The 144,179-nt window shown below is 37.3% G+C and overlaps 1 protein-coding gene across 1 annotated transcript; it reads left to right on the top strand.

Annotated features, from left to right (window-relative positions):
• The first annotated feature begins 23,033 nt into the window (after window positions 1-23,033).
• AHR (aryl hydrocarbon receptor) lies at window positions 23,034-86,241 on the top strand. Its single transcript, XM_064704426.1, has 11 exons — window positions 23,034-23,525; window positions 31,113-31,300; window positions 61,748-61,863; window positions 65,339-65,428; window positions 67,281-67,404; window positions 71,630-71,760; window positions 72,579-72,781; window positions 74,372-74,481; window positions 77,087-77,228; window positions 78,013-79,288; window positions 82,531-86,241. The coding sequence occupies exons 1-11, from the start codon at window positions 23,470-23,472 to the stop codon at window positions 82,684-82,686; spliced, it is 2,592 nt and encodes an 863-aa protein (XP_064560496.1). The 5' UTR covers window positions 23,034-23,469; the 3' UTR covers window positions 82,687-86,241.
• The last annotated feature ends 57,938 nt before the right edge of the window (window positions 86,242-144,179 follow it).

Consider the following 144,179-nt stretch of genomic DNA (forward strand, 5'->3'; position numbering starts at 1 on the left):
CTTTTTAATTGTTATCTCCCTTTCCATTATTATTATTACTGTTGTATTATTATAACATTTTATTTTATTTCAATTATTAAGCTGTTTTTATCTCAGCCCACAAGTATTAACTCTTTTCTGATTCTCTTTCCCATCCTAGCATGGGTAGGGGGTGGTGAGCAAACTGCTTCATGGTATTCAGTTGCTGACAACATAATGGCTAACACTCCAGTTATCCAATTTTAAAATATTTTCCTTTTTTTTTAGTCGATATGGGGCTAGTTGGGAAGGAAAATGATTCATTAGTGTCTCTGCGTGGAGACAAAAAGCCTCTTAAACAGAGGAGTCCAGAAAAATATAGTGGGAGGAGAAATTACACAGAAGATTTTGTCAGCTTTAGAAACAATTGATGTAGTTTCAGATCTATATTTCACTATTTGGTTGTATCCATACCTGGTATTGAAATAAAAACATGACTCTTCAGTTGTGGTTGGATTTCCGTCATTTTATCTGATTAACAAACATAGAAAGGTCTTGTCTATCAAGTGGTTTGATATTTCTGTGGTATAAATGTCTATAAATGGCAGAAATTTTCACTTCTGCACTGATGTACCTGAGTGTTTAACTCTGACAAAAATGGTAAGAGAACAACCCCTGTCTAAATTCAAGGAATGAGCAGAACACAAGAGTAACACTTAAGGCATTACTAGATGCCTTACTTCTCTGATATATATGCAGCCAAATTCACACTGTGCAGTGGCAGAGCTGTATAAAAAGGAAAGGAGGGAGGGTGGTGTCAGCTGCCCTTTTAGAGATGTTTTAGAGCCTAAGAATGTCAAATTGAAATGTCAACACCAAAACAAAAGTGCTTTGCTGCAATAGAGAGACCTCAGTGTCAACATGATGTCAGTGAATGCAAATTTGTCTTAAAAGATTAACAATTTCTGCTCATTATACATCCACTCAAGTATTAATTTTAATGTAACAATAATAACCACCTTGCCTCCCAAAGAAAGGGGGCATTTATTTTAAAGAAGGAAGCTTTATAAATAAATGCTTCTCTTATTTATGAAGTCTGGTAAAACAGGGTGTAATTGGAAAGGTGAAGGAAGAATTCCCTCAACACTCAGGTAGATTTCTGGCACGTGAAAGGAGAAGTCTGACTTTCCCCCTCAGGAGGGCAATGGAGTCCCCAGCACAAAGAGCTTCCCAGGGAGCTGGGGCAGGTAAACAAGGTCTCTGGACTATGAAGGATTCTGACAGCAGGGAAAGTCTCATGGACCACAGTGAATGGTAGTTTCTTTTCTCTGTGAGGTCTAAGCATCTTCTTACCTTTCACCAGGGACCACGGTGCCTTTTAGCACAAACTAAACCTGACAACTTGAAAGTAGCAAAAAGCTCTGCTCTCTGAATCTTTTGACCTGGCCCTTTACACTGCAATGTCCCAAGGCAAAATTCCTTTTTTCTTTGCCACTAGAAAATGTTTTGCACTTCAGAGAGACCTTTGAGTTCCTTCAGCCTGTACAGAAGTTGTGGATTTGGGGAATGACTGAACAAGACTGTCTCCCACATCGTCATTCTGTTTTCATTTTTTTGTTTGATTGTTTGTTTCTTGTATATGTGAAGACACTGACTTGTGATCTGACAAAATAGAAATAACACCTTCTGGTTTTGGCAGATAGGTGAATTTCTGAGATGAGCATTACCACCTATCCAGTGCAAACATGCAGGGCAATGCTGATGTGCCAATGCTCAGACGATGATGAGTGAAGCAGACATTTTCATGATAAGCTTAAGAAAATTGGTGATCATAGGGTTAAGAGGCTAATACTAAAATCAGAGGCTGAGCTGAACAAAGAGCTGGAATGAGAAGGTAGAGAACTTGCTCCTGCTAAAGCCAAAGGAGCCTTGAAGACTCATTTGGTAAGTGCATCACCTCCTAGAGTGTGGTGGCAGAAGCAACCCAAACCCAATGTGGCCACAGGACTTACAAAAGGGAATTGTGGGCCTGATCACTTGCCTGTGGTCAAAGGTTCTCTAACAGAGATTTAAGGATGCACAATTACAAGCAGGTCAGGCTGTGAAAATTTTTGTTGCCTGCAGCTGGGAAAATATAAAGTCATGTTTCCAATTCACAATTTACTCCTGGCATTGCTGATGATACTTAAGTAACGGTTCTTAGAATAATTTATTCATCATGCTCAGATTTGGCTCAAGACTTCTCTTGTATTTGTATATATTTACAGTTGCTCATATCTAGAGTTTGTTAATTACAGCTTTTGAATCTGTTTGCCTTTGAATTGCAGAGACCCTTTTATTTAAAATATCAGTAGGAACATAATAAACAAAGAAAGGAAAATAATCAAATATAACTGTCTTTAAGCTGACCCACATAATGTTATATTGGATATCCCATCAAAATTAAAAGTGCTTAGAAAAGAGTGATTCTATTATGAAAGTGAAAGCCAAATGCTTTCAGCTTCTTATTGGAAATAATCAAATTGCATCATGTTGCTGCCTTAATCCCATTAAGGCTTAAAGAATATTAGTTTATTCACAGCCTTCTTTCATCTAGCACTAGACAAAACCCTGTAGTAAATCATTATTCAGAGTAGCTTTATTATTTTACATTCCAGTTCCAATTTTCTCACTCACTGAAAATGACCTAAGAACTGATGGATTAATAATAGAATTTCTAGAAAATTAAAAATAACATTTATTTTACTTGTCATGTAATTAATTATATATTAATAACCTCAGTTGTTTTCATTTTTAAGAGATGTGCTTTTAGCCTTTCTGGAAACTAAGGTTTTGAAAAGTGATGCTTAGGGTTCTGTTCAGTCATATTAGAAGTCATGCCTATTTTGTGGTTCACCCTTTTCCCAGAAGCCTCATATTTTATCTTTTCCATATGGTTATCAACACAGAATCTTTCTCAGTCCCCAGAAGGCTTGTTTTAAGCTACTTGTTTCCAGTTTGTTTCAAATCTTTTCCTACAATGTCCTTCCACACTGTACAGAGCAGCTACTGACCAGATGCCAGATGCATGAAGTACTCTTCAGTTGGCTCCTTTCCTCAAAGTTACTGATTTCTATGCCAAACAAATTTCTAATTTTTGGACTTCATAACTGTTGAATGTGCTGTTATCTCAAGGCAGTTGATACTGGAAATAGTCCAGGCATCAGTGACTACTGTCACAAAATTTAAAAAAATTCTCAATCCCTTTCTCATGTATTTTTCCTAGAATTTATAAGGCTGAGCAACCAAACCTTAGTAGCAGTAGGTAACTGTGGAAGCCAGAACTTGCTGCAGAGCTAGTGTGTGGCTTTCATAATCTCTGAGACCTACATTTCAACAGCTTCTTTTACATCATAAGTAATCTTCTTTTATTACATTTTTCTCAGAAATTATTTAAACCTATATGATACTGTAGGTGTAGTTCATGGAAATTTCTTTCTTAGCTTCCCTATCAGGACTTTTAACATTTTATCTCAGAAGATGAAAAATGTACGAAACAACAGCACAGTTTCAAATTCTCTCCGTAGCCAAGGTGTCTTACAGGTGACATCTTGAGGGCTCTCCTACACCTTATAAGTCATAGTACTGAAAAATATGAAGATAGGACTGCTTAGTGTAAAATGCTACACATTACTGAGTCTAGAGGAAAAAACTCTATAGTGCAGAAAAAGATACCAGTAATGTGTTGCTGCATTTGTTTATATCTATTACAACACTGCCTTCAATTACATGGTCATGATCTCTATATTTGTTCTGATCTCTCAAGAATTACATACAAAGGAAGATGTAAAGTTTCTCAAACAACTGTAATTGCTAGAATTTTTACTGTCTTCTTCACAGTAAGCTACAATTTATCATATTTTTTGTATGTAATAGTGGTAGATATGACGGAAGTATCTTTGGTAGTTTACAAATTATTAATACTGCTTATCAGTTTTCTTAGATTCATCTCCCTTATTCTAATTTAGGCCTTTAAAAGCCTCTTTTTTCCAACTACTTCATATCCTACAGCAGATGTTTTGCTGATCCTTTTCTCAGAAAAAGCAGAGAACACAAAACAACTACGCCCCAGGAGCACAATCTGATCCCTTTAAGGGCTTATTTTAAGCCTCCCATCTGAAGGATTTTGTGGGAAAGCACCTGAGGAGTGAATACTTGTGATTTGCAGGGAGCTGCTTTCTCTTGAGAACTGATGATTAGAGCAAGATGCTGAGGAGCTGGCCATCCCTCTTGTGGTTCCAGCCACAGGAGCTACACAGAAGGATTGATTAAAGGGCAGAATATAATTTTTGACAGTATTCATTTAATGAAAAGTTCATAGAGGAATCTCATAGGTGATGTACATATACACCTGTGCTGGGTAAATCATTGAATAATCCCTAAAATAAGGATCAAGGTAGAGCTTGCCAAAAACTACTATTGTTCATTTTCCTGTCTGCATTTCAATTCATTTTACAGGAGACTCATCCTAGGGTGAATTTAATTAGAGTTAACATAGAAATCTTATTTTTCATCTGATGCAATGCATTAACACAAAGTTGGATAACCTAATCTATAACCAGCTCTTTCTGTTTCTACATAAAATTATCAAATAAAGCTCCTTTAGTTTATATGCTGACTCTTCTGCTTTAGGTTCCAGCTTCCTCAGTGCTAACAGGATGGTTACAGGTGTTCAGTCTTCATGCCAGCCCTGCACGTCAACTGCATCCAACTGTTTTAGACACAGAGGAGAAGAAGAGAATTTATCTGCTATTTGTATTGTTTCTTATGAAAATACAAAATGTTCTTGGGTGGTGGGAGAAGAAAGAATGTTTTCTGTCCTACATGTTACCAGGCATGACAGATAAGATAAATGACATGCTCGAGACATTTCATCTGCAGGAGAAACTCCTGAAAATATTTTGAAATCCATCCCCACCTAGGAGTGTAAGTCCACATATAGATGTTGGTTTTTTTACAATGCTTCTTTTTCCTCAGAGGTCAGTGTGTAGAGGATCAGTATTCCTGAATGGACGTATTGTTTCCATTAACAGCTTTAGAAAGATCTCCTGCAAAGAAAAAAGGTTAATTATTTAGATTCTCAAGTGTATAATAAAGATTATTAAATATAGACAGGCCTTAGCCAAAGAGCCCACCAGCATTTTTGGTGTGAGTTTTTAGGTCAGAGCCAGTAGACATACAGATGTTTTTCTGTCTGGATTTGAATGTGTGAAAATCCTGAGAGTGTTTGAATCTCAGGTTTGGATCTTAATTTTCCATCTTTACTCATCTTTCTAAATAGATTTTTTTATCTTGTTGCTCCGAAAAAAAAAAAATTAAAATTAAAAATGGCCTTTGTGAACAAATTGTGAAGCAATAGTACAGATCTTTTCAAAGTTAAGAAAAAACTACAGCTATAATTTAAAAGTGCATGGTACAACTTTTAATCTTTACACCCGAAGTATTTCTTCAATTTCTTGTGAAGTTAGTGGACTATAACATCTTTGTTATTCTTGTTACGATTTTTATTATCTTAAAGGGAAAAGAGAAGTAAACCTGAACTGAGTGGACTTGTCAGCACTGTGAGTGTGTTTCTGTGTAGATTCTGTGCAAAAAAAATGAAGAAATTCTGAGAATAAAGAAGTCTGACAAAGTGCAGGAAACACTTTACCTCACTATTCTTCCTCTTTCCATTTTTTCCCCAAATCTTTGTTTGGTTTCCCTTGTTTTAGCAAAAATGATAGAATGGCCATATGTGTCAATTTGAATAGAGGAATGACTATTTATAGTGCCATTTGAAAAAAAAAATCCACTCCTTGCTGGGTGAAACAGTTAAGAAAACTGAAGTCTTAGAATAATCAGAAGCATATGTTTGACAGGAAAATCTATGTACATGAAATACAGAGGTGCTATCATGACTACTAAGGTGGGACAGTGTCTCTTTGAAGAAGAGGCAATTTTACATGATGGTGCAAGCCTTTGCTTTTTCCTTAACCCTCAAGAGAGCTGACACCCCTATGCATGGCATTATTCTTACACCCTTACAGTGACCTTAGGACTATATTTTGGTTCATGTCTTCATCCAGTACCTCCTCAAGTGTATAATTCAAAGAAGGATCCATTTCTCTGCTTCTCTCCCTGGAAGCACCTTGAAGCTCAATATATCGCCTGTGTATTAAATTTAGTGCCCAGTTGCTGCAAAAGCAACAGAGGGGAGACAATTGGTGTCTTGCTTGGAGATGAGAAGTGGTTGAAGTTGGTCACACCACCGAGGCAAATCAAAAGGTTTCCATAGGTTCCTTCTTTTGGGACTTGTGGGAATCCAGAAGTTTTCCCCAAAACTGGAGACGATATGAGTCACATGTATTTTTCAAATGTCAGTTCAGTAAGCTGCATAACCATGAGAAACATACAAAAGAGTTTCACATCCCTGGGAAATAATTCACACGCACACAAACTTAAATGAATACATCATGGCACCAAATCCTGAAATGCTGAGGTCTCTTAGGAGCTCTGGTATTTTCTCCTGTATAGGAGAAAGAAAGGAAGCTTTTTTATGTTTGTTTGGTGTTTTTTGACTGTTTTGTTTTGATTTGGTTTAGAAGACATTTTTAATTAGAAAAAAGCCAACAGCAAATACCACAGAGAATGAACTGTACTTTTGTTTCCAATAATTCACATGCTATGTCTACACTTAGAGTAAGAAACAAGTTTTTTAAAATTAATGCTTTAAGTCGTTCTGCCAGGAATGATGTTTTATAGTAGTCAAGGAGAGGGGACTCACAATTTAAGGAAATTTAGGAAAACATTTTAGGAAAACAAATTTGGATATAAAAGATATTATGTATATATCTTAATAAAAGTAGCTATACTCCAAAAGAAATAGCTAATTTAATCATATGATATAAATTCAAATATTGATCCTTATGGTTAAACACAACTTTAAAACTATATTTTATATAAAAATATTTTTCTATAATTTAAATAGAAGGTTGGCTGCTTTTCCATAGGAGACTTGTCTATATTCAGAAGTCACCTCAGGTTTAAAAGAAAAGATAATCAGTCTTACCTATACTTTGTCTTTTTATATGCTACATATCAACTACAGACATAGCCTTCAGCATTACAATAAAAAGAATCTATGATATGAGGTGTCTTCCTTCCCCCATCTTGCTCCCAGAAAGCATTATTAATCAGAAATTTTCACAGCTGTAAAGAGAGTAAGGAAACACTTGAGGGCAATTATTTTCAAGCAATTGATAACTCATTTTAATTAAAATATTTCTGAAACTGCAGCTGAGCATTTAGTGTGTGTAGAGTGCAGTGCATATTTTGCTATAACACGAAGTCTTACAAAATGAAAAAAAAAAAGAGTATCCATGCTTCATAAATACATTTTTAGTGGCTGGAAAATTCTCTTCACAAATAGTTTTGTGTTGTGCCAGGTGCTGACCCCTCTGAAATGGTTCTTGCAGGTGTTTATTTTTTTGTCTGAACTGGGGTGATTGCACACGATGGTTTATGCAATGGAGGATTGCTCTTTGCATTTACAGGACTCTGTGCACTTGTTAGATTTAGCACTGCTATATAAAGCATTAAGCTTATTATGCCCAAAAGAATTAAATTATACTGACACAATTTGATTACTTGTGTCCAAAGGAAGACACAATTGCAATGAGGCAAAAGCTTGATGTGAATGTTGTTAACAGTAATATTTTGCAATTAAAGATAAGTATTTTCTTAAGCATTTTCATTAAATCTATTTTCCCTTTTATCCAGTTCATTTGCCATCCCTGTAAAAATGTCTCTTGACCTCCAGATGTTTCAAAGTATGGAAGCTGATTGAGCTTTTTAACCTTATTTCAGTGTTTATACACACTACACAAGATATTGTGTTCACAATCTGTATCAGAAATTCTGGATTTGTTGCATTTCTTTCAAATGATAGGCATCTTAGTTTAATTTTTTCTTGAAATATCCAGGTCTGTGTATGAATTGTGATAGAAAAAATATGATAGCGCTTGCTAATTTCAGTCTGCCAAAATTAGACCTATGATGAATGGAAGCTGGTGGATGTTTCATTAGCATTATTTTCAGTTGAAGCAAATGTAAAACATAAGTGCCTCATGGTGCTCTGCTAACTGCTGGAGAAGAGAGAAGACTGCTGAAGTAATGAAGCAACACTAGGCAAATCAACAGATTCCTGCAGAAGCAGGTTATTCAAAATCAGCACCTTGCCTTCAGGAGCAGGTAGTGATGCAGTGATGGCAAGTGCTGTCTCATGGGCAGCCTTCACATCACAGCTATTTTCAGCAATATATAATTTGATAATCATTTTCATCTCAGCACAGTTTAGCATATTTATTCCTCCATAAGTTTTAATTCCGCTTAAGAGGAATGATCCTATCATCCTTATGACCTCCTATAAAGAGGTCATAAGGATTGCTGCATGATCAGATTAACCTCTCTTTGGCTTCATTGCCTCTAGGCTTTACATCAGTTCTACTTGATTTTGGAAACAGTTTGTGTGCTATTTCCAGGCTACTCTTTCTAATTTATTGATATTATACTATATTTATTTGATATTATCTATTGTTTTATTTATCTCAATTAATATTTATAGGCCCATTCCCACCATATATCTCGATTCCACAAGGATAACATTACCTAGACACTACATTTTAAGACTTTTCTCTCCCTTTATTTTTGTAACTTTTTATTTTTTAACTAGCTGGTTGTACCATTCATAAAAAGAATTCACACTGGCATAAATAATGATCTCTTTCCTTCTCCACAAACTGAGGTGAAAACAAACAGCTGTTAATAACAGGGCTGATTGCAGAACCAGAGCCACTGGAACTTCCCTTAAGACTCAAGTGATATGGATTTGTGAATCTTAGCTTACTGTTAGGGAAGTTTTTAAATACTTCCTACAGTGCTTGAAACGATATATGTGAATTTCTTACTGTGGTTGCTTACAACAACCCTACACCCTCATTCTTTCTCATTGCCTCTGCTGAGCTTGAAACACCTGATTTCTGGAAGTTTTATTTGGAGAGTTGAGAGAGAACATTGACTTCATTTCCATCCAGGATAAAAATATGGAATGAAAGAAAACAGGGGTGACTTAGGGTTTTGCCTAACCAGGGCTTATGCAGTGTGTTTATGCTTCATGACCTTCTTAATAGTTTTTTAAATCAGTAGTTTTTTATCCATATGCTTGCTTGAGACATAACCTTCTAAGAGCAATGATTCCTTAACATCACTTCCCTGGGAACTCTTGTCATTTGTATTGTTTTCCAGAGAGTAACAACAGTTCTTCAGAAGAAATTTGGTAACTGGGTATCAATATATTGCTACTAGGTTTTGATATTGTTATTACCTGTATTGTTGTTAACTGTGTTTGTGTTTTTAATATAGTGTATAAAGGAATGCACGGTATTCCATAACTGTTAGATATCAGGCAGGATGGTCAATTTAATTCTGAGTTTTCAAGGCCCAGGTTCTTAGGATAATTCAAATCTTGTATTAATTACTATGCATAATATAAACTGATGTCTGTTTATTCAATCTGGATAGCTTCAAGTGGAATATATAACACATGGCAAATCTGCCTGAGATTGCATTCAAAATCTGAGCCCGAATTGTGTTGTAGTCATTGTGGATGAAGCAAATTTAAACCCATTTTGAGTAGAGTTGCATCCAAGGAGTATATTTATGTGTGAGACTCACTTATTTCAGAAAATCCACTGAGCACTAATCCTGACTTTGCTTCAGTTGACATTGAAAGAAGAAAAAAGATTGCCGTGCTTTCTAAAGTGTTTACTCCAAAGGCTGGAAACCTTAACCCATACTCAAATGAAGGAATTTTCTTTCATATAAAAAACTCAGAGATGTAGAAGTGCTCATTTTTTCTAGTAAGTCTGAATTATTGCTGTTTCTGTTCAACCCAAATAAATAATTTCTCTTATTCTCTCCCACCTTTCTTTTTCACTTCTTGGAAACGAAAAGAGTCTATATTTAAGAACAGATCTCAACTTACACACTAAACCTGCAATTTTCCATTGTGTTTACATGTCAGAATGATTTATATCTACTAATTTTAACCTCTGTGTTTGTCTACCAACACAGTAAGTGTCACTGTCAGTAAAATTGCATGTAAGTATTTTCAGATGAACTATTAAAAAAAAAATACTTGCTTTCATTACATCTCATATCACTTCCCAAGTATTTGGTTTAGACATCCTGAGCATTTTCTTGAAGAATATAATTTAATTTCAGTATGAAAGCAATTAAAGAAGATATTTCTACTTCTGGATTTTTTTCTTGTTTTTCTCCTGTTCCTTGTTTTGTCCATGTCTTCAAAATAATCAAAGTTGTGTGTGATTTCATGAATGTGTCTTTGTGTAAGATACAGCTGCAGAAGAAACAAAACAGATTCTGATGAAGGGTGAGGGAGGTACTTTCAATGACTAATGTGTTTGGCTTTGTATTGTTGCCTGTCTGCTCAACAGCAAGGCATTAGATAAAGGAGAGCAATAAAGGAAGACGTTAAAAAGTGATATAGAAAGGTACAATAATGATACTGGTACAAATTCCCTCTACCTCTTCAGAGTAATAGATAAAAGTGTTTGAATATTGGGTAGATTGGGATAAGGGTGCTTGGCAGGAATAAAACATAGATAAGTCAGTAATCCCTGATCAGGGGAAACCACAAATATCAAAAATCCTGCAAATAGCTGGAAGCTTGAGAAGAAAGAAGAAGCCATCCAAAACGTGCTATTGATATCAGTTCAAAACAAGAGGACGATTTTTTGTTTGTTTTCTTTTCAGTGGAGGGATTTGCTCACAAAGAGGATTTATTTATTTATTACTTTTCCCAAAGGCTTTTTACCTTGCAAAAAGTAATATAAATTACTTTGTTTCTAAAACCCTGTGTCAGCACAAACACGCTGTGACAAGTTCCCCCAAGGAAAGTCCTGTAGGGTCCAAATCCCAGCTGAAATTCCTGAGTGAGCCATGCTGAATGTTTGCTACCTGACTGCTGGTTGGAGTGACTAGATTGCAGAATACTGACTTGAAAGGTAGAAAAGCCTGAGGATCTGTACATCTGGCAGTACAGGTGGCTGCTCATTAACCAAGAAGCACCATCAGAGATTTATTTTGAATCCTATCACTCCTTACAAAAGTATGATGAAATTGGAAAGGTAGCCTTCACTGATTATATTCTGTTGAATTTATATTCATTAATATCTCTCCCTGGACTGCATTTAGACTAACAGTCTTGAGCAGTTTGTAACTGATCCTGCAGGTCAGCTATCCTCATGCACAGCACACACTGACTTTGCTCCCTATGTATGTTTCGGCTTCCAGTCTAAACTGGAGTACAGAAAATAAAGATAGAGGAAGAGAGAAAATTATATTGAATTGCAGCTCACCTTATTCCACCACAGAATGCAGCCACTGCCTGCACCTAGGCTCAGGGTCTAACAGCACCTGCAGTTTGGATGAACCATTCATTCCAGCAGAAGCAGCATGACACTCAGAGTTGAGTAGGACAGACAGGTCTTTTGAACTGGAGTGATTTCTGGGAACAACATAGGTTGGATATTAGATAACCAACATGAAATCCATAGTTTTTTAAAAAAGAATACTCTTTTCTTCCAATATCCCCACTGCAATAGTTTCAGTTACAAAAAACACAAGGCATAGCATCACCAGCTCACTGCCCTGATTATTTTCTTGAGCATCAGGCTTGAAAAAGATTGAGTTGTTTCCATCTGTGTGCATTCGTACATCTGTTAATAAATAGAGTGAAGGGATTGCAAAATACTATCAGACAAAACACTGATTTCTCGGCTTTTGATAGATGGAAATGACCTAGCTACTCAAAGTAATGTTTTATTTCATAAAGAAAACAGAGGTGATTTAAAATATGGAGTACTTTCCAAAGCTTATTCTATGTCATCCTTATCAAGTATTTCAGAAAACACATATTATGTCTGCTGTTTGGATACATGCAAATATAGTGTGTGAAAGAACCTCAAAGAAATAAATATTTCAAATGTTACAAATACTGGATTACACCATATGAATACCAAAAATTTCCATGAAAGGCCTAGTCTTAACAATATTAACTCAACAGCAAAAAGTATATAATAGTATTTCTTTTCCTTTCCCCATGACACACTGTGGTTTAAAACAGAAGTGGTTATTAATTTATGTAAAATTCTGCTCTGGGTTTGCATATAGCTTGGTGTAAGAAATTATTGTTTTATCTGACTAGGTACACATAAATCATTGTATGATAGTTTGATGGATATATATATATATATATATATATATATAAAATGCAGCTGTAATAAGCTTGGAGAGGATCCCAGAAGGTTGTTCTAGCCACCATGAGCCTAAACAATCTAGAACATCATCTTCAGGTTTAATTCCATTCTGTGTGAATTATGTAAGGGAAGCAACTAAGCAACTATTTAGCTGCTTGTGGATAGAATGTACATAGGTGTTAAGGGGACAAACTCAGCCTTGTCAGAGCATCAATTACCAAAACAGGAGTAAAATGACACAAATATAGCTGAAATTCTTGTTATTTGTTATTTTCATTTTTATAAATGCAGTTCAAGTGACCTGCAGTCATGATTTTAAGGTAACCATATTTCCAATCATCAGGAACTGTACTGTTTTAGGCTTAAAATCCTAAACTGGCAGTTTTCTTTATTCTTCTCTGCCTACAATAGAAAAAAATGAAATGAAGGGAAAAAAAAAAACCCACTGAGCTGTGATTCTTCCATCTGTATAGTTACAGAGGGAAGGAAAACAAGGGGAAAACCCACACAGATATCTACCAGGTTCTGCCCTGATCAGGATATTTGCCTCATTGTGTCTATTCTAAATGTTGTCATGACTTTGGTTCAAATTTTGGCCTGAAAAAATGGAGACCAAGAAATATACATTTGCTACTTATTGAGAATGTTATGGGAATAAAATAAATATTTTATACAAGGGTAGCAATACATCTTTAACAAATACTATCTAGCCATAACATTCTGGCACATGGATTGCTGAAACAATTTTTACTGGGGAGACGTTCTGACAGGAAGACTAATATACCAAAGAAATTTGTTTTCAGGTCTCCTTTTAGAAAGGCTTTCTTTTTTCAGTTTATTGCAGAAGGATCATGTGATGGGGAACGCGGAGGTTTTCCTGTGTGTGCCTTTCCCTGAGGGCTTCACAGAGGAAGAATAATTGCAAATCCACAATATGCTCTATGGAGCCAAAAGGCACAAGAAGATTCTGTGGGGACAAGCTGAAGATTATTCCCATATCATTCCCCTTCTTTGTTCATTTTTTTGGACTGGCTAATTCTAGGACATGAGTGTGAAAGGCAAAATACCTAGGAAATTAAATAGAGTTTAGATGTTGGCAATGACTCAGACACTGCTGCTCAGACATACATACTCTGTTAAATTTGTAGAATTTCTCGTATGGTTCTCTGCCACTATAACTACTGGCATAAAAGCTCTAAGAAAATTCTTTGTAATGTAACAACATATTGATCACTTACAGCAACTTTTCTAAATGAGCTATTACAAAATAATAGCTTCCATGCTTCTATGAGCTACTAGTGGAACGCAAAGATTTTCTCTTATGTCTCTTTTTTCAGATTTTTTTTAATGTCTTCTTTTTGATCTCAAGTTGCTCCATACCCATTTTCAATTTTCTTTTCAATACCCACCTTTTTAACTACTGGCTTATTGTTATTTCTGGATTTCCTCATTTGCTATACTTATTATCTTTGCTTTTCATCAATTTTACCTTCCTGTTCTATTCTGGTTGCGTTTCTTGAAAAGTACTGTAGGAATCTCACTTTCAGAAAGTAAGACTGAAACATTTCTGCGACTTTGATAAATTGTCCCAAGACTTTTTGTTATTAAACATCTCAAAATTGTATAGAGATGATTAATTACTTCTATCAGATGAGGAAGAATAAATGCACCAAGAACACAGTGTTGTCTTATTATTTAGCATGCAAAATGCTATGCCAGATATCTTGATCTGATGGAATTGGGGAACTGAATGCAACATAGACTCAATTCACTTATTATTATTATTACTATTTATATTTTTAGTAGGTATAGTAGGAATATTTACCAGGAAAAAAAGCAAACAAAACAGAAAATAGAAAATTTGACAGTTGCTGCATTTCATTCAATAAGATAACTTCAATAACTGAAGTAACCTTCAGCTGCAATTCCTGATTCTTTAGACTTGAGGTAGAAACAAATACAGGAATTACTTCTTTCATCTTTGGAAACTCACTTAAAACATATCACACTGGCCTTGAGACATTATAGTCTCACAAGCCACCTTAAGGCAGGCCTGAAGGCCAGCTGAAAGGCTCAGACACACCAACATGCAGCTGCTTGTCTTTCTTAACATAGATGAGATCACCTCACCCTATTTCTGTGCTTATTGTTTGGTTTCTTTTCAAACCCTACTCTACTCCAAAATATTGTCATCTGTGCCTTGAGAGGATTGTCAACGACTTTTGAAGGATCATCTATCATGCTGCACTCTACTAGGGAAACCTCACCCCTAACTTTGTAAGATGAAAGAGCCCAGATTCAAACTTACCAAGTATGGACTCAGGGAATTCCTATAAAAGAAATCCTGGATGAAAAATTAATGTTTGCTGGAGTTTTGCTGCCTCTAGGACATCCCTTTTGTTAAGTCTTCCTTATGAAAGAAGCCGTGAACTAGCTCTGGTATACACCCTCAGTAACAACAAGTATTTTATATCTCTGAAATGAGGAACTTTTAATCTCTGGCAGACAGTTTAGATAACAGATCCATTGACTATTAAGGGAAAATGGTGAACTTCTAAAACTTCATGGTATCTTGCTGATGCAATCTATTGTCAGGATAATAAAAATATTTGTGCAAAACACTGAAGACACAGTTCTGACACTATTGTGCTGAGATCATCAGAATTGCTAAGAAAACTGACATAAGAAACTGGTAATATGTAGGTTTCAAAGTTGGTTTAATCTAGTGTTTTTTAGAAGATTAAAGACAGACTAAAAACAAGCACTTCTCTTTAAAAGACCTTTTATTGAAAAGAATGCTCATGCTATCTCTTATCCACTCCAGTATTTTGTCATTTATTTAAAATGTTTATATATATATATGTATATATATAAATATTCCAAAATACAAATTATGAATGAGGCAGCATTCCTTAGATGAAACGGAACAGCTTTCTTTTTTCTACTGGACAGATAGTTTTCTAATTCAGTATGTTCATTATTCAGTATCTTTATTTTTGTAAACAGAAAAATACTTAAAGAATGTTCTGAACTGCAAAAGAACACTCTAGACATTGGTCTGTGGCTCTTTTGCATGTGTATAACATTAAAAATATTTAAGAGACAGCTTCTGCATAGCTGAGATTGTTAAAATCTTACTTTTCAGACAACACCCGAGGCTCTACTCTGAAGCTGATGCTTGATAGCTGGTTGGAAAATGAACATGCAGGTCACTATAGCTGAGGAGCTAAACATTTATCTTGCATGCAGGGCACACTGATTAGGAAGGCTTTGAGAAGACTCATTACAAGCAAGTGTTAAATACTAAAAGTTAGTCTGTGAGCCAGACAGAATTCAGAGAACCAGAGATAATGAGACTATAAAGATGATATGTAGCTAGCAACAGTTGTGGCTTGCTTAGGGATACATGTAAACACAGTCTGGTTAGGACACTTAACAGGATAAACGTGGAAAAAATAGAAAGGATAAAGCAAACAATACATCAAATAGTTTGTGGGCAGTTTTCAGTACATGAATGTTCTCCATTAATGCTGAGAAGAAATAACAAGCCATGACTACTACTATTTGCAGAATAAAAGCATTCAAGTTTTTCCCACTGCAAAGATACCTGCTCCTGTTACCCTTTCTCCAGTGTTATTGCTTGTTCTATGTAATGTGGTAGCTCTCAGGATCCATGCTGGCTTTAATTCTTCAGAGGCTGTTTTTTCCCTACTTTCCTGCCCTAACAAGATGCATTGTCTTCTCTCCTCTCTTCACTTCCTCAGGTGGCTCAGTCAGAGATGAAAGTAAAAAAAAAAATATTGCTGGAATAACAGAAAACTGTAGTCACTCTGGATGGGAAAGCATGTAAGGTGTCTAAATTAGAAAGCCTATAAAAAGAGAATTGCTCAATGAGAAAAAGTCTCTAGGAGTATGCCCTGAGCACATTAGCTGGGGAGGCTGCAGTGCCCTTGTGACAGAAGGCAGTAAATGATAGGTAGGGCAGTTAACTGATAGGGATGACACACATTCAGCTCACTATGCTTTAGAGAACTATGGACTCAAGAAATGATTGCATTTTGTATCATGTCAATGAAAATAATTTGAATGAAACTAACACAGACAACAGTTTTATTCTCAGGCAGGCGATTTCCTGAGCAGGTATTAAAATCACTGTGTTTGGGCTTTCTTGTTTGTTTGCTCTTGTCTGTTAATAATTATACAGTATGTTTGTGGAAATCTCTGTGTAATTATACAGATCTCATATTAGTTTTAGCCTTGGTCTTTAGCATTTAGATATCTGTGTATCTATTTGCTATTTTTGTTATATTCTTTTCTTTGTATACCCACTAGATTCAACAGCAAGTCCCCCAGAATGAGAAATAATACAATTGCCATTGATACAATACCTGTAGCTCATCTTAGTCATGGTTTTATAAGGTTAAATTAAAATGCGTGACACCTAAATGTATTTATTAAAGTTAGCTCAAGTTTCTTTTCAGAGAAATAAAACTCTGGCATAGAAACAGCATTGTCATGTCTAACTTAGATAAATTTTTTACTCATTAGTCTTACTTTGAGTATACCCTTTTCTCTTAATGAGAGTAGAAAGAGAATTTGCAGCCTACTGAGTCAGCCATCATAATTGTAAGCTTGTTTTAGGACCTCTCAAACCACAGGTTTTGTTAAAATTATAAGCCAATTTAGCAACAAAGCCCTGTTAATGAACAGAGTGCAGTAGTGTTTGTAAAGTAGAAGTAAATGATCAGCTCTTCTTGTATTTGTGGTGTGTGTAAGAACAGAAGGTCTCGGTGCAACAAGATTGTATTTGTGGTGCAGCTGGATCATATGCTGCCCACATTTGCTGATTGTCATGGTGATTTATTCTTGTGACCAAAACTTTCCTGCTCCTGCATCCTGGTGGTTGTAGGCTATTTGGAACATTCACGGCCAAAAGCATCGCAAATGTTTTCTGAGGCTCAATCTGTACTAGTAAATTTAACAAGTGTTGTGGAACTTCCAGGATGCTAAAACAATCACTGGTAGATTTAAATTGTTAGAATCATCATTTAGACAGCTTCAACATGTTCCCACATGATTCCCAGGGGCAGTCCACGGGCTAGCACAGGCAGTTTGCAGTTTGCATGCAATCACCTTAATCTGGAAACTAAGAAAATATAATAGTCTGGATCTGATTCCTTTTGTACCAGTGAGCCTCAGTGGCAGGGAAGGATCCTGAGAACATAATGTATTTGCTGATCCCGGTGTTTTGAGTGCTGGAAACTTAATATAATATGTGCAAACCCAGTATTTTTCTCTTTCTAGGTTTGTAGTTGCAGACCTAACTCTTTGTATATTCATGTAACAAACATAAATTTACTCCATCAACGAGGAAGAAGGGGAGGAGGAAGGAGTGGCTGCCAGTCATACTGGTGTCTAACTGCTGGTGTCTTGCTTAAGAGGCTCTCTGGGGTCATCCTGACTTGCCATTGGGAAAGGATGACTTCTTATCACTGATTGCTTTATGTCTTCCTGTACTTGATTGGGAGTGGATTATGTTGATGAAAATGAGTGGCTCTTTACTTTTCTGGACAAAACCAAAGGTCCTTGGCCATAATAATGGAAGAATATTTAGCTATAATATAGAATTTACTTTCAATGCTTGTGGGAAAAAGATGATTGATGAATGTTTTAGGCAGGCAACTTTCATTTCAGTTGCTTGCTATATATCTATAGCTCTTCAGAACCTCTTGGTTTCAGATTTAAAAAGAGTTATCTTGAGAAAAGAGGCAGTTTCTGTATAAATTTGTTCTCTTCTACTTGTTTCTGCATAGGAGAAAACCCCCTGAGAATATTAAGACTTTTATACTTATTTTATACTAATATTGTTCCTTTATCCCTGTACTAAGAAGTGCAATATGCTTTTTTGGTTTACATACCATAGGATCTGAGTAGAATCATGATCCTGCCTTAAAGATGATTCTTACTAATTTCCCAAACATTTTCCAAGTTGAAAAATCTTGAACACAGTCTTTAAATGTGTTTTTCATCTACTCAATAATTTTTGGGGGCTCTGTTGGAACAATTAAGATTATAGATTACATTGGATTAGTGCAAGTCAATGAATTTAAAATAATTAAATATTTTAATTATTTTAATCATTAACCAAGACCTATCAGCAGGAACCTCTATGTGAGGATTATATTCTCCTTTCCCAAATAATTATATTTCATATTTTTCATCCTTTATATTGTACTTCAACTTCTGGAAATGCTCCTCAAATTAAACATTCAATAGAAACTGGGTGTGATTTTAAACACTAACACAGCAGAAACACCTGCAAGGGTAGTGGGAGTAGGGAGGCAGGTCTGGATGGGAGCAAAAAATGTGTTTTTTCTGTCTTATATTGACAAAAATATAAATAGCAGAGTGGGGGAGGGAGAAGTTTATTGTCAATCCCATTTTCTCATTAAAACTGTAGACAGTTCAATAAGTACCTGAAAGTGAGGCTTTTGTAATATTAATCCCAATGCTGACTTTCTTTGTTCTCTATATAATTACTTCTGTTAAAGTTTTTAAAAGTGGGGTAGAATCTCTGCCAACAATCCTCGTTTCTTGCAATAATAGGTTTGTATGTCCCTTCCAATCATCAAATAATCACTGCCTATATATATAGGCAATTCACTAACTCTCATTCAACTTCCACAGATGATTACTTCCCTGAAATGAGTAGGACAAGAATTATCTGAGTTGGCATAGATATTCCTTCTCAGCAGAACACAGAAAGTAACAGCTAAATCAGCAACAGTTCTGTATATCAACAAAACCTGAGATGCATAAATCACAATTTTAAATCCCAGTCTTCTTTCCATGTCTCCAGGGAAGGAGAAAAGAAATCACAGATACCAAGACTAGATTTCTTCTGTGCTATTTACACTGCAAACAGCCAGAACAAGTCAGCACACAGAATTAAGCTGACGGAAGTGAAATTTTGGCCACAGACAGAAAGAGTAGGGTAAAAGCTAGAAATGAGTCAGAGATGACCCTAAGATAACAAGCAGTGTTTATAGTTCTTATAAATTCCTCCTAAATGACAAGATTTTTGTTGGTCTCATAGCGACCCTGTGAATCTCCAGCTCACTCTGGAATTTCTGTCTGTTTAGTAAAAGTCCCCTCTTCCAAATAGCCCCTACCCTATGAAATGAGTGAGAGACCAGGAGACAGAGCTTAGGAGGGAACTGTTCAGGGCAGGAGATGCAGAAATGGGGCAGAATGTGGAATTGTGTGGAACAAGACTACAGAGCTTATTTTGGAGCTAGGGCAACAGGTGTGACTGCTGACAAGTGAGAGCTCTGGAAGTTCCAGAGGATGATAGCTGCAAAGTTTACTGGATACTGGACCTCACACATGCTGGGGATGGGGAAAGGCACAGCTCACTACATGCACAAACATATTTCTCTTAAAAATCTCATCACTGATTGGCATGACAAGTCATATCTATAAGGGCAAAAATGCTAGCTTTGAGTAGGAGAAGAAAAGTGATTACTAGTTGTTTGAGAGAATTTATTCCAGGAAAATTTGTTCCTTGGTTTAGAACTAGTAAAACACCTGGGTAGTAGCCTAAAGATAAAACGAGTAGAGATGAGAGTACTATATGCATGAATGTGATCTCCATAGGAACTAAACCTTTTTTAATTGTCCACATGACATTAACCACAGTCATCCTTTGCAAGACCAAACCTGCTGTTAAACATGACAAAATACAAGTTCAAAAAGAAAAATAATAAAAAGTCCAACAAAAATAATACGCTATAAAGCAGTGTATCTAAGACTGCTGAATCACAGTTGTATAGTTTTTCTTGTTCTACACTCAATATGAGGCAACAACTCTACTGTACCCAAATTATTAAATAGAAAAGAAAATAATGAGATGGTGCATTAAGGAAAGAGACAATAAGAACATCAGATGATAAATGATTTGCAGAAGTTGTGGGTAATTTTTAAAATTGTTTAGTTAAGTGCCTAAAAGGCTCCAGTGATGTATAAGGACATTCTCCATGCATTCTGCAATTCTCTGTGTGCCGAACATCTGAAATTTCATATTTGCTGTTAAATAGTTGTCTCCTTTATTGGAGAGGATTTGTAGCAATAGGCAGTGGATTTGACTGCAAATGTACAGAAAATACAACTTCTGCCTAGCAACATTAATTTACCTGACTCTCTATTTCCCAATTAGGGAGCTAAGAGTACCCACAGTACCCTGCTAGTGCTATGCAATTCCCATGGCCTCAGAAGGGAATTGGGAGACACAGCCCATCATGGGAGGCCACTTCCTTCTTCTTGTAATGCCCAGAGATTTGGAGGTAGCATATGAGACAGCATGAGTGTCTCTGCTACCTAGGTAGCACAAGAGATCAAGCATTGTGATCTTGAGGCCAGCAGAGAATAAGAAATCTTTGTCCAATCTCAAAGTGAATAAATAAAGGACTGAAAGCAATTTATTAAAAATTAGAAGGAGAGGAGCCATGAACAATGACAGTAACTGTTCAACACAAAGATAATGTAAGTGAAGAACGAAAGCAGAGCAGCAATTTATGTTGTATGGAGTCATCACAGCCCACTTGTGTTGACAGAGAAATAAACCAGTGAATAGGAAGAGGCTCAGGCTGAAAAGAGCACTGAAAGGGAATGGGAAGTTTGGGCTGGAAGAAACTGAGTGCTTCCATAGGTGGATATGTTTGGAGTGAAGAATGTGCATGAATTTAATTTCAGCTCTAAAATCAAAAGACTGAAGGGGCTGGAAAAGAGAAAGTAGTAAGAAACATACAGTATTAACCACTTGTTTTTTTCTAGGATGCTGGTATGATCTTGTGAAGAGAGATGAGAGTGACGAGGAAAGAGACAGAGGAATGAAGCTACCAAAAAGTTGGCGTCCTCTGCAAAAATGTTAGGTCAGAAAGTTAGCCGGACTGCGACTGCAAGGCATTGACCTCATAAGGCATAAGGTCCTCTTTCTGTATTTTTCCAAAAATAATGTATTCTGAAGACTTTTTTTTTTTTTTCAAAACATAATTTGACAAATCCCGGGCATCTGACATGCCCACTAGCATCGTTAAGGTTTAGTCAAATTAATTTTATCTGCCTGTTGTGGCTTCAGTGCAATTTGCCCCTGGCACAGGATGGCAGGGAGCTAAACCCGAGCAATAAACTGATAACCAAGTGTGCCTAATGCCCGCCGCCCGCGGAGGGACCCGTGGGGCCCGGCCCGGCCCGGAGGGACCCGCGGGCCCGCCAGCCCCGCCCCGAGGAGGCCGCTGGGCCGCGGGGTGGGCGCCGCGCTCTGCCCCAGGTTTTTGCCGTACGGTAACACCGGGACCACCGCTATCTCCTCCGTGGGCAGGGCGCAGCAGAAACACCGTGCAAGCGGGGCTCCTCTCCGTGTAAGCGGCGGAGGAAAGGGCAAGCTCCGCAACGGGCAGCGATGCCGGCAGGCCGGCCGGCCCTGCGGACGGGCAGCCAGAACAGCACCACGGACACTGCCTCGGCCTCCCGCCAGCGGAGCGCCGGCTGCGGGACCGCGCCGCGGGGCCGGGGCCGGGGCCGGGGCCAAGCCGGGAGCTGCGGTCCCGCTCCGGCGGGGCAGAGCCGTCCCCACGGGGCGCGGGTGCCTCGGCAAGGGAGAAAAGGGTGCTCTTCCCGACTGTCGTCTCAGCCTGACCGCGAACAACCTGTGTTTACACAGGGCGACTCCTGGGGCTCTCAAGTTTAGCGCTGGGACAAAATTTATTGCGGTTATTCCAGGGGAGGGAAGAGCTCCGATGCTTGAGGCAGCGGCGGCGAAAGGGACCGGAGGGAGAGAACGGGCAGGGGAAGGGACGGCGGGTCAGATCGGCACCGGGGTCTCCTTGGACAGTTTTACTCGTCAGCAATTTGGCAGTAACTTTCCCATGCGGCTTCTTTCCATGTTCAGCCGAAAATATCAGCGCAATGTCTCAGAGATTCGTCACCTAATGGGACATGAGCCGCGTCCCCGGTCACCGAGACCCGCCGGTCCTCCCGGTGCTTGGCGAGCGACAACCTTGCCCCCAGTGATTCCCGTTCTGTCCCCAGGTGTCCTGCTGTCCTTGTCCTCTGTGGAGCCCGGTGCCTTTCCGCTTCTCCCCCAATAACCCCCTATTTTGGGCGGTCGCCTGTTATTCTGGGCTTGTCTGCTGGGGCGACCTGCGGCTGTGACGGTGTCAGTCCGGCGGAGACGAGAAGAGGCGGGGGGAACGGGGGATGTGGAGTGACAGGCACGGACATCACGGTGCCACGGAGATAGTGTCATTTGTCTTTCAGCCTTAACGCTGTGATTCGCCCCTTCCGTCCCCTGATTACTTTCTGTTACTGGGGCTGCATGAGCGCTCGGAGCTGACCTTCCTTCTCACTGGCCGCGGGAGCCCCGCTCGCATCGCTCCCCGGCCACCAGAGGCTCGGGGTTTTTCCGTCTCCCATCCCCGTGCCCAGCCCGGAGCGCTCCCGCCGCCGCCACGCCGGTCCTGCCTCTCCCGGCGTGACCTTCCCAACATGGCGGCGCGGCCGCCCCTGCTCCTGCGCCCGCCGCCGCCGCGAGGGGCCTCCCCGGCGAGGGGCGGTAGCGGCTGTCAGCGGGCGGGGCGGGACCCGGCCGGGCGCGGGCGCGGGGCCGGGCCGGGCGCTGCGGGGCGGTCCCGGCGCCGCGCACTCTGACAGGCGCTCGGCCAGCAGACGGCGGCCGCGCCGGGGTGCAGAGCCCGCCGCGCACCCTCCCACCGCCGCAGAGGAGCCGACGGGGAGACGGCGTCGCCTCGGCGGGGAGACGCGGCGCGACCGGCGCTGGAAAGCCCCGACCGCCCCCATACCTGTGCCCTCCGGGGGCGGTGAGTGGGTGTAGCCGCCGCCGATCACCTGGGAACCCGCCCCGCAGCGCCTCCGCCTCCCGTCCTCGCCCGCCCGGGGAAGGCGCCACCGCCACAGCGAGCGAGCGAGCTCCGGGCGGCCGCGGAGCAGCAGGAGCGGGGCCCGCGGGCGGAGCGAGGCGAGGGCTGCGGCGCCGGTGGGGCTCGCCCGCTCCCGGCAGCCGGGGCCAGGCGGGCAGCAGGGGCGGCGGCCCCCGGCCGGCGGCGCCCGCGGCGCGGGGCGCTAGAGCCGCGGCAGGATGAACCCCAATGTCACCTACGCCAGTCGCAAGCGGCGGAAACCTGTGCAGAAAATGTAAGCGGAGCCGCGGGCGGGCGAGCGAGGGGCGAGGCGAGGAGGGCAGAGCGAGCGCCGGGCTTCCCGCGGCCGCGCCGTCCTGCCCCGCTCCGCGCCGCGGGGCCCGGCGGGGGCGGTGCGGGGCAGGGGCGCCGGGAGCGCTGCTGCTGGTTCGGGGTGCCGGCAGGACTCTTACTGCTTTTAGGGGTTTTCCCTCCACCCCGATGAAAAAGAAGAAGGGAGGCTCGGGGCGCGGAGGGTCGGGGCGGTGGAAGGAGGGAGCGGTGCCGGCAGCGCGGCGCAGCCGGCTGACCTACATTGGGAGGCATCTGAGGTGACGGCTCCGCGCGGGGCCGCCGTGGGCGAGGGCCGCGCTCCCCCCGCACTGCTCCCGGCCTGCTCAGGTGTCTCTGCGGAGAACGCGGGTCGGAGTCGGGAAAGGCTTGGCCGGTTCCCATCCCCGATTTAGGGCCTGCCTGGGAGGGCTGAACCCCCGGCTTGAGCCCTCCTCTTGAACCCTCCGGTACCGCGTGAGATGCGCTTATTTGTGCAGAGTCAAAGAAACCCAAGTGCTGTGGACCAGTCGGAAAAGGAAAAAAAAAAAAACACCCTGGTTATATAGTGGCTTTTTGTGTATTAATTTATATTTTTGAAACTGTAGGAACAGTTTAGTGCCGGAGTAATTTTGTTTGCTGCACCTGCTTTAGGTTGGCATCCTAGGTTTTATATGATTCACTGAAACGTTGCTCTCGGGAGAGGGGAATTTTTAGGCTAGAAGAGATGCTTAACTTGCACTTTCAACTGAAAGTCAAGAATCTCTAAGTCATAAAAAGTAGCAAAGGTAAACTACCGAGTTGCAAGAAAAATAAGCAAAGCTCAAAAAATCCAAGGGCATTTTCTGGGCTACATCTGTAGGTGTAAAATAACTACAAGGGCTACAAAAGTGTAGAAGGAGAGAATGGAAAATTTCTTATCAAATCGTGTTGTGAATGATATGTTTTTAGATTCACACCAGACAACTCAGTCTCGGGGTGAAGGGAATTAGCTTGAGTGCTTGCTTCTTTATGGTTGGAGTTGTTAGAATGAATGCATGTGCATAGCTTGGGTTTTTACCCACAAATTAGGAAAAAAAGCCGAAAAATGTGTGGATGTGTGTATATGTCTATATATATGTGTGTGTATATGTATATAATTCCCCTGCTAGAAAATGCATTAATTATGAAAACATCAGTGCCTGCTTTTTTGACCGTTCATTTCCAAATAAAAAATGCAGAGGTACCTAATTAAATTGACGCTGTAGTTTTTGATTTTTAAGAATGAAATCAGTGTTTGTTCATGAGGAAATGAAATGTACCGGTGGCATTTGTAGCTTACTAATAGCTAAAGGCAAGTGGTACTGATTGTGAATGGTGAGGTGTTCTGCCTTGCTGGTAAGATCTCCTTATTATTAAATATTAGTTAGCCTTGGATAGAGGATGTAAAACCTTTTTGTTTTACCTTACTGTAGTGTCTATGTAAGTAGTCCTTTTCCCTGTATCTTCTTGTTATGTAAGTTGGCTGAACTGCTGTGATTAGTTGAACTGGAAGCTTTATTACTAATGGGAACTATTTATCTATTGGCCTTAGGATCACAGGGAGAAGTTTCTTCTCAAAATAAACACATTCATATTGAAACAGTTTGTTCACCTGTTATTGAAGTGGAGGCTAATTATTAACCCACCTTACTTGGGTTACTGGAAATTATTTTTATGTAAGACATTTATCTTGCTTTTAACACATTTATCAGGTTCATGTGGTTTTTTTACTCTCAAAATACCTTATGCTCTTTGGTTGCTGCTTCTGTTGGGCCAGCCTTGGAGAATGTTGCTAGTGGGTCAGAGGGCTCTGATTTCTCAGATAACTACATACAAACCACTCCTTTAGGCCAAAAAAAAAAAGTGAGACAGATAAACCTTTTTTAACTGATTGCAGGAGAGAGGAAAGATGTACTTGGTGCTGGCTAATAAAGGTTTGACACTACTGTCATTTTAATCTGTTTGAATTCAATTTTTCCTCCTCTCAGTAGAATTTAGTGATTCAGAAAAAAAAAGTAGAACCGGAAAAGGTAGAGGTGATACTTTACCAGGACTAATATCTTTTGTAGAAGAAATTATATCTGTTGATAGTTCTAATGTTTTATTTGTCATATATGTACCTCTTAATGGAGCATAATAATTAGTAAGATGTGTGGACAGCTCATAGAAATGGAAGAAGGTCTAACTATGCCGCAGTTGCCATGGGAAAAAAATTAAACAGAAGAAATAGTTCTTGTTTCAGGTACAAATAACTCATGAAAGCCATGGTCATAACTCTATAACAATTTAAGAAACTTCCTCCTTACAACTCAGCTCCCAGGTTCTACTATTGCTCTGTAGAGAGCTGAATTTGAGAGGGAATCACAGGCTGTTGTCTGACTGCTAAGTGTTGAAATGTCCTTTTTTTGATTCAGTTGGGAATTACAGTACTGCCGCTGAAAAAGAAACACAGTTGTGGGGGAACATAACAGGCAGTTGTTCCTGCAATTCATCTTGTTATCTTGTCATGTAAGGGGAGAGAAAAAAAAGATGCTAAACACGTGCACTGCAATTGCTTGTGATGTGCTACAGAAATCACTTTCTCAATACCTTGGAGTCTTTCAATTTCCTCCCTCTTTAAGGTTTAAACCCTGTGAGTCCCCCTGGTGGCAGCAGGGCTGGGGGATGTTGCACTCCCCACTGAGGCGTGGGGAGCAATGCGTGGCCCCTGCTTTCTGTTTTTGTCTTTTTTTCCAAGTCTTCAACTTCTTTTGTCTAGTGATTAAACGTGAACTAATTTAGTAGCATTGTAGTTGGAGGGAAAAAATGCAAGTTTTATGAAAGTGGGGTTTACTGCAGATAGATTCTAACGTGAGATGAAAGGTATTATATAAGTACAGCTCCAACTTGCAGTTTTTATATCTTTCTGCCTACTAGCTCTGATTTGGTTTGTTTTTCTTTTTTTCAGTGTTGGGATAAGAATTGTTTTGTATAACTGGATGAATGTAATGGACAAGGAATGGGGTGGGGAGTTCTAAATGTTTCATGCTATGCAGAGGCAAAAAGCATAATGATTTGTTTATCTAGTAGATCAAATAAAAAAAAATATGATAGAGTTTTCTTCTTTGTTATCTTAAATGTATTTGGGACATTAAGTACTCCAGAGTTTTGACTGATCTTTAGTAATGAGTAGTCATAGTAGTATTAGAAAGCAGAAAACACATTTTAATTAAAAAAATTGGAACTATTTATGTGTTCATTCAAGGCAAACAAGCAAAAAGTGCCAGAATAAGCTTTCAAAAAGGAAGTTCATCAGAAAAGAAAAATAATCATTAAAGTTCCTTTGTGTAAAGAAGTATCTGTCACAAAGCAGTCTGCACCTCTTATTTGAATTGTAGGTAGTGAGACTTGTCTTACATAGAATACACTTCTTATATATATATTTATTTGTCAGTCTTGGGGTAACTCTATGTTACATGTTAAAAGTCTCTTGTTTTAAGGTTTTTGGGGTTTTTTGATTGATTGGTTTTGGTTAATGTTTCTTGCAAAAGAATGCTTTTTAGAAAGAGAATCTACATAAAATGGAGGTATACATATATAAGTAACGTGGTCAGTAGGCAGGAACATAATTTTTTTGTTTCGTTTTTCCAAATAAATGCTGGCTTGTTATCTTAAAAAGTTGTGAAATATGTTAAAATTGAGTGTCAGACTTTCGTCCTTGATTGGTGTTCTGGATGTTTCTATCACTCTGGTTGAGTCCTTAATGCACCAAACCAACCTGCACTAACTATTTGCTACTGGATGGCAAATAGTAGCTCAGCATCAGATGAGTAGCATGTCACTGATTGAGGTTTTTTTAATAAAACAACTTTATCCCTTCAGCAGTTTGAATCTTGACTGGTTTCAGTCTCTGCTAAAGAGCCATGGAAAGGGTCTCTGCCCTTTTAAGATTGGTTGACAATAACTTTAACTGGTTGATAGTCTGTAATTCTTATCTGTTGTTTCCAAAGGAACCATCAGCTGAATTTTCAGCAATTGAAAATTCAGTGTGGGAAATAAAACAAAATCCTTAGAAGTATTTTTTAGTTGCTAAAGTAAATAAAGATATATTTTTTAGGATTCTATTACTTGCTTAGTTTCACCACTGATTTTATATACCTGGCCTCCTCTGAGTGAAAATCTGTGCACAGGAAAAAGATATGTTATTGCATGTACTATTAAATATGAGATGAAAAATATTCAAAGCTGAGAAGATGAAATCTATTAGTTAGGTGGCTTGTATGTTTTTCCTTTTATTCCTCTTTCCTAAGGAATAAGATAGTTCTAATGAACTAATAATTAGGGGTTTTTAACAAATAGTCTTTTTAAAACGTATCTCTCTCTGTAGTGTTCTTTTTGTGTATTCATTTGTTCTCTGATTTCATTTCACACTTCAGTCTTGTTATTAAGGTATCATGCTTTTCAATGTTTGGCTTTTCTACTTTTTCCCCCCAGTGTTTTATGTTGTTATGAACAAAAACTTGTTCTCTCTTTGCATTTTCTCAGAAACTACTAAAATTTCCCTCTAAAATAATACAAATGAGCATGTAAATATTGAAACTTAATTTTGCCTTTTGATAATAATTAAGACTCATGTAATTGTGCACTTTTTAAACATTTGAGGTTAATGCCTATGAAGGTGCACATGATGAGCATGTGTAGTGAAAACTTCTAATTAATTATGCTGTAGCAGATATGTGAAAACAGCAGTCAGCTGGTGTTGTGATGGAAATGCTTTAAAATTGTTAAATCAAAAAATTGTATGTTTTGCTTGCCTTGCAGCTCTTGAGTGAAAAGGGCCATAGATAAGTCCGGAGGCACGGAGTGTACAGAGACCTCTGGCCTTTGTTAGAGAATACAGATTTTCTATGAGAGGTAGAAGATTAAGAATGGAAAGATCAGCTTAAGTACATTCCTTCTTTTAGTCTTTTTTTTCTTCTTTTTTCTTTTAAATAAAGCACATGCATGGATTTAATCTTGACATAGTACGTAATTTGCCTTGAAGATAATTTTCTGCATTGAATCTGGGCTGCCTTTAGCATCAAGGGCTTATATAAATGGATGGAAAATGGTTAAGTTGCTGCTTATGCCCCCAGCATTTCTGCCCTCCTTCCCTCTGTCACTGAAGGATCCATTTTTATATAATGAGTTTTAGTTGGGTGACAAAGGGGAAAATTAGGGATAATTGGTGTTTGATTTGGGGGAGAGAATATGGCAAGATTTATGATGCAAATATGGGTATCTTAGTATTCAGAAATGCTTTCAGCTAGATAAAAGTAAGAAAAATCTTTAGAAAATAAATGAAAAGTAGAAAAACAATAATATCTGACAATCTGATGAGATGACTGCAAGTTGAACATAGTTTTAGCTGCTTTGTCAATTTGCAAGTTTAAGGCAAAGCAGGGGACAGTTGTTAAGATAGAAAAGCCTGTTACTTAGTGCTGATATATTTTGTAAAGTTTGCATGTCTTAAATGGTTTCTATGAGGTCCTCTGCTTTTCAGAAGCAAACCACTTTGATTTGATAGTAATTACCTGCTCACTGGTTGTTATACAACTGTTACAAGCTTAATGTTTGAAATTTGTTATTTTGTTTCTACATTTAGAAACAGTCTAATAGATAAAAAAATTTAAGAAATACCCTTTAATGTTGCTGCTAATGTTTGATGATTTTTTAACTTTATTTTTTTTTAGGGCTATATGTAAGTTTAGCTAATTACATGGCTTGTACAAATTAATTTTCTACCAGCATAAGAAAATATGAAGGAAACCTTGCTAAATTATTTAATGTTCACTTGGGAATATGGTGAACTGCTGGTGTCAAAGTCATGATTTGTGACCGAAGCACCCATTTAACCAAGTAGTTAGTCATCCATTGACATTGATGATGAACCTATGGTTTTTTTAAAGAGGAAGATTTTTCCTAATTCTTGATTCAACTGTTTTGCCAGCTTTTCAAATGTTTTTAGGCTAAAACACTACTAATTTAAAATATTTATTCCTCAGCAAGTTTAACTTTATCCATCTGGGAAGTAATTTCTGCTGATATGTTATATTTCTGTCTGTTATCAACATTTTGCATTATGGTGTCTCTGCATTTCCAGGCTCCACATAAGGCTCCTTTGATGTGGACAAAGGTAGTTATAGTGCTGGGGAGCAGGCAGCCAGGCTGAAGTGCAAGTTTTTGACAAGTGACAATTGAATAAGCCAAGGCTGTAAAAAGAAGGGCTTGGATTTAAACTAACAAGAGGTGTAATTGAAACATCAAGTAAAAGCAAGCTAAGAGTATCCATTCTATCAGTACTCATTTGATTGAAAATACAAGATGAAATTACTTTTCTGTATGGTTTACTTCCAGCAGTGGCAAAAATAACTATTGTAGCTTTTGCAATTGCTCATCATGTAATTGATATAAGGATGACAGTTGGGAGCAGATTAAATGAAATACTGAAGAAATTAGCTGCTGAATGTCTTTCTGCTCAGTATTTTTGAGTGATGCCTCTTGCAGAACCAACATTTATGTGAGAGCAGCACAAATTGATAACTGCTGTAGATCTCACGTAGAACTGCAGTACTGGAAAAGTGACAATGACTCACTCTCTAATTAGAAGACTGTTTAATAAAGAACATAAAATGTACTATGGCTTAGGCGGATAAATTATTTGGTTTCAGTATTGGGTTGTAATGACTAGTACTAATTTAAATGATTAGGGGTTTAAACCTTTTCCCAGACTTCTGGTATGTGGAAAGGGGTGAGTATCCAAGTATCAGGAATTGAAGCTCAGGGTGGATGTGAATGGAAAATAGCAAGTTTACAAAAACTTCATTATGTAATTCATAACACAAAGATTTTTAAATTCTTTGTACTGTACAAAGTACAAAGGCGTGCTTTTCCCGTGCTGTACTCAAATGAAGTGCCTTTTACTGCAAGATGATTTAAGGGATGAGCTCACAGTGTTTCCTGCAAAAATTTTACCTGCTGGCAGAGCTATATCTCATGGTTTTTAGTATAATTTTGGGTGCCTAGGAAGTTACTAAAACTTTTGCTATATTCAGTTAATACTAGCCTGTTCCAAACTGATAAAAATTAAGGACATCCGTGAGAAATTGTTATTAAAGTGAAAAAGTGTGCTGCCAAATTTATTTCTACGCAAATATTACTGAAAGTTATTGGTATATTTGGAATACTGACATTCGGGAGAACTCAAGTGATACGTGACTGAAAGCATAGGAAGATTTTCATAAAAATTGCTGAATCTAAAAGGTTTTGAATGTTCATTCAAAAGTTCAAGTAGACATTTTAGCTCAAACTGCTTCATTGAACAATGTGTGTGTTGGAGTTGGGATTAGGCCATTTTGAGTTATTTTTTTTTTCCCAATGGGAAACAAAGTCGCTCGGGAAAACATTTTGGTTGTTACAGTTTGAGACCATGTGTAACATTAGGCACAGCAAATATTTGCCCTCATTTTGGAAAGGAGCTGGCGTTTACATCGTGTTTGTTTTTCTGCCGCAGTGTGAAGCCGTCCCCAGCTGAAGGAGCCAAATCCAATCCCTCCAAGAGACACAGGGACCGCCTGAACGCGGAGCTGGACCGCCTGGCGAGCCTGCTGCCCTTCCCGCAGGATGTCATCGCCAAGCTGGACAAGCTCTCTGTGCTTAGGCTTAGCGTCAGCTACCTGAGAGCAAAAAGCTTTTTTGATGGTAAGCATTGGGAATTTATTTGGGTTTGAACTGCTTGTAAAATTCGGTTTATACTGTATGTTGATTTCAGCTGTTTAAGTGCTTAAAACTGTTAAATTTATCTGCGTTTTAATGGAACCTCCAGTTGCATGAATATATACAATGTAACTGTGTAAAGTAAGCTTTCCACTTTCTTGAAACCAAATGTAACTACTTGCATTTCACTTAGGTCACCAGTCATTCAAAGCTTTGCTTTTGGAAGTAATATTACCCTTAATGAGTCCTTCAATCCTTTTCATCAGACTGTCAAAGATACCCAAGAGATTTCTCTTTTCCCCCTCTGAAAATTGCCTTAGTAAAACTGTTACTGTTTCAAAGTATGTCATATGACTTCCCATCCAGCTGTATTTTGCTTAAAGATTCATCAAAAATGACTTTGCTTTGATACAGAGTGATTGATAGTGCCCCTTCCTACAGTTTATTGCAAAGGTGACTTGTAAAGGATAGAGATAAAATCTTTCCCATGTCCAAGCCCTGATTAATGCAGGACATGAGGCATTAAAGTGACAGCTAAGGTTCTGCAGTTATGTGGGCAGGTGTGCACTGACCCCAGTCATGGCCAGGGCAATACAGCAGCACTCAGAGTAGTCATGGGGTCAGCAGTGTGTGTCCTTGGTCACCTCCGAGCTGGCCAAGGAGCCCTGTCCCCCTCTCTCTCTCTACCTGAGCTGCTCTGTAGGGTGGGATGCACTGCTTGGCTTTGTGACAGGTTCTTAAAAGGCAGGAGTAGTCTGATCCTATTCATTGCAGGAATAAAGCAAGGAGCTTGTATTGAATTGATTTTCTTTTTATCAGTCACTGAGATTTTGCAGTTATTATATTGAAGATGAAATCTTATTGATCAGGTGTAGCTAAAGAATCTTGATTGCAATGAAGTTGATATTAAATTTCAAGTTTTCTTTGGCGTTAAAACAACCTCTGTCCTCTTCAGTTTAAGATTGTCTCAGCCTCCAAAACATGTATGAAAGGGTTCAAGAAACCTGTCTAAAATAGTTCCACATTTTCCTACAGGAATACAGAATGTTAGTTTTCATTTATTGTGGCTTCAGTTTATTAGTGCTTATGAATTTATATTCTATTTTATTGTTTGAAGGATATATCCGAGTTTCTTGATTTCTGTGATTGTCAGGACAATTCTTAGTATGAAGTCTAAGCTCTAAAGCTAGAGCTGACCAAATATTTCTAGCTGTGCTTTGTCAAATGCAAATATTTTCTCCCATCAAATGAAAGTTCTCTTGGCACCTCAATTTCATGAAAATCTTTGCAAGAGGTTGTCTCAGGTAGACTGCTGTAAAAGAAATTATTTTACTTGTCTGTGTTCTCTTGGTGAATTGAAGAAGTTCTCAGCTCAATGAAATGTGTTTTGTTGTGGTTGCTTTAATGATGTTTTCTGAAATAATTCCAAAATTGCAAGTTTTTGTCTTACTTGGGAGGGAGTGATAATAGTAAATCTTAATTTCTCATTCCCATTTCTTGTGGAATGGGACTGCTTGATTTTTATTCTTCCTGCTTCTTCCCCCCCAGTTTGCACTTGAAAGTCCTGGAAAAAAGCTTAAGGCTATGATTTAGAGTTTAAGGCTATGATTTCTCTACAAGGAAAAAAAGAATTGATACCTTCAGTAGAAGCTGTCTTAAAGGGTTTTATTAGCAGAAGAAGTCTTTTTGCTACTTCTTTTCAGATCTTTGTGTTGTAGGACTACAAATCAGGTTAGTATCAGTCTCCATCTGAAGATGTTTAAAGACTAACATCAATGACTTCAGTGAAGATAAACAAAAGCAATCAATCTGTGTCTGGCAGAAGAGTGAAAATTAAGATGTTTATACTATTTTAGTTGTCTTAAATAACATGAAATTTATTTCAGTAAAATTCACCTTCAGAAAAAAAAATTGGTGCTTTGAAGAAGAGAATTAGCAAAAAAGCCCTGAAAAGCCGCAGGTTTGATTTTCATGCTCTGTCTGTGCAGTGCTTCTCAGAATGATTTTTTTGAAAGAGCGTTTTGTGTGGTTGGATATATGTGGAAAACCCTGCAGAATAAATCTGACAAATGTAAGAGGGAGCACTGATTGTCACCTTGAGTGCCCAGGCTGAGCCAAGGCTCCACTTTATTAACGCAGCATGCTGAAGTGAAGGGAAACGCTAAATGAATAACAGGATGCAAATGGGGGGTGTGTAAATTCCTGCGGAAAGTAAAATATAAACGCGTAATCATATGATCTTGCTTGAAAGGAAACCCAAGGTTTTGCTGTAACAATAGATATTTTTTTCAAAGAAAACACTTGCATTTTTCCAAGTTTAAATAATCTACAGTGAATGTCTGTTTTCTGAAGTCGGAAGTCTGTGGGGGGAAAAAGAACTGTTTTGTGAAAGACATCTCAAAGAGTTACATCAATTTGAATAAATGTGCCTCACTTAAATATCTACAGAGTTTTCTGGTGTTACTTAAAAGCTAAATGTGTGTGTTTATATATATATATATATATATATATATATATATATATATTTATATATATATATATATATATATATATATAAAAGAGTAGGGTTTTATTTCCCCTAGTTATTAAGATAGTAGAGTGGTACAGAATGTTCTCTGGAGCTAGAGACAGGTGAGTTTTTCTATAGTGTCTACTGAAATATGGTAGACCTCTGCATGCTTGCAGCATTTCAGGTTGTAGGAAATAATTGCATGCATTTTACTCTTCCACAACTGCAAAAGATCTTAGTGTTGGTGATTGTATTCTGTTGGAGCAGTGGCTTTTGATTGTTGTTTTTGTGCTGCTAAGTGACTCTTTACATACACTGTAGTTTGGTGTGATTGGGGTAGTTTCAAGTCCACATGATGTCAGCAGGCTTTCTGTATGCCCATGTCAGGCACACTTTTATATGTACAGATTTCACCTTACTCAAGGAGGAAATTGTAGTAGTGGATTAAAATAGTGAGTCTCAAGTCTGTTTCTTTATAAAGTCTTGTGTGGCAAGTCAAAGCTAAAAATGGTTTAAGGTGGTGTCACTTCTCAGCTGTGCACTTCTACCTGCTGTACTGAAGTGGATTAGCAGTCCTCAAAGTCAAGCAGGTTAGCTTAAATCACTGCTGGAGTGTTTATTTTGTGCATGTAAGATACTTTCTGAAAGTGGCTTAAGGCAAGCTTTTTATATATAAGAGACTGGGATGAATCAGGCAGGTGTCTGCTGACAATCACTAAAGCCTTTGTGTGTTGTCCTGGTATTAGTTCATTTTCCTGTTAAGTGCTCATGCATGTGTGCATTCAGCAGTGAAAAATATAAAGTAGAATGTGGGACAACAGCTCTTTGTGTGGATGCAGGTTAGTGTGAGCTCAGCATCTGGAGCACAACTGGAAAATCATTTAGGCATAGCCTGTGTTCCCCATGCATACTAGAGGAAAAAGCCCTTTTGCCTCTAGCTTTGGTTGTTGATTATATGATTAATTGGTAATCATTAAAATACTCTACTGTGGTAAAGAAAAGCATTCTTAATCGTTCTTGGGATTTTGGTTAAACAGATTAAAGGGTTAAAAGTAGAGTTTGTATGACTGATCACTTTTTTAATGTTAGGGGCATGATTTTTCTTTTTAAAGGTGTACTGAGAATAAAGGAGAGGCTTGCAGAATCTAAAATGAAGTAGCTGTGCTATGTGTGCATATCAATACATTAGAAGCAAAATTCAACATGTTGCTTATTAATTGTCCTTTCATCCATTTCACTAAGAATTCCTGTGGTTTAAAGTATTTGGGTTTTTTTCCCTCTCTTGCTTATTGGGCAGTATTTTGCATTTATAGAAGAAAGTTTCCGCTCAAAATTAGTTTAGAATTGGTTTCTTATGTGGGATGCTAGGGATTCTGGCAAGAACAGCAATAACAAAATAATTAAGATTTATTTTTTCCACTAAGTTTGCATTGCCTTTTTTCTTTAACTTTGTAATATAATTAACACACATTCCTTGGCATCGTATGGCTTAAATTTGCAGTGCAGCCATTGTCATCACATAGAATGTATTTTTTGATAATGTATTTTTCCTGTCATGCCCACTGTTCTATCATGCTATGTGCTGGAGAGAACAGACTGCATGTGGTTCCTGTTCTGGAGCATATGGCTAAGATGCAGAAATGGGAAAGACAGGCAAAGTGGGAGACAATGTGTTTATTCTGTCACACTGAGAAGGGCAGCAACATTTTGCCAGTCTAGCAGATACAGATAGCCCTTCTGCCAAGTGTCAGATGGTGGTCTGGAACAGAAACCTGAAAGCGCAAAAGTGATTAAAATGCAGCCCAGTAAGACCAGGATAATACAGTAGCTCTATTTTAGACATTTATCATTTTTGCCTGCTGTGTGTGTCTAATGCAGTTTTCCTCGTGTATTATTTGAAGGTGTGACTTCCCTTTCATGTTATACCTCCTTTCCCTGCTCCTGTTGTTGCATACATAGATAATTGATCTCCACACCAGGAAAAGCTACAGTCCTGTAGAGCAGTGAAGTTAGGCTGCAGTTACTGCTTTGGTGTGTTTATGTGGATGCTGTGTAGGAATTTGCTGCTTCCAGCATCTTCTAGTGGGTCTGGCTGGTATTACTTTATTCATGACTATCTTGAGCTGTTTTTCTACACCCAAGGTAGAAAATACCCCATAGTTTGGTTGTTCTCTAATTACTTTTCTGTATCTGGTATTTTGTACCACGCACATTAAATAATTTTCACAGTTTTGAATGCAATTCTTTGAATCTTGTCTGAGAGTTGGAGGAAAAAAATATTGGGGAAAAAAACCCCAACCCAAACAAACCAACTCTTGTTTCCTTTTGTACTGTCTTTCCCTGGCCCAAATACAAAATTAATACAAAATTTGAACCTTGGAATTGTATAGCTATTTCAGTATCAGGCTACCATACCATTCATGTTATTTCCTAATCCATGCTGCTTCTTTCACTGCTTGTCTCTTTATTTTTTTTTTTTTTTTCCTCCTCCAAACCTCCCCCCTTCCCTCCAATCCCCTGAGATTCACACTGACCATTTGGGACTGTCTGCTACAGACTATTTTAGCCTGTATTTTACGTAACAGATGATAAGTAGGGATTTAAGCTTTGAAGTCCTAAATTCTGATCTTCAGAAATGATGATTAGAACTATGTAGCTGTGACATCATTCTAAATCTCAAAATATGTATGTTTCCACAATCTTGGCTTTTATTTTTAGGAGTGCTGTGTCACTGAGCATCTGATGCAGCTGGGCAGCATCAGATACCCCCGTGGATTGATGCAATTTAATATAACGCAAACAGAACATCTAAGATTGAAAATTCTGTTTATATAACAAAGTAAGAACTTAAAATGTTAGTGTATTTGTAGTATAAGAGGAGAAACCAGATACGAATGCTAACAGTTAATATGTTCTTTGGATTTTATTTTCCTATTACTTTCTGGTATTTCAGTGATTGATGCTAATCATTGTTAGAACTCCCTTTGCAAGGAAGAGAAATGAAAGGTTATCTCCTCTTCTCTGCCCTATGTGTACTATTTAATCAAAGGTATATGAAAAGTCACTGTAGGAGCCTCTTATGTTCCACAAAGCTGTTGTAAAATTACTTAAAAACCCTGTCCCAGTATGCAGAGCATTTGTCATTTCTCTGTAGGCCCTGTTAACAGGGAGATTAGTTTTATACATACTGTTGTGGGTTTTACTCAGGGTTCCCAACTCCTGTTTGCAAGGTCAGAGCCTAAAATATAATTTATCCTGTTCTAGCAACATCAGTGTTCTGGAGATTGACACTGTTCTATGACATTGAAACCTAGAACAGGTAGCAAGATAAAAAGCCTAGCCTGAGGAAATACCACTGCTTCTCTGGCCTTGTGTATTCTAAGTCTTGTAATGTTTGCTAAGGTTATTGCTGTACTGTAGCACCTAAAGATAAAGTGATTTGGAGCTTTTTGGTTTTGTAATACAAATCACCACAACTGTTGCTCCCTCCTCCAATGACAGTTTAAGTGAAGAATTATAACTAGAGCTTGCATTGGGCTCTCAACATCTGTCTTCCACGGGCTTCATGATTCATCCATCTGAATTTGTAGAAGTATGGTTTGCTTGACAATGACCTTAGAAATATGTCCTAGTTATTTAAGGCCTCAGTATGAATACAAATTAAAAATGTGTACAAATAATCTGTTAATACTGGAATGGTTTTTGCTGCTGTCTGTGCTGTTTGTGACTCAGCAGTTTTCCTCCTGTGTGTGTTTGACAATGGGAGAAATGCCTAGTTTTGCCTTATCAGAATACAGATACAGTCCAACAGGAAATAAGACATGTATGATTGAGTTCTGTAGATGTTTACAGTTCTAGCTAGTTCTAACACTGTTTGTTTTTCCTGAGTAAACAAAAGCTTCACCTCTGTTTGAACAGTTTCTGCTGCGTACAAGCTTTCATAAACTACTCCCTTAAAGAATGGTTGCTTTGTGAATGGTTTTGGAGATCCAGCTAGAAGCTAATTCTATTTACCAGACCTTGGTCATTGTAATTATTTAATTTATTAATTTATTATAAAAAAATAATAAATGATTTGCCTCTTTTTAAAGAGGTAAAAAGTAATGAATTTCAAATGTGCTCTTCAAAGTTTCAGGTAATGTGTTGATAAATGTTTCCTGGGAAAAGTCTCTCAGGAGTTCCTGCTCATCAGTGCTATGTCCAATCTGTGCATGTTTAAGAAGGTATTATGTTAATGATAAAACTTAACTATAGTTATTCTAGAAACTTAAATGAACTAAACTGTAAGAACTAGAATGAGCAGTTATCTGAAACTCCTTAAAATGTAGGTTTACTGCCTGCCAGCTGTGAACATTAAAAGGGACCTACAAATAGGAATTAGTTGTCCTTAGTGATGCATGCTAAACTCTGGTTTTAATTGAACAAAGAGATGCTCATTTTTTTCCACTGAATAATTGCCTCTTGAAATTCAACCCATGTGCTTTTTGAATTGCACAGTACTGCACACTTTGTGCATGGCATTGTATAACATCTAATGAGCTGAAATATATACATCCTTGGCCCCCCAAGACAAGTTCTAACTGATTGCATAAAGTAGGGATTACTGGAGTACATCCACTGCCTGACTGGTCATATATTCTGACTGCCCCATCAAACTCTGTTGTCACATATTCAGCAGTACAATTCCTGTGGGGCCACCACAAGACACTAGCTTTGTAAATGAATTCCCTTTCTCCTCTTGGTGTCTCCATCTGAGCTACAAACTGAAGGATGATGTCTTTCCTTTATTGATGCTTTTCTTTATGCTGCATTTTTTAGCATGTTGTATTTTACTTATTTAGAGGAAAAAATAAGGATAGCCCCCTGTTTCCTCCTTGCTTATACAATTTTTTGTTTGATTTACTTTTGCATGTAGCTTTTAACAAGATAAGCCCATAGGCTCTGGCAGTGAAATAAGCTGTGAGTGACTCCCATATCCCAAGTAGAGAAAAGACAGTCTTGGTCTGGAAAGGAAGCAATCCTCCAAAAGCCCACTTGATTCCCTTGCTGTAATTCAGTCATTTCTGAAAGTCTTCTGCTAAATTGCTGGGGAGTTATGGATTGGTATAAAAATACATCTTCATCTCTTTTGCTGAAATGCATATCTTCTCCCAATTTAAATAATGGATATTTCTGTTAGAAAGTGCCTATTCACTAATATTTTTATATAGCAAGGTTTGTAATTGAATGGTCTTGTAAAGAAATCTTCCAAACTCACTTCCATATCCTTTTAATGCAGTAGTTGCAAAACTCAACATTGCCTTTTACCAGTAGAATAAACTGTCCTCCCTCATGTATGGAATATAATTGACAGTTTCTGTTTTATCAATTAAAATGGTAGAGAAATTCCCTAGGCAAAAATCCTATGAAGTTGCTGTTGAGCCATCAGTTCAGTGATGGTAAAGTTAAGACACTGTTTCATTAGGGAAAAAAAAAATGAATTAATGTTTGAGTACTAGGAACAAGTTTGCGTGAGGTGAGTTCCCTAATAAAACTGATGGATGAGAAAGTAACTGGGAACTGTAAATGGAATTTAAAAACCACTTTTGATTCCTAGGCTTTATAATAAAATTAATACTGATGTACAAAAAGGAACAGTTATTTCAATATGATTTTTTCTTAAGAAGGAGTTAAACAATTTCAGAACTAGTGATTTATTAAAAGATAAAAATCTATGGTAGTAGATTGTAATTTTCTAGTTGTCATTAACTTGTCTTCTTTTCTACAAACCAAAAGCCTAAAAAATGGCAGTTTAAACAATATGTAATATTTGATTAGCTTTTGCTTTGTTCTAACATATTGAAAAATTGTTATAGGAAGAGAAAACTCTGATTTTAGGAACCAAAGGCTCAGAGTAGGAAACTATTAATCTAGGTTCAACTTCCCACAGATCTCATTCCACAAGGAATTAAATTACTTCACTTTCATCTTTGATTTTTTGTGCCTCGCCTCAAAAAATTTAGGAAGCCCTTTTTCCATCCCTTTTTGTGGCTAAAGCCACGAAATTGATTTCACATCAATAGGTCTGATGATAAGTTACAATTTACCACCATGCACCTCTTGCTGACCTTTTTTTTTTCTGAAGAAGCAAAGAAGATGTACCAAGAGAAGCAACTGAATGGGAAATAGCTCAGAAGAAATGTGTATATGCCAGGATATGGTTTTGGTGATTCAGCTGGTGACTGTCACCTCTGTGATAGTTAGGGGACAAGAGTTCATTGCCTCTAAGTCTTGAAACCACAAGCAGTATGCAGTTTGTTATGTGGTTGCTAAGCTTCAAAGCCCAAGTGAGAGATTACAAATTTGAGCAACTGTATGCTTCCTGAGATTTACTTTTCAGTTTTTAAGTACAAGATAAAAGCAAAAGTGATGATTTATTCCTTGTGTATGTTTTAAAAAAAAATCTGAACTAAAATTTTATCAGGTGACTAGGTGCAACTGGCTAACCATAAAAGCACTGCAAACTTATTTCTGTTTCTGCTGCATTATACATATTCATATGCAGTCATTCTTGAGGCTTGTTTTTTTCTCAGCTTTAAGTTGAGAACTACCACTGATGCATTAGAAGCTTAGAAATTCACACCCACTTTTGACCCTCTCTGACAAAGACGTAATAGTTTACGCCTGATCCTACACTTACAAGATCCTGCAACCTGCCCACTTCTTGCTCTCAGAAATGGCAAACTGCCTTTCAACTTCCTTAGAAATCTCATTTTGCCTTCCTTTTACCTTCTCTGAATCTGGGAGGCTGATGGGGTATTTTGAGCAAGATGCACACACATGCTTTTAAAGGAATGCGCATTTATTCCATAGTGGTTGCACCTATTTATGACTCCATTTTTATTTTTCTATTCTTTCTTATTTTGTCTTTTTTCTCACACCCAGATCAGGAGCAGTGGCACCTAATGCATAGCACAGTTTGGGAACATCTGTTATAGGGAGTGCAACTGTGTGGGCAAAGGCTTGAGTCTTCCAAATGCAGTGACTGAACTCTCGTTTTTGTAGGCTGGTGCATGTTGACTTAGTGTGGGGTTTCTGGACTGATTAATTATCACGCTGTGAAATAAGTTCAGTATCAGTCACTTAAGGAAAAAAAAATACACACAGCTTAGTTGTTGGTTTTACCTTCTACTTAAGAAAACAGAGTTGTGTTAAGTACCACTTTGTAGGACTGAGGATATGTCCCCCCTTTAAGGGAGACTACTGCATAAACACTTAATATTCCACCCTTAATAATGCTGTTAACTCTTTCTTTAAAAAGCAACATTAAAAAGGCTAAAAACATATAAAAACCTGAGTTCAGCTGACCTGGGTAGCAGAGCTTGGAGTTGGTTTTAATCAGTGTTGTGAGCAATTCTGTGCTGTATAATGGTTTTTCAGCTCTTTAAAATCAGATATTTTGTTTATTTTAATCTTTTATTGGTCTTAAGAGAAACACCAGTCTAGTTCAACAAGCAGTTTAGGGCTTGCTGAGCTATGCTTTGGGAATGGCTCAAAAGAAAGTATATTGTGAAAGCTATGGAAAATCATCCCACACACAATCTAGTTAAACCTCAAGTTCTTGGGTTAGGTGAATGTTTTAAAAGAAATTATGGTACATATGTTAGGCAAATCTAGTAAAATCTAATGTCTTCATTTGGTAAAATGTTTCTAAAACTAGTAAGTGTATTGCTTCAATGTTACTACTTCAGCCAAATTTAAGAATGTCATAGCTACTGTTAATTCTTTTAAAAGAAATGTGTTCTGCATGGGTGTGATATTGTAGGGAAAAGGGCTCAATTTCTGTACCACCAATATTTTGCAAAGCATTTTGCTCTAAGCATGCAGCAAGCTTTTTTCCCCATAATTTTTCTGTAGTTGGCAATGCAAATTTACTGTTTGTTAGTAGTAAATTTTATGGACAATAAGGACTGTGAATTGAGGAGTGGGATTTAGCCAACAATTTGTACATTTTTTGGGATGAGAGGAAAAATAGGACATTAAGAGCTCAGGCATGAAACTACTGCTGTTCATGCTAGCTTTCCATTTTAGTGGGTCTAGCACTAGAATGTGTCTTTAAGACATGACATTTCTACTACTTGAAAAGTCAAGAGATCTTAATTAAGAAATTTTTTGAGGATAAACTGCTTATGTTATGAGATTTGCATGTTTGAGCTGAATTAGGAGTAGTTCAGCAGAACACTCTTGACAAGATTTACAATTGCATGTAGTCTGATTTGTACATTTTGAAAACATTTTATAACCACTGCTTACATATTTAACTCACGTCAGAATTCAATAGCAAAATAGACTTTTGCTTCTCTGAAACCCTACTGGAAGAAAAGGTTGCTAGGCAGTTTCAGTTCAAGATAAGGTTGGGTGTTTCTGTTGCTGTTTTAATGTTTTTGCATTAGTGATATAGAAAGAAATATGGATTGAGAAAATGCTGGGAAAAAAAAGGTGGTTAATTGTCTGGACTTATGAGTATTATGCTGTGCTAGGTGGTTTCCTTCTCAGACACAACTTCTGCTTACTTAATTAAAAGTGCTTGCTGTAATGAGAATAGGCTTAAAAAAAAAATCTCGTTTTGCTGGACAGATCAAGTACTTAGGCTAACTTTTGAAAACAATAAAAAAGCTTGATAGTTTTAAAAAAAACCCGAACAAAAAAATTCTGAGTGGGCCTCTGTGTGCAAGGACATCACCCTTCACCAAATGGTTCTGAGCTGCCTATTCATCATAATGTATGATTTAGGATATGTTAGAAATCAAAAGTTGTGGCAAACTTTAAAAAAGTGATGAATGCATGATATGGATCAGTTGTATTTTTAACCTCTTCCTAATTTGTTTTCCCAATAAATTAGAGTTTAAAAAACATGGAATTGCATGCAAGACTGGATGAAAATAGAGAACACTTACAAAATCCTTAGAATCCGTATCAGAGAATTAAATAAGACGCGCATCTCATAAAAGAGAGAGAAAGCTATAAAAGCAATGGGCAAAAATGAGAAGTTTAAAAGCAAAGTTAAAACAACAAAGAAGAACATTTTACACTAAGCAATAAGGAAGCCTGGGAAACAGTGAAATATTGTAATGAACATTATAAACTATATAGGAAAAAATAATTCAAGTAAAGGATTGGATTACTAACAATCAAAAGAATGTAATGGACAATGAGAAAAATGTATTGAGTCTTACAGTGCCTCTTGTAACTAGAGAAGAAAGCATTAGAGATACTAATGACAGAATTAGGTTCCACCTGTTGTGTGCAAGAATGCTGGTTCAGTCTTACAAGCTAGTTTCTTGCAGAGTTTGAATCCATCTGAATAAGATCAAAACAGAAGAATACAACAAAAACTTGTGCAAAATCAAGAAACCATGGCTGTGTTTGAGAGGAACCTTAGCAAGTGTTTTCATTCCATGCCTTGCAACTTCAAATTACTTTGCCATCATTTCACATCACGTGTGACATCCATGCCAGTTTGTGTTTGTATAATGCAAAGGACTTGTGTTTCTTGTGCACATATTTACTTACATTTCCATTCATGGGGTCGAGTAGCAGTGCTGAGGGGCAGCCAATGCTGTGAAATGCATCTTCTCTCTGGAATACCATGGCCTAAGTGAGTCTCTGCCTCTATGTACAATGACATGTTTTTGGAAGGGCTCCCACCCTTGCACTTCAAATAGTGTCTCTGTCCATTAAGACAATGTCTCTCTCCATTAAAAGGCAGAAAACTGTTGAGAGAGTAGCTAGGAATTAGAAAAGTACAAGGCTATGGTTAATTCTAAGTCTTGCACTTGTAAGGACACTGAGCATAGCTGTGTTACTATAACAAAGTGCTGTAGTTGAGAGACTAGAGACATAAGAAAAGAGAGATGTAACTCTTAAAGAATAGAGAAGAGCTAATGTTGTAGTGTAACTAATAAATAGCTTGTTACAGAATATTCATGAGCTTATTATTTGCTGTATAAATGTTTAATGCTCTCTTCAATAAACAGGGCTTGCTGAACACTCTTATTAAAAGTCTCAAGCCTTCCCTGCACCAAGACAAATAGCCTACTACAACAGAAAACTATCTGCTGTCCTCTGTGCCTTCCTCTAACTGAGGATACCCGGCTGTTAGTGACTAAGCTGGTCAGACTAACCTAAATAGCTGAGACTGTCCTGCAGTTTTAACCCTTTGCCTTATTTTAAGCTCTTAAGTGTCCTAGAAAAGAATGTAACCACGTTCATTTTTGCCTCTTCTCTCCCAGGAAATCCATATCTAAATTATTTTATAGTCTCTTGGAGAGGATTTGTCTGAGTAAGAAACATAAATGAATGGGGAGGGAAGGCAGTATCAAGTGGAAGGGGCAGATCCTGATGATACACTGTTAGGTGGTGTAACTGTTCAGAAAAGACTATTGCTCTAAACCCATCTGGGAGAAAATTACTTGTGCAGACTCTTTCAGTGCTGTCCAAAGCCATGTGCTGCTTTTAACTCTTCTATGGGTGAAATCATACAGGAAAAGATTTGTCTCCCTTTGGATTTGGTAATGCCCCCCAAGCCCACAGTTGCTCTGTTCATAAGTGGGTCATGTTTTCATTCAAAATGAAAATAAAACACAGGAATTTATAGTGAATATAAATATTTTCATACTTGAGGTATCTTTAAAGTATTCTGAAGATTCTTTGTCTGCATTAGCTAACCCCACTCTATGGTTGTATTAAAGTAAATGTCAAAGTACAGACACAATAACTACAATGAAGAGAGATTTGGAAAAATTGCTTCAAGTTCTTTCACTTTTTTAAATGAAGGTACTAAAGTGAGAATACACTTACATTTTGGATACTTTCAGATATTTTGACTCAAGGTTTCATGATGGCACTGTCTGCTCAGCTATGTGATTCTTACAGGGATCCTTCTAGGACTCCCTGGTGGGAATCCCTGCCTTTGTAGAGGTGTTTACTGACTTTTATATGTCATGACCAAATTCTCTCCTTTGTTTGCCTTCTCTGATGGAAGAACCCAGTGGGTGCTATTACGAACCTTCTTTGCACCAAAAATTTGCATTCAAGGAACTTTTAAAATGTGCAAGATAATATTTAATGTGCACAGATGTACGTCAGGCTTACATGTATTGGAAGGTTCTCTGGAAGATACGTACTCAAGATTATCACTTTCCAAGATACCACACCGGACAATTTAATCTCCCCTAATTAGAAACTTAATGCTTAACAGGATGTAGCTCATGTGGCAGCCCCTGAGAGATGTTTAGGGAATCAATTCTGTATTTCAATAGCTTCAAGGTTTTCTTTATGATATTGAACATTTTAATCAATAGGAGCCAAACCACTAACAAGTTTCCCAAAATGCCACTTACTTTTGTAAAAACAACCTAGGAAATAATAATAAAACAAAAAGTCTATCTAATGGGATATCTGCTTCATTTAGATTTTATTAAGGCCACTGAACTTTCTTTCTCTTAAGACATTGATAATAGTCTTAAGAAATTTACACTTCAATGATAATTGTGTAATTTCTAATAACTCAAAAATTAATCTCAGCCTGGTAAATTGTTAGATGATGCAGTAAGTTCAAATATAACGTTGCTGCATGATCACCTTTTCTATGTACATCTCTGAAAATAAATGTTGCTGTCTACTTTCAGAATGTGATAATAGACTACATGTTACTCGAATTTAGAGATTGTCACCCCACTTAAAGGTTCTGTATAAAAAGTTACATGCATAAGATAAATGGAGCTAAGAAATCCAAATAATAAATAATTTTATAGACGCTGGTTATTTTTTGTATTTTTATGCCAAGCAACAGTGGAAGTTGCAATCACTTCTGGTTCTTTTGGGTATTTTATGAGCAGGATCAATTGCTTATAGCAGAAGCTTTTGGTGTTTTGCTTGCAGAGTGAGTTGATTCCAGATTGAATGTAAAATATTTGTTACTTGAATTTATTCTGCAAGGCTGGCAGCTATATATTTATGTATGTAAAGTGTAATACTACCAAATGTTTGGAATGAAATAGTAGATTTTTGTTGGCACTAGGATCTAAGGATGGAAATGCCATTTGGTACATAAAAGCAAAAAACTGTAAATTACTACAGTCCTAACTGGACTAAACATCCATAGTTTCTTCCATGAGAGCTACATTACTGAATTACATATAGTTTATTTTTAATTCACCCCTAAATTATTCCAGTTATGCTTGAGGAGAGAGATGAATATCAATAGTTTTCACAGCCTGCATGAAGAGCAGGAAAATAAATCTGATACATTTACTACTGCTTTTTTAATAACTCATTTTGTTGCTAGAGCTAGAAATAGCATAGGAAAGCTCATAGAAATATTAACTTTTTATCTTCTCTGCAAAGCCAAGCTGTCCTGAAGAAGGAATGCCTGGCAATTTGGTTTCAGTCTTTTTGTGAGACTGAACATGATCAGTTAAATCTCAGAAGCGGTGTATATACTTTGTGCAAAACAGATCATGTCTATCCCACCTGTCTTTTTATTTTTGTACAGGTCAGTACATTCCTCTGCTCATACATTAGTATAGTCGTCACCAGTAATATGCCTTTTTAATTTCCTTTTGCACTTGAGTTTTTTCAGTTTAAACATGCCTGAGAAACCAGTTATGCTTTTAGCAGGGTGAATTTTATTTTATTTTGCTGAGTAGCTCATGCATATGTACCACAGAGCTGAAACAGTATAGACTCATTTCACTTTTCCTATAATGGTAAAATAACATAAATCAAACTTTTCCAATAGTCTTGCACAGCCTTGTTGTTTTAGTTGAATGTTTGGGTCAGAAAGAGTTAAGAACTGGATATGGAATGTTAAAACTTGCAGTGAAAAGATAGTAGTGATAGTTTTCTACTCTGTTAAATGTAATGTTAGATTCAGTGACATTCAATAATTGGCCATCACATTTGAAAATATTTGATGTACGCGAAGGAGGCTCATAAAATGGTGAGGTTGCAGCTATATGTGTTATCATATATGTTCCACTAAACTTTACTTGGGCTCCAGGTTTGTTTTAGCTGTTGAGCTTGGCAGCCCTGGCTGAAGCTGGTGCTGGTGAATGTTGAGCTGTGGTGATTTACTGCTCACTGTGTGGAAGAGGAATCACTGGGTTTGTTTTACCTGAGCAATGTATGCTGTGAGCTGTGGTAACTCAAAGGCAAATATGTTCCGTGCTAAAACTATCCAAGCTGTAGAGTGAACCGTGTCCTCTCTTGGGTTGGAAGGCAAGCTGGGGGAAAGTGTTTGAGGACTGTCTCACCTTTCTAAATCAAAGTCTTCTGTTCTTACATTTCTTGCCATTTTATTACTTGTGTTTTGCTGCAAGAATGAGGGTCACTCAACTTTGTATTCATTTGGAATGCAGATATCTGAAGCTGAGCTGCAGAATTAATAAACTATATCCAGGATGTGTTTAAGCAAGCTCTTCTCCAACAGCGATGAAAACTGCTTAGAAGTTGAAACATCTATGTCCTTTTATAAATTTATGTATTAAATGTAATGGCAAAATGAAATCCTTTAATTATGATTGGCAGTAGTGTTACAAAAATGGTGATGTGCAAGGCAGTGAGGGGGTTTGTGTACAGCTTTTGCCAAGAATGCTCATATTGCTCTTACTTCTTTTGTGCTGTAAGGTCAGGGAAATTAGTATGAAGTTGTGCCTGGAATCAGTCTGGACTTATTTCCACAAAAAAATTCACAGCAGCATTATATTTGAAAAAAAAGTTATTATCAGAACATGCCATAATTTATAAACTCAAATTAAAACACTCCTGGTGAGTTCAGCATCCTGCTGCACAAAGGGCTGGGATGCAGGAAGGAAGTGGGGTTTGTCTCACTAACAGTCGCCATCTGAAGCCTGCAGAGACTGTGTCATCTTTTCATCTGTTCTATATGCATGTCTCTCACTAACACATTAAAACTAATAATAGATTCTCATTCTGGTTTATCAAAGCTTTTATTCCATGGATTAATTTTAGAACTGAACTAAATGTGGAAGCAAAATTTAGTTACTATTAAAAGATTAAACAAATACGGTGAATAGTTGCAACTGGATTATTTTATATAGAAAGATATTTGTCTTTAATGACAGCTGTCAAAGGAACATATTTGTAAGTGGTGTTATGAATAATTCAAATGGCTTAGTAGAGCAGATGGAATCAATTGAGTGAAATTGTCACTGGAGTGCTTCAAAGTATTTTTGCACTATTTTAGCTTACATTTTAAATTGTTAAACTAAATGCATATATTTCTGTAACTTTGTGTTGTGTTTTTTTTCTGATGAACATAGTGAAATAAATTGCTAATGTAATTTTTTTTACCTAAGAATCAGCTGCAAAAGGATAACTCGATGTGTATTTTGGGGAGGAACTGCTCAACTATGAGAAGTGATTTTGCTTTTCTTCTTGGCTAAATCCCAAATATTCTAAGCATATGGAACAATTTAGCAGAAAATACGTAATTATCAAACAGATCTGTCTTTGCCACCTTGAAAATTATTTCTTGTGGCAGGATAAATGAAACCTCATGTTTAGGTTTTACTTCGTTTGATCTTTCGCTGCTTTGGCAGTAGAATACAAAAAAAATTGACAGATGGCACCATTAAAATATGAGTTGATTTGTGCTTACTCTAATATGAATCTGAATATGCTTGATAAAGGCATGGCACAAACTTGTAACTAAAATTTTGAAGCAAAGTACGTTTATCTTGGTAAGAACATGAACAATCTATGTAACTGTTAAAACAAATTTAATATCATGCAGGTGTTCACAAGAAAATATGTGCACATTATTCCTTTTATTATAAATAAAACTGCAATCAAATTTTGGCTTTAAGCTTATTTCTGTTTCTCTTTTCTATGGGGAGGCCAATATCAGTGATTGCCAATTCTCCATTGCAATGTCCACTTTGTGGGCAGATAGCCTTAATGATGTTGTAGCCTACCTTATAAAAAACACTTTTTCCAACATAAAAAATGTTCTGTCAAGATTAATTCAGTATGCTCTTATTTACTTGACTTCTGATTTTTCTGTATTACCTTACTAGATCTAAAGTCTTTTGAAAACGGAATTGTCTGGACTAGATTATGCATTTCCCATGAAACATTCATCCCATAACAGAGTGGTCCCTTTCCAATGGGGACTGGGTCAGAGATTAATCTTGCCCTTTTTTGTCAGTGTCCCAGATGGAACATGCTTTCTGATTGGATATTTCAGACTTGAGAAACTTTTTTCTTTTATATATGGTAGATATTTTTCAGCAGGAAGAGCAAGGTATTACCTGTACCCCCAGCTTTCAGACCTCTTCTGCAGTGGAAGAGGAAGGAGTGGGAACCACCTGTAGCAGAGGAGTGAATTAAACCTGGGTTTATATCCTGACATTGAATAAAAGAGCTATGTAATTTTCTTCAGACCTGTAAAAGAATCAGTGACTACCAGCTTCCAGAAGAAGCTGGATTTGTGCCATATGGGGGAAGAGTCAGGAGAAATCCATTTCTGCACCATGCTTAGGGTCAGGGTGACGTGGGTGCCAAGCCATTCTTACCCATCCAGAGGGAGGTGCAGCAGCTATGCATGGTGAGGTTACAGTGGGACTTAGGAAACTGAAGGACATGTGGTATTTAAATTGGGAGTTTTCTAAACGGTGTGTTGTGTATAGAACCCCAAATTTCGTGTATCAGGTGCTTTATATGGATCTGGCCTTCTGGAGTTGTGCAGTACTCTGGCCTATAGCCATATCCATCTCTGCTGCAATTGTCCGTGTTAAAATAATGTTTCCTGTTATATGACTGTTTTCAGAAGTCTGGGAGCCAGACAATAACTGTCCAAACTGAAATGTTGAGAATGTTTTTCACTTCAGTAGCTGCAGTTAATAAATACTGATAAGTATTTTTGTAAACTTGTAGTCGTTCTCAAAGTCCCAGCTTTTCTGGTGGGACTAAAACAAGTGATGTGGAAGACTTTTTATTAAACTGGACTTAGCTTAATCCCTTCTGAAGGTTTTGGTAGATTGTCTTGGAGCAGTCTTGGAGGTAGTATCGAAGGGTACATTCCTGCAGAACAAGGTTACTTCATTTATCAAAGAATTTAAAACAGAAATTCTGGAGAACTGAGATTCTCCAGAACATCTGAGATTGTCATTCAGTTTGTCAAATCAAGTTAGGGTCTTACAAATATCACAGGAAGAGGAACAAAGAAGCCCTAGAGAGCACACATTAGAGGAGATGACTGTATTTGTCATGTTTAGCACGGCAGAATGCAGGCTGGGGGTTATGATTGCTGTCTGTGGATGTACCAAGTAGGGTAATACAAAAAAGGGAGAAGAGCTGTTGAAGCTAATGGGCAGTGTTATCACAGGAGGATATAAACTGGACATGATAAAATGGTCACTGGTGATTAGAGGATTTCTAGTAAAATAAGCAAAGAAAGCCTTACTAGAATGTTAGTGAGGGGAGAAAGAGGAAAAAAAAAAGAGGAAGAAGTAAGTGTTATTGAGCTTTAACTAAATATTTGCTATGCAGTGTAGCAGTAGTTATTGCCTAAAGTGTTGCTTTGTCCCCTTTAAGACATTACATCTTCCAACTTACCTTTTAAATGGCATTTTAGGTGCAGTGAAAGTTGAGCATTTTGTGAGGAAATGGTAATTACTTATGTACAGCCTTTCCAATGCTGTATTTTCTTTAGAAATAAGAATTCATGGAATTCCCAAACAAGAAAGGAATGCATGTGAAATGAAGAGTCAGTGAAAGGAGCTGTTCTTTCTGAGCATCTAGCAAAGTCTCATGTTTACTGTAAAGCTGTGGAACTAAGTTATCTTGAAGCAGATGGAAATCCCTTTTAAATTTGCTGTAGTATTGTTGACTTCAGAGATACAAGATACTGCAACATCACAGCTTGGGTGTCTCTGAGCTCCATGGCCAGGTAATGCCACAGCTCAAGAGAGGTCCCTTTTGCTGTCAGATTCTCAGAACAATATTTGTATTTCTAGACAGTTGCAAAACAAACAAAATTTCTCCACAGCACAAACAGAAAACAAACAAAACCCTCCAAACTCTCAAGACCCCCAACCCCTCTCCTCCCCAACTGAAAAAATTCTGCCAGTCCACACAAGCCACATAGTTCTTCTAAAGTATGAAACTGAAGAAGAAACTGAACAAGCAACAAGAAACTGAAATCTTGATACGATATTATCACTCATCTTTCTTTGTGTGTGGGGTTGCCCTCCAGGGCAATCTCATCAAGGCAGGAGCTTTTGTGTTTATGTGTATCTGTGGGCAAAATTAAGTGGTGATGTTTAATGAATAGCATTTAAGTATCTGTCTTGATTTCTGAAGCAGTTTATTAAAAGTAGAATGCAAACATTAAAATATTTAGAAAATTTTGTGTACCTTTTGGTTTACTAAAAGCTTGTGCTATGAAAGGGACATATCATTTCTGTATTTAGTATTGTTGGGAATAGAACCTTTACTAGAGTGTTTTTTTACAACAATAAGTAAAATTTTCTATATTAATTTTAGAATGTTAAAACCATGAAATATGTTAAAATATTTTATGGTATTGAAGAAAAGATTCTGTCTATGAAAGCTTGTAGACATACCTAGTAAAATATTAATGAAAATATTGTTTTGCTTTAGATTTACTGTTATACACATCTGACTGAATTGAGCAGTTGTTTCTGAAAGATGAATAAATAAGTTGTTCCAGTAGTAAGTTTTTGTTAATACTTGTTGTATCTAGGGTGTATTTTAATATTTAAAGTTTTAAATATTTAAAGTATTTATTATATAAAATCCTGCAAGGCTAGAATTATTGGAATAAGCTTTGCAAACTTGCACCATGGTTTTCCTGTGGTTTTATCAGACTGTTTCTATCAAGTTTACTTAGGACAGACTGGAACAGGCCCTCTGTGAAATGGATCCCTGTGGGGCAGAGCAGATGACAGAGGCAGAGGTTTCTGTTGCCCAAGTCCTCTTCTTCCAGAGTTCGTCTGTGTGCTCCAGTTCCCCTTCTTTGCAGCATTCCTTGCCTTTCTATTTCCCTCCTCTTTGGGGTTGTAATGAATAAAATATAGTTTTCCTTTGCGTCACAGCCTAACCCTTAGCAACATAAGTTATATAACGCTCGCTGTTGCTATTTCTGTATTTCTGCTAGATCAGAAACACAGACCTCTGTCCTGTGCGACCTCCTAAGCATAGTCTTCAATAAAAGTGTCTGGGAAAAAATCCAGTCTGACCTTTTTTCCCTTTTTGTTCTTTCTATATAAGAAACCATTGAAAAGTTTACCTTGTTAGTTATATGGAGACTATACCCATTCATAGGTCTTTAATTCATAAACTTTGTAGTTTGACATAGCAAACCAAAATTGTCAGGAAAGATGATATTGAAATACTGTGTAATTGTAAGCTTTAAGCTTTGTGTCATCTAATGTGATTTTTACATGGAGCACTGCAATCTCTCCCAACTGGAGAATCTGAACTTCCAAATCTTTACTGCATTTATCCTTGCAGTGCTGGTGGAGCTGAAGTGCTCCTGTTCTGGTTTCATGGTTAAGGAAATAAAGTGTACAGTGCCTGTATGATTTCCACCACGACACACAGGAAGGTGATGTCAGAACCACAAAACCATTCCTCCTCTCAACTTTTAGGCATATTTTTGATAACTTCCTCATTGTCTTCAGCCTCTCAGTCTTTTTTCTTTCTTGCCTGCCTACCACCCAGCCTGCCCCATGTATTTGCTTGAGAAGTATAATAGTGGCTGGTACTGTGTGAAAAGTATACCTAAGCCTGACTGAAAAATATACCTAATATTTCAGACTCTGAACTATTTGTTGCTGTCCTCATTTTTGGGCCATGAATTCTGCTTTCTTAAAGTGTTGCCATGAAGCCACAGAGAAAGACAGCTGTCACTTTTGCAGGCTGTTGCAGTTAAAGCATCATTGTTTTGCGATATTATTGTGAGGTTTTGGATATTTCTCCAAAATAACAGTGCATCTTGTCCAAATTCTGTCTCAGGAAGTTGCTACACATTTAGCCCATCATAAATAAACTCATTAGGTAAGATCTAATTCCTGTCCTGGTTACCTGCTGTTACCTATTCAGCTTTCCATAGGAGACTGAGGTTAGAGTTCACTTCTTCTAAGAGGATTTTTGGTGGTATAAAAATAATGCCAGGAAGAGTTAGAGATGTTTCATACAGGCTTTCCCATGTGTCAGGTGCTAGAAAGGAAAAGTTTATGGTTTTCTTCCTCCTGTTTAGAATTTACACATATAGTCATGTATTTAGCAGAACAGTAACTTTTCAGTACAACCAAGTATTAAAATATTTCTCCTTGTTTTATTATAAATGAGTTTTAGGATTTAAATTGTGGTCCCCTAAACCCACAACTTGTAAAACGGCAGATAAGTTACCAACTTGCCAGTTCACCATTTGTAACTACAAGATATTTTGAAAAGTAGCTGATATGGCCTTGTATTATTTTTTCTATATATGTAGTTTAATAATTATTAAAATGAAAAAAAACCCTGCAAATTTAAATTAAAATCCTATTTGCTGAAATATACATATTTTAATAGTATCTTCAAGTATAAAATATCATAAAGTAAGGGGAATTAAAATACTACAGTACAGTATTTCTAGGATATGGTGGTTTATCAGCTAAAGCTGTAGAATTTTGAAACTTTTTAAAGGTTTTTTCTGCTTTTGTTTGTTGTTAGTTTTGGTAAATTTTACTAAGTAGCAAAATTAGATTTAGAGAAAAGATTGTTTCTTTTTTCCCCCAGTAAAACAAATGAGTGTACTCATTTACTATCTTATAAATAATCTTGTGATTCAGAAATGTAATTTCTGGCAAATTTGTGGCTCCTTTTGAGTCTTGGCCAATGAAATTTGATTGAAGTTTAGGCAGGAAAAAAGGTGACACTCCTGCCAAGTTTTTGTCAGTTTTATGATTTATAACTCTGAACATTGGAAACGTATCCTTGCCATAGACCTGGAAACCAAGTAGAACTGATCTGAACTCCAGACATGTCAATTTTGAAAGGGCAAGCAACAGACTTCCTCATGCCAAAAATAGATTTCATGCTAAATTATTTAAGTGTATTATTTGATCACAGATAAATGACAAATAGTATTTTTCACTTTGGGCCTTTTTTGTATGGTAGGGCAAACACAAGGTCATTTTAAATTTAGATGGGTTTTGTTAGGCCAGTCTGAAATATCACACGCTCAAAAATTGTGGTATTTGGTATTGAGAAAAATGTTGCGTGCTGCTTTTATTCTTCGTATATTTGTTATATATTGATTGCAATGAAGAGACTATTTTAGACTCCTGCAGCAATTCAAGTAATGTGTACCACTTCTGCACTTTTCTCTTGTTGAGTGTAAAATATGTATGAAGACATGTCTGAAGTGTAAGTACAGCAGGGCCCTTGGGAAGCCTTCTGGAGCTGTACCTTGAGTAATTTCAGTCCAGTGCTGACAAAATATTTACTGGTTTATTTTTGGTTTGTAGGTCTGCTTTTATCCATGGTCTCTGAAATGTTCAAGTAGGATTCTTACTAGAAACTTAATATTGAAATTGCTTTATCTTGATTATGCCAAAAGTATAAATATTTCCCCATAGTCTAGCGAATACATATGGCTATATTGCAGTAGGTGCTTTGGTGACAGCCACTATAGGTTCCCAACAATTTCTATTGAGAAGTTTTGTATTAAGGAACTTTTAACCTTTGGAATCATCTGCTTTGGAGATGAAAATTTCCTTTTCCTGTTCCTAGCCTAAGCATTTTCTTCCTCCCTTAAATAAAGTTTGTTTTATACTTGAACATTGTCACAGATGGGTAGATTTGTGCTCTCTGCTGTGTCTGATTGTATAGCTGATGAGTGTGCATTTTATTTGGTTTGAGTTTGGGCTAGAAAGGAAGTACTGGATGACTGAAAATGGAGGGGTGCACATGCACAGAGCTTGTAGTGCGTGCAGTGCATCTGTGGCACTGCTGGGCTCTGGTTGCAGTCACAAAATCTGCATACCTGGAAATGTTTGATTTCTAGGGATTTGTAACATCATTAAGCAATCTGTATCTGTACAACAGTTAAGTTATTGACTCTCAAAAGCCCAGGAAATGCCCAGAACCTGACCACTTACCCACATTCTGTTCTCCTTTTCTAAGTAGTGGAAATAATTTTTCAGTTAAAACTTTTTATTTAAGTTTTACTTCCCCTGAGACTCTTTTTTTCTTCTTTCACCAACCATAACCTACTAACATTTCTTTGAAGTATTCATGGTGGTATGATTTATCCTCTTGTGATAGCTGCTTCATGGCATTTTCTCTCTCTTGAACCATGAATAATTTCTTTGAGGCCAAACCAAGAATACCTGTCTTCTGTAGCTTATTGGTTCTTTCAGTAGCTTTTCCTAAATATGTAAACATATTTATACGCTTCCACGTTAGCTGAAAATATGCTTATGAATCAATGTACCATGGCTTCTGAGGCTGAAGGTTGGTTGTAACTAGTTTTTAAACTATATTGGGCTTTTTTCTGGAAAGTAAAGGCAGCTCCTGAGTATGTTTTATTGGTAATGTTTCTGCTTTAAAATATATTATTTGAAAGCAGTTTCAGTATTGTCATAATTAGGTTCATTCGTTGATGCTTAAGGGATAAAAAATTTATTCTTTGTTATTAGTCACCACCAAATGTACAATTTCATCCTCATTTTGCTTATATTTACAAAATCTGGTTATTCAACTTCCATAACTACTTTTGTAAGTTGTTTTCTTCTGATATTGCTTTGAAATCTTCTGATGTCGCTCTGCACATCAGAAAAGTGATGTATTTTTACATTTTTATTAATGTATTTATTACATTTTGGTGTATCACTAGTAATGGAGAACAGAAGTTGTTATACATTGCACAGTTTACTGTAATTTAGAAGCTGACCTGTAATTTATAATACATTTACCAGGAAGACTGCTCTTAAATTATTTCATCTTCAGACATGTAAGCAAGAAGACTCACTGCAAATCTATCTTGACAATTATTCAGAATCATAAATGAAAAGGTAGAAAATGGAAAATTTAAGGATGCAAAACACAGTGAAGACTTTTTCTCCCCTATATGTAATGCATTTTGCTTGTAAATGGAGCCTACACAGAAGTCAATCTTGCCTCATGTAACATAACTGACTTTAGAACTAGTTATGATAATTCTGAATTTTATTTTCTCTTGTATCTCTGAATACAGAGCAATCCTTCACAAATTTTATTACTAAAATGTATACATTTTGCTATCTAAAAGTGTAGCTATTTACAAAATATGCAGTCAATGCATCTTTTATCTTCCTAGAAAAATAATTAGTTGCATTTTTTCCTTGTGTTACTTAACTTTCATAAACATTTTTGCCTTGAAAGTGTCAGAGGTGGCAGGTGCAAAATGTTTTATATATCTCAAATAATGGAAATAGATAAAGTTGCATGTAGATACATGGGTGTGTATATATAATACTTTCTCCCACTTAAAATGGATCTTTCACCAGTATAAACAGTTTAGCTTATGTTAATGATTTAGGCAAGGGTTTAATATTAAACTACTGTTTTCTCAGTAGTGCCCTCCTTGTCTTGTGTTAGCTGGTGACCTTCGTGTTGAAGCTTAGCATTTGTTGCTGGAGCAAGACCACCCCCCTCAAGAGAACTGTTGTTTTTGTACAGTAATTTAGAACAGACAAGGAGAATTTGTAAATCTGCTGAAAAGGTTATGAAACGGTCTCAATTGGCTTTGACTGCAAACTTTGACCTGTTTGGCCGGATTTTGGAAACTGTGCCAAAATTTGATTTAAAGCAGTTCTGGGAAGCTCTTTAAGATTAAATTCCAGCACTGCATGACTGATGTGCTAGTGATATACTTGCAATATTAGACAAGTGTTGCTTCAATACATGTTTAGCCTTGTACAGATCATTCACCTAAAAGTAAAAATTATCTCAAGTCTGATTCAAAGAAATTTGTTGACTCTCAGTATGATTTTAAAAGGTCTGTTTAAAATTTGGCATCTTGGTGTTCTGTTCTTTACACCTCTCAGTAGTGAGCTACTCCTGCTCCTCCAAAACAATTTGCTATGCTTTTTCTTAGGGGAAGAAAAGGTAGGAAAAAGTTCTAAACACATTGTATTGGGGTATGGTTTCCATAAAGCTTTTCAGCCAGCAGTTGCTGAAATGGTTTTATTCAGCACTCTAATAGCACGTGGCTGGATTAGATGAATCTTGAGATGGAAAGCTTAATCATACATTTTTTCACTCCTTTGATAATCAAGTAAGAGACATTTGGTGTGCGAATGCTCAGGTTTCAGTGGAGAAAAATCTCTCCAGACTTCACAGCTGAACACCAGCAAATGTGTGTTTGTGTCAGAAAAGCTTCTTTATTCACTCAAAACAGAAAAAAAAAGATCTTTTAGTTATTTTTCTTATTTACTTAGTTCTTTCTGATGACTTGGAAAAAAAAGAGTACCTTTTACCCAATTTAGTAGTTTCTAGATTTGAGAAAAACTGTATAATAAACTTGGTTTGGCCAAGTTGAGTAATGACAGTGTCCTCATACCCACTATGTTGGATGGATGCTGCTATGTTGTTTTATGGTCAGGCAACTGATTATTACATAAAATATTAGTCACATTGAGGTGAAAGGTATTTTTATTAGATTTTGTTGTTATTGATATTTCTTTTGAATATTTGTATAAGTGCTGTAGGTTTTCCCTTCTTTTATGAATGGGGGAAGTGGAACAGTTTTTGAATCCTTTGTCTAATTTAACTATCTAAATTGTATTCTTAAAGTAATAGTAAATTCAACAATTTCAAGTATGTATGTCTTAAATCAGCCTTCTGAATAAATGTTTTTCAGAAACTTAATAATTATAAAATTGCTAACATGATGCCTTATGCCTTATGATGAATTCTCTGCATCTCCATTTACTTTATTAACTTTGCAACAAGTAGGGCCCTCTCAATTACATCAGTTAGAGTCTATTTGCACTTGCTCTGTGACAATTTTGCAATCCTCTGCTGTAATTAACTTCTAGTAAGAGAATATGGAATCATCATTTACAGAATTCCTGTTGAAGGTGCTCCGTAAGCTACAGATGGCTGCCTGGTCATTGAAGTGGGTGAAATAATGGAGCTGGGACTTCAGAGCAGCAGCCTGTCAAGAGGAACTGATGGCAAGGGCCCTTATTGAGAGCAGGAGTGACAGACTGGAAGGAAGAGGATGTTGGTTGTCGTTGGAGCTTGAGTAGAGCATACCTACCAAATATAAACATTAGAGATCAGGTATTTGAAGGTGAAAAAGACATTTTTCATCTTGGACTACAGGCAGTCTTTAAGAACAGCATAGAAATTAAATGAGACAGTAGATAGAATTATTTTAAAAATAATTTTCCTCATATTAGATTACTTTCTAAATATCTTAGCAGATAATTAATGAAATTAATCTATCATGAATTATTAGTTGATTCAGCAAACTGCTTATAACTCATGCAGTTTCTCATAGTGACTATTGGTCCTTGGAAAGAAGGGAGGCCACCTAATACCTGTTCTCCTTACGTAAATGATTTTTTAATGAGTACTTTTATGGTTTTAAAATGAAAGATGGCTTTTGTCAGCAGTTAGAACTCAATTGCTAGAACTGTTTCAGACCTGAAGAAGTATGTCAAACATTTTTCCCCCCACTCCATACTGTTAGTCTAATAAAGTACACTGCATCTCCATGTAAGTCTCTTATCACGTGAATGTAACAGTTAAAGTCAGAGATAAGAAGCTGGCAAATACTGATGTAACCATTGTTATTGAATTTATCTTTGTAGATGTAAGGTAAAAGCAACTGTCTTTTACATTTGCTGGCTTGTGTTCTAAAGCATTTCACAATCATAAAACAAATGTATCAGAAGATATATATATATATTTATGTCTAGAAACATCCATTAAATGTCGCTATTTAGTTGTCTTTGAGATTTAACTTGTACTTCAAATCAGGGAAGTCTAGGCAATGGAAATAATACTTATTGCAGGACATAGGATTAAATGGCAATCGTTAACCTACTTGGAAAGCAGGTGCTTACAATCCAACCCTCCTGCTCAAGCTGTTTAACAGATATTTTTTGATTTGGGGTTTTTTGTTTGTTTGCTCATTTGGTTTTGAGTTTTTATACAAGTATAAGCAAATTTGCTTTATTTTTGATGCTTTAAAATTATTAATGGGAAATTCTGAGAAGCAATTTGATGGTGAATATAATCTAGAGTATGTGTACAGATTTTTCCTCTTTACTCTGTGGGGTATTCATGTTTTAATTTCCTGTGTAGGAAAATTAAGCAGGGATAGCACACAATGCATTCTATTTAATTCAGATATTCAAAGACTATAAAGTAATGAACTACTGAGATTATTCTGTCTGATGACATGAGTAAGACAGACTATGAGAACTAGCAGAACGCACATGGCTGGTTTTAAGCTGAGTGATGTTGACTGTGATATTACTTTTTGATGAGTTATGCTTTGTAAGATTTAGTTCTCCTTTCCATTACTTATTAGTATATCTCTAGCTGGTATTTCTGAGACCACCTGATTGTCTAGATAAGTCTGTTCAGAACTGCTGCTTAGCAAGGTGCTCCTCCCATGATATAAGGCTCCTTGTTTCTGGTGGCCTTCATTTTGACAGTGTAGAAGCACACATTACAAGTGTGCATCCTGCTATCTGGGATTGTTCAGTGCCAGGGACTTGGCACTGACAGGCCTGTGAGTTATCTGTCAGAAACGGGAAAATTTGGATTTGTTTCATTTTTTTTCATGAATTGCATACCAAACTATGGATATACAGCTCTAATTTCCACTGTATCTTCCATTTTCTCTAATCTCAATTGTTGGCGATTTTCCATGTGCCTTAGTTGGAAACCGCTTGATTCCATGCACATTCTGATTTTTGCAAAAGGTACCAATTCAGGAAAATGTTTAAAATCACACTTACCTCTTGTGCACCTTGAAAGTTAGGAGGAATATAGCCACCAATGCATTGGCTATGTTTGAGCTCAGGAACCCTAACAGATTTTATCTCTCAGACAGTATTTAACCCTATCAGACATTATAAAAGAAAAAACTCACTTGTATATAATGACATATAGTATTTTGAAGAATGGCAAGGGTGATTAGGCATCTTTACTTGCAGCTTTCAGAGCTGAATTTGGACTTGTTCAATAATCATATAAGATACATTTTAAAACATTTTCTTCTACTGCTTGTTGGCTTCAGGGATGTTTAGTGAATATTCTATATATATACTTTTGAAATAATGCTAGAAAAAAAAAATTTCTTTGTAATGTATTCACATGAATTTGCTGTGACTGTACCTCCCTGTGGCCTGTTGCAGAACATTTTCCTATCTTGTAGGAAAAACAGCATTAGGGTTTTCATTTCAAAGCAAACCTTTAGATACCTTCTGATCTGATTAATCAGTTAATGTCTCTTTAAAACACATTTTTCCTCTGTGGTGCCTTTGAGGTATATTTTAATGAAAACTGTCTGGCTTGAAAGTTCTTAGCTACCATGATAGCTTCAAAAAATGGGAAAGGCATCATTTATCTTTCAGGTAATATAAATAGTGTAAAATATAATTTAATGTAATTTAAAAGTGAGTGAACAGAAGTTCTTCAGGATTCTTGAATAAAGTTCTGAACAATGGAAAAATGAAGGTTTTCAGCAGATTCAAAAATAATTTGAAATTTAGGTTGAATATCCCATCATTGTGAGAAACTTGTATTTTACAGAAGTGCGGTTGTTTTTGTAAGTTTTATTCTATTATAAATTTCCCTTTACTTTGCATCATAGGCATTTTGGGGCTGGGAGGTGGTGGCCTTTAATTTTATGGTAAAGGTTTAAGGTGCAATTGCTCAAGTAATTTGAAGCTGTTTAGACACTACAGACCTACTCAGACTAATTTGAAGACTTCTTTCTTTTCCTTCTCTTTTTTGGAGCAGTGAAGAGTAGGGAAATTCTGAGTTATGGATGATCTTTGAGTATGTAGCTTTATTTGACAGCATCCTTTTTATTAGAAGGATGCAGAGATGGGAATGTCTTTTGGGAACTTCACAGCAATATGATCTGATTCTTCATTTCTCAGTCATTAGGTAATTTTTTCTTTCAATTAGATATATTTGTGATCTGAATAATGATGATTCATTGTTATAGTATTTTATTTGAAGTTGGAAAGAGTGCCTGTTTAAAAGGTTAATATTTAACTATGACAGAAAATACTCACATCTTTTTGTTTGAAATACCTTTCTTTGTTTTGTTGGGATTTTTTACTGTGTACCATGCATTTAGGGCTCATGTTTTTTTCCTTCCTTACCCTGAAGAGAGCCTTAGGTCTAGAGCAGGCTTTACCTGTCTGATGAACCATAGTTTGATGTCTGAAATTAGGTGGGATAAGAATAAGTGCAAGTGTTTCCCTACCTTAACACAGAGTTGTTGATGTCATACAAGAATGACCTATGAAAGCAAAAATGTCCTTTATTTGTCACAAGGGTGACAAACTAGAAGTGAGTCTTATAGTAAAGAGAAGGACAAGAAGGAAAAAAGGTATAAAATAATGAGACTTGGGTTGATTGCAAGAATAATGCTTTGTTGTGAAAGTATTATATATAGAAAAGAGAAAGATGACAAAATTGGAGGGCTCACTCTTAAGGTAAGGAAAAAGTTTGGTATGGAAACAAAAATCTTTCATTAGATTGTATTTATAATATATAAAAATGCGTGTATTTAAATCCTTTTTTTTCTTACACAAAATAGCAGATCATTACCTAAATTTCTATAGAGCCTTTCAAAGATCACTCAATTTGTTTTCTTTTCTTTGTTCTAGTTGCATTGAAATCATCTAGCTCTATCAGACCAGAAAGAAATGGCATTCAGGAAACCTCTAGAACAGGAAAGTGTGGAGAAGGGATGCAGATCCTGGAAGGAGAACTCCTCTTGCAGGTATGTTTTGCAATAGACATATTTTACAAAGATTTAAATTTAAAAAACCAAACACCTGTATTTACCTTACTAGATGCTCAGTGATGAGACAGAAAAAGTTTTCTTATTGTGAAATTCTTTCCTCATTTTCTTTAGGGTAATATTATCTTGCTTTTGTTTTTTTTTTGGTAGTAGGGACTTTAGAGTGTGTGTTAGAATATGGGCTCCTCTTCAGTGTTTCTAAGTAATTTATTGGGGGGGGTTCCCATCTCTTTGCATCTGTTGTTAATAAAGATATTAATATATAAAGGAACAGTTTTTATAAGGGACAGATAAGTTACTGATTTACTGTAAATTTGGTGACTAATTGTCTGAAAGAAACAATTTTTAACTTCAAAGACCTTGGGCTTGCCGAAAGCTCTTGCTTTCTCAGTGGTTTGAAAGAACTCATCATACATAGTGTAGATTCAGGACAAATTTTAAAATACTTTGAATAGCTTTTATATGAACTAATGGAAAATATTTATTTAAAAACTGTAGTTTTATTTTTTAATTGTCTAGTCTGTTTTAATATCCTAGAGTGTCACAGCTTATGGATAATTCTATACTACCAAGTCCAGATTAAACTCAAAAAATTGCAAATATAGGTATTACTATGTTCTAACTAGTTTCACAGAATGGATTTTATGGAGACCTGCAGCTCCATTTGAAATGTGTTGTTAGTCTGTCTTCTACACTGGTTCCTCACTGATGTATCTACCAGAAGTGGCAAATTGTTCAGTCATAGCCAATTGTTTCCTTCAAACAAAATGAATTTCAGTTTTCAAAGACTAGAAATAAAAACAGGTTCTTAGAATCCCACAAAAAAATTATTTTAAATTGCTGCTAATTGAATTTTTTTTCCTAACCAACTTAAAAAACTAGGACATTTATTTCTAGCCTTAATAGAGTATGACAAAGAACTGTTGTGGAGTTACTGCCAGTGACCAGTTTCTTTTAAACAGAAAAGAACCTAAAAAGCTGAAATATATGGTTTATATTGGAGGCATCTATTTAATCTGAAATATGGGGGGGGGGGCATTATGACTTCTGACTGGAAGTTATATAATGGAACTCTTTTCCAGTATGAAAATTATGTGGGTGATATAGTTATTACTGAAAATTCTGCCCCTCTTGGGAAGCAAATGAACCAAATTTCTTAAATGAATTTGTTTTGTAAATATTTTATATATGTGAAAAAATTTATGAGAATGAATATGCAGATAGAGTTTTCTTAGGTTATGTAACAAGTCATGAGTGTGATGAAATTGGGAATTTTCCAGAAGATAGTGGGAAGCAGTAAGTTGTAAATATTGGCACAATCCTTCCCTTCCACTTATGCTCAGAAAAGTTTTGCATTACACAGGTGAATAAATTATAACTGATGATAAATGTTTTCCTTTTATTATCTCCCTACTTTTTTTTTGTTTCTCTAAGGTGATATGAATAAACACCCTATTGTTTGTAATTGCTTTTATTTGTTCATCAGTTGTTCTTGCTTGCTTCTTAACAAACAGAAAATTGTCTTTAATTTCCAACATAGAAACTGTCTTACCAATTCAATATATTGTGGAAGCAGAGATCAAATACATAAATATGTCTTTCTTAAAAGCAAGCTAAATTTCCTCTAAAATTATTTAAATTATTTGAAATTCTTATTTTAAATACAAAATCCATTGCTGCCCAAACAAGTTTATTAAAAAAAGTGAAAGAAAAATTATGACCTTTAAGAAATTTTAAAAACTTAATTCTCAAAAGTAATGAACAATTTTGTAATTACCTCTTTGTTAGGAGCATTGAGAGTATTTTTAGAGGCACAAATATCATCTTCAGTTCTCCAGAATAATGAACTCACTGAGAAATTTCATTATGTGTTTTCAGATAATTGTTTTTGGATTGCATATTGCAAAAACCTCCATTAGAACTCTTTTCTTACTTATTGGTCTATCCAGATATATGCATTTTACAGAATTTTTGGCTTAAATAATGCTTATTGTGATCTCAGTACCAATCCTGGTTCGAGATGACCTGTGTACCAGGGCCAGTGCAAAATATGACTGAATTCCAGGCACAGAAAGTGTAGGTAGCTCTGTATGAAATGGACCAGAATAACCAATTTTAACATTTGAGACAAAGTTAGATGCTGTGCAGCTTGCGGATGTTTTGTGTCAAGCAGCTGAGGTGAAATGCCCTGCAGAACAGGTCAGCAGAGGACATGAGCACCTGCCACTGCAGCATTCTGCAACCATGGAATTACCGTGAGCTTCATCAGAACCAAAGATTCTGTGTAGCCACTCAACATTTCTTGGATTGGCCATGCTGTTTCATTCCAGATTATTAGTGATTTTTTATCTCATTCTTTATTCGTGTAAAATTTACTGAACTTATAAGGAGTTGTTATAGAGCTAACAATTGTTTATGAGAGCAGAATAAATAATATCTACACATTAAATTGGAGTGGTTCACAGCATTTAAAGACCAGTCATTTAACAAGATATTTCATTTATATATTATTACTTTGTTGCAGTAGGAGATATGATATCCTTCACCTACTTTGCATTTTCTATGTACAAAAATTCTGCATAAATAAAGAGTTTTTTTTAAAAAATAGTGTTGAGTATGCTGGCCAAATTTGCCTTTGAATGCAGCTGAGGAAATTAAGTGGCACAATATACTCAATCCAGCCCCTAGAGACTGCCTTTTGTTAAATCTTGACTGAGATCCATAGAAGTAAATCGGCACCTTTCAGATGAGCTGCCAAGTCACAAATGTACTGTTTGCTATCACAACAATTGCCATGGACCCTATTGATTGGAGTGCAGATAAATGCCCTTTGCGTGACTTTGAGTGTGGAGCCGCCTGGTCTGCTGCTCCACCGAGGGGGAAATCTCTTCAAAAACATTGTTTACTTGCAACAGTCTGCTTTTGCAGAGGTTTTCTATTTTAAGTAAACTATAAAATGTTTTCTTGGACTATATAGGGGATCTTGATAGCTTGATTTCCTGTCCTCAGTGGCCTGTCTGCACTATGAATAGAATGGATTTTGGGACTGGGTTTGTGACATGGCTCTTGTTTGTGCTGTGGGCAGCTGGGGGTATCCAAGGCTTGAAGCACACAAACATTGAGAAATGTGGTTGATGTTAGATAAACTTACAGTTCTTCATATATGTCCTTTGCCTTCTTCAATCAAGGGTATTGAAAAATCATCAACATGGATTGTCTCCTCTGCTGAATTTTAAAATAAAGTTTAGGTTTTTTCTCGTTAGATCCAGTTTTCCTCATTTTAACACACTGTAGAGAGATGCAATGAGGAATCCTGTTTGTGCTGTCAGATAATGATGTGCTTTTGCATGCTTCACATTTTATTGGGGGACTACAGTATAGGTAGACATAGAGACACAATAATTATCTGGAATTTTATCTCTGAAGCTGACAGATTGCTGTGTTTCTTCCCCAGGCATTAAATGGATTTGTGTTAGTTGTTACAGCAGATGCTCTGGTGTTTTATGTCTCTTCTACTATCCAAGACTACTTGGGATTCCAACAAGTAAGTTTATGTTTTTCTTCTATTTTTTTTCAAAAGTTTTGCCTAATTTCAGGGAACATCAGTGTTCATATTTAGGGCCTTAAATTTTTTTTGTAATAAAACTCTCAGTTAGGTACTTTAGGTTGAATTACTTTTAAACCGTATTTTCTGAAACCATATTTTCTGTCGGCTTCCATAGCCAGGATGTCAGGCCAAGCACAACAGGAATATAATTTCCAAAGTTGAGTTAGGCAAGATAGGAAATTTTCACACTTAATTATTCTTTACTGGAACAACTGTTTGAAATTTATACTGTGGTGTTACCCAGTTTATGATGCTGAGTGAGACATAATTCAATGGGAAGGTAATTATTTTAATAGAATCCTTTCATGAAAAATTATTTCCATATGCCTTGAGCTTTATAAATATCAAGTGACTGATTTTGGTATTTTTGGAATTTGTTCTCTTGCTCATGTTTATTTATTCAATTATTAATTTCAAGAAAAGCATTTGTTTTTTACTATTTATGGTGCAGATTACATATGGCCAACTTTACTGGGCTTGAAAACCAGGTGCCAAAGTAGTGAAGACTGAGGCATAGCAGGCAAATTCTGCCTTTGTTAGAAAACTCCTGGGATTACTTTATGTGAAGATGATAGAATGAAGATGGTAGTTATAGTTCTCCGAGTATATCCATGAATACTGCATATTGATAGATTCAGCTGCTGTCTAAACATAGCAAGAAACCTTGCTTGGTCCTCAATTTCACGTAACTGATAAGAGATTGGGGAAAGTTTGTGTAAAAGAAAATATTTCAAAAAACCACATTTTTATTCCTGGATTTATATATTACTTCTGGGGAAGTAATATTATATATTAGTTCTGGGGAATAAAAAAAGAAAAATGCTTGGAAAGAAAAATGCTTGGAAAACAAATTGGGCGTAACATTCATGAGGTAATGCTAGTAAATCAAGTACATGATATAGAAGTAAAGTCTTAAAGTTACAAAAATTAGCATTTCTGGCAATTTATTCTGGAAAATACTGATTGTTTTATGAAATTCGTCATAGCAAAATTTGACCTAGGCTTCTGCTTCTGCCAGTTCATCTCAATTACATTAGATCTATGTTTTATTTAAGTATTTTCTGCTTATATAATGGTTGAGTTTTTTGAAACATGCCAAGAAACAGGATCTTAACTCTTGTCAGTCAACTGAGTCTTTTCTTGACTATTTTGGATGGGTTTTTTTCCCCTTAAATTCCTTTAAGCACTAATCCTTGCTCTTGAGCCTTTGCCATTTAGATCACATTCCTAACCACACAATTGGTATTGGAATAAGGGCTTAATAATTACATGTTGTAACGCATCCTTAAGAAGGGACAAAGCTTTCAGGCAAATTCATTGTTTATAATCTGCTTGGCTTAGTTTTGGTAGTTTGGTTCAGGGTCTTTAGCTGCTTTTATATTCCTGTAGCAGCTATAGTGGGTCAAGTCAAATACTATGTGGTAAATACTTTATTTACCAGTATATGAAATTAAATAACTTAAACACAACCTAAGCATAGCATTTCCAGGCCTTCTTAGGTAGAAGCAGGTAAAGAAATAGTTGACATAATGGAACTTCTTTTTCTAAGGCAATATTTTTTATTATTGTTTCCCATGCTTATAGTTACATGTGTAATTGAGCTGTTCTCTGTGTTGCTAAAAATTGTTTCATGAAGCTTTGCCACCTGCATGTGGTTGTATGTATTTATCCCTGAGAAAAATGGATTTTGCTGTATCCATAACAGTGTTGTCAATGAGACAACTTGGACCATATTGTGATATAATTTTCTTATTGTTGTTCTCTCTCACCTTTCTCCTTTTGTTCACAGTCAGATATTATACACCAGAGTGTATTTGAATTGATTCACACAGAAGACAGACCTGAGTTTCAACGACAGCTACATTGGGCATTAAATCCTGCCCAGTCAGGAGATTCTGGACCAAGCGTACAAGGTGAGAACAGAATTTATTGTTTGCCTGTCAGATTAGTTGTTTGCTTTTGGGCTTTTTTAATTTGTTATGTAAAAAAAAAACCCAAAAAGATAATTTTAGAATAATAAAGGAAGAAATAGCATCTTTCAAATTTATTTTAATTTTATGGGCACATTTAGTCAACAGTGAGAATTACTATTTTTTGTAAAACAGTGCATATTTAGTGATTCTCTTAATTTTTGAGAATTACTAAATATGCGCTGTTATTCATAGTATTAAAGTACTAATTATACTTTAAATTGGAAGACTTTAATTTGGAGTATAAGTGACAATGTTTCTTTGATCAGTTCAAGGATATGCTAATTACAGTGTTACTATAGGGAACAGCGCATTCATTGCCACATAGAGCAGTACTTCTCTTGGAGATAAAAGGGGAAGAGAAATAAAAAATGACATAGATGAGCCTTTAAGATCAAGAAGTGTGCATGTTAGAGCAGAGTTGTCACATGTTACTGGCTGATGCTTAAGTGAGCTGCTATATTGAGAAACAGCTAAGGTGAAACATATTGCATGTGTGTCAGAGCAAAGATGTGTAGGTGCAGGTTATGTGTAATCCAGGAATCATGTGCCTGCATCACAATGACAACAAAGCCATTGAGACAACTGCTCCATTTTAATGCTCCCTTTGCACAACAGTTGTTAAACATGTAGGTAAAATCTTCCGCTACTGTGACATGATTATAGGGCATTTATTAATCCATAAAAAGTCAATTTTAAAAAATAAATCTTTAAGTAATTAAAAAAAAAAGAGTATGGAAATGCCATGATTTGGTAGAGAAAGATTACTGTGTTTGTAACACACCTCAGTATATTTCAGTTTTTCATTTAGCAGTCAACGTTGTTCCATCATGTCTAGATCAATCTCCACAGGTCTGCTGCACAGCTAGGTAATAGCAGAGTTCAGTACAGCAAAGAGTGCAGTTCTCAGAAACCAAATTTTCATCCTGCTTGCTTCAGAATGAAATTGTGTTCTATGGACCTTAAGCAAGTGCATATGAATTTAGAAAAAGTTATTTGAAAAGAATGACACCAGGTTGGATTTGCCTCAGATTTGACTGAACATTGGGATGTGCTGAGTAGGATTGCAAACAATTTTTTGTTTTGTATGTAGTGTTTCTAGGTTGCTAAAAGCTGCTAATTGTGCCCCATTCCTGGAAGCATCCAAGGACTGGGTGGATGGGTCTTTGAGCAACCTGGTCTAGCTAAAGGTGTCCCTGTCCATGGCAGGGGGATTGGAATTAGGTGATCTCCAAGGTCTCTTCTATCTCAAACCATTCTATAATTCAATGATGACTTTTGAGCCTCAAGTGGCGTAAAATGTTTGGATGTTGAGGATTTTAAACTGAATTCAGAATTATAGCAAAGGATAATGCTATGACCATAAGGATCCCCTCCATTTTTGCTAATTTAATCCATTTCTTTTTTAATACATTCAGCTGGCATTATGTAGATATTTATAGATATCTCAGACTCAGGCACAGATTCCATCCTGAGTCTGGGAACTGATTCTGCTTCAGTTAGCCTGGGCTAGTTATTTCTCACTCAGTACTCTGGTATGCTGCTAGACCACTGGTTTCCTCAGCTGTTACTGTGCTTCCCAGACATGCCTCCCAGTCCTTGACTTGTTCCCAGAGAAGTTTGCAAAATTCTGATTTTTTCAGTCCCAAATATCTGCTTTGGGGCATTAAGTCTGGATTATCTTTTGAACTTGGTGTGTTGTGCAACCATATGGTCTTGAGTTTAAAGGCAAGCACTTAATGCACTGCATGTTCTGCACGTTGCTCCATGGGATTGATGAGATCCAGTGGGAGCTTTTGAGGGATATGGCTTCTAACCCCTGTAGTGTTAACTGGTAGTTTTGCTCTAGGGATTGTAGGTGCTCTGTAAGATTCTTTGCCTTCTTACAGTGAGTCACTTCAAGATCCTGGCAGTAAAACCTTCCTGCCTTCCGTCTGCCTGGAAAAGTGCAGCAGTGTTGCTTTCACAAGTGTAGGAGGCTCAGTTTTGAAGCCCACTGCCTCCTGTTTTGAGTTCTGTTCCCCTTCCTTTTGGGAGCCGCTTCTTTCAAAACAGCTCTGCTCACTCTTGAGAACTGTGCATTTTACTATGGAACTTGACAAACTCCACAGCATCCAGCTGGATTTGCTGAACCTTCAAATTTCAGCTCTATACTTACCCAAAGAATAACACTGAGATTCTCCTGTGGCAGAAATGCTGAAGGACACACCTAACTGTGCTGAAGATGCCAGCAGAAACCCTGCTGCTACTTATTGGGTACTACATCTGCACCCAGTCAGAGTTGGCATCTTTGAAATGTTATTTAGGATTTGCATACTGTTTCCTTGATGCTCTTTCTTCCTAATCAGTGCTTCTTCAGAGAGCTTCCTAGAGAAGGACCATCTCAGAAGTGTTGAAAATTCTGTCAGTTAAGCAATTTATAATAGTAAAAAAACTGCAGCTGTAGCAATTAAGGAAGTTTGCTTTGTCTGTTGAGAACTGTCCATATGACAAGTGTGGGAATTTCTTATTTTGTAATTTCAAAGTTATATAGTTACTGTCTTGGACTCCAAATACCTGAGTTTATCTGCCTGTGGGATCTGCTCATAATGGTGGCTGGCCAATACAGTTCTTTACATGGCTGTAATTTCAGATTATCCCTTTTCATCACACTACCAGCTAGGACAGAAAAAGGTTTCTTTTTCTCCATACCTTGAAGTTTATTCCACAAAAATTGACCTTGCATAGCAGTTCTTTTAAGAAAAAAAAAGATATCTCCTCATTTTATCTGAAAAGCTAGATAACTCAGCATACTTGTAGGATTCAGATGGCCTTAGGTCGGAAGGCCTATTGGTAGGATATCAGCAATTTCATTTGGCTCCAATTCAGTCCCTTGAATTCATAGGAGATTAAATAGAACTGCCTTTTGGTAATGATTTGTTTACCTTTGGGTTTGTTTTGCTAGTGTACTAACCTCTGAGACTATCTGTAAGTTTTTCCAGCTGTTCATGAGACAGAATTATATTCCAGAAAATATAATGTGGTGTGTTATTAAGTGACATGCTCTCCCTGTCCTCATCTCCATGTCTGGAAAGTCAATATGGGTTGTTAAAATCTGTAGTATTATTTTTGTCCATACTTGATAATCAGGTCTCTAAGAATACATGGACTACTTTTTTAAATTAAAGATTATTTTATTATAAAATGTCTTTTTAAGCTGGATTTTTCTCAATTTTCTGCATGTATGAATTCGTAGGGTATGACTGGTTTTTTATATGTATTGCAAACAAGATTGCTTTGCTAAATTTGCTGTGAGTAGTCATGCTGTGGTATCTCTGTATGTATAGTCTCATGTAGTACATATGTATTTTATCAGAGGTTTATTGATTTACCTTCTGTTTTTACTTTATATTCCAAATGTTTAAGTCTGTTTTGTAAATACCACTTAGCAGCAAATGCTTGTCCTGACAATGTGGAAGGATACCATGTTGGTATCCTAGTTTGCAATCATGGTTTTGAGTATTTTGTAAAACAAACAACTGCAAAACACAAATACTCCAGATATACCTGGAGAGGTAACTATGGTGTTTTGGTCGACAGAACCCAGAAATATTTTCACTATTTAGTAGGGTAATTTTGCCTTCATTGTAGAAAAATAGTGATTTTTTGTGGTGGTTTCCAAAAGTTGCTGACTTTTATTTATTGCTACTGCTTTCACCTGGCTGTCTGGAAAGTAAGTTTCAGAGTTTGATAATGAGTTTTTCAATACTCAGTTCCTGCAGTTGCTGTGCCTTTTTGGAGATCCTACCATTGTAGAAACACTGGTGTGTTCTCTGCTGAGAGCTCTGCTCTTTGCAACTGATCCAGAATCTAGGCTGTGGATAAAATAATGAATGAATTAAAAACCCAAACAAACAAAAGCCCCAATGTAAAAAAAAAAAACCCAAAACCTGAAATTATATTCAGTTTTCAAATCCCATAGCCTGTAAAACATAATCCCATCTGAAGAATTGGTGTTTAACCTCAGTGTTACAATGATAATAGGTTCTGAGGATGTTTCCAGTTTACATTGTTCTTGCTCAGGTCACGACCTTACGCATTGTTTATGAGAAGGAAGATCGTTTGTTATAGATAGCCTTCTCTAGGTGTTCTTCTAAAAATAATCCTTATAAATAATCCTTTCCTGCAGGAGATAATGGCTTTTCACAGCCAGCAACCTATTATAACCCAGACCAACTTCCTCCAGAGAATTCTTCCTTTATGGAAAGGAATTTCATCTGCAGGTTACGATGCCTCCTGGATAATTCATCTGGATTCCTGGTGAGTATGGAGTTACATAAAAACCTCCACATATGCTTAAAAGTTGGAAATCTTAGTTTATTTGTAAGTCTCCAAAGCTATCTGGGCTGCTTGAACCACAATGTTTCAGTTAGTGAACTGAATGTCTCCCTTTTAAGACTGTTGTCACAACCAGGCGCAGGTTCTTTCTCATGGCCAAGTTTCCCCAATTAAATGAAAATAAGCAACTGCTTTTGTAAAATGCTGTGTGATTAAAATGCATCACAGGAGTATTTTCTTGTAGCAAGTTGAGTATCTTGAGATACAGTAAATTATGATAATTAAGAGGACCATAGTTTTTCCTTATTTGGAAAAGTTTGTGCTTGCTCTTTTTAATGCATTTTTTGTTATTAAATTATTTATATTTTAAAACAAGTAAGGGTTTATCACCCCCTATGTGGTATCTTATAAAATAGAATTCTTTAGAATTGCAAAATTGAACATACAAATTTGCAAGAGAAATAATGATATAATTATATGCATGTATGTTCATTAGAATATTAGAAGCCCCAGTTGATATGTGATACTATATGTTTATTTTTTTGGTATTTTACAGAATAGTCTTCCCATTAATTAATTTTTCAGTATCTTTATTAGCAGATATTGAAGTGACATCGTCAGGGGTATAACAACAGTGTTCTGTACTTGTTAGCTAACTTTTATGTATGCCATCCTATAAAATGGATGAATGATTCTGATGGATCTTAAAAAAATGAAAAATGCATATTTACATAATAACAAAAATGTATTGCTTTTAAATATCTCCAACATGTAACAATTACTTTTTTTTTGATCCTAAGGCTATGAATTTTCAAGGACGATTGAAGTTTCTCCATGGACAAAACAAGAAAGGGAAGGATGGTGCTGCTTTGTCTCCTCAGCTTGCACTGTTTGCAGTAGCCACTCCCCTGCAGCCACCATCCATCCTTGAGATACGAACCAAAAACTTCATCTTCAGAACTAAACACAAACTGGATTTCACACCCACTGGCTGTGATGCAAAGTAGGTGTAAATTGTTCTCTGTAATTGTCTAATAATTTGCTGATGAAATAGGTTTCAGGTAGGTATTTGAAATATAAAGCAGGTTACTCTTTTGGTATATAAACTGTTCCAGTGATGGCAGTGTAGAAGCTGTTGAAGTTTTTCTCTCCAGCCCTGCTATCAGGTAAAGAGAAATGGGCTTGCCATAGTCTATTTCCTTGGAATGGCATGCGGCTCTCTGACTCTCAGTTGTTAGAAAAACAAAGCAAATACCTGCAAAACCAATGCAAAATAAAAAACTGAAAGATGGCATACTAATGAATTAGGGAAGAGGAAAAGTTTCATGTTAAATCTGGTTTGAAATTTGGTTTTAGAACTGATAGAGCATGTGTTTAATTTCATTCCACATTTCTCCTTCAGTTCAAATACATGTAAAATACAATGGAAATGTATTTTCCTTCAACAGAATTTAAATACATTTTTTATAGTATGATTTTACCCACTTCCAAACCATTCTTTTCCCTATGTAAAATTTGGAAACACTACTGCAGTACTAGATCAAAATATTGTTTCAGCACAGCAAGAAGCCCATTAGGATGCTTTTTTTATCAAAATAAGAACCTCTGGCCTCCTTCCTTCTCCTCTCCCTCCCATTTTTGACTTAGAATGCTTTGTTTTCAGTGGAGTCTCTCACATGGGTTTCCATGCCTACTTACAGGACAGAATTGAATTACTTGGTGTTTTGTCTACTGAGAGACCAAAATGTTTTATTTCTCTAAGCTGATACAAGTAAAAAACAACAAAATGTTAACACAAGTGTTTCTTTTCTCTGTTTGATATTTTTATTCTCTTGTAAAAAATACTTTTATGTATATTGTTTCCGATCTCTACTTTCCCCCTTTTTTTACCTTTTGTCTTTGCATCTCCATGTCTTTGTTTCAAATCCTGTTTAAGTCTCTCTTTGACCATGTCTTTTTATCAGATATCGCACAGCAATCACATGAATTCTCTTAAGTGTTTCATCTCCCCAGCCTCTAGTAAAGTACTCTAATGTTAGCTGCAGGGTCAGTCATGACCTCTGAGTCATATCTTGTTTAAATGCAAACACAGGGGTCTCATACCACTCAATAGCAAAGGGGATGTAGCTCTGAGATACATTAAGCTACTAAAAATTCTAATTTAGACAAGAAGTTTTAGATGACTGAAATTAAACCCTTATTTAATTCTACACACAAGCACCTATAGGTAAATGATAAGAAGCAGGGCTAAGAAAGCAGTGTCTTTCTTTGAAGTAATGGGAGCTGCCTGCTAGGAGTGAAAATGTTCAGTAGTATGGAATTGAGAGTCTGGCTGTAGGCATCCACTCTTTTTTATGATCTAATGGTTTTGTGAACCCAGTCCTAGTCACTGAAGGCAACCTGGCAGACTAGTTAAAGTTTTATGATTTGTTGACTCTATGTTTTATTGGAGCTGTTCCGCTTCCGTGTATAATTGATATAGCCACAAACTGTAGTTTGCATCTGAAATATTCTAGCCGTAATTAACTTGCCGACATTCATTCTGTGAGTTGCTTCATCAGCTGTGTTGCAATTTTTTGGTTTTATCTTCCAGAGGAAAAATTGTCCTGGGATACACTGAAGCAGAGCTGTGTATGAGAGGAACAGGATACCAGTTTATTCATGCAGCTGACATGCTCTATTGTGCTGAAAATCACATCCGAAGTAAGTTTCATTCCCTAAAAAAGACTGTAAAATCAAAGCATGGAGGATTTTTTCAGTATGAATGCAATATGAATTATAGAAAAAAAAAAGAGGTTTTTAACAAAAAGAACACTGTTCATTTCATATGTTCTACTTGTCCTTCTAAAAACTTACACTGATTAAAGAAATGTTTAATATTCCTATTTAGACTCTTTTGGGATAAATATTCCAGTCTCTGTCACATCTTGCTCTTCTCACTTGCTTCTCTGCTCAACTCAACTTCTGCTATTTCAAGAACTTTCTTTGGGCAAGAGGACTACCAAGGATAGCTTTCCTGTTAACAAGATGATATAGCATTTTCTTTTGATACTAGTGTAAGATTTTTACCACAAATTGATCTCTGATTTAACATCCCGGCTTCCAAACATTTCTGGGTTTGATTCTTGGCAGCTTGATCTGGTTTAAGTAACAATTATGGAGAGAAGTATAGTGTTGAGGAAATAAGCACCAGCAATCTGATGTATAACTATTTAGGGGACTGTTTTTTACTTTTGCTGTTAGTTATAACAGAGTTATTTTTGGAACTTACAAAATCATCTTCAGAATATTATGGTACTTCTTTCCACTGACTTCTCTTGAAAAGTTCAAATTTTTTTTCTCTTATCCCCTCATAGACAACTGGATAATGCCCCTCAGCAGGTTGTTCTCAGCCTATTTAAACATGTTTTCAGCTTCAGGTATAGCTCAGTCCCTGTTGCTTATCAGTATTTTTGTTTCTTTCATAAAGAAAAAGAGATGGTTCCAGAGTAGAAGGGGATGAAATTTGAATGGTTTGAAGCTTTCTCTTAGAACTGGTTTTGCTACATTTTTAATGCTAAGATTAAAATAAAGAAAATAGGTTTTGTAGCAAGCATTTTTGGTTATATTCTTAGACTTTCCTAATACATTTTATTTAGTTTTTCTGTCTAGAAGTGCAGGGTTTTTGAGCAATTGTATTACTTCCACCCCTTGCCTCTGTGAATCACATATTTAAGAATTATCTTTAAAATTCACATTCATCACACAACCTTCACTTAAAACAAAAAAAAGCAACCAAAATAAACTAAAGCTCCCCACACAAAAACCAAGATAACTTCATCACAACACAGAATGAAATTGGAAAATTTGCACAAAATCTGCCCCTGTCCCTTCACCACAATTGCAACAAAACTTCCCCATGATAATTTTACTCTCTAAGATTGTTCAGTACTTGTTTTGCCTTTTACCTCTCATGGTTACCCTCCACATCTCAGCATCCTCGTGGTCCTGGGTTTTGGCACCAAAATTACTTTAGTGGGTTGACCCTGGCTGCATGCCAGGCACCCACCAAAGCCTCTCCATCTCAGCCCATCACAACTGGACAAGGGAGAGAAAATATAATGAAGGGTTCATGGATTGAGATAAGGAACAGGAGAGATCACTCACCAAATACTGTTACAGGCAGAACAGACTTCATCTGGGCATATTAATTTAATTGATTACTAACAAAAGAGCAGGATAAAGGGGAAGTAAAGTAAGGCCATAAAAACACCTTCCACCAGGAAACCTTCTCCAGTATGGGCTCCTCTCTCTGTGGGTCTGCAAGCCTCTGCCAGGAGCCTCCCCCAGCACTGGCCTCACATGGGTTCACAGCCTCCTGTAAGCCATCCACCTGCCCAGGCATGGGTCTCCTCCACAGACTGCAGGTGGATGGATCTGTGCATCCCCGTGGTTCTGCATGGCACAGCCTCTGCACCATGGGCTGCAGGGGAGCCTCAGCTCTGAAACCTCCTGCTCTTCCTTCCTCACTGCCCTTGGTGTCTGCAGAATTGTTCCTCACATATTCTCAACCCGCTCTTCTCTGGCCACAATTATATCTACACAATAATTTTTTTTTTTCTCAAATGTTATGACAGAGGCGTTATCACGATTTCTAATTGTCCCAGACTTGCCCAGCAGCCTGTCCACCTTGGATCTCCTAGGGATTTGCTCTGCTGGAAATGGAGGAAGCTTCTAGCAGCTTCTTACAGAGGCCACCCCTGTAGCCCTCCCTGTCACTCCAAAACCTGGCCACACAAACCCAGTACAGAAATGTACTGTAAACATTGAGTATGTTTATGAAGCATTGTTAGTGGTAATGGGAATGAAACATAAGATTTTTAAGTACATATTTATGCACATTTGACCTGTGCATAAACCAGTCAAAATGTGAAAGGATTGCATTCAGAACTAATGTGTTTTCTAAATGTTGAAGTAATAGCTTTATGAGGGTGAGAGAGACTTGGGCGTTTGCCATTTACGTGTTCTAGAATTTATTAATTTCTGTTTTTGAAGAAATAATGGACAAAGCCCCATATAGAAAGTTACCAATCTCTAGCAGATATCTACCAATCTCTAGCAGTCAGTTTTGACTTCTATTTTATGAGTACATTAGACATCTTGAAGTGATCAGTCATCCTGATTCACTGGGAATGTATTAATGCCACACCAAATTGGGTGATTGAGGAGATGAGATTTGTAAAATTTTTCTACAAATGGGATTTTGTTCATGACATGAATGTTTTCATGATTTATTTGCCGGACAGTAAACAGTATGCTTACTCTTTAGTGATGAAGACAGGTGAGAGTGGAATGACTGTATTTAGGCTTCTAACCAAAGAAAATCGATGGGCCTGGGTGCAGGCAAATGCACGGCTTGTCTACAAAAATGGAAGACCAGATTACATCATTGCCACGCAAAGACCTCTTACGTAAGTCACCGGTTCATAAAGTAGTACACTTCCAAACTGAAAAGTAGTTTGAGGCTGTTTATATTCTTCACAAAGGAATATCTGGTTTTAAATTATTACCCTTTATATTCCAAATTCCCCAAATTCTTTCTTGCTAACAAACAGGTAGAAAATTCTGGTATTTCAGAACTTGTGGCATAGTTCTTTTGCATAAAACTTCAGACAAATATATTTCTTAGAAAGAAAAAGGTCAGCAGCAGAAGCATGAAGTTATTCTATGCACTATATTCAATCCCAATGAGCAAAACCTGAGAAATCCAACCACAGTTGTGTAGAAGGAGTAACAAATAACAAATTTAGTCCTGAATTTTAGTACTGAACAAAGTTCTGCATAATATGGAATTCAGCCTTGTTAAATAGATTAAATAATTTTTTGCTAAGGAGTTTGTAAAGTGGAGAAAAATTGATACTTCAAGTATTGATTTACTTTCTATACCAAGAAAAGCTTAATGCATGGAACAAAGCCCACTTGTTTTTATGTCAGCCCATAATGCACAGAAAATGGTGTATACTGTCTAGATTTAATTACAAATGTAATATGTAAATGTGGTATTACAGTCATAAGCTCCTTATTTCATAATCTGCCTCTTGGTTTAACTCAGTCAAGTTGAGCTGGAATAGGTAGGAATTCGAAAAATGCCTACAAATAGAATAGTTCATTTTTTACGTTAATTCCATGGGACAAAAAGATTAGAATAACTGTTTATTACTGCAGTACCATGCTACATATCTGATTTATTTTCAGAGATGAAGAAGGGGCAGAACATCTACGGAAGCGTAACATGAAGTTGCCCTTCATGTTTGCCACGGGTGAGGCTGTGTTGTATGAGGTATCTTTCCCTATGTCAAGCCTTATGGACCCCTCTCAACCGAAGAGTAAAAGCACAGTGGGAAAAGGAGCCAAAGCAACGCTACACGATGACTCTGTGGATCCAAACTCCCTCCTAGGTGTCATGTTAAGGCAAGACGAGTCTGTTTATCTCTGCCCTCCAGCCTCACATAAACTTTCTTTTGAGCGGAACTTCTTTGCAGACAGTAGGGATGAACTGGGTGGTGTTGTTAGCGGTGGCTGGACAGACAATCTCCTACCTGCTGGAAATCACAACATTCTCAAACGGGAGCTGATGGAGTGTTCCCAGGACAGTACTGTTCCACTTCCTGAAGACAGTGCAGCACTCTTTCAGGATAACAAAACCAGTGATTTGTACAGCATCATGAAAAATCTGGGTATTGACTTTGAAGATCTAAAGTGTATTCAGCAGGACGAGGAGTTTTTTAAAACTGAATTATCTGATGTGGATGATCTTGGGGACATCAACATAACTGACGAAATCCTGACTTATGTTCAGGATTCCTTAAATAAATCTGACTTCTTATATTCAGACTGTAACCAGCAGCAGCCCTTGGTCCAGAATGAAGGTTGCATGGTACAGCAAGACTTAGGTCCACATCAACTTCATCAGCACCAGAAGCAGCTTGTGGAACAGCAACAGCAGCAGCAGCAGCAACAACAGCAGCTGTGTCAAAAGATGAAACATATGCAAGTCAATGGGATGTTCACAAATTGGAGCTCTGGCATGCCTCTTAGCTGCTCACAGCAGCAGCCCCAGCAATACATGTTCCCTGGCATGCATGCCAGTACATCTGAGTTCTCTTACAAATCAGAAGTTAACACTTCCCCTTATGAGTGTAGGCAAGACTTTGTTCCTTACAAGCAACCCACAGCGATGATGCCACAGCTCTCTAATTTTTCTCAAATGGATTTTCCTGCAGCAGGTTTTGATGGATCGACCTATTCTGCTTCTTCCAACTTTGAGGATTTTCTCAGTTGTTTGCAGCAAGTCCCTGAAAGCCTTGAGTGTGGGATAAACTCTGAGTCGGTTATGCTGACTCCTCAAACCTGCTATGCAGGCGCTGTTTCCATGTACCCGTGCACGCAGGAGGCACAGCCCAGCTGCATGGATCAAATGCAGTATGATCCTGTGATGACAAATCAGCAGCAACAACCCTTGGGGAACAAGGTATGGTAAACAGCATTGCTGCACTGCTTGCACTTTGAATCGAGTTTATGTTGTTTTGGGTGACTGCTGGGGGGCAGAGTTTGTTTGACTGAATTGCTGAGTTTGACATGGATGGCTTAGCAGTGTGTGAATGTCTTTGCTTTATTTGTTCATTAGAGTGAAGAGAATTGCATTTGGTCAAGTTTATATATACGTATACCTGCAGTCTGATAGCTCTCTTTAGCAGTATTAATCAAGAATGAATTAACTAGTCTGTGGTTCTATACCAGTAATTTTCCTGATAGGAGCCAATATCTTAGCAAATTCTAAGTCTTGGAATTTATTAATAAATCCTTTATAGAGGAATTGAGTTTGCTTATTTCATTTCATTTTCATTAAATATGTTGTAAGGATCAAAAAAAAAAGGTTTTGAAATGTGAATATTGTCTAGCTACTCAGATTCCTCAATGATTTTAGGATTAGTGAAAGCATTAGATTATAGTATCATAAAAATGGCCTGAAATATGAACTGTTTCACTCCTACACACAATGTTACTGCAAAACCAAGTTTTTATATATTGCTATGAGTGAAAGCCAGCTTGTTCCTGAAGCTGCTGTCTAAATTAACTGCAGAAGAAATAAGAATTGGAAAAAGTTATAACTGCAGTAAAATAATCTGGTCCTTTTTCACCAAGGAGAATGCACAATAAAAGTCATAGAAGAGAAGATCCTGGCTGTAGTGCAGACTACAGTTGTAATCACTGCTCTTCAGTGGTAAAATTAACTTAGAAACAAAATTCAATTACTAGTTCCTGATTCTGAATAATCTTTGTTGCAGTACTTTCTGTTATACCCTTTATTTCTGTTAATGCTTCTACAGTACAGACTCACAATTCTTATTTTTTGTTGTTGTATTTCAGTGAGTTAATGTTCTGAAGTACTGATCCTGTAAATGCTTATGCACATGCATAAGCATTTACAGAATTAAAGTATTAAAGTGGCATTTAACCTATGCAAGACAAAGGTGAGGAATGCAATTAGAGCATATCCATTTTTTACATGCTTTATACAAGTATGAAACATTCCCTTTTTAAAACTGCTTCACTGCTGAAAAGAATGCAATTGCAGAAATTTACCTAAATTATAGCACAGTTCAGCATGATGAATGGATTCTTCCTGAGGTTGAAATTGCATGAAGTGACTTTGAGAAACTGCAATGTGCAAGCTAGAGCACGACTTGGCTGTGCCTTGCCTGGCTGTGCTCAATGTTTAGTCTTTCACAGTGCTTCTTAATAGGGCTGCAGAGCAGCTCCAGGGCCATCCAAGTTTGTCTTTACAATAACAAAGCATTACTCTTTACACAAAAGCTGTACTAATGCGATGCATCAGTTTTGAACAGCTATTACATTTGCAATTCCTTTTTTTTTTTTATTTTTAATGGCTGGTTTCAAATGCATTTATTTTGCAGATTATTTTGTTGTTACACTTCCTTAATAATTTTTGTTATGACCCTTCTTTTTATATTCTTCCCTGCATTTACTTCACGTCTATCTATACAAAGTTTAATGACTAAGACAGCACCTCTGAAAAAATTATGTCTATTACTTCCTATTTACTGAAATGCTGTGCTGCAATAATAATAGGATTTTTGGTTTGTTGTAAAGAAAAATTATCAAAGGCCACTTTGTGGAAATATTGTGCTTACTTAAGCTGTTCAGAGGCAAATTCAGCCCCTCTTGTTAGGTTCCTGTGCTCCATGGGGCTGAGCACCACTGCATGAGCAGAAGCCTCATGTCACTAAGCAGATAGGATACTGCTGTCTGAGCCCACATTCACACAGAGAAAACAAAGCAGGACAGCCTTGGTGGCTGGGTTTAGCACACTCACATCCCTGTCAGTGGTTGGAGTCCAGAGAGAGGACAGATGTCACTATACAAGCCTTGATTGTTATCTTTTCAGACTTCTAACTCCCATTGATTTCTCTATGAAAATACTATGGAATTAGAAAGTCAGAGGGTTCTATTGTGTTCATGTGCCTTGACTTTCTGCCTATCTTGTAATTGTGGTAGGAGCATAGCCAGTGCAGACTGAAATCACTTTCAGTGATGGAGAACAACAGAAAGGCCTGTGATCATTTGGCTGCTTGTTTAGAATCAGTATTCCTTTATTAAGCAGGAGAAACCTTCCTAAGTAAGTACTATGGTCATCTTATTATTCTAATTCCATAGTCTTTTCTGGAGAAATCAATGGGAGTTAGATTCTATGTTGAGAGCATTCTTTAAAAAAAATTATGAGTATGGTCATCTTATTTATGAAGAATATTGAAATAATCTGATTCTGTCAGAAAAATCCTTGTGTGTACTCTTAAAAGTATGTCAGCTTTGATGAAAAACATAATTCACATGGCTATGGCCTTGTTGTTGAAAACTTAGAAAACTTGTGCACAGTTAGTCAAATTTCAATGCTTGCATAGAAGGAAAAAAGAGCTAATACCCAGCATAATTTGATAGATGAATGGATGAATGAATGTGTAAGACATGTTCTTAAAGACAAACCTTGAAGGAATGAGTACTTGTGATATAAGCTACTCCCAAAGAGATGATGGAAATGTTTAAAATGCTTTGCTGTATTTTCTTTGCATGACCGAATGGAGTATTTTGTAGATAAAGTCCACAGCATGACAGGAAGCATTACATTAGGTGATTAAAATAATCCTATGAACAATTATGTTAAGACTGATGAAAGCCATTCATTGCTCTTACTTGGCACTGTCAGTATGAAGACTGTCAAAAAGCCCACCCTGCAACATTTCAGCCAGTGGATTGCACACAGTGTGCTTCAGCTTATGGATAGGACTGCATGTGCATTCCTGGAGGAGCTGTTATGTCTGGATCCCACTGCAGGCACGGAAAGATGTAAATAGGTTGCTTTTAAAGTGTAACAGCTGGATGTGACAATGAGGAGTTCTCAAACTGTACTTTCTAGAAATAGAAACTCTACTGCGCTTTAGATAATAGAATTATTTCTTTGCTTAGCCAGAAGTAGGGCTGCCATTGACTTCAACATGGGTAAAGTTCACTGATGATTCAGTCCCTCTTTTAATGTAAATGACATTATCATTAATCATTATTTAAAAAGCAATTAAAGCTAATCAATATATTTAAAGATTATTTCATCCAGTGTGTCTTTAGGAGGACTTTAAAATACTTATTAATAAATTAGTTTCCTATACTAACCATTTATATTCTCTTTTTTCCTGCCAGTTCCAAAATGGTTTCAATGGAGGAAATGTAAATGAATCATATCCCTCTCAGTTAGATGTGATCAGTAATGCACAGACTGCCACACATCTTCAGCCTCTTCATCATCCAAAAGAACCCAGATCCTTCTCAGATTTGGCATCTAGTGGATTTATGTGATTCAGACCTAGAGCTCCATCTGTGATTTTGTCTGGGCATCAGGTTGCTCTGAGGAAAAGCTTGATATGTCTCTCTTTGAGTGTCAGACTTGAACAGCTAAATTCCATTTTGAGAATATGAGGTTGGTTGCACTATATACGGGTGGATATGTAATTCAAGACCTGGCTTCTTAGAATGACAGGTGGAATTAAATCTTCTGATTTAAAGTATGCATGTGCTGTTTTCCATCAGGCTGACTGTGTCCTTGCAGTATGGATTACATACATACTACAGACTATGTCATGCTATACAACATAAGATAAGGCAAATGGTTTTGTTATTTAGAAAATAATTGGGCACTTTACAAATAGCATTGATGGCACAAGGAAGGTGATTCACATGTGGATTATTTCCAGACTTTATTTTTTAAAAACTATTAAAAAGCTCTAAATTCATGAGAATCAAAAGCACTTAATTTTAATGCATACTAAGCTCTGTAATCACTTATTTTATATTTGAATCCTTTTGTTTTAAGTCTCCATTTCTAGCACTTTAATAGAAGGCTTAATACAAGGATATGATATGCAACTTCAGGTTTCCTATGAAACAGACCCCTTGCATTCCTCCTTTTCATGTCAACCTTAAGTGCCTCACAATTTAGCTACCTTGTTTCTGATGGGAGCTTATTTTAGCAAAACTCACAATAAATGTCATCTCTAGTATGTCAACTTTTAGCTAACATCAACAGTGCTACTGGCTGCATCTTTTCTTCTTTCCCTCTAACAATTATTTGTTTAGAAAGTGACTTAATTCATCTGTGGATTTGTTACACTATTATCAGAAGTTGTTAATGTTCTGAATTTAGTTCAGCTAAAGAATTTGAGTTTATTCTATACTGCTTTTCTGCTTTCTTCAGGTAATACAGGGTATATTAAAAAAGCAGATTTTGCTGAGGGGGAGGAGCAGATCCTCAGGATTAGTTTTAGATTATTAATGCTGAAAAACATGTGCCTTATCTTGTGTTAAAACGCTCATAATGTTCTTTAGAAATAATACAAGACTGCTCTATGCAAATATTTTCATTAAAATGGATATTGAAAAGGATTACATTTTCAATAAAAGGGGTAAGGGAGTCTCAATAGTGATTGGCATTGACATATATTTTGACTGCAATATTCAATGTTAATAGTGGGGAAAGGGTCAGTTTGGTTTCAGTTTTATCCCTGGCAAATTGCACTGCAAAGAACAGAGAGGTTATTCTTCTTGTGTATGTTGATCCATTTGGAAAGCTTTGTGTAAACTATGAAATTGGGGAAAGAAAAAAATCGTTAGAGAAATTCTTCTTGCAATAGGTTTTATTTTCAGGAGAAAAACCCAAACTAAACATATCCACTAAACATTCTGGGGTTTTGTTTTGCTTTTAACTGAGGACTGTAAAATTGCAGACACCAATGTTTGGTGCAAAATAATAATCCACGTGAAAAATACAGAAATGTGTATATGTTCAAAATATGTCATACTTTTGTGTGTTGTATAGTTCATATATAATAAAATGTCTTTGTAAAATATTTTAAACAGCTAATTTTAAAGTATTACATCGTTATATGTTAAGAACAATTTTATTACATTTGTTATATATAATGTAAAATGGCAATTTAGCCATTTTTTTACTTTTGCAATGGCAAAAGTAAATTGGCTCCCTCCAGATAGTTGTTAATATTGTTTAATAAAGGACAATCACTTAAAATTGGAATCCTTTCCTAGCTGAAACATGCTTTCTTTGAAGAAGAGCTCGTTTTCTTCCATTCTGTGTGATGTGATACATGATGCCAAACTTCTGTCTCAGTTACAACTTTTCAGATTAATAAATTCAGCAGTTCTTTTAAGTGAAATTAGCATATATGAAAGGGACATTAAGGAAGAAGTTACTATTCAGGAGAAGCCCATTGTGGGTTTTATTATAAGGTCACTTTTTTCCCCCCATGTTTCAAATTTTGTCTTCTGCACAAGACAATAGTAAAAAATTCACTTTCTATAATTTGAATTGATCCTTGATTCTGTCTTTTTGTAATTGAAGGTGATGTTTTAAGCCAACATCTGAAATGTCTTCCATATCTAGCTAGTGTGTCATGTTTGCATTTGAACTGGAAAATTAGAAAAATGCTGTAAAACCAGAAGGTTGAAAGGGATAATATATGTGTTCCATCTTACAAACCATTATATATCCTGTTTTTGAATTTAGTTAAACCAAATACATGTTGTCCTATCACTAAGTGCCAAGGATGCAGTACTACAACAGTGCTGCCCTACTTAATGTAAACAAGTTAGTTGTTTATATGCATATCAGCGTATTTTGTGCATTATCTTATGCGTACAACGTTGACTGTATTAGTGCACTCTTGATCTGCACCAAACTGTACCTACAGTGCACAGGTGTTTCTGAATTGGATCTCTATTAGCCCTTCAGGCCTGTTATAAGTAAGATTATAACCCAGTGTTAGTCAGTATTACTGTCCATTTTTGTACAAGTTTTCTTACCTTGTTTTCCTTTCCAGTTTCCTCTCTCCTTGGCTATGCCTGCACATACCATGCAATACACCTCTTGCGTTAAGGTATGGTTCTGTAGCGCTCTTGCTCATCTCCACTGAAGTTTGTAAGACATAATACATGGTAATAAAATATTCACTTGAATGTAGCTGAAATGTATGTTCTTTTACTACAAAAATGTTTGATTTCAGCAGTATACAAAAAATACCTTATCGTATGGTTACTAATATCTTTTGAGAGCTTGTCATCTAAAATAGTTTACAAAACTTGTTCTTTACGTCACTGTGGACTTTGCACTTCTCTGAATATTAGATGCAAATACAATGTATATAATTTAGAGTGGTGAACAAATGTGTATTTGTCCATGGAATTAGTATTTTATACTTGCATGAAAATGAGTTTATAAATAAAGTTTGTAAATAGCAAGCCACAATTAGTAGTTGGAAGGCTCTTATATTCATTGCTTACTCACAGTAAAATCACAGTTGAACAGTACTGAGGCAGGAACAGATTTCTGCATTGATGCTGCTGAAAAGAAGCATGTTCTTTTTTGTGATCTGGAGATGGCCATTGGTACTTACATTACACTGGTATTTACTGTTTATTGCTAGTTCAAAATGACATTAAGTTAAGAAAACAATTTGTTTATTTCTAATAATATTTGCTAATATTACTGTTTCCTGTGTGCTCTTTTGGCTTTGCATGATAATCTTTTAAATTGTTTGTAATGTTAAAGAAAATGTTTCACTGTAATTCCCTATGCAGTGTACCAAATTTACGATAGTTTTTCACTTTAGTGACATGATGGGCAATAATTTAATTGGCTGGAACTACACCATTGTCTTGTAAAGTGTATTAAGACAAATGTCTTATCCGGAATCAATACGAGGCTATGAACTCTGTATGTCAGTACTATTGTTTACTTTTCTTGCACTGCACAAAGAGACATGCTAAGGTACAAGTATAATTCAACAAGACTGCAAATCTATAAGGTAACATCTGGAAATAATCAAGCAATAATATAAGGAACACTGATTATCCTTTTCTTTGTAGTCTGTTGCATTTGTTAAAAGTACACCTTCAATCCACATATCAACCTGTTCCCAGCAGCATAGGACCTTACTGTCCTTTTGTTTGAAGGAAGGAGATACTTTCTTCTGGAGAAAGCAATTTTCTTAAAGATTTATGAAGTTTTTTCTTTGCTCTAATCAGCATGAAAGTTAACAACCATGGTATACCAAACCAGCAGTAGGGCACTGCATTGAAAGCTCAGGCAATTTGTTGATAGAAGTCATAATCTTATTCAAGGCTCTGTCAGAGGAGAGCTTTTCCTAAACAGCTATTTTGGAGATCTTCCTGGTGAGGAACCATGTTTCCCACTCACACACTTAAACTGAGAGCTGTTTTATTCTCAGGTGGTTTTGTTTATCTGAGAACTAGCCTTTTAAGTAGAGTTAATTCTACTAGCTAGAGTAAGAGCCCGATTCTACTTCTAAAATTTTTATTCTGTCATTGATTAATTTAGCAAATTATCTTCCTGCCTTCTTTCCTCTCTGCCCAGGCATTCTTCCCTACTAGCTGACACCTTGTAGTTCTAACTAAGTAATACAAAACCAAAACATCTTTAGACATCCAAAATGTATGTTGACATCTAAAACTAAAAATGAAATTCTCCCCATTGTATACTTTTAACAACCTCAACATGTAATTTCCAGTGTGGGGCTCTGTTCAGTTTCACCCATTTCATTCCTGCTCCCTTCAGGAAGCAATGCTTGCTTTGATTGCTTGTCAATGAATCTGAGCCAAGTCTGCAGAGAGACATCCATTCTTTCAGTCTAGTAAGTTCTGGTGCATTGATTTTTCTGATAAACCCACATTCTACAAATCCTCTTATCTCTTGAAGTTTGTCTTCCTGACAAGTGAAGAAGAACTACAGTAGTAAGGCATCAGTATCTAAGTGGAAAAATTTTGAAGATCCAACCAAATATGTGAAATCAAAGATGTGATGGGTCTTGTGAGATAATGAGTTTTCTTCTTAATAATCTGACTTTTCTGTTTGATGTCCAACACACAATGTTATTAGTATTAAGTAAAGATGTATACACTTAGTTTCCAAAGTAGGCAGTCTTTGAGAAAAGGAGAGCTCCCTCAAACTTAAACTTTTTTATGATTTATGCTGAAGGTAACAGACTCTTATCTTCATTTGAATCTGGCCTGGATGAAAATAAAAGTATAAGCAATGTTGCTTATAGCTTTTATTAATTACTAAATTAACTTAAAAATTATTAACTTCAACATGTATTTTAACACATTTTGAAGGCTGTATATGATAATAATCATCTGGATGTCTGAAATCTATAAAAAGTAAGTTTGAGAAGTTTCAGTATTGAAAAAAATATCATAAAAACAGTAGAGGATGCCTGAGGGATGTTTGGACTAATGGGAATCCTTCATGCTGCATAATAGGAATAATAAATGTAAAAGTTTCTCCCATTTTTACAGAATGAAAATTTTTGATCAAACTTTCTCATTTTTGCTGGTTATGGACATTCAGACAATACACAATACTGGGCATCTGTTGGTACCTGGTATGAACAACTTGAAGAACTCAGCTCCTTGTTTGTAAAAGTAAGAGCTAAATTAGAAGAAACTATGAAATTAATTAATGACACTTGTCATTAAAGTTTTGAGGGGGAGGTTTAGGAGGAGAAAGGATGGTGTCATTCTCAGTGGACTTAAAAGATGTTTGAAGGTATTTGTATTGTTTTCTACTTTCTAAATTATAATCCATGCTTTTTTAAACAGCAAAATTTAAATCTTCAGCGTCCTTACTTGGCTGCCTTGATTATTCCATAACTGCTCAAATCCTGGCAATACCAAGCTACTTGGCTACCAAGCCCTCAAAGTTGCACGTCAGGTGTTTCCTGCATCTCTGTGGGGCCCAAACCAGTACGCGTTTTCAGAACATACCGAGAAAAATGGTCCAACAGAAAGGAGCCAGAAAGTCTGTCAAAATGAGCTAATGTGCAACCAAACATGAATGTTAGCTTCATCATCTACCTTGTTTGGAGTTTGGATGTGAAATAAATGGTCTCCGCAGTGGTTCGTAGGATATTCTGAAATGAAAAAGTCTCTCCTTTAAAGTCATTCCACTTGGAACAAGTAGTTCATGAATAATGGAGAGAGTGAGAGAGCAAGGGATGTATCCTTTGGTCTAGCATCTAGGACATGCACTTAAGACAACTGGATTCCTCAGGAGGAGATGCTAGATTCCCAGGATAGTCTGTGGCCCAGCAATTAAGACATTCATTCAGCTCTTCATCAACATCTTTTTCATTCTCTTGAGGGGAGAAATGTAATCAATTTTGGATGGAGGTTTAGACATAAAAGCCTGCAAACAAAAAATCCCAGCTTCATAGTTGGTTTTACATCTGCAGTAGATGAAGGATCTCTGCAACTGAAATATGTTACAAATGGCCTCATTGGAGAGTTTATTCTCTTTGATTTTAGCTGTCCATCCTGACATACATGTTTTTTAAAACACAAATATTGAAAGTTCTCTTCAGCATTATGATCATAACTGTCTCCCAGAAGTTTTTTTTACAGAACGTGCAAGTTGCTCTTCCAAGTTATAAATGGAACTGTAGAGTAAGTGCGGAATGATTTTCTGCCAGTGGAGCTCCAAATACGGTGCCAAGAGCTGGTCAGGACTTCACAGCACTGCCAATCGCTATAAAAAATAGAGCAGTCCTTTGTTGGCAGAAGTGCCCAAAATTGCGGAACAGAACGGTGCAGCATTTGTGAGTCCCTGGTGGGTGGTGGCAGCAGCGCTGTGTAACGTGCACATGCATGCACACAGAGCAGCCTGTGATCGTGAAGGCACATGATCATGTGCCAAGGAATGTTTTAATTATACTGGCATCTAATCAGAACTTGAAAGGCTAATAAGAGCCTGTGACACCTCGTTCAGTATAAAGAAGGATCTGCGTTAAACTTCAGACCTAGACTTGTAATCAGTACATAAGCTTTTATGTACTTGGCTTTGTGGCTCAAGTCTACTTTCAGTCCCTCAATAGCTCTTAATAAAATAAATAAAAGGAAGTTCTCAGGAAAAGAAAAGTTTTGCTAACTTTGTATTTCAATTTTAATATTGCAAAGTAAAATAACAATCGTAGGACCTTCAGACCAAGAATATTATTATTAAGCAGCAAAAATGTGGAAATGATCAGTTCAAAGAATGTAGCAAAACCTCATCAAATGCTTCTAAGCTCTGGCTTTTTCCTTCAAATATAACTCTGAAGTGACTTTGTCAAGTTTGCTCCAGTCCTTCCTTTTTTTGCAGATATCTAAAACCAGCATTTAAAATGTTTTTTGCTACAGATGGGAAATACACAAATTTTCTGACTCAGCTGTGACTTCAAAACTTGTAGAAGTTCAAAGTGCTTTGAAGTCAGCATGCCCATTGCTAGAATCTGCTCAAAAGTAAAATATGTGGCAAAAGATCCAGATCTGAGTGGATTTACCACTAGATCATTTTTCATTGCTTTTATTTATTTATAGAACTAGAGTATTTTTGTATTAATGGACACACTTACCTACCCACTCTCAGGGGTCATATAAATCTTACAGAACCTGCTCCAAGAGATACCAGCAAAATGAGACTGATTTGATTTTATTGTTTAGATATTATTTAGATATAGATATTAGTTTTTAGTCACTGCTGGTTCTGAAGAAAGACAACTGTGTAGCTTCTGCAGTAAGGGCTGAAATATATTCTTGAAATCACTTTGACAGATGGCAGAGGCAGGTGAAGAACATAGCCTGTGGGAGTCTAGAGCAAGAACAGTTGCTTCATGGCTGGAGCAGTTGCCTGTTTCGTCAGAGAACCAGGTATCCAGACTCCTGCAGCAGCACTGCACAGTAGCTGAAGTTACTAATAGGATATACAAAGGACAAATATGGCTCAGAATTGCTGCCAAGACTCTTAACTCCTGTACAGGCACTGCATGGAGATCAGCAGTGCTAAGTGCTCTTCACACCACAGGGCCCAGAGCCAACTGTAAGCTCCTAGACCAGACTTGTCTGACTGGTGACTCCTTCTTATGCAACAGCCTTGTCGTTCTAGGATTAGCCTTCTGCCAGGGCCCAACTGGCAGCAGGAAGGACTGCATGCAAATGGATCCTTGCAACAAATACACCAGCTGAGCTTCCACCCAGGAACTTGGAATAACTCATGGGAATTATTCGCTGCTCCAAATGAGCTGACTCCCATGCTGGCAGACACAGATCACCAAGCCGTTGTTATTTAAGGAGGAAGGGGGAGGGGAGGTGAGAAAGAAAATTCCAACAGGTTGGTTAAACAGGATGATTTATAACACCTAATGCCTAAAGCAAATACCACACTATTTTAGAATCTGCTTTCCTCTGATGTGGCAACTGCTAGGTCAGCTCTCATCCACTTTGAGGTACAACTTAAGCAGTAGCCCTCAATTGATAAAATCTGTTGGGTAACATGACCCAATTTGGACAGCTGTTAGGTTGCTTATCTGCTTTTTGTAGTTTTTCCAAACCTCTTTGCTACCCTTCTTTGCAACTTCTCATTGCTCTCTGTTCCTTGCTCTGGCAGCTGCTGTCTTTACCCATGGCACGTTAGTGGTTGCTGCTACAGCAGCTCAGAGCCCTGAAGATAACATACATAACTGACATACATGTTTCTGTATGTTAGCTTAAACAGCTTTTCCTGCTTTGCAGCAGGAAGGGAATTGCTTCATGTCAGTCCTCTATTCTGCTTTAGTGCTTTAGTGAAGAGATTTTATTTTTTTTTCTTTTTAGGCCTTGATCATCTGTCTTACAGCAGACTTGGCAAGTAGGATACCTGTCTTGGGATTGTCCCTTGTCATCACTCTTCCTCCTCTGCCCCCTGCATGCTAAGAACATGGCAGTAGTTCTGCTCTCTCTTTTCCAGTTTCTTCTGAGTCACATCTTCCCTCAAAGCAATATTTCTCAACATTTTGGGCTGTCAATCTTCATGCAGCCCTGAGTCAGTTCTCCTGCCCAGGAGAAATCAAGCCACTGCCAGCAGTGAGAGGTAGGTAGCAGTTCCCTGGCTAAGATAAACATACCCAGCCAGGTATTACAGCCCACTCATGTTCCCTTGTCACTCCCCATTTTAGAGGAATAGAACTTGTACATACTTCTTCCACCCATTACATCTTTGAAGCCTTTTATACCTTCCTAGTTGTAACCTAAAACTTGAGAAACACTTCTTTAAAAATTGCATGCAATAAATGATGAAGGAGCCTTCTTCCATCCTTCAAGAGCTAGTATTTGACCTTTCATTTACCATACTATATTTTTAGTGGTATAATTTCAGATACAATTACCTACACTCAGCTTCTTAAATCATGCATGAAATGCTTTTTCAGTGCCACATTAACAACTAGCTGCTCAGCTTGCTGGAATTAGAAACCAGATATGTTGTTCTATTTACAATAAAAAATCTGACTGTGGTTTTCTTGTAGATTGCTATAATAAAGAAAAAAGGTCCCTTTGGTGTTCTTTAATTTATGACACACTGTAAAATGTCCAGGCACATTTTGCCTGGTAGCAGAAGGAGAAAAAATAGTAACTCTTGGCTGGAGATTAAAAAGTCTCACACACCATTAATGTATTTTGAGATCCTGCACATTTGGGAGCAAATCAGCTACTTATCTGCTTCTGGGATCATATTCATTTGTAACCACAGTGAAGGCTCTGTGGCTTTCAAGATTTTTTTTGTTAGTCTGCCTAAATAAAATCATTCACATCAGATGAATGTCAGTACAGTGCCATTAAGATCACATTAAAGAGATCTTTAGGCTAACATTTTTGGCCTCGCAGGATAAATTGCATCCTGTTCTGATTTTTTTGATTCTTAATGTCTCAAAGCCTGCTTTTTAAGCACTAGAAACTAAAAATAGTCTAGTGCTGTGAATTACAGCTATATTATGCTCTTTCCCCTGCTTGTGAAAAGTCATGTCATCATTCTGCTGAGTGTTTCCTGGGGAGCTGCATAAACAGCAATGAACCTGGAGTTTTCCATAGCTTGTGATCAAACTGTTCAATCTCTGCTTATCAGTCAGGAACCTTCAAAATGGCTGCTTCACTGCAGAGCTTGTAGTAGAAGTACATCATCTGATTAACTTCAATCAGCTGCATCAGTAAACAGAAATATTACCAATGGATCACAGAATGATGCAAAGATCTCTTACGTCATCTCTCTCCTCACACTGACAGAACAGGGTTCTTCATTGTTGTAGAAGAGCTTCATCTCTCTGATTAGGGTGATTGTGGTACATCCTGTTCATGCAAGATCTCAGTAGGCCTGTAAAAGCTCTCCCCGTGAGAAGGATTTCCCTTCATTTGTCCTATATTTTTCTCCTTTTAATTTCTTCCTTTTAGTCTTTACATAGTTATCTCAAGAAGATGCCTTCCAGAGAGGCTCACAACAAAATATTTCCTGATACTCACCCTTAGTCAATTGGAACAGTTTGTATTCAGGGACTGGTATTTCCATATACCATGCTATAAAATAATTTGTATTAAGAGAAAAGTAAAAAAGAAATAGAATGATCCAGCAGAAGTGGTGTGTCACCGGCTATTATTTTTTTCTTGACAAGACAATTCTTCAATAAAAACCTCCCTTTGTAACACAAACCCATTGTTTTTATTGTGTTTTGAAGTCCTTTTCTTTCAACAAGCTGGGTTTTCAGGGGGGTTAGGGTTTTTGTTTTTATTTTCTTCTCAAAGTGAATGTAGTCCATTATGTCAGCATTGGACAAAGAGACATTAGTTGAATTTACTGTTTATTATATTAGAGGCATACATATATGGGAAAATCTCTTGCCTCCTTTTTGTATGAGGTAATTCCTTATGCATGCTAGATTTACATTGGTTTGATTTTGCTAAACATTATGTTGAAAACTCATGTCAAATGCCTATCCAATGTCTCTTTTTCCATCACTAAGAATTCCTTGTTTTATTAATACTTTGGAAGACTTGCCAGTCTGCATTTCCCAAAAAATGAGATTAAAAGGGAGATCTTTTCTGACTGAAGAGGATGCAACAGGGAGCTGCTAGATAACACTGTGGAAGAAAGACCAAAATATTAAGGAGGCTTTGGGAGTAATAGGACATCCAGCCCTTGGGGGTTAGTTTGAGGCGCCATTGTGTCAGACACTCAGATCTAGACTGAGCTAGCTTGTACTCTGCAAACAATTTATATAACTTATTGGATTTCTCCCATCTTTTATTCATGACTCTGCTTGGTCCATGACTGGGGCCTTTCATTCTGTGGGAGAAATGTGTGCACAGCTCAAGAGTGGATACTCGCTCGTGTGCTTTTAAAGGACCCATAGCTGCCTGCCAAACTGAGTTTTCATTTTGGTTTCATGTGTTTTTGAAATTCATACAAAACCTTTGGAAATGACTCACACAAATATTTCAAAATCCATCCAGAAGAATTGGAAAAGGAAAGTGTTTACTCCCTAGCTGACAGCCTTTGTGTGTCATATCTCAGCCTGCAGCAGGTGTTCTCAGCTATCATCAAGATGCTTTCACAGCAGCTGAACACACATATTTCTTTGCTCATGATATTCGTTTACCTTATGGAACTTGTCAAATTGCAGCATAAGTTATCTGGGCTTGTTTGCAAAAACTGCAGGGAAATCCTGTATCTGCCACTTCTAAATATTTCTGACAATGTTTTGTGGAATCCTTTTGGCCTATGGGAGAAACAAATAAAAAGATAAGTATAAATTTACCCACTCGCTTTCTGTCTTCCCCTCTATCCCTGGCAGTGTCTGTACCCGGACTATTCTTCCCCACCTGGAGGCCCAGTCACAGTGGATTTAGTTCAGTCTGCAAAGTAAGAAAATTACCTTGTTTAAAGTTGTCAGGTGAGTTTAGAAGTGGCCTACCATACTTAGGAACTCTGTGCCTCAGGATAGAGATCACTTCTGCCTGTTCATGTAGAAAAATACAGAACATATTTGCAAAAATAACTGTACAGTCCATATACACCTAAAACAATTCTGGCAGTCTCTGGCTATGAATGCCACCTCTGGGTCTCCCAACTTTTCTCCCATCCCAGCGGGAATGGTTACTGTCTCTGAAGCTGGAGATGATTGTCATTCATGCAAAACAGGGAAAAGCTCTTATGCCTATTCTAAAAATCAATATTTATAACTTTGGAAACATTGACTGTGGGGTTTTTTTAAACCGTAGTTTTCTGACCTGTGCTGTAACTATTCTGGCATCAAAGAAGGGAAGGTAGAAAATAATGACAATAGCACAAAACCAGAGATCTTTCCACATTTCATTCCTGCTACTAATTGGCAGATGTTTTTCATAAATGATTATATACTATTTTAAGAGGTTGAGGCAATAGAACAAAAAATGTAGTTTATTTTCTGAACACTTTGGAAGATTATTTTTTCTGCAGGTGGAGAAATCAGCTTTAGTGTTGTCCCTCCTTTCTATTTTATTTTTTCTCAACCATTCAGCCTCTCCTTGGCATCTGTGTAGTTTCAAAGAATGTAATCCCTGCCCTTCACTGAGAAACTGAAACCTTTGCAATCTACTGACACAGCAATTAGCAATCCACTGACACAGTCTTACTGGTATGCATCTTTTCCTCCTCGCTCAGCGATAATGTCATCATCCATTTTACTCTTAACTCAGAGTAATGAAAAGTGACTATTTGAAATACTTCACTGTTGGAAATGGAACAGATCTGTTACCAGATGTAATGCTAGATGTAGCTTTATTCTGTATTTTACAGAATAGCAAGAGCATGACTAGGGTGTAAGATCAAGATCAGCTATTTAATTGCTCAGAGTATACATATCTAGTGGTTACACAAATCTTGAAATTCGGAAAAATCTCCTATGCATGTCAGTGAATGACACACTGGAAGATATTCAAGGACTAAAACACAGACATCTAGTGCCATTTTAGCTATGGGCTATCCAAAATATCTACATAAGCAATTCCATGACTTTTACAGAAGCAGCTGGTAGGCCAGGGGAGATTGGTGCCTATTCCAGATATAAGAATCACCACCACATTGAGGCATGTGCATGCTGTTGAGAAGCACTTAGGAGGAAAAAAGTTGATAAATAATTACATTCCTTTTTCATTCTGACATGATCAGCATGTGGATTTTTTTAACATGTTAATAGGCAATCAGTTTGATTTACAAACCATCTCATGGACATGGAAATCAGGAGGGCAAAACTGAATTTAATTTCCTATTAGTTCTAATCCACCCCCAGGTCACCATCCTTTTGTGCTTATAGCTGGTCAATATTGTTGTGATAAAACTTTTTAAAATTGGAAAAACTTAATTGTATCACTTAATTGTATTCTGCATCTGGAATGCAGAAGCAACATATATTTTTATGTACAAGAAACTGCCAATCTCCTCTTACTACAGAAAATGTAGAATTCATGTACAAATGTGACCCCACGACAGCGCGTCTGTTCTGGCCTCTGGTGCTCAGCCTTCGATATAAGCTCACTCTGTCAATTATCCAACACATTCAGCTAGGTTGCATCCTGCTTCTAAGTATTCTGTGAGCAGAAGTCCTTGGGAATCACCCATTTGTTGCTGCCAGTGGCATCTTGCCTGTTCCCTGTGACAGGGGATATGAAATTTGAAAGTTTTCACAGTGACAGGGATGAGGCTGTCTGCCAGTACCAGTGGGTGTTACAGCAATCAGCACAGGCTGCCTTAGGCAGGCATGAAAGCCAGATACAGTGATCCCAGAACTTCAGCTCTGCTGGAGCTGCTGGCACTCTGCTTACTTTTCTGTGCTTACTGTTTTTCCTTCAGATCTCTGGCCTGGTGAGGAGGAAGAACATTTTTAAGAGGTATTTTTCAAGCTAAGTCTTTTAAAGCTGATTGCAATCCCTTAAGAATATGTCTTGCATGTTTCTGGGCAGCATCAGCCAGCTGGGACACTGCTGGATATTTTTCACAGATGATGTATCCACTTCTCCAATAGAAGCTGTGCCATAACTGTTCCCCTCTTATCTCCTATTTCTCATTCTAAAGAGACTTTCTGTTTGCAGATGAGGTAATTGGCTAAAGACAAGCTTGCTGACCAGGCCAAAAATTCTGTGGACAATTCTTCACAGTTTTACAAACTAACTGATCTATGACTCAAAAAATTCTGAGAACTATGTGAAAAGACTCACCTGGGACATGTGCAGAATGTAAACTCTTATATTAACTGTTGTAAGTGATTAAATCATTCAGACTATCTATCCAAAAGAAAATTTTAAATGAAACTAAAATATGAGCAGAGAGGTTTCAAAGAGTGTACTGAGAATCTCCACTATGAAGTGAATAGGGCCAAGAATTATCTTTTATCTAGGTCTAGGCTAATAGGGGAATCAGGCAGTTTTAAATAAATCGATAGATACATACATACATACATAAGAACCAAATTATCACTGAAATAATGTTGTTAGAATAGTTGCAGTAAGAATCAACAAAAACAAATAAGCTATAGAGTTCTAATCTTTAGAAAATCCTCCTATCGCTTCTTCCAATAAATCTGCTCCTTTTATAGATTTCGTCCTGGCCAAATGTCTGTATTGTCAATAAAAGAGGTATTTTATTTTCAAAACACATCCAATTTACTTGATGCTTTAAATTGCCTATGAAAAAGCTTGGCTTCAAAGAAGCGCAGAGCAATTATCCCACACCCATGAAGAGAATAATAACTTCACTTTCTCTGAAAAGCAATGGTACAGCATTTTTGTTTGGCTTTTTGCCAAATGCAGAGGCATTCTATAAAGTTTTACTGCATTTTTCTTTATAAACACTGTCTGATTTACCTTAAATACCAACATGATCTTTTCCAGAAAGGTCATTTACTTAAGGGTTTTTTTCCTGTACAACATACTTTGCTTGGGGATGACTGTCATTTGAAGTCATAGAGCCACTGACCACTTGTGCCAGAGTCTAAACATTGCAGAACATTATAGATATGTTCTGACAGCTGAGTCCCAACAGATGCCAGGTATGGTCAGGTCTTCTGACTCCTTCTCTTTATTTAGTGTAATTTTAGCATAATATTTTGCTTTATTCCCTTGACCCATTTAGTAGTCTTTCTCTATTGCTTTGATTAGTTTTGGGGGAGCCCCCTTTACTACTTGAATCTATGATTATCATGATGTATTATGTTTAATTGGATTCTCTGTATGCTGAGAGCCACTGAATTACATTGAGGAAGAAAAGAATATACATAATGTCACATCAGACAAAGAGCTAGCATGATTTCATTTCGTTTCATAGTCTTCTTTTAGGTACCAAAAAGGGAACTAGAATGTAAGATCACTTCCTCTGCTTACTGCAGTAGAAGAAGTGTACTTTGTCCACAAACAGGAAAAATGAAGGCTTAGGGTATAACATAATCCTTATTGGCCCCTTCCAACCTGAGATATGATATGTTTCTATGATCTCCTGCATCCAAATAATTTTCAGTCCCAGACCAAAATAAAATGTAAAAAATAAATGTAAATGCAAATTAGCTTAGAGTCCCATTTCCTATATTTCATTTTTTGCTATGTATTTCCTGGTTTTTCTGTCTTGGCAAATATGTCAACATAGACTCAAAGAAATGTAACTTCTTTGATGTACTCACAGAAGAGCTCCAGTCCATTCTCCCCTGACACAGTCAGATGCAGTCATAGAAGCTGCTAGAGATGGATCTTTCTGATCTAAGCATGGACAATGAATGGGCTCCCATGGAAAAGGTTACTTGTTTTCTTGCATTGCCTTTGCAATGGCAGATTTTGTTCCTAAGTGATCCATTCCCCTTCTCCCATAAGTGTGACTAGATCTCAATGGAAATGGAGACCTGCACTCTTGCTTGCTCACATGTGAAGCACTGAGTCATCTAATGGGGCTGGCCCAAAGCAGGGGAGATTACCCCAGTGATAAAATGTAATTCCTTTCTAGAGTCCCTGATTAAATATGTGTCCCTTCCATTTAATTAAAGCTGAGTAAAAAAAATGTTTTCATGTTCTATTATGCAGACCTCAGCATATGAGTGATACTATTTTATTGAGCATTTAAAACTTCTTTTGATTTACAGATTCATGGGTGAATCAGAATGATCTGTGCCAGCTAGTCTGCATGGCCATTACTTAGCTCTGTCTTGACTCACACATTGAAAAAGTGCAACAGAAACAACAGCAGACTTAAAGGGTGTGGAGTCAGCACCAGCCTAATTTTAGAATCTACTTGTGAGCTCAATGTCAGTACTTCAATTATTATTATCAGCAAAGATCTCAACCTACAGTCAAGTGAAGTCTGGAGAGTGATTCAGACACTGGAGTCTGGTCTGGTGTAATCAGAAAAGCTCTCTGATATCAATTGAGAAGGACTTCCAGGTCACCAGCACTAGATCTTTGGTGGGAAAGGAATATGTTCGTGTCATCCCACACACAAAGTTATCAAGCACCACTGCATTTTTCTGATAGTTAGGACAAATTTTCTAATTACTGGCCTAATTGTGGTTGGGCAATGATCATTTATTCTCCAGAGAAGGGGAATCTAGATCACACACTGATGGAACAACAGGACCTAAGGGCCTGCTCCTCTCAGCATGCAGTCCCATAATCCCAGATCAGTTCTATTTTGGCTGCTACTGATCTTTCAGGCTCTCACCTGACAGCAGCTCTGGATGAGTTCCTTCTGTAGTACTGTTGCCTTGCACTGCATGGAGCAAGCATACACTCTTCACCAAAACAGCAGAAAACTGCACTGCTGACTTGTATTTACTTTCACCTCATTGCTTCATCCTCTGAACTTTCTTTGTGCTGGCTGGTGACCATAATAACCATGTATGTCACTTTATGCTGTAGATAATGTTTGCACAGCTATATTGCTTGTGTAGCATTATGATCATCACCACATCCATGCTGCTTTTCTGACAGCTCCTGATAGTTAGATTTACTTATGTGTAAAAACAGGTTACTAACTTCTTTTAGAAAACACTTGTGAGCACCATGCTTTCTGTTTGTTTCGGGTTGTTTTATTTTGTTATGAAAGTCCCATTCCAGAAATCAGCCTGACAATTTTTACTAAATCCAGCTATTTGTAAAGCCTAGAAAAGTTTTCTGTCTTAATCTAGTCTTGAAAATCTGAAGTTCTGTACATTTTTTCCTCAGTGTTTTAACTAATAATTTTCTTGGGAAAAAAAAAAGCACAGAACATGTCCAACATTTTTCATGTTTCAGAAGATAAATATATCTTCCAAATATAAGAGCTCTTTTACTATTTTATTATCTCTAAAGCAAGAATAAAGTGAAAGTTTTGAATAGATCTTTTCAGTGACAGCTGAAGATGGCCAACTGTCAAAATGGACAATAAAATAAAGGGAACATGACCAAGACCATCTGAAACATTCTTTCAAAGTGAATTTTTGCAGTTATTCTGTTTCATTCTCTTTGTGTTTTCATACCTTGAAATATTATACTGGTTGTTATATTCTTAAAGAAGATATTTGAAGAATGGTTCACAGTCCATTTATTGTTATTCTGTACAGAGATGTGATGAAATCTATGTACTCTGCCCCGCAGGCATAATGTAAAGCAGATGGCTTTTCCTCAAGCAATGAGTACATTAAAATCAAAACTATAACACAATGTATATAGTGCTTCTAGATTAAAGCTCTTGCATGCCAGATTTGTAGCTTTGATTCTTTCTGATTTTAATGCTTAGTAGGATTTAGCCCAGTGATTCTGCCCTTGGGCCAAAGTGAATCAGCTTTTATCTAGGATGATCATATATTTGCTAAGCCTTGTAGCTTTTATTTTAATAAACACATGACTTTAACCTACCATTACATGTACATAAAACACTACAATTCAAGGTTGCTCACAACACTATGGACAAACCAGAATCCATTAGAATTTCAAAATGTGGTTCATTTGCAGCAAGAGCAGTTCTAATTTGTGTCCTTTTAATTGTTCTGATTGCCTTTTAGTCAGGTTTCTTATAATCAAATTCATGCTTGCCAAGGTTAAGCTTCTCGTGTTCACAATAAAAAGGCATCTTCAGACGCCTGCCTTCAGACTGGAAAGTCTTCATCAATTGCAGTTTCTTGCTAGAAAGTGACGTTCTTGCTAGAAAGTGATTTTTTTAAACATCTTTGTTTCTCAAGACTTTCAGGACTTTGCTTATATTCCAAAAGATTAAATTTCTTGAACCTCAAGTTATTATTATTCTTTTCCCAACTCTCCAAAAATATATTTTGAACTTTGAAAGTAGTCAAGTAGATCATCTTTTCCAAACTGTTCTTTTATTACTGTTCAAGGGCAGAAGTGAAAATCTGTCTCTAAGGCTCCTACCTGTGATGCTTGCAAGACATATACTATTTACAGAATTAACTTTGTAGCTGCCCCACTTTGGTCATCAGGGCATATGGTGTGGTGTGACACAGACAAAAGCAAAAGGGCAAGTTGCAGTCTTCTCTAGAACATTCTAATTTTCTCAGCACATGGGAAAATCTTGCAGGGTCATATTCAAATTGAAGTTGGAGGGCAGAGGGTCATAAGAGTTCTTTCCACAAGTGATGTTTTTCAGTAATTCTTTGAAAGCATCCTTAGATCTGTGGGAATACAAGCTTGTTTTGTTTGGGAAGATATTTACAGAAACTGAAGCTAGAACAAAATGAGTATCAGACATCCAGCCCAAAAATTTAACTGATTGGTTCCAGAACAATTAGAAAATAATTCCCCCTCACACCAAATTGGTTTTATGTATCTCTTTGTCTAGACTACTCAAAGAGGCAGGCTGAGTCTGGCCTGCACCCTCTCTGTTGCATTGACTATATGCTTCAGTTTCCCAGATTTAACTCATTAACTCAGCCATTGCCTGAGCAGTCCCACAGAGAAGCTCTCAGTAGGAGAAATAACATCTACATAGCCCTGGGCGATTCAAGAACAGGTGAAAAAATTGTTTCAGTCAGTCCACCATGCTGAAGACTATATTTTACTGAGGCAGGAGTCCTGTACCTGTTTGCACAGGGATCTGCACTACTGCCATCCTTCTCTTTGCCACCAGCTCTGTAGATATTTGTAGATCTGCCTAGATTCACTAGAGTGTCATTTCCAAAACTGGATCATCAGCTCCTCAACGAGACTACCTCGAGCACTATGCAAAAGAGATATACTATCATTCATACAAACAAATTAGAGGGGTTTTCCCTCTTGCTTTTTTCTCCTGCATGTAAAGCAGAGGCCTATTTATCATTTCCTGTAAGTCTGGCAGCTCCTGACTCAGAGCAAAATCATTTACATTAATAAAGAAAGAAAGAGAGGCTTTCTCTCTAAATATAGCACAGACTTTTTCCTGACTGGTTCAAATTCAGACACAAGCAGTATAAGGCTGTCACTGAGTGTTAATCTAACTCTTACAAAAGACCAACCAATGAAAAGAGTGCAGAAGATGCAGAGAAAGCAGAGTCCTCCTACGCTTTGCAGTTTGATGTTAATGTCTTGCAGCATGTGCCTTAGAGTAAGCACATTTCCTGCCGCCTCTAAAGATGCTTAGCGGATCTGCAGCAGCTCTGTAGCAGGTGTCAACACCTCAAATTAAAAAAGTACCAGTATTTGAAACAATTTGTATATTTCACATGTTAATTTACCTTGGGTGACTTTAATGTGCCTATTCCTTCACACATTCCCACAGCAAGCTCTCCCAACCTGTCCTTCAGTTGAATATTCCTAGGGGTGAGGTCTAAATTCACAGTCCTGAATGCTGAATTCCTGCTAGTGTGTTGGGACAGCCACAAAGCCCCTGATGACAGTGGGAGCTGCACTGGTACATGGAACTGAAACTGCTGCTTCCTTTTGCCAAGAAAACAGACCAGCAGATCTTTATTCAGGACAATAAAACCTTTGGGTTACTTCAGCCAGCTACAAAAAGATGAAAGATGCAGTACATATCTACTGAAACCTTCCAGCTCTGGATTGAAATATGATCAGTTTTAATTACCATATTGTTAGAACTTGTTCACCCTGCCACAATTAATGCAAGGAGAATGCATCTGCACAGCAAATTGTTTGATTATTATTTCATTTTAAATGGGGGATATAAAATTACTGCAGTGCAGATACTCCCTTTTTTATTGAAGTACTCATTGTACTCCATGAGATTAACTATGACACTCCTATATTTTGTTAACATTTTCTTCTCCAGTTGCAGAGTGGTGGTTTTTGTGGCTGCTAAGAATTCTATTAACCTACATTGAGCATTTAGTTTCAAAGGAATATTAACAGCTAGGGTAAATGACTGATATCTGCCTGCACTAATAAATCCCATGTCTAATGTTATTTTAACCAAAAGGCATTCTCTTTCTAAAGTATGGAGTTCACTTCACACAGAGATTTCCCCTAAATTTAAAATCTAAGGTAAAATGTGGGATTGTCTATTTTGATCTTGTTTGGAGTGAATTTTTTTTTTCTTCTACACACAGTTTACAAACAATTCAGAAATATGAATTCTGGACATAATTATTTGTTTGGTTCAAAGCTACAATACATAATGAATATTCTTCTACTTCTAAAAATTTCAACATTCGTTGAAATTAAGTCAGTCAATCTTCCCACATAAGAATAATTTTTGAAACAAAAAAAAATCCAGAGATAAATACAAAGTAAAGCTTTCAATATACAAAGAAAAAATTAATGGAAAACGTGCTTATTACAGAGGTTACATTTAAGATTATGATGGTCTGTCTGTAAGTGGTAGGTATGCCTTTTCTCTTTCTGATTGATATAAATAAAAGGTGATCACTGTGTAAACAAGGATATTCTGGAGAGGGATAAAGTTCAAATGATATTAGCCAATTTTATGTTACACCTATATATTGATATATATGTCTATAAATATATTTATATTGTGGTTGTCATTTTGCTAAAAAACATTCATGGAGGTTATTTTCATTTTTATCCCACCACACAGGCAATGTAATGATTCTGAGGGGTTTCATCTGGAAATATGCTGTGGTTTAGTACTGAGTTCACTTCCTTTTTGTTTAAATTCCCTTTTCATTTTTTCACTACGTAGTTATACATATATTTGAATTACAGAACAGTTTCGTTATGGTGGATTCCATACTCAGGGAAAACAAGGATAAATAAAGCTCTAAATAAAATAAAACCATATGCCAAGTATGAATGCTTTGAACCTTTGCAATAACAGAGGAAGTGAAATGTGAATTCTTTCCTGTGAAAACATTTGGGGGAAGTATGAAATCTGGGAACTGGCTGGGTTCTACACCCTGTTTGTTTACCAGATCAAACACATTATTGCACCAGGTTATGCAATGCACTGTTGTGTGTTACCTGTGGACACCTTCACAGAGAAGACTTTCAGGAAGGAAGTAATAAGGAAAAAAATACTTTAAAAATATCTACAGTTCATGCATAAAATCATCCTCTTCTTATGGAAACTAAAGTTTGCCCCACTGTTTTGGTGAAGAGCAGCTGTTGTCACTGGGACTGGTAGATCATGGAAGGACCCTGACTACAGCCTCAGAGAAACTTGGAGATATTTGTGGAATAGTCTGAGGCAGAGCAGCCACAGGTGTGGTGCCTGGCCAGAGCCAAGAAAGGCCCTGGAGACGGTGACTGAGTGAAAAACCTGGGTTTGGACAAGGTGCTGGCAGGCTGGACTGGGACCTGTCAGGATGGGACCCGACCTGCAGGTCAAAAGAGGAGGGCCAGTTTAGGGGCTGGGTGAAGGGTTGGAGTCAACAAGAGGTGAGACAAATGAAGATAAACAGACAGAGAAGAAAAGACCCATTTTAAAAAAACCCATTTTAGAAAGAGCAGGGATTACTCTGTGTGCCACTTAATGCACCCCAAGTGGGGCTGATCCAGACCCTGGATTCACCCTGGGGCTCTCAAGCAGGATTTGAGTGGTGAATGCGGCACTGAGGCACCAAATAAGAGCACACAGCTGCTGCAGAAGCGGCAGACACATAAACACCAGAGCTGCTTTCCTCTTTTGCCACACTTCCCTGGGGCCAGGGCTCACATCTCAGCACGTGGCCAGAACGGGCCCATGTCTGACAGGGCTGAGCAGCTGGGAGCTGGGGATGCAGGCATTCCTCCCCCTAAATCCCGTGGCTGGAGAGGCATTTGCAGAGCAGGATGAAGGCCCTGGTGACTGACACGTCCCCTCAGCGGAGGAGCCCTTGCCACAGCAGAGGAGCCCTTGGCGGTGCACTCGTGCTCTCTGAGGGGATAAAGAGCTCACCCCAGCTGCAGGGCAGCACCTCTGCTTCCCCAGCAGCCATCTGCAGGATTTGGGAATCCAGACTAGACCTACACTTATCTTTCCTGTCAAGCCAGCAGGAAAACTATGTTTCCTGGAAAAGGTGCTGGAAATAAGTTTGCATCCAGTTTGTAGGAGTATGTGGGCCCTACCGACTGTAGGAGTAGGGGGGCCTCACCTGGAGCAGTGTGTGGTACAGGCCTGGAGGAATCTGGACATCTACACCATGGTGGAGACAGGGAGGAGGAGGCTCTTGGGAAATGGAGGGTGAACCAGGCTGGCAGCATGGCCTGCAAGCACTGCTGTGAGATCATCTTGTCTGCAGTCTGACAGGGTTTTGCTGACCCCCACGCACAGCCAGGGACACTCTCCCTGGTGGAGGTGTCAGGGAGATGGAAGATGCATTAATATAAAAAAGGAGACCTTTAGTAAGTCAGAGCACAGCTGTGTTGGCAGGGGTAGACCTTGGCAGCAAAAGCAAAGATGTGGGTGTATGCCCTACCTGCTATTCTGTCCCATGCAAGCCAATTCCTATTGCTGTGTATTTTTACAGTAAAAGCATGAAATCAGTCTGACCAGTACTTTGCACAATGTTGATTTATAGCCTCAGCCTTTAATTTGCTTTTTATCTCTTTTTATATTGATTTTACTCCCTTCAGTGGCATGCCATAAATGAGAGCATCCTAATATTTATTACACCAACATATCTTTATTATAAGTCAATGCATAGTTACAAGTAAGAGAAGGCAATAAAAAAGGAATAGTGTAAGAACCACTGTGGGTACAATCACTGCAATAGCTCCTTGATTATGTTATAAAGTACGTGCTTTACTTCACCACATATAAGCGCAATCTGTATTTCACCACGTGTTGTGGTCTTTAAAAAACTGCGTCATCAGGTTGATTCCTCTAGGTCTGAATTTCTGTGCATATCTTGCATCAGGCTTTTCTTCATGGCCAGACTCCTCTCCATGTGCTGCGTGCCTGCAGATGTGGCTCCAGGCATACCTGGAGTCCATAATCTGGGGTGCCTGCCCCAGCATGCTTGGGTTGAACAGTGCCAGGCATAGCCAGGCAAGCTGCCTGGGAGACATCGCTGTGGTGGGAGGATGATGGAACCTGGGCACCACTCAGCCTCTGCCCACTGTCATGACTACTTGGAGACAGTATTTTTCCACTAGTAAACTATTTCCCTACTTCCTCTCAGCTCACGTGCTGGACCATGCAAAATGGAACCTCTTCTCTTTGACAAGTTCTTTAATAAGTTAGTCATTCATTTCCTTGTACTTCTATCAGCTTTTCTGTCCTGAGATAAAAGTGAACAAAGAAAGAAATTTTTATATGCCTTTTAGAGGCTGTTAATTATGCTTAAGCTACTCTTCCTCTCATAGTGATATGCAAGTGGAAGGTAAAAAGGATGAAAAAGTCACTGAGATGGACTTAAATGATAGTTCACCATTTTATTTGTAAAAGGGAGGAAACACAGAAATCTCAGTGAAACTTTCCTCAAATTTAATTTATGTATGCCAAGCCAGGAATTACCACTGGGAGAATACTGGGAAATTAAGAGATCTGGCCCATGGACCCCTGAGAGAGTTTGTATCTCTGTTGTAACCTTTAGACAGAAGCACTTTGGTTTTACCTTAATAATCCTTGCAATCTCACTTGGTTTCATTTTCAGCAAAAAAGAGAAGGAGTTTCTGCTTCTCCACCCAGCACAGTGGATGCAGGAACAATCCTGATTTAAAGATGAGAGGTAATTACAGCACAAGTGTAAGAGCTGAAAGTACTGGTGAGAACAATGTATACAATCCATCAACACTGCAGTGGTAGCCTCAGGCCACCTTTCAGGTCTCCAGGTAAAACAGGACTCTGGTGCAACTCTGATGGCCCCAGTGTCTCTGTGTGAAAAGTTACTCAACAAACTTCTCGATTCGATTCCAATAAAATGTTAAGCACCACCTCTATCCTGATACTACCCTCATATCTCTCTGTACATTCAGTGTCCACAAAAAATGACCTAAGCCATAAACACTTCTCAATATAAAACCTAGTTCTGCTGTTGCTGTTGCAATCCCACATAATCAGCACCCAACACACACCCCTGACATAATTTCCCCTCTAATTCCTTTTCTTTATTCCCCTACATATCTATTTACTACTTCTGTGTGTGTCTTGGCATCAGACAGTACACACAATAGGAAAAAAAAAGACTGTGGAATTCCATTCTCCTTTATTTATTCAATAAGTTTCAGAAAGGGAAATATTTTTATAGGTAGGAAACCTTCCTTAAGGAAAGATAATGTGAATAAAAATTAAGTTAGCAAGTAAGAAATCAAAAGCTGGTACAATAGTCCATAAAAACCAACAACTTCTGGGGTGGTGTAATGCATTTTTATTGTATTTACTATGATATAACTCTCTTAATACCATAGGAGTGATTCAAATTAAACTGAGTGGAAAGTCCACCTACGCTTTTTAAGGGTCTTTGAAAAGGTACATAAAAGCCTAACTGTATGAGATGTCTGTAATCCATTGACAAAACAAAAATACAGTGAAAGTGTGTGCCTGGGAGAAGCACTGTATATGCTCTGCAAGCAGCTTCCAAACCACAATATCTTAGCAGCTTTCTGTTTCCAAAACAAAAAGCAATAAACTATATAATGCACTGTAACACTGCCAAAATAGTTTTAACCATAGTTTATGGTTAGATAAGCACGAATGCAGCCAAAATGAATAAGGTTTGGGACTTTATCTGTGTGTATATGCTTCAGAACAACCATATACATTTTTGTCTTATCCAAGAAAGTTATTGGCGTAGTGCACCACAAGTAGGGTTTACAGCCAAAAACTAAGTTCAGTGTATTGCAACTAGACTAGTTCTGTTTTGGTTATTAGGTTTTGTTTTGTGGGTTTTTTTTCGTCTCAAGAAAAATAATAGGGCTAGCCAGTTTCTCATTTGAGACGTCAAAGATTTAGTACTTGTTTTGAAAGTAAATGGAAAGAGAGAGGTGTCAGTTCCACTTGAAACATAATCTGAAGTGAGAGCGTGTATGTTAACCATTTTGAGGGTTTCCAAGCATGATCTAAATATGTGTCTAAAACACTGGTTGTGCCTATTCATTCTTTCAATCAGTAACACAGACCAGGCCAAATCATAAGGTGCTACTGCTAGCAGATCCTTGTCATCTGGAGCTCCAAGTTAATGCTCTATAATTATTAGTTACACCTAAAAAAGTCCCTTTTTATGGGAGAGTGTAGGCTGAGTAATACCATAAGTTTACATATGACATCCTAGTGAACCTAAGCACTAAATTTAGTGCAGTAAGCAATACATTGCACAGCTTGCCCTCCTCAAAAAGTTTTATACTAAATGGCAGTGGGGAGACTCATCTCACACTCCTGCCTGCAATCACCAAATTTATTCTCCCATGCCAGCACACTTTAGGAGAATGGTGTTTTAGAGCTTTGAAAGGCACCACAAACTCGTATGCAGAAGGCTGTTGCAGTAACATTCCAGACAGAAATGCCACAGATTGATTTACTAAAACTGGCTAAAATTGATATTAAAAAACACCTTCTTTTTTTTTTAAACACCTAAGTCACAGGATTTCACAGTGCCACGTTTTCAGCTAAAAGAAACACTTAAGAATTCACAAGGCCATGTCAAATGAAAAAGGAAAATTGAAGGCCTTTTTGTAATACAGTCTCTCATGTTTAACTGTTTAAACTAGTAATTTTTTCATTTCTATCTCATCCCAAGGTTTTTTTGAGGCAGTTCTTGGTGGATGGGAGAAATATCAGTAACATGTTCTAAGAACTGATACTATTAACACCATTACTGAGGTGGCAGAAGCTGACATGTTCAGCCACTGACCATTACCATGAGGTTTCATCTTCTTTGATATCCTTATTCTGCTCATATCTGTGATTTATTACGACAGTATGATGTGAAAAAAGGGAGATTTTCCCTGAAACAGGATATTTCTTCACATTGCCTTGCCTGGAAATTTTTTATTAATGGGTGATGGCTGGAGGTCCAGAAGGGTGGTATTACATGCAGGCCATGCACTTCTCATGTTCTTGCCTACAACAGAGGTCTCAGGTCAAAACTAAACCAAGAGTTAGCACTACAATCTGTAAGGAGGTAACTCTGTAACAAAACATCTTTTAGTCATAATATAAATAAGCTTTAGGAGCTTTAGGTGTCTACATTCCACTGTAAGCTGGGTCTTTAATTCCCCTAAGTTCTTCAAAAATCCTAGGCTTTGTTCATGCAATGATCAACATCATCACTGTCCTTCAAAAATTTGCAACTAACTAAGCCACTTAATTCTAGAATTAACTTTCAATAATGTAAAGGAAGACAGTAGAGAGCCTGATCAAATTTAAATCTGGGCCATGTGATAAATTCACAAATGATCTTCAATTGTTTATCAGAAGGCTGTTCCTGGACTTCTTAGAAATGGTATCCAGTGAGCATTCATTTCCCACAAAAAAAGCCAAAATATTGTTTTTTAAGAACAAGCAGAACGTGGTTCCAATAAATTTTATGTTCTTTAAAATTGCTTAATCTCAGACTTGGTATTGCAAGTCCTAGAAATAACTACATGTTTGAAGCTCTTTCTTCAACTATTAAAGCATGGGGAAATTCAAACACATTTATACATTTGTATTTTTCTAATCCTTCTGTTTTCTTATTTATGGGCCCAAAGAAATCAATACACATTGGGTACCTACATTAAAGTTCTCTCAATGAAAATGTTATTAATTCCTAATGCAGATAAAAAGGTGTAAATACAGACATTTATCAGCTGGACAATCTGAGACCTAGCCTTCCTTTATCTTGCAGTAGAACCTGTAAGCATAGACTCACAACGTGGACTCCAGTGCAGGATTACAGAAAGTAATATTTTATGTAGTCTAGCAATTCAGTTCACTTCTTCCTGGCAAATCCATAAGTTCCTTTGGAAAACACATGGCAGATTGTCCAAAACTAGTTACTAATTGCATTTGGAATGAAGTTCTGAATTCTGTAGAATGGAAATATTTGTAGCCTTTTGCTCAGTCACAGGACTTTGGTGCGTGACACTTTTTACACTGTTGACCTACCATGTATCCAGTGCTTGATTGATATGAAAAAGCAAAATTTCTCATATCAATAGGCAGATTTTGTTGTTCTGGAACTGCTGATGTAAGAGAAGTAGTATAATTACAAAGAATGGAGAATAGTTGTCATAAAGGAATGGGAAAATTTAGAAATAAAATCTACTCTTTATACAGACTTCCATATGATGACAATTCAAAGAAAAAGGAAAAACATTTTCTTGTTAGAAAAGTTAGTGATCATGAAAGGTTTAATTATGCTTTTTATGGCCTGGAAGAGGGTGTTGCTGATCTGCTGAAGTAGTTTGACTCTCTGAACATGGAAGACAGTTCCAAACTTCTGAATGACTTTCTACAGATAGCTATGACTCCGCAGAGACCTCACTGTCTCTATTTGGTAGTGAACACCATGCTGCATACAAATAAAACCAAATAGACATAAAGATCTTGAAATTATGCAAACAAATATAGACAGAAAATTCTTGTTCCAAAGATTACCCTAGGGCTCCAGATGACAAAAACATTGAAACTTTTGTTTCAAAAGGATTAAAATTATCATGAATTCTGCTCAAGCATCAACCTGCACCATGTTTCTATTGGAAGCAGAGCAAAGTCAGGGAGAGGTCACAGTCACTGCTTATTTATCTGTTTGTATATTGTTGGAGGTAAGGAGGAGGATGGGAAAGGGATTGTGAAAAAAAGGCAAAGAATGATGCACACAAAAGGAGCAAAGGGCTAGCTAACTGGCCATTGAAAGGATAGGAGGAAGAGCTTAGAGAAAAACTGTAAAGGCATCCGGGGAAGAGGAATTCTGGGGTTCCCGAAATTTGTAGGATTTCTTGTTTGAGTTCTGCCTCTTCCCTCAGATTGCTAGCAGTTTTCTACAATTAGCTGCAATTTGTTCCTCTTCACATTTCATACAGTTTCTAGCTCCTGACTCAAGAGTGTCAATGTTTTAGCCTTCCTGGTGGATCAGGACTGAATTTCTTCTGTATCCCACCTAAATGAGTTAGACTTCAGAAAGCCCACAGACTTTCATGGAGTGCAACTGGGGTGAGGAGATGAACAGATGGCCAGCACACAACAAGAGTTTGTTGCATAGATCAAAGTACTCAGAGTGGCAGCACTAACTCCAAGTTATTATGACCCTTTGGTATGAAAAAGGGAGGTTTTAGCAAGTGTTTGAGGCATCATTTGAAAAGAGTTTAAGTGTGTGTTTAACTTACAATGCTGAAGTCACTCTTGAATCAACAAGATTAAAGTGTATCTCTTTGCATTTGCAATATGTGTTGTGAATATTTTGAAGACACTGATGTTCTTGTGCCTATATAAAAACTAGCATAGGAAAAAGTATATCCCAACTATACTGAGTAGGGTTATCCTTGAAAATTTCTTTTTTGAGATTTGCTTTCATGGGAGGAGACATCAAATAAGTAAACAAACATAGCTATAGAGAACACATGATAAAACATTGTGCAAATGGAAATGAAACATGATTTCTCATAAATATCTATTCTTTTGAAAAAAGTTTCTATACTGCATGAAAAGCACCACATGTCATTTTTATACTCCTGCACAATTTCATCTCCTAGAGGCAGTCATTGACTGAAGATCTATAGAGAAGGGTTTTTTCCCCATGTTTCAGAGAGATGAAATATTTTCTCTGTGGAAACTTCTGGGCACCATAATGTCTTCAGAAAAGTCTTAAACATTAGTTTCTCCTTGGTGGCAAATATGTCATGAAGGCTCTGTGACCAGCTAACAAGTTATCCTGCTGCTGCTGGAGAGGAGCAGGTGGACAATACACAGCTGATGTGCTGAGTTTAAATCAGCACGTTGCAGACAGGCCTTCCTCTGCAGAAGAAGCACAGGCCAGCAATACCAGATAGGCCTGAAGTGATGTGGGCATTCTTCAAGCCAAACTTAAGAAGTCCCTACTTCACATCTGCACTACTGATGTGTCTCCCACGTCCCCAGTTTCTGCCCACTCCCCATCGTAAGTCCTCCTTCCTCAAACCATTTCAGTCACACAGCATCTCTAAACTGGTTGCTCTTTATACACCTGTGACATAGTCTTAATTATTTCTGTCCAATCACAATGTTAAAGCCCCTCTTGAGATGCAAAACAGTGCAAATATAGACTCAAAAGCTGTTTCGGTGGGGAGGATGTGACAGAAGAACTTACTGGGAAAGGGGACAGAATGGGACAGACAAAATAATCCTGGAGCCCTCAAATACATGAGACCTATGCAGCCATTTAAACTGATTGAGCTTTAGCTCTGCTTTTTGTCAGCATTTCATTTTTCTCACAGAACAGATGCTTGTTTTATGTTGTATCTTCCATATTCTCTCAGTTTTGAGCATTTCACAATTAACTCCATCCATGACAAATAAACCCTGACAGAATTCAGCGCATGGGAGACAGATGTAAATGAGCAGCATTGCTTTGACCAGCTGTATCTGGCTGAACCTCAGCAGCAAGCTGCCTGTCAAACTCTGCCATTAAAAGACAAACCCCTCACATCTTGTGAGCTGGTGTGTGTGTTTGTGTGTGCTGCAGAGGCCTGAGCTGGAATACAGATCATGCTAAATGGGGAAGAAGAGAATCTGTGGTGGAGCAGCTGCTGCAACTCAGCACAGCTTCATTTAGATTTCCCCCCCTCCCACAGCAAATGCTAAATCTATCCTGCTAAAGAGGAGTTCAAACCATGAAGATATTCTGCACAGAAGAGGATTATAAAACCCTGTGATGAGCCTGAAATGAAATTAAATATAGCCTGTGAAATGAATGTACTTTTCTTACTCTGCTCTGGGAGGTTTCATGAAGGAGATTTTGCCTCTCAAAGCAGTAAGTGTAATCTCTCATGGATAGATCCCAAAATGTCCACTAAATGTGTGACAAATTTAGATGACTCTTAAAAAGGAATGCACTTGCCTTGTCTGGGGTCCTTTTTTGTGTTTTTGGAGCAAGGGGAGCCTGTGTGTGCATGTGAGTATGTGTGTAGGAAAAGGAGGGCTCAGCCAGTTGATCAGATTTCATTAGCTTTCTAACTGCCAGCTTTAGGCTAGTGGTTTTGGAATATTACTTGGGATCATTTCAAGTATTTTCAGCTTTGAAAAGCAAGTTGTTGTAGTTTCTAATTAAAAGAGAGGAAAAAAAGGCCCCTTTGTCAGTTAATAAATAATGGTCATTGACACTTCAGTTCAAAAAAACAGGAAACTCTGGAGCTTTCCTTTCTCCCATCTCAGCTAAGGGCTCTTGGCAAGAGACAGTGTCCCCAGCAGAGGACCACCTGCAGCTCAGGAGCAGCCAAATTCTCAAGCTGAGATAGAGGAATTTTTTACAGGACCATAATGTCCACTTCCACTCCAGCCCATCTTGAGACCAGATGCATCCAGATCCAGAAGAGGAGGGTGCCAGATTTACAGTATAAAACACCTTCTTTTAGCATTACTCAGTCTATGGGATCCCTGGCTGCTTATTTTATCCCTTATAATATTAGAAAAGAATATGGATCCTGCCAAGTTTAGTAGTTTCATGTAAAGCAATGACAAAAAACCCTAAATGGTAAATTCTCAAAGAGTTCTCTTATGTCTGCAAAGTACCATGAACACTCCTGCTGAAATACACACATATTTATTTATGTATATAACATCATCTCAGAATAGGGAAAAGGTATACTCAGCATTTCTACTTGCCTCATTCATGTAATTTATTTCACCTTGTTGTGACAATTCTTATCCTTGCCTAATAACATCAAAATTATGTCAAGCAGCTGTTTTAGTATCTTCAGAAACTTTTGAAAACCTTTTAATATATTCTCCAGATACATGGAGTTGAATTCACACCCACTTAGTGCTCAGCTGAAGCTACAGATGGGATTATGTATGATGGGATAATGCTGGGATGAGTCAAGGGAATAGGAAGTTGATGGCACTTAGGTCTCTGTTATGTTTGTGCTGCACATTGTCTCAGAAATCATTTTTTGTAGATGACTGGAAGTTTTATGGTAGAGACCTTCAGACACTACAGGTGAAATTAAAGCCTAGCTCTAAAATTAATCATGACTACAGAACACCACACTCACTGGTATTTCCGTGGCTCATGTGAGTGTAAGGATGGCCAAGAACAGCTAAGCTGAGCCTTGTACCTCAATACAAGGAAGGTGGGTTGGTAAAAATTCCTCTGGCCTCTCAGAAACTTTTGTTCTTGATTCTGTTTCTGTGATAATGATCCAAAATATTTTGGAAGGGTCCCTTCATAGAAGTTTTACATGACATCAGCTTTCCCTGTAACCAGCTCAAAAAACAGCTATAAGAAGTATATATGGAAACAATAAAGACCTACTGTTTTTATGGAAGTGTAATGCCATCCAAATAAAATCCACCATCTATGGAAACTTTCATTAAAAACATAACTCTGAAAGACTCACTACTAGTAATTCAACAAAAAGAACCCTTGTTTTCTAATGTAAGTGGGAGTCTTGTAATGTCAGGTTTATCAGAGAAAAGAGAGCTATTCACAAACACAGCAAAGGGAAGTCTGTATGTGAAGATAATGAAAGACAGATGTTATCTCATCTGAGATATAGATGAGATGCTGAGTTTAGAATTTTATGCAATGAAGTCTCAAGAAGAAGTGTTTTATGTATCATATGCCATTGAAAATTATGCATTTTTTTCATTATATTTGATATTATGCCTGCACTTTACAGGGGACACAGAACTCCTTGGGCAAGATCAAGCTTTCCATCAGCTGCTGACAATGTGGTAAACTGTCCTCACTCTATTCTTCTCTGTCTGAACATCTTTCAGTTCCTTGTGCCCAATCCTCTGCAAGTCCGAGAGCACATACACCTGTGTGAAGAAATACTGATTAGTCAGTCCCAGCTCTAAAGGGTTACAAATGTTGAGGAAGAGGCTCTGACAATTCCTAGGACAGCAGAAAAGTGATTTTACATGAGTCTGATCCCTTGTGCATGCCCCATGTCTGTCCACTCTGTTTAAACTATTTTGTATCTCAAACACATGGAAAATTAAGCTCAATTTATCAGACAAAAATATGATTGCTGAATGATTGCTGTTTCTCAGGTGGCTGAGAAAAATCATGGAATAGCCTATAAATAATCAAATACCCTTTGAGAAAGATTTTAAAGATAATGAGTTAATATTAATTCAACAAAGGGTTAGCAGCATAAATGGTAAAGTTCTATCATGAATAAAGATTTGGTTATAAAGCAAGAATAAATACTCAGCTTTCAACATGTAAAGTGATTATTAATGACTATTTTTAATTAATTGAAAAAAACAATAGAGTGTATAAAAATAAGTGTCCCAGTATAATTTAGATCAGAATTAAACTGTCCATCTGAGAATCAAAGATGGCTTGCATTCATTTTAGATTGCTAACTTGCCTTTTTAAAAATGTTTTAAATTATTTTATTGATGCAAACGTTTTTGTTTGTTTGACTGAGTGAATAGAATGGCCACTGTGCTTTTAATTGAAGAGTTGTTTTAGGTCTCTCTCAGAAACCATTATCTTTCATGCTTTTCAGTGCCCAGTTCTGCTAAAACTATGGCTGTGACATATCATCTGCTGAAGTTACTTTTTACTGTTTTTATACTGGTGGGGAACCCTGTGAAAGGGTCTTTAAAACATTTAACAGGGCTTTAGATAAGTAAGATAGAGAATATGGCTATCATGTAAGCCTTCAGTGCTTACATGATAGGTACAGGTTGTTTGAAAGGTAACACTTTGTACCTAGTTTAATTGCTTGTTCTTACAGATTGCAGAGTAATCCAAAAAGAATTCTATAGTCACTCTACATTAACATAGAACAGGACACGTTGTAATGTGTACATTCCTTCTCCAATTATGCAGGCATAACAAAAGAATTAAGTAGGTGTGCCACAGACGAGTTTGTTTCCCACAACACAGGCTGCTTCTTTCAGAGCAGAGAGATCAGACACAGTAGTGTGGAAAGCAGCCCTGGAGTAGCAAGTACAGCAAGTTCAGACAGGTACAGATAATAGCATAATATTTTTTCTGCATTTCAGGTGCAACAGCTGAAAGTTGAATGTTGACACTACCCAGCTCTTTTCAAGTCTGCTACAGAATAGGACTAAAATATATTTTGGCCTGAACAAGTTATTATCAATTTTAATAGTTTGGAGAAGCGGAGGTGGAGTGTGTAATTTATCTGCATTTTCTTTAACATATGTTCATTTATGAATTCATTTGTTTAATCTGTGTGTGGTATTTTATCAAAACCAAATCTTTTTTTTTCATAAATAATTTCTCTTAGTTCTTATTATATAAGCAAAGGTCTTACATTTGCGTATGGAAGAGAAACAGGACTTATTTGAAGAGAATGAATCATTGTTAGCTTTACTCACTGATGTTGTACATTTAGCAACTTTAAATGTTCCAAGTCAAATTCTCAGAAAGATTAGGTATAACCTGCTATTGACTAGAAATTCTTAGTTTGATGTATCCCTTGGCAACAGTCTCCCTTGTGATATATTTACAGAACATAAAGCAAAGATAAACCAGGAAGCAAAATAATTAAAGCCTGTGCAATATAGGCATGGATGAAATCCCACCAGTAACTCAGCTGAAAAAAAAAATAAAATCAGTTAATTGCATGCTTACAATTTACTCAATCCCAAAACATTTTTATGCTTTGAAGGATGACTAACAATCATATTCAAAGAAGGACACTTCCTCACCCATATTTGCAATAAGTCCACAGAACAAAACATTCATGGACACAGGAGATGGCTGTGCTTGCCCATGTGCCATGGAACAGCGCACTGCATTTGCCATCCCTTATTTTGCCAGGGATCACCATAAAAGGTGCAAGACACACTGCCATAAATGATGGGTCAGCAAATTATTTTGAGAAGAACTTAATTCAGGTTCAGGTGTACTGCTGTCTTTCTGCTGTACTGTGGTGGGGAGCTTCCCTGGGGCAAGACACATGGGACACATTCCTCTCACTCTTTAAATAAAGGGAATGAGAAATAACAAGTGAAACAGGGACATAATATCCTGACAGAGTTTACCTGGGCTGAGTTGAAGATTTCATATGGAAAATTATTTAGGAGACCACAGTTTGTTATGGGAATGTGAAGGGATGGGAACGGGAGAGGAAACTGTTAATACCTCAGTTCTGAGGAATCCAAATTATTTTCACTAGATTTATCAAGTGCAAGGAATTCTGGAAGTCTCACTCCATTTCTTAAAACTCAGCCTTCTAAAATGAGAATATTGCAAGTGTACCAATCTGATACTGGTTAACCATAACATTGCTAACAACTACCTCATACCTCAAATCTTTGCCAAGCATTTCTATTTGCACAGAAAAAGGCTGGCAGTACCCACAGCCTTTGCTTCAGGCAAAGCCTCTCAGGTTGTTTTCCATGTTTTTCCTCTTTCTAAATGCAGTCTTTTTATAAGGTTCCCTGGTTTCATTCTTTCCATATGTTTTCTTCTGGGCTTTTGCCAATAGCCTGAAGGTTGAGGGCTGGGTTCTGCCCCCGGTGGTGTCACAGAGAGAGGTTGGCTGTGCCCATCCCCTGGCCTGGGACCCAGTGGAACTTCCCACTGTGTCTCCAGGCTCTCCACCCCACCAAGGAGGCAGTTTCCCCCTTGCTGTCCCCACAACTTTCAAAGAGTCCCTGGAGCCATCACCCTTCCTCCTGTTTGGCCTGAGCACACAGGGAAATGGATCCCAGTTGCACAAATGGGCAATTCTCAACAGCTAAATTAGTGCCAGGCAATTGATAGAGTGCATTTAAATATCTGAAGCCAGGAGGCTCAGAAAAAACACCCAGATGTATGTGAGGTAACTTAAGCTGGCCAGCAGGGATTCCCAGGCAAGAGCAGGATTTAGTTCTCTTTTAAAAGGTAGTTCTTCTGCAGATTTTTTAATAGAGGGGCAGAGGACTGTTAACATACACTTCACAGCTACAAATCAATTCCAGAAGTAGGGTAGATGCAAAAGCAATGTTAAAAAAAGCCAAAAAAGGAAGTCTGTTATCCCAGCTGAATTCAAAGCAGTGACTCCTAAAATTCAAGTCCCCATAAATTTGATTTAGAGCAGCACCTTGAAATAAAATTGCTTTCCTCCCAAGAGAGCTGCCTTACACTTAGAATAGGCTGAGCAAAGTCTGTGTTTGTTGAAGGTGATCCACTTGACACAAACATTAGTAGATGTATGAGCAGAGATTGTGATCTAAATATAGTAATTTTTACACTCTCTCTAAGCTCAATGAATAATTAAGTGGTTTTGCACAGTAGGACAAGAGAGACTGAGAGGATATCAGAACTGAACACATCTAGCTTTGCTTTGCAGTGGTTAGATGACCTAGGTTGAAATCCTATACATGAAGATCAGACAGAGGAAAGATCTCTAGCTGGACATTCCACTCTGCCTAAGCCCTCCCAACATTGATTTCTCAGTGGTGAATGACAGGGGAAGGCATGGACTTGAATCAGAGTGCTTTGTTTGAAAATCACCCATGGTCCTAAAAGCAGTTGAGACAGAAGGCAAACCAAGATATTTCTGTAACATGCTAGAGCCTCGTCGTGAATTACAGGCTCATTTTATGATGTCAAGATTTAGGCAGAAATATGCAAGAACTTATGCTCTGGAAATTGTGAGTATCAAAGGCAAGTCAGGGAGGAGTATGAGGTGAATGGACAGAAAGGTAAGTTTAATTAATCTCCCCAAACTTTCCCAGATTGAAGATGTAGCAGAAAAAGATGTCTTGATTTAGTCATGTTCTCTAGAGAGAAATTGACACTGAAACAAACAAACAAAAAATTATGGCAAAGACTCTTGTGCATTTCAATGAAGAGAAAAATTCTCCATAGGTTTATAGAAAGGCTGGATCTGCTCATTTGCGTTCTTTGGCAGCTCTGTAGTAAAACTATAAACACACAGCCTATCTTGAAAAATTAAAATATCTAAAGCTAGATAATTCAGAAGTTAGGGAATAGACTTAAGAGCTATCTTTGTGACAACAATCTAGCTTTTTTGTGCCTATGCATCAAGATAGGACCCTGGACCACCCTTGTCCTGTCCTGTGCTCAGGATGAATGGTAAGTATGTTCATAAAAATCAGTTTCTTCTGTGTATTGTCCCCAGTGTTTTTACTCTAAACTGTTTAAATTCTAGTCAAGACACAATTGGTTTTTTCTGCCTTGTTTTTTCCTGTACTCCTTAGGGCCACAGTGCCTATGTAGGATCCCTCAGTATATTTCCCAGCTCAGTGGAAGCAGGAGCACACAGGCAGCTCTGTGCCTCTAAGTCTCAACTGACAAGATATTGGAGGATCTGGACTTCAGCAGAGCTGTTTCATTGCCATCCTGTACACTTGTCAAGTCATCAGTTCTTGGAACCAATTAAGCTAGTTAGTTAAAATCCCTATTACCATACTCAGTGGTGATGTGTGTGTTTTGCATTATATTCTTTTGCATGATTCATTTGGCGTCTGTAATAACATCACAGCTCAGTAATTTTCTAGCTTGCTTGTTTTTCAGGACAAAACTTTGAGACACAGTAACCCCATGCAGCACTACAGGCTGGGGGCAGAGTGGTTGGAACGTGGCTCAGTGGAGAAGGACCTGGGGATGCTGGTAGAGAGAAGCTGAGCATGAGCCAGCATGTGCCCAGGTGGCCAAGATGGCCAATCTCCTGACTTGTACCTGGAACAGTGTGGCCAGCAGGACTTGGAAAGTGATGCTACCCCTGTACTTGGCACTGGTAAGGTCACACCTCGAGTGCTGAGTCTGATTATGGGCCCTCAGTTCAGGAAGGACTTTGAGGTGCTGAAGAATGTCCAGACAAGGACAATGAAGCTGGGGAAGCTCTGAAGCACAAGCTGGATGACAAGCAGCTGAGGGAGCTGAGGGAGCACTGACAATTTAGCCTGGAGAAAAGGAGGCTCAAGAGTGACCTTATCACTCTCTACAACTGCCTGAAAAGGGGGTGTAGCCAGGTGGGGGTTGATCTCTTCTCTCAGGTAACCAGCAGCAGGACAAGAGGACATTAAGTTGCACCAGAGGATGTTTTGGTTGGATAATTGGAAGAATTTCTTCACAGAAAGAGTGATTGGACATTGGAACAGGCTGCCCAGGGAGATGGTGGAGTCACCATTCCTAGAGGTTTAAGGAAAGCCTGATGTGGCATTCTGCCATGATCTAGTTGAAATGGTGGTGTTCAGTCATAGGTTGGGCTTGATGATCTTAGAGGTCTTTTTTGACCTAATTTATTCTGTGATTCTTTGATTATGTGATATAACAGATTCAGGATGATATTTTGTTTTAGTTATTTGAGGGTCATTTTAGGACAATTTTCAACACCAAGGTCCCTCCAAAGGAGGGTCTCCACATATTACCTTGGATAATAATGCTTTTACAGTTGGCTCTTCTGTGGTGTTGACTACAGCAATGGGGATAGACTCACAGAATCATAGAATGGTTTCGTTTGAAAGGGCACCATGAAAATCAAGTTCAACTCCTCTGCTGTGAGCAGAGACACCTTCAACCAGGCTAGGTTGATCAAAGACCATCCAACCTGGACTTGAACTCTTCCAGGGATGGGGCATCCACAACTTTTCTGGGCAGCCTGTTCATGTGCCTCATCACACACGCAGTGAAGAATTTTTCCTAATAACTTATCTAAACTTATTCCCTGTACATGAGAAACCCAGATTTTTTCCTATCTTTATGAAGGTATTTGGGTTTTTGCAAAGCTTAAAAACAAGAGCTGAATTGCAGGGTGCATCTCATTTTAAAACAGAAGTTTGTTCATTCTTCTTCAGAGTTCTCCCAGAAAAAGCACAAAAAGACTTTTTTCCTCAGAGCAGAACATCTCAGAGTACAGCTGGAGTGGCATTATGGGTTTTTATGTCTCCTCTCCTCCTGTTTTTAAGGCATGATCAAACTTAAGACAAAAGTGCAGTGAATATTCCCTTGCAAATTACTTTAGCTTATGGAGTAACAGTGTGGTCTGAAGAAGGGATGATGACAGTGTGGCCTAATCAGAGATGGTTTCTCATTGTATTTCTGTCTGTCTTCTGGCCTGAACTAAGGTATCACAGAGTGTGTAGGATGGGTTTGGAAAATTTCAGTGTTATTTTCTTCAGTTCAAGGAATTTGCCTATTAACTCAGCTTTTCCTGTGGAAAATCTTGTGCCAGTGATTTACAGAACAGACAGTGAGTGAAGGGACAGATTAAAATAAATATGTTAACTGTTCATTATCTACCTGTGCTATCTTTTTCCACTATAATTACTGCTTTTGTAATGGAAATGTGGCCAGACTCACATAGGAGAAGATCAGTGCCCTGCTTTCATGTGTGGAGAAAGTCAGGTACACTTAGAGGGTTCAAGAACTGTCTGTTGCCTGCCACAAATCTCAGCTCTGCAGTGGTAGATTTGTTGGTGCCCAATAAATTTCCATTTATTATGAATTCTGTCTTCTGTGTCCTGCAGTGGATCAGATGGATCAGCCTAATGCACTGACAATTGCAACCAGTTGACTTCTGCATCTGACTGAAGTCACTCTGAGGGATGAGTTCTTTCCTTCCTTCACCAAAGCCCTGAACACTTGGAGGAGGTTTATCACCCTTACAGACGCTTTCCTGAGAGCTGCCATGACAGGAAATAACATCTTCTGAGGGTCTGGGCCTACAAAGCTTGTTGATTATCTGTGTTCAGTATAAATCACTGCTTAGTGCTGCAAGTTACTGACAACTAAATCTAGAGTCCTGTAAATTTTACTTCTTGCTATTTATATCTAATGAAAAATCAAGCCATGTTTCCTTGCAAATGAACAGAGAATGAAAAACCAAGCCAGAGTGTGAGACTACAACAATTGTGTGTTACAACAGTTTTGGAAAGCTGGTCTTAATCTGTAACTTTCCCCACAGTAATTCAAATTATTTTTCTAAGTGATTGCAGTGACCTTTTTGTGGCAACACTCACGTTGCTATGGCAAGGCTTATATTAATATTAAAAGGTGCTCTCAGACCACATGCCTCCTCTGAGACATACAAATGCTTGAAGGTGGGAAATCTGCCAAGATATTCTTTCTACACAGTTAGGAAAAGGAATGTATGGTTAATCACTGTTTTACTCAGAAGCAAGGAAGGAGAGATACATTTGTACCTTATGTATGCAACATTCCTCAACATCAGAAGTAAAGAAGTCCCAAGACTTCACAGAGTTGTTTGCAACTATTACAAAAACATTTAAATATACAAATAGTTTGACAGGAATTTTTGATAATCATGGTTGTCTATGTTTATTCTCAAAAGAAAAATCACGACCAAACTCAAAAAGATTTCTTTTCAAAAACAGTTAACTAACTGAGAAACTTCATTGACTTCTCTGGGCTTGCAGAACTTTTGGAAGTGTGTCAAAAAGCCTATGAAATCAGAAGATTAAAAGAAAACCTCACATCTTTTTTATAATAGATTATAGGAGGCTCTTTGCAATATTTCAGGATAAAATTCTGCTTTTTTTACTCTGTCTTCCCACATGTAGGAAAAACATTTTTCAGCACTACAGGTTTTAATCTGGACATTTTTTGCACTCCAATTTCTTTTGTTTACATGAATATCCATCAGTACATGTGATTTTGTTCATCTACGGACACATTTCATGTAAGATCCTTAAGCAATAAAGGGTAAAAAAATACCTGTTTCAGTTAATTATTTTTGAGAGCCACAAAACCTGATTTTGAGTTTGGCCTGTAGACATTTCTCTGGGTACTGCCCAGACCAGTGGTTTGATGGATGGCAAACACTTCTGTATTTGCTGTGGCACAGTGCCCAGCCTTTATACTGTCTGCTTCCTCCTCTTTGCAGCCCATGAGGTCTCCAGTTATTTTTCAAAATTGCAGTCCTCAAATGATACCAGAATTCCAGACTATAGCTGAGACATACAAGCCTCCAGCATACCCTCTTATTGTATGAGAAATGTCAGTCTCTACCTAATGAGCCCAAATAAGCTATAATTAGCAGAAAGCCTCTTTATACCCCTAATAACAGAATGGACAATTGTAAATCAGTGGATGAGGTCATTATTTTCAATCAGAGTCTTCTGTCAAACACCAAAATTTCGTAGCTAAGAAAGCAGGGACTTTTTACAAACCACTAATCCTCATTCACTTCATAAGTAGCTTAGCAGAGTTCACATGAACATATGAATCACTCTGTTTATTTTTTTAAATTATTTTATAACTGTTCCAAAGAAAACTCTTTTATAACAGCAATTTATGGTGTAATAAAATTCCCAGCATATATTCATGCTGTCATTGTTGCAAAATTAGGATTTCTTTCTTTATTATTCTTCTTATTCTTTTTGAGGAAGTGAATATTTGGATTGAGAATATTTCAGTCCCATTAGCAATAAAGTTCAGAATCACTTTGACTAATTCAATGAACAATGCAGCAACTTTATGAACCAGAAATTTCTGCAGACATATGTTTGGGTGGAGACAGAAATGCAGATAAAGGGAACAAACATATTTGGTGTTTGGGTGACAAAGTTTAACCGCTTTAACATGGAGAGAGGATTTTTTCTTGACTCTTACACTGTTGGGTGAGAATGAGTTTCCTCAAAAGTTCACTCAAAATGTCTGTCACCTATAGCTCACTGAGGATGAAAACTCTTTTCAAAAGCCAGAGCAGAAGCAACAGAGCCACTGATTAGTGTGATCCAGCTGTGGTTTATGGAGAGCAAATAGATCTGTCATAGTACTGCTGTTCCCACACTTACCCCATCCTCGAGATTTCAAACAGAAAGGCCTACTGGCATCATCTGCTGCATGATTTCTGTTATACCTTGGTAGGAATTGAAGCAAAATCACAAAAAAGGGTTTAAAAGTTAGTGAGAGACAATATAAATGAAAGAGAATGGAGGGTGAAATCTGCTGGAGTTTTTATGTGTACAGAGTGTATGTCTGCGCACAAAATACCCTGTAACAGTATTAACATCAGAGTTTAAGCAGCTTTTGAAATTTGTAAATAAACAATTACTTTTGGTTACCTACAGATTGTGAGGAGTACAAATGCTCTTAATAACTTACAAGGAGATTAATTGTGAAATAATTACTGCTAATATGTGTGTGGGGTGCAGTTTTGCAGCAGGATTTTGCATTGCTGATTAATAATAATGTTATTCAAAAAAATTAATTGAAATTACTTTTGCTGACTGGTAAACTCTTTTGTACTTAAATTAATTTCATTGTACTTTTCTATTGCTGTAATGATGGAGGAAGCAAACTTACAAATTATTTGTTTTAAATAAGAGCAACAATAAAACTGATATGCAGCAGCTCTTTAAACTTTCACTTAAGCACTATTTTTAAATTATATACAAAACATCTGTTACAGATACTAAAATATCTGGGACTGTCTTCCAGATGTGAAATAATGTTTATCAAAGGATGGAACAAAAAGCAGTATCACTGAAGTAGGTCAAGAGGGAGGTCTCTGGGTTACACAGCTCTACCAGTGCTACACAATAGGCAACGGGTTATGAAACAAACACGTGGTCATAGTCAATATAACTTTATTTGCCTTATGAATAGGGTACTTAGCAGGACACATCACTAACTGAGACAAGCTGGGATTCAGAGGAGTGCACTGTAAATAACAAGCAGCCTTATCCATACAATTTGTGTTGCATGTTTAAGACTATCTGTCGTGTTCAGACAGAGATTAATTGTTGTGCTTAGGCACAGCTCCATCTTGAGTTACACCTTCCCTGAAGGAGTTTGGCGAGGTTAAAATGCTTCCCAAGACTCCAGAGCTTGTGGTGTGAACTTGGAGTGTGCACCAGCTGCAAGCCTGTTCTTTGTCCCTCTTAGTGGGCTGGTCCCTTCTCAGTGACACCATCAACACCTTCTGTGAGCAGAAACCAGTAAACCCCAAGACTGAACACAGCTCCCACTTTATAGCTATGCTAACTAATGTCACCCTTTCTACAAAGGCTTTTTCTTATAATTTGGGCTTCCAGCCATGTCTTTAAACTGCCTTTGTATCCCATCCTCTAGAATTGACTGTTGCCCTTTATTTCCTGATTTACTGATGCATCTGTTTCTTCTGTGCTGCTTTTGTGAACTTTCAAGTTATACAGTATATGTAGTTTTCTCATAGTGTGTGTGCAGGCATTTATTTTGCTACCATTCTTACGGAGTTTATTTCTCCCAATAAATGGATGTCAGAATTTTAAGAGGCTCATGGCATCAGAGATATTTTGGTATCCTGAGATCATCCTTATTTGATCTATTCCTGTTCAGAAGTTATTGCAGACTTGGGCCATCGACTGACCCATTAAGCTCACAAACCTTTCATAATGTATTAGTAGTCCTAAAAGACATGTGCAGCTGTAAAAATGTCACGGTTTCAATGTAACCTTTGCTGATCTTGAAATTAAATGTGAAAGCTAAATAAAAATATCAGGAGTGATGAGGAAAAGGCTCCCTTCACCAAAGTTAAAGAAAGAACTTGTGGCATCCTGAGAGGGAAACTTCTGACCATGCACTGCCTTGCAGTGTGTCTAAATAATGAAGAATGTTAGAATGTTGCATTCCAGGCAAAACCACTTTGATCTTTGCTTGCAAGCAGAGATATTATGTTTCCAGATATAAAAAAATTGAGGTTGTACTAGAATTCCTGTTATACTCCTCCAAAATTTCTCAGTCTGCATTGCAAACAACTAAATGCAAGACAGCCTCCTGGGATTGCTCGCTTTTTGACAGCTTCGTATAAATTGAATATTCATGCCTCTGCTTTGCAGTAAGGTACTTTATAATGAAATGCCTAAGTGATATAAATCAAAAAGATGAGAGAAAAACAGTTATAAACTGTCCTTCTGATGGATTAATAGATAATGTACTCATTTTTCCAGTTTGAGGTTTCAAGCTTTACTGCTTCCACCTGTGTTGCCAGGGCTTGTGATTTGAATGACTATCATTACAACATGGTATCTTTAGTCCTACTTCCCATGGTACTTTAGTAAATCCACTCCATGATTTGGCAGAGCAGGATGATTATTAGGTATTGTTGGTATATTGAAGCAGCAAGTAGAGCTGGTTTTGATGTCTGAACAAATCTGCTTTGGCAGAAGGCCAGAAAAAAAGGGAAGGAAACAAGCTCATGACCTCCAGGCAATTGCTGGCAGCTCTTTGGGGAGGCTGCTGGATCATGATAGCAAAAAAGTCATCACTGTAGATTGTGGCATCTTGACTCTGAGAAAAAAATGTATTTTCCATTTTTAAAATTTTTTTATATGTAACAATAATTCAGCTTCTAAATAGACTTATAAAATAAGTCTTGATACATAAAGCAGATATCATCTATATGCTAATACTTCCCATGCAGTGATCCTGTGACCCAGTGATCTGAATAGAAGCACAGGATATTGCTTCAAATCAAAATGTGTGCTGCTTTTTCTTATACAACTGCTGACCTTTTAAAGATGACTGCTGGACTGTGAAAATACATTCTTGCAAAACAGAATCTGTGTACCTTTGCATATAATTAGATAAGCCAAACTCTTATTTGCCCAAGGAGGAAAAAAAAAACCAATTCCCAAAAATGCCTCCCTCCCTGGTTCAAATGAGTCATATGATTTCTAGCAACATCCTGGTGTTATTCAATATTCCATCTGTGTTGACTGAGGCACCAAGAGGTCAAGTGACTTCAAGGGTGGCTTTCCCATAAAGGCAGATCCAGCAGCTGTCTAATGGAGAAAATATAAAAGCACTATAATATTGCTTGACACTGGAACATTTAAATAACTGCAGGCTGGGAGGGGATGGCATTTTCCCATTTCCCTGGAGCAGCTAAGACTTTACAGAAGTTGCTAGTGAGATGGTTACAAGCAGTGGGCTTTTCACTGAGCTGCCAGCAGGGGTTTTGCATTCCCTGGCACTGATCTCTGATCTCCAGGCAATGCAGTTATGTCCATAAACATGTACCTGGCCTTGACCTACTCGCCTGATGACAAAATTACTTGAAAATCAGTTTAAAGAAGACAATAAGCTCATTACTCCTTATAAAGTTTATAGTTCACACATTTACTTGAAAATCAGTTTAAAGAAGACAATAAGCTCATTACTCCTTATAAAGTTTATAGTTCACACAAGAAATGTGAAAAATCATGACTGTGTTACAAACTTTTATTTAGACTTATTTTCTCTTTGATCTTAAGAGTAAGGCTAGGCACAAAAATCAGTTATTTTCCAACACCTACTCAGTGGCAGAGTATGGAATAAAACATAATCACTTCAGTCTGAATAGAGGCTTAATCTCTGTGTGAGTGGTAACCTACAGAAGGTGTTGAACCAGTCTTTGGAGGGCCCAGGCTCCTGGCAGATACAGAGAGACACTAGCAGTGCTGCTCACACAGAAACTGCCTTTCTGCCTTGCCAATTGGCTTGCTATTGAAACAACTTCCAAAACAGTGCAGTGCTTTCATCAACACCACTGAGCTAGTCACCACCTGAGGTCTGGGAAAAATACTCTTGCCCATGTATCTTGGCCTGATTATGCATTTTATAATGTCTACCAGCTGTGGGACACATTCTGCTGTGCAGCCAAGATGCATCTGGGCAGCCCAGAAAATCCTGGGCATGGGGACATGCCCTTGGTGCAAAGGCATCTCAAGTGTTCCCTGCAATAAACCTGGCCTTGTCCGCCAAAATGTCTGATGCTGTCCTGAGTTCTGCAACCAGTTTGAACAAAGCAGGGAAGGAAGAAATCAGCTGTTAGCATCTCTCACAAAGTGGACTGGTACTGTCATGCAAGCTGTCCCCTTCCTCCCCTTGCAGATGAGACATCATACCAGAGTCCAGCACAGCTCCCTTTGTTCCCTGGCTGAACCAGCCACACTTCTGCCAACTCTGCAAAAACAAAACTTCATAATCTGTTTCAATTTCAATTAATTTCTAGAGGGACCAGGGTGGGTTTTTTGCTTCTTTTGTTTTTCTTTTTAGTTTGGCCTTCAGTGCACTCCATGCCCAGGCCTCTGTCCAGTACCAATATCCGAGGCAGCATTAGGTAAGCAAGAACTCAGGTACCGATGAGAGAAATTTCCCCTTGTAAAACAAAGACAATGATGTCAATTTGTTCAATGGCAACAATACTTAGAAATTCCCATTAATTCCTACAATTACTGGCAATATACATAGGCATCAATCCAAGAGTAATACTTTTGTTCTGGACACTTTCACTTTTAAGGGTCAAGAAGGAAAAAAGTATTAAGCAGGACAAAGTGGATCTTTGAAGCAACGCATGAGAAAGAAACTACATTATATTCCTTGGCTTTTCTAGCACTTGTTCTCTGGCTGTCTTATTCTGTACCCATTTATATAATTAAGATAAATAACAAATTTCTGACAAAAAAAATGCAACTCCTTTGTTAGCTGGAAATATGTAGTTATACAGCTATTGCCTTAGGAAGAAAGTTTTCTTGGGTAAATGGACTCCTCTAACACTATGGAGTGAATAAAGACAGGGAAGAGGGAGCCCAAAAATATCTTAGGGAGCTTGTATAGTTGAAGAGGGATGCGTATAAGAAAAAGAAAAGGAATTAAATTTTTAAAGGAGATATAGACAGAGTTTCAGGATCTGTACCCAAGATTGCAGCCTAGAAACTTGTGATAAACTTGTTCTACATCCACAACTGCTTTGCTCTTTAAATTTTTCAGGTACTCGAAATCCAACCTTGCTCGGCTTTGAAGAGTGTTTTGTCTAATTTCTCCCCAAATTAATTAGGGAGATCTTTTAATTTAATTTTCTTGAGAGTAACAATTCCCCAGACCTCCTAAGGCAAAACCAGACTTCATTTCAAAAATAGTGGTGATGTTGCCTAATACTAGTTTAGAATGTTTTCCTGAAAAATGGAAAGAAAGGTTAACATTTTTCCTCAGCTTGAGGCGTGCGAAATCTGTATCTTCTACCTCATATAAAAAGGCTGCATAGCAACTGCTGAGGTTTTTAGGCAAATACATTAAGGAAAAGTGAAGCCATTGTTTGTTTTACTCATGCTAGACAGAAAAGTAACATTTTTAGTGCATATGGTCAAATATTCTAGTGAAGTGCATTGGGTGGAAATATTAATTTTTGACTCCAGCGTTTATAACATTTGGTTCAAAGATACTCATTCCTGAAACATAATCTTGGAAACAAAAGTGGTTCATGCACATTGAATTTTTCACTTTAGAAAATGCAGACATAAAGGATCCAAAGTTAAGATTCAGTACTTTAATGCTTTTGCTCATCTTCTCTGCACATGAAACTGCAACCCTTTCCTGACTTTATCAGAGCATAAAACCAGGAAGTTCCCTCACCCAGAATATCCCATATCTGGTTGCAAAATTGCTCTCTTGATATGTGGTTTTGAAATCTTTCATCCAGATGAAAGATCTGATTTACTTCAGCTCTTAGTTTCTGTTTGTATGCTTTAGATATGGGGTCATTAAACAGGTCATACATACCCATTTGTCTTTCAAAGATTACTTTCACTGCTGCATTTTTTGGTGTCTGCATCCCTTATTAGATTTAACACTGAATTTTAACATGTAAGTCAACTACTGTTGATGCAACTTTCTGTTTGCCATTTCCTTACCCCCTCCAAGAGAGTTTTCTTGCTCTGTTAGCTACTTCTGCTTAAAATAGATCCATTAGCCTGTGCCAGGCAGATGTTTACAATGTGAGGCATTCTGAGCAAGAACTACATGGAAGCTCTGATTTTCACTAAATTGTTCCCATTTAATTCATTTTATATCTGCTAAATTATTAAAGAAATCTGGTAAGCAATACTGGAATATTTAAATGAGCATATAAAATAGTCCAAGACAGACACTGTATCTCCAGTGTCCATCCTCCTAATTAATGGGAATTTCTAAGTATTGCTGCCATTGAATAAAGCTTCATAACAGTCAAAATGCCTATGAACACATTTCATGATATCACACATTTACAGGAAGTATGAGTATTGAGAATAAGCTTTACTAATTCCCTCCTGCATTTTATTGCTATTTGTATCTGCAGAGGAAGCTTCCCCTCATTTACAGTTTAATATATATGAGACTGACATACAGTAACAAGTAATGTACACATTTTGGGAGCTGGGGTAGGTTTTTCAATCCAGAATTTGCTTGAAGATCTTTGTGATTTTTTTTCTTTTGGTTTGATTTGAGTTTTTGACTGAAATCACTGAATAAAGGATGTTCAGTGCGTAAAATTTCATCATTCCATGACCGTTATTCCTTATTCTGAATGCATCTGTTTGTCAGAAGTTATAAAGTTTCTTTAATTTTTAGTGATTTGAGAAATGGCCTAATTCAAAATGCTGGTAAGCTCAAATACTGGCAAACAGATGTGGTGTTAACAGTTATGATTGTTACAAGATATGCAGTGTGGTCAGTCATCAGGGAAAGGGTTAAATGACATTCAAAATCAAAGTTTTATTGGTTTCTGCTCGGGTTAAATCACCGTAAATGCCTTCATTTAACCGCACCACAAGACAATGAGGTCTGAGGTTCAGCTGGTGTCTGAGTTTCACCTTCCATATGATGGAAACACACCCCAGAAAACATTTTAGACCATACTGCATATGGAGAGCCAGAAGTGACATGGGGTTCCAATTATAGTAAAATGAACCATATGTCTAATTAAATATATATGTTTTCTATTGATCTCCACACTAATTGCTGAAAACAGATGCACATGTTTCATCTAAACAGCACTTAGCTATGGGTAGCTATATTATGTGATTCTCCCTCATACATCTTTTTTTCACCTGCTGCTCATCTTACCCACCATGGAAATATTTTTTTTAGGCTATAGATTTCTTTTAACTTGGAATATGCATGAGTTCTCATGCTTGTTCATATGTCACATATAATTAGCTTTCCCTGAAAGAAATAAGCAAATATTTTAGGAAGTAATGATATGATATTTCTCCAGTTTTATGTGAGACATCTTAAAAGATTTCCTGAGGGTGGTGCTAAGCACATAATGAAAATCACCCCTGCAAGAACTGCCAAATTAGGAATATGCAGAAATGCTGCAGATGTTTGAATGGAATTAATTTTCTTTGTTATTTCTTGATTAGAAAGATTTCTATAAAATTATTTCCCTTAAACTGTACAGAAGTAGGCAAAATAAAAGTTCTCAATGTGTTTCCAGTTTTAGCAAAACATACATAAAATTATCATCTGAATGAATTGCCCTTTTTTAAGAAATGTAAAAGCAGAGCAGCAATTCTTTTCATTCTACTAATCTAAAAAAAATATATCTCATTCTTAGACACAAAGTCAATGAAAAAACTTTTCAAAAAGAAATTCTCGAAGTAAGGATGCAATTTTTATGCAAATTTTTATGAAGTTTAAATGAAGACTGAAATTATCCTGCCCGGCTGGAGTCTTAAATGCATTCAGTTGTGCAAGGAGTACTTTAACAACAAAGTAAATTGCATTATGAATAGCATAACATCTGTACATGCAGAACTCCAGCTTGAAGCAAAGATAAGTTATCAGAGTTTTTCTGCTTTTAACATGACAGCACATTAATGATTTGTCACATAAAGTTTTTCCCAGGAATTTTTAAAATCATCCTTGTAGGCATTATGCTGTTGAACATGCTCATTCTCTGAAAACATTTGAAAAGACATACAGCATAAATAAGTAAATCCTTTTGAAAGTTTTCCATTCAATTTTCAGTGAGGTTTTTTTATGAGAAAAAAAAAAAGCTGCTTGGAAAAATTGTCACAATGAAAGAATTCTCTTTTAGGGGACCAGAGAGAGAGAGAGAGATTTGAGATATGAGAGAAATTTGTCAGTTCTTAATGGTGTATTTTTCCAAAGGGATTGTTCTGCATTTTTTCTGTGCTGGTTGTTTACAAAAAAGAAAAAAAAAGAGTATTTTCATAGTAAATGATCATTGTCTCATTTTAAGTGTGCAGCATAGGTGTGTTTCAGAAAACTAAGATTTTCTTCTCCTCTTAGTTAAAGTTTTCTTCTCCTCCTTAGTTAAAGGAAAAGTGTGAAAGCTTTCAAAGGGCAGGGAGAGGAAAAGGGGCAGGATGAGGAGTGGTACCTGTTAGGTGCTTGAAATGGTTTAACCACTGACAGTGCTCAACACAGCCAAATGCAAATATCCCAAGAAGGCAATACTAAAGATGAAACACAGATTGAAAGCAAATTAAGCTTATTATGAACGTATTATGCTCAAAAAAAAGCAGTTTATGCAAACCTGTAAATTTGCAGGTGGCTTGCACATTTGTTGAGAAGGTTTCTGACATTTCAGAAGAGATCAGAATGTCTGGGAATGACTCACAAACAAAGTAATGACTTCACTTGGTCATTATATAAAAGGGTGTTGGTTGGTTGCAAGTTTTCCTTGTCTCTCTTTCAAAGTCCACAAGCTGTTGTGCCAGTCTAGGCAGAGGTGAGCCACACTGGTTTAGCACTGCTTTGAATGCAATCCTTCATGCAGTTCAGCTGCCATTGTGTTTCTGGACTTTGAGTTAGTCTGTTTTTTGGGAATCAACATATTCATAAAACCTCTGGCAGTATTGCTGAAAAAAACCAAAAGCCTCGAAAAGATTATTTACTCCACCTCACATGGCCCTTCCCCATTGATAATCAGAGTTATTTTGGGAATTTTTGAAGGAATGAAGTCTACACACATCATTATAAGGAAAAGTAATCACATAAATTTCATCTGGTGTATTCATACAGAAAGGCATTTGTAAAATGAGTGGTAAATGATTCATTAATTTGTTAAAGTGGATTCTTTAAAATTACCTCTTTAATGGAATAAATTATTTAAGTTGGTAATACATATTAGTTTCACCAGAAGGAACTTTCATTACAGACCTGAGAGATAGAATTTGGGAAGGTTTGTTACATTTACTCATAGGAAAGACTTGAGTTAAATCCTGCAATTCCAATTCACATATTTTCCTGGAAAATTAGTTTCCTGCTTTACATAACATAATAAATTTCAGAACCATTTAATTCTCTTTTGCCTAACTTTTGAAGTGGAATTTCCAAAATGAAAATAGATCAGATCACTTTGTTATTTTACTCTGATGAAGACTTCCTTTTCTGAAGCAATCAACCTCCTTTTGTTCTGTTTACATTCATGGGTCGTGTTGAGTAATGCCATCTGCTGACAGAAATATGGATGAGGGAGTCACAGAGCACAAAAGCTAGGGCAGGAGATAAGAAATACTTATGCTAAAGAAAGACTAATGGTCAAAGAACCTGCCTCTGTCAAGGTCTGAAGCTGATATTTATGAAAAGGATGCATGAAAACTGTAAGAATATGTCTAATGTATCTGTTAGATACATTAGACATATTTTGAGACAATGTTTCATAATCCTTGATAGATTTTTCTTTCAAAATACTCATGTAAAATAAATCTTTATGATTTAGCTAAATCTGGTAGCAATTTAGGATTCAGTACTGAGTGCATCTTTTCTTACAGAGTACCACACTGTAATCATATGTGTGAAAAATAATGTCTTTAGCTGGTTTTACATCTATTATCTTTGAGTATCTCCATCCTCTCCTTTCTTATGAAAAACTGTTAATAATTTGTTTCCCAATCATTCATGAATTTTCAGAACATATGTAAAACTTTTCACCTAGTAGAATTTATATTCATACTTAGGAAAATCTCCCAGGTCCTTCCAAAGAACAGGAACTATTAGAACTACAAATTCCCTACTGCTCAAGACTGCCCTTTTTCCTTATGCTAAGTGAAAATCCTACTCACTTCTCTGCTATTGGTGGTGTGCTCAAAATGCAACAGCAGTAGTGTGAGAAGGATGAGGTAAAAAGCAAGCTCAGTAAAACTGAAGACTTTTTTTCCCAGGTCTTTATGAAAATTCTTCATCACATATGCAGGGGTTTTTAGCAGCGGTTGCCTTATCTCTAACTAGATGTGGAGTCTTGCATAAGTAAAACAGCAGGGTTTTGGTTGATAACATCTGACCTTAAAAGAGTAGCTGGGGTTTCCATTGATTTTTCTGCCAAGACAGCATTTACAGTTGGGATGATTGATTAATGAATTTCTAGTTTCAGAGAGATTATTGCTACTTAAACTGATTAGCTAGCACAGACGTATTTTATGGCTTTCCAGCAATTAATCTTTATAGCTAAACTGACGTAGGAGTATCCTTTTCACTGTAACATTTTTACTTTGTGCAGAAAACACTACAGAAACAGTGGCTGACTGTTAATCATATCAAGAAAACAAAAATACAGTTGAAACAAAAATGCAGTGTGAGAATGTCACGGGACAAGTATAGGATTTAGTAACAGGAGGACATATTAAAGGCACTGTGAGTTAAATATGGAGCTCTTTGTCATATCCTGTACAGATACAACTTTGTGCACAGTGTGGTGTAGGGAGGATGGTCACTTGCTGCCACAAGGTACTCATTTAGACAGTGACAAAGCACTTAGCTGAGTTCAAATACAGTCTCTTCAGGGCTGAGAGAAATTCCATTGATTGCTGGTAGCAATGGAGAAAAAAAATATTTTCAAAAAAAATAAGTTCTTTGGCTCCTGAAAAATATGAGAAAAAAAAGAAAATGGGAAAGAGAAATTAGAGTTGAAATGTCGCCAGGTTCTATTTGAATAATCATGACTCGCTGCAGTGCTGTGTTATATATACAAATTAAATGTACATTACACAACATTGTTTGTAGGAACCATGCTATATTGGATAACATCTCTGCATTTAAGAAAGAACAAAAAATTCTAAAAGGCTCTGCCCTTGGGAAACCGCCTCGCACTGACCTAATTACTTTATTAAGCTTGGATTGAATGGTTGATCCCAAAGTAGATAAAGCTGGAAACAGGAAAACAGAAAATTCTCCCTCTCTCCCTCTGTCTCTCTCTCCCTCTGGGAAGAAATGTCATTAGGATGATGCTCTGTATCATAAAAAAAATCCTGCTGTGTGTCTCTGTTCAGGAAATTGTCCTGGGTAGCAAATGCATTACGCTGTGCAGAGTTGCAGCAATTCATGAAAAAATTAATGAAAAAAAGAAATTGGCATAATCTTCACTTTGGAGAAGGTGCTGCAAACAGGAAGAAGGCTTGTGTTTTGTGGGGTGTTTTGTTCTTCAAGTACAAAGGAAAACATATAGAAAAGGGGAGAGTTGAAACAGGAGAAAGGGAAGGTGGGAGCAAGTGTTTAGACTGTAAAAAATGTGTAGTGTGAAGGAATGTGTGAGGGAGCTTTCAAGAGAAAAAACTGAAATTTTAATCTCATCATAAATGACATAGAAAGCAGTGAACAAATCTGATGAGAAAAAATTCCCTCCCTTAGGAGCAAAAGTTGAAGAAGAAAGTAAGGGGAGAGCACGATATTTCTGATGTCACTGACTAACTATAGTGCAAACCAGTCCCCAGTGAAAACAAATTCCTTCTGTGATCACTCCAGTATCCCCAGAGTGATCTGAAATCCCTTGACAATTTTGGATTAGCAGAACAGCAAAGGCTGTCCTCAGCCTTTCTCCGTGCCTGCAAAGTACCCAGGGTTCTTTGGGTACAGTTTGAGGATGCACAAAGAGGGTGCACAATGTCTTTCAGGACAAGTTCCAAATCTATTTTTAAATGTTTCTGGGACTGCACCAAAACAAAATTGTGTCAGTCTAATAATCAGTCTTAACTACAAGTTTCTTCACCTTATCTTTGAAGTGTTTGTGCTTCTCCTTGCAGTCATGTGACCTTGATAAGCTTTCATCAGCTGTACTGGAGATCCCCTTCGTGTAAAAAACCTGATTTTCACAGATCCATGTAACTAATTTATCTGTTAACCTCTGCTCTGAACTAAATTGATTGCTATGATTATGGTCCTCAGAAGAAGCACTTTTCTGAACTCTGTCTCCCAATATAAACTCAAAGGTTAAAGGTTATAGCACTGCAGTCCTAATCTTACTAACACCACTAACACCATAGCAACTTGGGACTCTTTTGTCCACATATCTTTGTCTACTCTCTTACCTACAATGTTGGAGTGAAAGTTGACATGCAGCTGTCTTTTTCCACATTTCCTAGTACATCACGTCAAAGTTTGGAATTTTTATGTTATGAGAAACTTTGAAGTTTCCATAATTTTTGTTCGAAAATTGAAATTTCATGAGAAAATAAAAAAAAATGTTTTCACAAATATTATTTTAGAATAAAGATTCTTTTCAGAATCTCCAAACTTCATCTCAAATACTATTTTTGTTTCTGTATCGAGAGAAGTATTTTTAACTTCTCCTCACACCATACTATGTATCTTACAGCTTACCACCTCTATACTGAGATGTTAAAGATGACACTATGTAATAACTGAAATAGTCTATTCTATCTTTAAAACTATTAAAGACAGCTGTTATTCAGCACTGATTGAAACATCTTATGTCCTTTTATAGATCAAAGCATATACTGTGACACAGTATATCACATAGTGTGGCATTTGGATATTTTAAATAGATGGTCTTCACATGTTCTCTATGGATCTCAGATTTAAATTCCACTTGGAAGAAAATCACAAAATTTTGAGTTTTTTGAGTTTGAAAATAATTGTAGCACTCATTTCTGATGATAGAACCGTCCAGGGAAATGTGAAACATTTTAATGTAAGGGCTTCCTAGCACAGAAGCTAGAATTTTAATGGTAGCTGAAAAGCCCAGTGAAACAAGAGCTTGTATTCAGTCCTGGAGAGAGCTCTCAAATGTGGAATAAAAATGGACAGTAGAATAAAAACAGACTCTATCAGTGGCTTAATTTTCATGTGGAAGGTTTTCAAATATAATCCTCAGGCTGGACAAAGCTGCCTTGACTGAATTTCCCCCATAAGGGTGGTACCTTCTAAAGATCCAGGAAAGTTAAAAATAATTAAGTTCTACATGTGGAGAATAAGCTTCAGTTTTGCTTCCAAGTAAAATTAACATTTGAAACACAGGCTGTATTTAGAAAAGTCCATGGGGTTAAAAATTGAAGGAATATCAAAATACCTTCAAATCATTGCTGTGCTAGGTAACTTTTTAGTATACTTAATATACCTATTAAGGACACAGATAACTCAAGGTTAAATGGACTTTAAGTTACATTACTTACATCTGAGATAGAAGTGAAAAGGAATAATACTGTATTTTAATCTTTTTATTCAGGACTTTGCTCAGGGATCTGGTTAGGAATAACCAGTCACCAGACTCCAGCCTGGCTGGGTATAATATTATTGCAAAGGGCTGATGGCTGCAAATGCTCCGGAAGAATGTGGGTAAACAACCATATTAATTCAACTTGTATAACTGTATATTCAGGATCCAGATGCTTGAGAGTGAACTATTAATGGCCAACTTGGCTTGTATATTTAATTGTATGTTGCATGTTTCATTCTCTGTACTCTGCTATCCGTTTGGACTTGAGGCACAAACAAAAATGGGGCAGTTATTTTAATGTAATAAATGAATAACAAACATACTACAGTCTCCTGCTTCCCCACTGTTTTCCAAGAACAGAAGCCCCTGAGAGTAGGACACTTTTCCCTAATCTTCTAATCAGCCACATTTGTGGTTAGTTGAACTGTTTCCATGTGCTACCATTTATTTTTATTATTCTTGTGCCCTCACACAAGAGAGAAATTCTGGGGACTGGAGGGTGGGGAGAGAAGGAGAGGGTGTTATGGGGGAGAGACAGACAAAAAAGACAATATCATATTGCAGAAATCCTGGCACCCTGATGGCACAGCTTAAGCTCCAAACTAGTGCCATATCCTGAAAACAGATCTTTTTTTACTGTGTGAGCAAAGTAACGAATTTAGCTCAGTCAACAAACAAAAAGCTTTCCACTGTGGCAAAGATTAAAACATCTTTGAAGTATGCCCACTGTGTTCAATGTTACTTCTAAGATAAAGACAGTGACATTGAAACAAGACTTTGTGGTTTAAAAGTCAAAGGACCACTCTGAAGTCTGTTTTTAAAATTTGGTTTGCAAGATTTGGCCAAAATAAGAACATTTAATTGCATTACTTCAATACAAGAGACATTAACCAATGCACTCTCCTGTGCTGTGTGTAGACATGGACATTTGCAACTCCACAACATCCCATTTACTCTTGTAGACCTGAGTAAGTTTTGGATGATCCTTGTATAACTATTTTAGTATTCTCTAGGTAATAAACATCATAAATATCTGTGGAAGGAAAGTTGGTTAGATACAGGCTGCAATGGAGTCAGTTGCACTGAAAGTCACTTTATATTCATTTCCTCTAAAACTTTATGTTCATTTTATCTGCAAAGTTATTTTGGGGATGAGAAGCTGTCATGATTACATGCTTACAGAAATTCTCATGCCAGAGGTATGCCGTAGTTATTAGAAACACTTCTGTGAGTTTGGGAGGCATCCAGCAGGGTCCAATAGGTAACTCAAAAAGAGAAAATAGATACATTTGCTGAGTCAACTGTGTACTAAGAATAGTTCTCCCTGCTCTAGGAGTTTATCCCTTGCTTTGCACATATTGCTGGCTGGGCTTGGATAACACATAAACACAAATTTCATGGCTGTGTATATTAAGATAGCATCTGAGAAGACACTACCACAATGAATTTCTAGTTAAGGATCAGCTTCCAAATCGCCTGGTAATCACTGGCAAAGGTATAGGTACATACATAAGTAGATTGTTGGTGGTTTGAGTGATTAGACACAGCTCTGTCAGAGTACCCAGAAAAAATTCACACAAACACTCAGTATACATAGAAATATCACACAAGTCTGAACATGAGTTCTTTGAGGCAGCAAACCTATTTAAGGTGGCAAAAAAGAGGGATGTATAACCTGGAAGAGTTAGGAAGGGCAAGAGTAATGAAAAATTTATCATTTGTCCTCAGAGAACCACAGAGACAATTGATACACCTCAAATAGTCCAATCTCTCTCTGTAAGAAGAACAATACTCATCTTTGTACACAAAGAGTGCAATTCTGCCACGTTAAAAAAAAACAACTAGGAGTATAAATGCAGATCTAAAGAATATTTAATACAGTGTTTACATCTAAGGAGCATTGAACTGAGGCAGATGTTTATGGGGCATAGGGTTGTGGTGTCTGAGAGACAAATGTTAAACCATGTTCAGCTGATTACTGTTATTACATCGTTACTGTTTTCATTCCAACTGCTACTATGCAGGCAATTACACAGAATTTATTAAACAGTTTTCCAAGTCAATCCAAAGATATTAGAAAAAATGCTTTCATTTACATTCTATTAGCTTAAATATGGTTCAAAGCAAAACTTTGTGATCTGAAAAAAACCAACAGTTCTCAAAGAGTGTCAGAAATTCAATTGTGGACATCTTGAATGAGCGGTGGTACTCAATAATGATTTATCTTTTTTTTTTTTCAGAAGGCAGTGTTGGCTTTGTAAAAGCCCTATCCCTGAAATAAAACTAAGAGAGATATTATTTCATGCCATCTTGCTTTTTTAAAAACATACTACTGTCAAAATACTTCGATAGTCCCACAATTCCTCCATGCATAGCAAAGATTGCAGTGTATCAGAATACTATCAGGATTCCAGCTGGCACCTGAAGAGATCTTCTGTGTAACCCTGTGCACATGTCTTCAGCTCACTGATTTCTTGCTTCAAGACTGAATTTAGACTGAAGGCATTGAGAGAGGAATTGTTTAATCATGAAGTCCTGATTTCTACTGGACCTCCAGGAATTACAGTACCCTATATAGTCTCTGCACAAAGCACAACTTAGCTGACAAAAAGCACCTTTTTCTGTAAAGAAAGGCAAATTAGATTTTAATATATTTAGCTTTTCATAACATGCATTTGAGGAAATACATTACATGTAGAGTTCATGTCAGCTATAGCTCTGCCATTTTCTAAAGACAGGATAAGGATATTGATATTTTTTGTAAGCATGGCCTTTTCTTTACAGATTTTAGCCTTGTAATTTCAGACAAGTTCTGAGATAGTGTGGAGTTTTAAGCCTTCCACACTTGTTGGAAAACAACAAAACATTTTCACCGGTTCTAAGATCTCAAGGAAACATTTGTGTCATCTAAAATGTATGATAGTACCAGTCCCCAATTTGTATTCAATAATTGTTCCAAATATTGTATTTCTGTAGCTGTATTGTCTGTGACAAACTATTTTTGATAAAATATAGTTTTTTGTTTGAAGTATGCAAAATTCTTTAACAGACATGTAGTTTTCTCTTGAAGGAAGAAAAGTGTGGCTATTTTATCATATTTTAGGGTAATTTAATCCAGAAATGTTATGACAGTCACAGGGGAATTGAGAGGGTCTCTTTTAAATTCAGGTTGGTATTCTGTGTGTTTCCATTTCTACTGATGGTGCAACAGCTTTCCCAAGGTACTTAGGTGACAATGGAAATAACTGAACTAAATTTTATTCTTAGATACAGGTGTAATCCCTTCTAGTGTTCTATAGCCTAGGTATCTAATGTACAGTTTTTATCAGGTACTGTTACTCAGTATTTATTTATCTGTGCTTCTTTTATGTGAAATTCTTCAGCAAAACTCAGAATTCTGTGTCCTAAATGCACTCTTGTAGCTGACTAAAATGCAAGCCACTCTTTCTGTAAAAGTTACGAATTTGTGTTTTTTCTATGTGAGTTCAAGAAACATTAGAGTCTTGTAAGGGACTCATTGACTCATCAGGCATTAGGAAACAGCACAGACTGGTAGGAGTGGGTCTGTGGGTCTGCTGAGTAGCTGATCCCCTCATCTGGTGACGAGGACCTGATGTCTGTGTTAAATGTTTTTCCACCTTTTATTTCAAATTATCTCTAGTTTGTTTCAGTGGACTGAATACCCAGTGATGGCTGGATCTCATCAGCTCTGCCTCCTGGGTCAAATCATTGTTTAGTTTCATCCAAAAAGTGTCCAGTTTCAGAAGTCCTAGAATTATTGTTCATCAAAGTACAGCAAGAGGGAGCAATCAGGAGATTGGTTTCAATACTCTTAGTGTGAGTAAAAAATTACTGTGTAAATATCACAGTTTTCACATACTGAGAAAAAACCAAACCCAAACCAAGCCACCCTACCTTATGAAATCTCTGCTGGTAAGAGCAATGCTGAGAGAATTGCAATAAATCTCCTTACTGAAGAAGCAAAATAACCTTTTCCAACATCAGAAAAGGCAAACAGCTTTCTGTGTCACTTACTTGTTAGCTTTGAAGAAGATATAAACAAAGCAATAAACCAGACTACCAGCTTCCCCAAAAGGTCACACCTGCCAGCAACATATCTCAGGGGGGTGAATTTCACAGCAGATCACAAGCAAACCTGTGCTGCAAACATCAAAGTCCCTCCAGATCTCAAAACCAAAAATTGTTGGGGATTTTGTGGAATTATGTACACCTAACAAGAAACTGGATTTCATGCCTGGCAGGTTAAGAGTGAATCACGTCAGTGAGTCCCAGTAGTGCTGTTCTAGCTGTGCTCTCTCTGGTGTACCCCTGAAATTCCAGAGATTTTAAGCTAAGCCCACTCACCCTGGTCTGCAGCCTGTTTATGCAGTTGTGAGAATTCTCATTCCACCTCTGCCTGTGATGCTCTGCATCAAGGAGCAGCATCTGGCAGGGCCATGCTTTCAAGAAAAATGTAGGAGTGAAGAGATGGATTGGGGCTGGAGGCCTTAGACAGCAGGTAGGAAAGACGCATTCATCCTCTTCTTCTGCCATATGCAGGTCCTGGATCCAAAACATGAAAGAAAAGATTCCTTTCATCTTCATGTTAGACCTTTTTTCTCTTCTTGAAGAAAAGACCTCACCCACATTATCATTTCCTGGTAAAAATATGAAAAAATAAAAGCTGTGCAAAATTCATTTTTTAGGACTATTGAGTATCACTTCTCACTAGGAGTTCCTTTGTGTCTCTCCAGATTGTCTTGTGTAGTTACTGTCTTTTTTCAGAGAAGATTTTAAGCTGTCACTTTGATAGCTCTTGATTTTAGAAATTTTATGCAATTTTTCTACAGAGTAAGTGGTGTAATTTGTTCATTGGCTTATTTACAGCTCACAGTACTGCGAATCATCACAAGACACTCCAGGCTTCTTGAAATCTTTGAGGAAATTCTCTTTACAGAGACCATATTGAGAACAGGGAGCAAGAGTAGAAAAGACATCTGAGTTTTCAAAGAGTTTAGTGAGACAGACAATATAAATGCATGAAAGGAAAAGATTTATCAGTTGTCAAAACTCCATTATCTACCTCTTCCTAAGCCAAGGTTAAAGATTCCATCTTGACCAACAGCTAATAGTTACTTTATAAAAAGCCTAACTTCTGGTTTGGCTCAGAAAACTAGAATTTAGTTTATTTTTCCCTCCAAATTTCTCTTAATAAGAAGTTAATGTAATTTACTTTCTTCAATAATACAGAAGAAAATACTCAAAGACACTCAGACAATTCCCATTTTTATCAGTGTTTCAAGGATATGTGCAGTTTCCTAGGCACGTGGTGAAAGAGGTTAGGCAGAAATCTTATTATAAAGCTAGAAGCAGTAGCTTTTCTAGTCAGTGTTTAACCAATAGCTGGTATTCCTGGGATATTTCAATTAAGAGAAAAAAATAATATACTTGAAGCAGTGCTAGTATCTTTGAAGGAGTTCTAGTCAGAACAGAAACAATACTGCTAAATTCCAGCAATGAAAAGCACAAATGAAATGGAAGTGTTTCACCTCTAATGTGGTTGGAACAGCAAAAGAAGTCCTTGCCTCCTACCAAGTTCTGAGCTGACACATATACCAAAAAAATGTAGAAAATCCTTCTCTCTTGGATATACCATGAAACAAATACTTAGTCTGAAGCCAGCAGCTCCACCCCAAAACCCACCATCTCCAGACCTTTGTAGTTTTCCAAAGCTCCTTTCTTTATCTACTTCTCTATTCTCCAGTTGAGAAGCTTCTTTTCTGCATACACAGTTTAGCAAAACAATTCTAAGCCACATCTTGCCATGCAAATCATCTGAATATTATTGGGGTTTTTATTTATGGAAGCACAGCCATAGCTCTCTCTTTCAGCTACCTCAAAACCAGGGAGAGTTCCTTAGTTCTGGTGAAGGATAAATCCAACACAGTCACATACTTTTGTTCCAGTAGTCCTAAATGAGTCACACCTAAATTATCTATCCAAACAAAGAGAAATAATTTGACAGACTATCTATGCTGAAAAAGAACCCTCCTAATATATATATTTATACATATATATATATATATATACATATATACACATATATATGCAGTCTTTTTTGAAGGGTTTCACTTTGTCAAAATTCCTGTCCAAATCACTTTCTTGAATGCATTCCAAGCCCCATGGCAGTTTTGTTTGAGGTGTCCAGGGCAGGCCACACTCACAGAGCCCTGATGAAACACTACAGTTTCTGTAAAAATTGCAGGCTGGAAGGTATTTTTTCCCCTATCATTCACTGTTTTATTACACTTTTCATCTTTACTAGAAAATCCTGCACAAATATTTCCAACTTTCTGTGGATAAGAAGTAAAAAAAGAGACGTCGAGGCATAACATCCTACAAGATTCTTAAATTTGAGATTTTTTTTCTTGAGAGATTTTCCAAGAGGAAAAATGAGATGGATATTTTTAGCATATGCCCAGATGTAAATACTGGACTACACTTCATAAAACAAATGCCTATTTTCTATACATTATCTAGGAAAAAAACAGCATAACACTTAATAGGCAGTAAAAACTATGATCATGGTTAATATTTCCACTATTCAAGCAAAGCCTTGAAAATCCAGGATCTGTAAAACCTCACAGTTTTCAGATCTGTGCTTAAATTTAACAGACATGACAATCTCTGCAGATTTCACTCACTAGTGCCAATTCCAATTCCATAGCCTTTTTGTATCTGAATGGATAAGTAGCAACCAGTATTTGCATGTAGCTGCAGTCCAGCATGCCCCTTCTCAAAAATACCTTTGCACTTTGACAGACACATGTTGCAATAAAACTTAAAATGGGCACTTTATATGGGCCCTCCTCCCCTAAACCACTCTGTCTTTGGCAACACAGGTACAACAACCCTTCCTGCACCTATAGTTCTAGCTGAACCTGTAGGCTTCAGATCCTACAGATGTCACAGAATATTCTGAGTTGGTGGGGACCCACATGATGACTGAGTCCTGCTCTCAGATGAGTAGGCCCATTCAAGGATTGAACCCACAACCTTGGTGTTATCAGCACCAAGCTCTAACTGAGCTAATCCCAACCTGTATTTTTCCTTTTTGGGGACAAGGTTTTATTTATCTAGAAATACTGAAATGTTTTAGAGCCATTCTGTCAAGGTTATCTATTTTCAATTTGCCACATAAAACAGCCAGCTGGTCTGTCTGTTAGCTATTTTGCTTTATTCCTTCTAACCTTACTTTAACTCACACTTCCCCCAGAAACCCTGAGATCCTGATGGGATGCTGAACTTGATGACAATTGCCTGAA

This window comes from Zonotrichia leucophrys, chromosome 2 (genome assembly GCF_028769735.1).
Source record: "Zonotrichia leucophrys gambelii isolate GWCS_2022_RI chromosome 2, RI_Zleu_2.0, whole genome shotgun sequence".
In the NCBI taxonomy this organism is placed as follows: domain Eukaryota; kingdom Metazoa; phylum Chordata; class Aves; order Passeriformes; family Passerellidae; genus Zonotrichia; species Zonotrichia leucophrys.

Excerpts from the sequence above, each read along its gene's own strand:
- AHR (XM_064704426.1), top strand. The coding sequence starts at position 23,470 with ATGAACCCCAATGTCACCTACGCCAGTCGCAAGCGGCGGAAACCTGTG. Across the intron at positions 67,405-71,629 it reads TTCTGGACCAAGCGTACAAG|GAGATAATGGCTTTTCACAG; the intron begins GTGAGAACAGAA and ends CCTTTCCTGCAG. Across the intron at positions 74,482-77,086 it reads TGCTGAAAATCACATCCGAA|TGATGAAGACAGGTGAGAGT; the intron begins GTAAGTTTCATT and ends CTTACTCTTTAG.